Genomic DNA, 144,179 nt, shown 5'->3' on the forward strand with positions numbered 1-144,179 from the left:
AAAAAAATGCATGAAAACTGCATGCAAAAACACATTAAAAATGAGGGTTTAAAAATGCAAAACGCACCACAAAAGAAGCTGGAAAAACACATTAAGCGCAGCTTGCATAGATGTGAACCTAGACTCAGACAGTTGTTCCCAGAGTAGGTGTCCCATCTGGAAGATTTCCACTTTATTTTTATTCCTAGAACTCCTCTAAAGATTTGGATCTCCCCTTGCTTTCTATCTCAGTGACAATAATCACCAGGACTAATCAAGATTGTGCATTTCCCAGCAGGGCAACAAACACAGTATGGGGGTACGCTGGAATACGCCTGTGTGAACGAGGAATTATCCTGAGGATTTCCATGTAGCTCAGTAAAATCTGAAGATAGTCATCATATAGCTGAGTAATCTAGGAAATGATGATTGATGAATTGTATGATTCTTTGCATCTTCACATATCTATTCAGGAGGATCAAAAATTTGCCATTTATCTGGGGTTTCTGCATGTGTTTTTGTTTCAAAATATGCAGAATAATAAATGAATATTGTCATGATAAATAATATATTTACAAGGTCTATACTGTACAAAGACATTTAAGGCAGTACTATCTATAACTAGAACGTCAGGTGACCTTTTGGAATACCAGTGTTGTATTTCTATGGCAACAAGCCAACTCTAAAACAGTTTAAACATTCTTCGATGGGACTGGTCCGTCAGCAGCAAATAAACAGTACTGTTATTGTAAATCTGGACTACATATATACTTGGATACCGTAAATGTTTGGAGGCCAACAAGTAGACCCTTTTTGGGTAAAATTAAGCTTATGCTATGGACTCACTTTTATGTATAGTTGTTTCTTTTATGGTTTTATTTATATTTCTAACAAGATTTTTTTCCCCCCATCGTTTATATTCCAAGCTATTCATATCTATAGAGAGAGGTATACATCAAAGAGGAACTCCACCCTTACTATCAAAAATAAATTTGTTAAATAGTAAAATGTGTCCATGTGTAAAAATAAGAATAAACATACTTACTAGTCCATGGAGCCCAGTGTTACCTTGCTTGTAGGGAAACTTCTCCCTTCACTGCTTCTCTCTGGGACCGCCGTCTTGAATTGAGATCTGGCGCACGTGCAGACAAGCCTCAGGGATCTTTGCCAGGTCTGCTGGTCCTGGCAGATCCAATTGTGTGCCCATATATGTGCTGGACCCCCTGTACATGCTCAGGCACACCACGGGCCCTGACAGAGACCCCACACCATTTCAGCACATGTGCAAGATCCAGAGATGTATAGTAACTAAGTAGAACTACTTCACTACTGTACTTAAGTACAGAAAGGCGGTATCTGTACTTTCCTAGAGTAGAATTGTTTTCTCCTACTTCCACTTTTACTTCACTACATTTTTTCGATGATTTCAATACTTCTACTCCGATATTTTTTTTTGTGCTGCATAGTTACTCGTTACTATTATAAAAATTACCACAGCCAGAACAGTAGATGGCAGGTTTCATGAAGCTCAAAACATGTGTATTATCAGCGCATAAGAAAATAAATGCTACTGTATGTATAAATAAAAGCTGCATTTCAAATAATAAAAAACAATATGATGTTCAAACTTTTAACTTCTTTCTTTAATAACTTCATAACACAGTACTTGTACTTTTACTTTCAGCACTTGAGTAGCAATTTTTTTTTCAAAACTACTGGTACTTTTACTTTCAGTACTTGAGTAGCAAAATCAAAAAATAAAACTACTTGCAATACTTAAGTACAAAAAATGTTGAATACTTTAGTACTTCTACTCAAGTCTCTTTTTGATTGAGCACTTCCACTTCTACTCAAGTCACTTTTTGATCGAGCACTTGTACTTTTACTCAAGTATGGGTTTCGAGTACTTTATACAACTCTGGCAAGATCCCACAGACTGCCTCCTGGGGTGCGTGACATAGAAATCTTTGGAGGCAATTTGTGGAAACACCAGAAGGGATCCTGGAATGACCTACAATGTTGAAATTCAGAGATGCTGGTAGATAGATTCTGCCTATTCTACATCCCTTGTATACTATAGAAGAAAGAAATTTTGCCTTGCTGTTGGGACTTTTAAGGCATTGTATAATGTCTTAAAAGCTCCAACACCAAGGGGAATTTACTTTTTTCTATGATGTTGCAATTGTGTTACAGTGAGGGGTTTAGAGGTAGGAAAATTGAGCATTAGAAAAGGGGTGAAGGTCCTCATCAATTCAGTGTTCAGCATAAATATAATAATAAATATCAATCCTCCAAAATTATTTTTTAAGTAAAATGCCTTAAAGTGTTACTAAACTCACAACAGTTTAACCAGTCTGTATGTGCAGCATGCTTGTTATTCTCACAGTTGGAGCCCAAGGGGTTAATCCTCTGCATTGTGTAAAAAGGCTGTTTGATCCTGTATTCTCTGATCCTCCTCTTCTTCCACAGTCCCAAATCTATCTCCTGATAGAACAGAGCCTTGGGGGCACTCTGCACATGCTCAGTTTGGTGTGTTTCTTGTGATGTGATCAGCACAGGGCCAATTAGTACTATCCAGACAGACAGGGCCGGTGCAAGGATTTTTGGCGCCCTAGGCAAAATAAAAATTGCCGCCCCCCCATATGCTCGGCCCACGATGTGAAAAGAGAATTACAATATGAAGGGAAATTTTTCTTTCTTTAATCATATACTGTGTGTTGTTATTAGGGGAAAAAATATTGTTACCTCTTGGATAAGAAAAATAGCCTTTTCCCTTAGTTTAGTGAATGTGGGGGAAAATCCTGTGCTCCCTGTTTGTATTCGGCAGCAAGATTGTCTTAGGTCTTTATCCTTCATCAGAGGCTCTCCTCCCTCACCGCTATCCATCATAGGCTCTCCTCCCCCACCTCTATTCTTCATCATAGGCTCTCCTCCAGCACCACTATCCATAGGAGAGCCTATTAATGAAGAATAGAGGTGGTGGAGAAGAGTCTATGGGGAAAAATAGTGGTGGTGGAGGAGAGCCTATGATGGATAGCGGTGCTGGAGGAGAGCCTATGATGGAGGATAGCGGTGCTGGAGGAGAGCCTATGATGAAGGATAGCGGTGCTGGAGGAGAGCCTATGATGAAGGATAGCGGTGCTGGAGGAGAGCCTATGATGAAGGATAGCGGTGCTGGAGGAGAGCCTATGATGAAGGATAGCGGTGCTGGAGGAGAGCCTATGATGAAGGATAGTGGTGCTGGAGGAGAGCCTATGATGGAGGATAGCAGTGGTGCAGGAAAACCTATGATGGAGGATAGCAGTGGTGCAGAAAAACCTATGATGGACGATAGCAGTGATGGAGGGGAGCCTAAGATGAAGGATAGCGGTGGTGCAGGGAAAACCTATGATGGAGGATAGCAGTGGTGCAGAAAAACCTATGATGGAGGATAGCAGTGATGGAGGGGAGCCTAAGATGAAGGATAGCAGTGGTGCAGGGAAAACCTATGATGGATAGCAGTGGTGGAGGGGTTAAAACCCCTTTAGACAGTGAGTAAGTCTCCTATAACTATTTATAATAGTGAAGTCTTTATCAGAACCTATTGGACCCCCCCCCCCTCGAGGTGTGCGCTGTGCTTGGGGCTCACTGAGAGTTGTAGTTTTATGTCAGTCATGTGACCCCCCCAGCCCCCTCACCTGGATGATCTGGAACCCCTGGTGCTCCTCCACATACACAGCCATGTGTGGGGGGATTCTCAGGGTCTTGTTGCTGGCGTCCATGTCTCCTCAGATCTCCGAGTTGCAGGCCTCAGATTCCCCGGACAGGCAGCAGTACTCCTTGGCAGCACAAGCAGCTCCCTCTATCACATTTCCCTACCCCGGCGCTGAGTCAAACTTCCTGACTCGCTCATTGGTTCTCCCCCCGCCCTTTCTCCTCCGACGGCTGACGTCATCTGCAGGGGAAACCTAATGCGCATGCGCGGCATCGCCGCTACGAAGATTTCCGACGCTGGAGCCCGGTGTCAGCCCTGAGACTCGCACACATCTCAAAATCGCCCAGGCAGCCGCGGGCGCCGCCGTGCAGGTGGAGCACAACAGGAGGGGCGCCGCCTGCAACCGCCGGTCCATACTGATTCCGGGACCGGGGTGCAGCAGGTAGGATGCTGGCGCCCCCTGCTGAGTTGGCGCCCTAGGCGACTGCCTGGTTCGCCTTACAGGTAGCGCCGGCCCTGCAGACAGAGTCAGTGATCCTGCAACCTCATAGGACAGTCAGTCACTGATAGAATTAATAGGACTGCTATATACCAGCAGTTTATATTTACTAAAAAAAAATTGAATTTCCATGTTCTGTGTACTGTGAGAGACCAGATATAATGAATGCAGGCTCCTGGGTTAGTAACACTTTAAAGTGTAACTCCACTTTTGTTGAGAATAAAAGCATTGCCCTCTGGGTGATCTCTGTACATTACAAGGATTTTAACAAACTTTGTTGCAGATTCCTACATGTTGTTATTCTGAAGAAAGCATTGTTTGTTCCTCTGTGCCTTTGTGCTGAGTGGGTCTAATGGGAGTGGTTTCATAATTATCAACCATTTGTTTTAGAATCAAGGCTCTAATGAGGAAAGGTGCAGGGTCTGAATTCCTTTAACCACTTGGCCACTGCTAACATTGCTGCTACTGCAGCAATGTGGCTCGATACCGTCCAGCGACGTAGACCTACGTCGCTGGACTCCTCCCCCTTCAGTCACAGCGGGAGTCGGGCCAGGGGAGGAGCGGCGGCAATCGCCGCCGCTCTTCCCCGATCGTCGGGGAATCGAATGAGGAGATCCGCCCGCTTGTGTAAACAGAGCGGGCGGATCTCCTAAGTGACAGGGAGTGACAGATCGCAGTGTTCAGCATAGCTGAACATATGTGATCTGTCCCTGTGTCACTCAGTCACCTCCCCCCACACGTTAGTAAGCACCAGGCATACATTAACCCCTCCCTCTCCAATAAAATTAACCCCTTCCCTGCCAGTGTAATTTTTACAGTAACAGTGCATATATATAGCACTGATTACTGCAGTAATGTCACTGGTACCCCCAAAAGTGTCAAAAATGTCAGTCAAGGGTCAGATCTGTCTGCCGCAATGTCGCAGTCCCGCAAAAAGAAAATCGCAGATTGCCGCCATTACCCGTTAAAAAAAACCCACCAAAAATGACAGAAATCTTTCCCGTAGATCAGGGGTGGGGAACCTACGTCCCGGGGGCCGTATGCGGCCCTCAAAGTCATTTGGTCCAGCCCCCCATGCAGCTGAGTCTGTGTCAGTACCAGCCTGAGCCAGCAGTACCAGCCAGCTGTACCCACCAGCAGTACCAGCCTGAGCCAGCAGTACCCACAGCAGTACCAGCCAGCTATGCCCACCAGCATTACCTGCCAGCAGTTATTTTCAAAACTTACCACCACAAGGTCGACTGCGCTCCAGACTGACCGACGCAAACCTGGAAAACCAGTAGCAAGTAGCAATATCATCAATACCAGCTAACCTCACAAACCTCACCACAGAGAAGCAGTTGCAGCCATCACATTAGGGGTGAGTTAATTAAATGTTTGACCAAAAATAACAGGCACATTTTTAAGTTGATAATTTTGTACGGCCCCCGAATGATTTTATAAATATCCAAATGGCCCTGGGCAGAAAAAAGGTTCCCCACCCCTGCCGTAGATAGTAAACACAATAACTTTTGCGCAAACCAATGAAAATACGCTTATCATGATTTTTTTTTTTACCAAACATATGTAGCAGAAAACAAATTGGCCAAAAATTAAAAAAAATTAGATTTTTACATTTTTTGGGGGGGAATTTCATATAAAACATTTTTAAAAATATTGTTATTTTTTCAAAATAAACGCTCTTTTTTTGTTTATAGCGCAAAAAGTAAAAATCGCACAGGTGATCAAATACCACCAAAAGAAAGCTCTATTTGTGGGGGAAAAAAAGCATGTAAATTTAGTTTGGGTACGGCGTTGCACGACCGCGCAATTTTCAGTTAAATTCGCAAAGCACCGAATCACAAAAAAGTGACCTGGACGTAAGACAGCAAAATCCTCCGGTGGTAAAGTGGTTAAACATTATTTCCTATTGGGAGTATCTTACTAAAAATTAAAGGGGATGCCAAAAATCTGACTTGTATCTTAGGCAGACTTCTGGAAAAATCAGTGAGCCAATCACACAAGCAGGAAATGGTGTTTCTGGGGTGTGGTCAGTACACATTGTATGTATAGAACAACTTCAGCTTGCCATATTGCATTGCATTTTCAGAAAATTACAGCAGCTGCAGATTGAAAAGGAAAGGTATTTTTTTTTAATTAATATTCAATTACAATATGACTTGTGTCGCAATTGTATACCCTATATTTTTTTTTTCTTTTTGTTTCCCCATGAAAGTGGAGTTACCTTTTAAGTTATTATTGCTTATTTATATAACCTATGGTTTTAATGTTTCAGAGAGATATATAACAATATAAGGTAAAATGTATTTGGTTATCATCACCTATTCATATAACTGTGGCTTTACTATTTTAATAAAGAATATTTAAAGGAAACCTTTTCTAAAACCACCATCCGCCTGAATGTGTCTGGTTTCTGCAGCCTCAGTCAATGACCTGGAACAAGCATGCAGCATTGTAAACTCAGAGTCAACTAATGCCCCATACACACGTGCAGATTATCTGCAGACTTTTGTCTGCAGACTTACCAAAACCATATAATATGAGGTCAAACCTAAACACTTTCAATTTGTATGCAATCCGGCAGGCCCTTGCACTACATAGAAAAGGTAAGTCTGCAGACAAAAGTCTGCAGATAATCTGCACGTGTGTATGGGGAATTAGGCCTTCTGATCTCTATGCTTGTACTTGATCAGTGACACTGAAAATATTGAAGCCAATATATTGACATCACAGCCAGACAAATAGCATTATCACAATCAAATAGTAGTGTCATCGTCCATAGTTAAGAAAAGGATGCTACCGCACTCAAGGCCTGCTCAGCTTCACTTCCAGGCCATAAGATGCTGTGCTCACTCCAGCCCCCTAAGTCAGGTATAAAGGAAAATAAAGTGGACACCCTCCGATATATTACATTGGTAGATTGAAACTTTATTGTTCAGGTGTTGACAAATAAAGCCCCTCTTGGATCCTCACAGTCTGACATTTTTCACTCAATACAAGGGCGTAATCATAGATGTCATCTTCCAGCTTATTTGTAAGTAAGAGTTTCCCTTAAAGATACTCTGACACTTTGCCTATTCAGAACAACATTGAAGGGGCCCTCTAAAGCTTACCACACTTACACTATATTACCAAAGTATTGGGACGCCTGCCTTTACACACACATGAACTTTAATGGCATTCCAGTCCTAGTCCGCAGGGTTCAATATTGAGTTGGTCCACCCTTTGCAGCTATAACAGCTTCAACTCTTCTGGGAAGGCTGTCCACAAGGTTTAGGAGTGTCTATGAGATTAACAAAGAAATGGTCCCTGCCCCCATCTACAACTGGCCTTCACAACGAGGAGCACATGGATGGGCAAACGCATGAAATTCCCAGCTCAACTCACTAACCAGTCTGCTTACAAATTGGATTAACCTGTCCAAAAGTATGCGTTAAAAACAGGGGTTTAGTTAGCACACATTTGCAAACGCATGCGTAAGCTGCGAGGCCCCTTCATGGCACCATGTATTACTTGCAGTCCTAACCCTTCTAATTTATTAGAGTCTCCACAATGGAAGCACATGCATTCTTTTTTGGACTTTTCAGTGACACTTGACATTTGTTTATAAATCCATGCATATCATTTGTCACAATTGTGCTTTTAGGCCTTGGATATAAAAGAGAATAACATATCTGGTACTGGAACAGGTTTTCAGTTGTATGGCATGGTTCAGCCTGCCCTCCTTTACAAATGACCACTTTATGAATATTGCTACTATCACCACTACTATTGCATAAATACCCGTTTAGTCCATGAGCTGAGATATTGTGTGTTACTGCTCCAATCTGTTGCCATCCTGCCCAAGAAATACCTGGCATGTGAAACTCCACTCTGCCTCCCCACAATGCAACCCTCTGTGTCTTCATGGCAAAACACAAGGCCTAAATGCTGTCACAGCCCTATGCAATGTTTCAACTTGCTCATAAAGACAAAACTATTATGATATTCTTGGATGAATTGTGGTAATGGGGGAGAGAGAAGTACATATTGACAGCCTATGATCCATCCCAAAAGACTGAACTTGTTACTTTTCCCAAAATAAAAAAAGTATAGGTTCATTTAAAGTACAGTGGTAAGAAAAAGTATTTGAACCCCTTGGAATTATCTGGTATTTTACAGTAATTTGCCATTAAATGTGATCTAACCCTCATCTAAGTTGCAACAATAGATAAACACAATATGCTTAAGCTGATAACACACAACCATTTCTATTTTCTTGTGTCTTTATTGAACACTGAACACACCAATTAAACAGTCACAGTGCTGGAGGAAAAAAAGTAAGCAAACCCACAGGCTAATTACTTATATGAAAGTTAATTGGAGGCAGTAGCTTGCAAAATTAGGGTCCAATTAATGAAATTAGTTTGGAGGTGTGGTTTAGAGCTACTTTGATTGATAAAAGACACTCAAACATTGTAGGATTGCTGTTCATAATAAGCACCAGCTGACGTGAACCATTTCTCACAAACAGGAGCTCTCTGAAGACATATGATCAAAAGTCGTTGATCTGCATAAGGCTGGAAAGGGATACAAAGATATCTCAAGGTGTTGAGGCATCCATCAGTCAACAGTTAGACATATTGTCTATAAATGTAGACAGTTTAGTACCGTGGCTACTCTTCCTAGAACTGGGTGCCCAGTCAAGAAGACACCCTAAGCATGGGCATCTGTATAACTTTTTTCGGGGGAGGGCATCATTTTAGGGTCACCCATGCTCTGCCCCCTTTCAACAATGTCACGAAGGGGAGGGGCTTAGTCATTATCACATAAAGCACAGGCATGCAAAGGTTTGAGAAACCTGATGCAAAAAGCTTATTGAAAGGATCATGCTGCCATTGTCTGTTTAGCAATTTCTAATCTGTTTTTATGTTTACACTATTGACACTATTGAATCCATCACATTATTCATACACACATGACCAAGTCACTACAACTGAATTATAAAAAAAAAAAAAAACGCATGTAAAATTTGCATTTAGTGTTAACTAATGACAAATAAAATATACGGCTGGGTGGCATCTGTGGGTGGGTAGCTGGCTGGCACCTGTGGGTGGATGGCTGGCACCTGTGGTGGCTGGTTGGCCACTGTGATGGCTGGATGGCAGCGTGGTACCTCTGGTGGCTGGCTGGCACCTTTGAATGGTTGGCAGCCAGGCACCTGTGGTGGCTGGGTGGCAACTGTGGTGGCTGGGTGGCACCTGTGGGTGGGTAACTGGCTGGCACCTGTGGTGTCTGGGTGGCACCTGCGGGTGGGTGGCTGGATGGAACCTATGGTGGCTGGGTGGCAGTGTGGTACCTCTGGTAGCTGGCTGGCACCTTTGGATGGCTGGCAGCCTAGTACCTGTGTGTGGCTGGCTGTGCTCGTGTGGGTGGATGGGTGGCTGGCACCTGTCTATGGGTGTCTGGCTAGCCTGGCTGGCTCCTGTAGGTGGCTAGCCTGCTGCCTAGCTGACTGGCTGGCTGCTTCAATTGTGGACATTAGGCTTTTGGCAGGATGGGCCTGAGCTGGCCCTTTTGCTTTTCTATAGAGAGGGGAGAAAAACTGACCCTTTTAGGTGCATGCAGGCGGTGCACGCATGCACGCAACGTCAGTATGTGCTGTGATGTCCACTGTTGCCAACCCCCTGAAGTGAAATTTACTGGCAGCACACCAAAATTTACAAACCGCACCATTTTTTTACTGGCAAAAATCATGAAATTTACTGTCAGAGCCACATTTTTTACTGACACTGCAAAAAAAGTACCTAAAATTACAATTTTCAGTGCTAAACAGTGAAAATATCAATAGTTTAACTATAAATATATAGCTAATGCTATTAGCAATGTGTTTACGTTAAACAAAAGTCAAAAAACATATTTCTCTATATACATAAAGGTCAGGTTACTATAACCCAGTCAACACAGAGTTCCCCCTTACATCAGAGTCTGCAGGAATCCCCCTTAAATCAGAGTCTGCAGGAATACCCCTCACAGTGGAAGGGAACTCTTATGTAAAGGGGAACACTGCAGATCATGATCTAAGGGGGGAACTCTGATGTAAGGGGGGCTCTGGTGACCAGAGACCACCTTATATCAGAGTCCACTGTGTTCCCCTTTACAACAAAGTTCCCACTTACATCAGGGTCCACAGAGTTCCCCCTTGCACTGTAAGGGGAACTCCTGCAGACTCTGATATAAATGGGAATACCAGGAACTCTGATGTGGGGGGGGGGGGGGACTCTGGTGACCAGAGACCACCTTCCGCAGAGTAAATAAGGTGGGGGTTACTTATATAGGTGGGACCTTGATATCAGTGCCCCCTTACATTATTGTATTCACTAACCTCTTATATTAGTGACCCCCCCATCAGACTGGCCTGGCGGCACTGTCACTGACCTCCTCTCAAGTGCATTGTGCTGAGCTCAGTCAGACGGCTCCAGTTTTATCTATAATCTCCTACAGTCCACACACGTCTGATTCCCCCGTGATCCCCCATCCCGGCGGTGCTCTCACTCTTGACTTCTCTCCAGACTCCCACTCAGAGACTGCAGACATGATAATAGACAAGAGATGGTCAGAGGTTGCGGAAATGATACAAGAGATGGTTAGAGACTGCGGACATGATAGAGGAGATGGTCAAAGGCTGCGGACATGGTACAGGAGATAATCAGAAGCTGCGGACATGGTACAGGAGATGGTCAGAGGCTGCAGACATGAAAGAAAAGATGGTCAGAGACTGAGGGCATGGCACAGGAGGTAGCCAAAGACTGAGGGCATGGTACAGGAGGTGGTCAGAGACTGTGGTATGGTACAGGAGGTGGTCTGAGACTGCGGACATGGTACAGCAAGTGGTCAGAGACTGCAGACATGGTACAGGAGGTGGTCAGAGACTGCGGGCATGGTACAGGAGGTGGTCAGAGACTGAGGGCATAATACAGGAGGTGGCCAGAGACTTCTAACATGGTACAGGAGGTGGCCAGAGACTGCGGGCATGGTACAGGAGATGGCCAGAGACTGCAGGCACGATACAGGAGGTAATCAGAGACTGGGGGCATGGTAAAGGAGGTGGTCAGAGACTAAGGGCATGGTATAGGAGATGGTCAGAGTTACAGGAGATGGTCAGAGACTGTGGGCATGATACAGGAGGTGGTCAGAGAATGAGGGCATGGTACAGGAGAGGATCAGAGACTGCAGACACAGTACAGGAGGTGGTCAGAGACTGCTTTCATGGTACAGGAGGTGGTCAGAAACTGAGGGTATGGTACAGGAGATGGTCAGGAACTGGGAACATGGTACAGGAGGAAGTCAGAGACTGAGGACAGGGTACAGGAGATGGGCAGAGACTGCAGACATGGTACAGAAGGTGGTCAGAGATTGAGGGTATGATACAGAATACGGTCAGAGACTGTGGAGATGGTACAGGAGACGGTCAGAGACTGCAGACACTGTATAGGAGGTGGTCAGAGACTGAGGGCATGGTACAGGAGACGGCCAGAGACTGCGACATGTTCCAGGAGGTGGTCAGAGGCTACGCAGACATGGTAGTGTCCTCCTTACCCCCTCACAGTAGTTTCCCCCTCTGTCCCTCTTTATGTTACCTCTCCACATCAGTGTCTTCCTCTTTTGCCCTCCTGTGCCCCTTTCCCCTTTCACCTCTTACATCAGTGTCCTTCTGTGCCTATTTCACATCTCCACAGCAGTGTCCTCCTGTGCTCCTTTCACCTCTCCACATCAGTGTCCTCCTCTGCCCCCCTCATGGCTTCACCCTGTAGTAATGTCCTCTTCATTCCTCCTTACTCCTCCTCTGCTGTGGCGGCGAGTGCCATTCATTAATTACGTAACTGCGCATGTGCCCACCTAGCCAAGCTTGTATGAGTTTTCCCGAGCATGGTAGGCATCGGAATGGCACATGTGCAGTTACACTGTCGGGCCACAGCCATCTTTTTTACGGGCATTTACGGGCAACCTGAAAATGGGCTGAAATTTACGGCTGGCCGTAAATTACGGGCGGTTGGCAACACTGGTGATGTCACGTACCGTGCCTCTGCACACGGGGCCGCAAATCTCCTTATTTTCCTTGCCCCGGGCTCCATCTCTCCTGGAATGATAGCGCCGGGGCCGAGGCGAAGACAATGGTCCACGCAGCTGCTGACGTCAGTTACCTCACAAGCCGTGACTCGCAAGTATTTATTTTTAAGGAGGGAACAACAGAATTTATTTTTAAGCGTTTGTTAACCAAAAAAAAAAAAAATATTGAGCCTGTTCCCTTAAAGCATGTTATACAGAACAATGCTTGTCCTGTTCTCCTCTGTCCTCTCTCCCCCTTCCCTCCCTGCCTGTCTGCTCCTGACTGTGTCAGTGCCCACTGCCCACCCCCTCCCCTCTTGCTGTTTTATACCATTACCATCCTGTCTTTTTATTAATCCTATTTGCCCCTGTGTCTGTATTTTATAAAAATAAGCTGCTCTCATTTGGAAAAAAAATAAAAATAAGCTGCTCTTACTTCTTTACAAGTTTTCAGAGCGCTGATCGTCACTCACGTTCCCACTGCCTCTCTCCTCCTCTCCTTCTCCTCTCCTCCTCCACACCTCCTGCCTGATGTCAGCCCGGGAATCCTCAGCCTTGCCCGCTGCAGCTGTTAGATAAGGAGAGGAGAGAGCCGACGGGTCACTTGAGCGGCGATTGGTATGAAATTAGCAATGTGATTTAATGGAGATATTAAGACAAAAACATATTACTTATTTTATTTTCAATATAATAAGTAAGTAGCTCAGGGACAGGACTCAGGAGGGGCAAGAAATGAGAACAGGCAGACACACACACATAAAATTGACTCTTACAGTGACACTGACAGAAGTGTGCAGCAGCACAGATGATGATGAGACCTCACCCACAGGACACGTCCCCTCCTGAGTCACAGTGACAGTCTCTCTCCATGCCAGGTGGTCCCTTCAGTCCACTCCAGTCCAAACAGCACTGACAGTCCCGCTCCCAGCAAGTGCCTTGCTCTCATCCCGCAGACCTGCACTCTTGTCTCTGGCCACTACATCTCGGCTCCCTTGCACCATGACATCTATCGACATCCTCAGGCACCGCCTCTGCCATTGTCCCCTGAGCACACTGTAGCATGCAATCGGATGGCCTTGCCAGGCTCCAGACTAGACCTGTGCATACGCAGTTCCGAGCTGAGTGTCACAGCCATATTTTTTACTGGCAACCTTTTCCTGTCGCTGGCATTACTGGCAGGAGAAAAGTACCCTTTTTTTTCTGACTGCCAGTAAAAATACTGATGGTTGGCAACACTGGAGGGGAGATAAGTTTAATAAAGGGTTAATGTTGGGTTTAGGTATTGTAATTACTCACTTGATTGGTGGTAATATAAATCCAGGAGGGGCTTTGGAGATTTCTGTATGGGGTGGAGAGCTGTAGACACAGTAGTCAACAAACTAAAGCCCCGTACACACGCACAGATTGTTGGCCGTAAATTGTTGGCCAACGTCCGATCGGCCGATTGTAGGCTTGTTAGTATGATGCTTCCGACAACCAACTGAGAATTTTCGGTCGAAAAAAATCTGGTGTGCATGCAATAAAATTTTTGTTGGCCAACAACAGAACGGCCGATTGTTCCTCAGTCAGTACAGATTTCGGCAGACAAAAATCAGATGAGCAAGACTGGGCATGCTCAGAGAAGAAAAAACACACGGAAAGTCAACCATCACATGACATCACTTCTGAAGTTGGTTTTTGTTGGCCAACAAAAGTCCAGTGCAAGTCTAGAGCACATTTCAACCAACAAACAACACTGGACAAAAGACGGCCAATCGGTCGGCCAACAATCTGTGCGTGTGTACGAGGCTTAAGACGTTTTGTTGATTCATTTTTTCTAACTTTTGTAAACTAATTAAGAAAGCTTCATTGTAATTTTCTTTCAAGATCAAATCAATATTATTTTGATCCATTGCCTCAGGGTCCTTTAACAGCATAGGGCCTATAGTGCCTATTTGATAATCCAGCACTTTTTCTTTTCTACCTTAGTCATGTCCAGATAAGAGGGGTGTATTTTGTCCAACAATTCGATGGATCAGAGTTTCTTTTGTCCAGGTATACGAATTACATTACAGTACAGCCACATTTGGCAGGGCCTCACACACTCATCATAGGTTGAAATGGATGGACTGCTTTCTTTTTTCAACCTCACTATGTAAAGACCTGACTTTTCTCTGCTGCAGTTGAGTAACACTTACAGGTCTTGTCCCTACCCAGCCCATGATTGAATAGTGAAAGGATAAGCAGCATACTGATAAGCTCATCTCTCTGCCACTCTGTTCTCTCCTCCTATCAGCATTTTCCTTGCTGCATGAGCAATGCAACACAACTGATTGGCTCCTTGTGCTGCTTCTCCCATTCCCAACCCAAGTTCTCCTGTACAGGACATTGCAAGAGACTGATGCCAGTTAAATCCAGGCACTTAGGCCCCTTTCACATGGCTCCGTTCCATCGACTGAGCCGTTCTGCTCAGCGGGTATCGATCCGCTGATCCCTGCTGAGCAAGCGGATGACAGCCCGTATCTGCTCTGTGTGCGGAGACGGAGCTGTCAGATCCCTGCTGTCCCCTATGGGGGGATCAGATGAGAACGGATCGCCTGTCCGTTCTCATCTGATCCCATCTGATCTGATCCGCTGGACGGATGGAAAATAGGGTTTCCATCCGTCCGGATTTGATGAACAGGATCGGATCAGATAGCAGCGGGTGTCAGCGGAGATGTCTCCGCTGACATCCACTGCCCCATAGGGATGCATGGAGGATCCGATCAGGTCCTTCTGAAAAACTGACAGGCAGATCTGATCGGACCATATGTGTGAAAGGGTCCTTACACTGCTTACTTGTAAAAAATAAAATAAAATAATGGTGCATTAATGAATACATTAATACATTTGCCTGGAGTTCTGCTTAAACAGTTTGGCTTTGGGCCTCAACACACATTTACTGTATTTGGCCTTACTCCAAAACATATGGGAGTTACTAATAAAATCTCTTTTGGATTAAAAAAAAAACCCCCAAAAAAGCAAATTGAAGGTGAACGCTACAGTGCCCACCCAGCACTGAAAAATCTGTTTTATGGGTAGTTAGCCTTTATTCAAAAGACTATAGGAAGTTACTACCACTTTTCCACTTGCCATACCTCTTTATAACCTGTAATGCTTTGGTTATACCTGATTCCTCTATGTTATAGTTCATTTATCTGTGTACATGCATTGGAACCTGTTGAAAATCTGTAATTCCTGTTATATTTGTTCTAATATTTGCTTATGTAAAAACTCAATAAAAACTTATTGAATGGAAAAAAAGACTATAGGAAGTATTTCATAGATTGTGGTTGCAGAGGTGATTAGCTCGGAAATTGTCTTTTGGATGGAAAAATAAGAAGTATACATGGCTATTTAAAACCAATTTTTAATCGTCTTGATTTTCACTTTAAAAACACGGAATGCCATCCTCCAGGGCATAAAAAATGAGTTTAGCAATTTAAACTGATTAGACGGAAATTTATGGTGAATGACTTTTCTCATGACCTCTATAAATGTAACAGACTTCTTTTCCTCTGTCCTGATTGCATTACTAATATTATACCTGGCTGGCCCTCGCTTTACATTGACCTGCAAGGTTAAAATCATTGCAGAGTTCACGCTACTGCTTCCAATATGTCATTGTAGGATAATCAGTGACCTGATTCCACATTAGACACAAGGCAAGCTGGCAGTAATCTTCGTTACATGCATATGTTTATGTTTACCACTTAACTAATAGTATCAGCAGAGCTTTATTTACCATAAGGTACTGCTTTCTTTTTTGTGCCTAGGGCAAAAGGGTAAGAGGGGGCAGAACCAGTGCCTAACATTGCTACCAGCTGCCTGAACTTCCAGTGATATTCCCACACTTAAAGCAATGTTCATGCATATGTCACTAGCTGTATGATTCTTTCCTTGTTATTATGTTAGGATGCTAACGAGTGATTATGAAAAAAAAAATTAACAATTTTGCCATTGATGAATTTTCACCTTTACAAATTCTCTCAATTTCCTCATAGACCTCCTTTTTTCTTTATTGATAGGGTGTTTTTGTTATCGTTTGTGTAGTTAGATTTGTTTTGTTTGTTACATTAAGGCTCCGTTCACATGTAGGCGTTTTTGGGCGTTTTTGGAGCGTTTTTCTGCTCACTGATCAGCTCTCAAAACGCCCAACAAGACAAATCCCATTCATTGCAATGACCACTGTTCACATCTGAGCGTTTTGACGCCCTAAGGAAAACGCCCAACGCTCAAAAAAGTACTTGAGCTTCTTTTTGGGCAGATCACAGGCGTTTTGTCCCATAGACATCAATGTAAAGTGTTATTTGGCGTTTCACAGGCGTTTTACAAACGTTTTGTTGCTCCGGATCAGCTCAAACAGCACAACTCTCCACCCAGCTCTCCACCCAGCTCTCCACCCAGGTCTCCACCCCCTTGGCATGCCTCTGCTGTGAGCACATTTTCCTGAAACATGGAGAACAGCAGTTTCCTGTTTTAGGCAGTTTAGGTGACCAGACCCTGCCATACCAAGGTGACCGTAATGAACTTTACTGACTTAGCCTGCTGCCATACCAGGGTGACCGTAATGTAGTTTAGGTCAGGGGCGTAACTACAGGGGTTGCAGGGGTTGCGATTGCAACCGGGCCCAATGCTCCAGGGGGCCCAGAATTGGATAGGAGGGGAGGCGTGGGCAGCATGTAGAGAAATCACTGTCCTCCTTTTTCCTCCTATAGCTGCAGAAAGAAAATGGAGGGGATTGGATCCTCTGTATGCTGCCCCCGCCACTCCTCCTATCCAGTTCACTTGTGTTCTGCTGTCTCTGGGCCCCTGTGTGCTCCCCTGGTCCCCCCCCCCCCCACTGTGATCCCTCCTCTTTCCTGCCGACTGCTGCAGGGGATGTGTAACAATAGAGAACCAGGAAGGGGTCGGTAAATATGTAATTTACCAGCTCCTTGCTTCTCTAAATGGGCAGAGTCATAGTCAGTGACATTGTAAAAAAATAAAATAAAATGATAAAAAATAATACAATAAAAATACCAAAAAATAAAAACTACTGACACCAGTGGGTAAACTTTCAGGATCGCAAAGGTCACACTTGCAACCGGGCCCTGGCATTTCACCACCGTGGGGAGGCCCCAAGATGGCAGGAAGGGGGCCCACTGTAAAACTTGTGAAAGGGACCCGCTGTGGGACCGCAATAAAGGGCCCCGCAAGCGGAGTAAAGGGCCCCAGGATCAGTGGGAAGAGCCCGGGGATTGAAGGGAAGGGCCCCGCCTAGGGGTCCGGGGGGGCCCTTCATGGTTTCTTGCATCGGGGCCCTGAAGGTTCTAGTTACGCCTCTGGTTTAGGTGAACTGACTCTGCTATGCCAGGGTGACCAAACTCTTCCATGACAAGGTGACCGTAATGAACTTTACTGACTTAGCCTGCTGCAATACCAGGGTGACCGTAACGAAGTTTAGCTGACTTAGCCTGCTGCCATACCAGGGTGACCGTAATGTAGTTTAGGTGAACTGACTCTGCTATGCCAGGGTGACCGAACTCAAGGTGACTGTAATGTAGTTTACAGCGAACTGACTCTACTATGCCAGGGTGACCAAACTCTTCCATGCCAAGGTGACCGTAATGTAGTTTAGGGTAAATTGACTCTGCTATGCCAAGGTGACCGTAATGTAGATATATATATGGAATCAAAAAACACCATTTTGAAGCCCTAAAACCCAATAAATGCCCCTAAAAAGTGCCTAGGGTTCTGGATCATGCCCCAGGGACTATGAATCAGGCAAAAAAAAGTTCTTAAAAATTGTCGTTTTTGATAGAGAGCCAATTATTGAAAAAATTAAAAGAAAATAAAAAGATTTCTTTGGATTTAGTGTCTGGGGGGTCTAAAAAGTGTACCTGTGAAGTTTCAGATCTGTAGCATGTCCAGAACCATAAAAAAAAAAGATCATGCAGAAGAGGAGGTCCCTGGGAGGTCCAATGTAGAGGAGGAGGTCCCTGGGAGGTTCCTTTGCAAATGTTGTAAAAAAAACACTCTGCTTTTCCATTGGTCATCTCATTACACAAAAACACCTGTTAAAAACGCCCAAAAAAACGCCTGTAAAACGCTTGGAAACGCTTGCAAAAATGCCTATAAAAACGCCTGTAAAACGCCTGAAAAACGATAAACAAACACCTAAAAAACGCCTGAAAAACGCCAACGCCTACATGTGAACGTAGCCTTAGTGTTATTTGTATTTGAATTGCTGTTTGTGTACTATTTGTAATTTATTTTTTTTTATTTTTTTATTTTTTTTATTATCTGTTTTTTTTTAATTTCTGTGAACGAAGCAACACTAAAGAATTAGGTTAATAAGGGGCCTTTTTTGTCACAAGAGCTAATCCAGAATACTTGAAAAGAGTTTCTATAACCCACAGGATCCAAGTCCTATTTCAGCTTTAACAAAAAAAAAAAACATTAATTGGTGGCTATCCTATTTACTCCAATGCATTTCACAAAAATAATGAAATTTTAACTAAAGATCAAAACGTTTTTAGGTTATGGAAAGTCTCAATTTTGCTCATCACAAATAATTTAGCGTTTGCATTTTAAGTTAACATTTATTAAACCTGACCTAAAATGCAAACATTCCCTGTACCCTAACTCAATAAACATGCTTATTAAAGGGTAACTCCACTTTCGTGGGGAAAAAAAGTAGCAAATAAAGAAAAAATAATATAATATTATTATAAAAATAATATAATAATTGAATTTTAATTAAAAATTACCTTTCCTTTTCAATCTGCAGCCGCTGTAATTTTCTGAAAATGGCTACCTGGAGGTGTTCTGTACACAGAATGTGCACTGACCACACCCCAGAAACATCATTTCCTGCTGGTGTGATTGGCTCACCAATTTTCCCAGAAGTCTGCACTAAGATATAAGTCAGATTTCAGGCATCCCCTGCATTTTTGGTGAGATACTCCCAATAGAAACACGTCTAAAGAGATGCAGGCCCAACAGATTTCCTCATTAGCGTTCTGCAGCTGCACAGCTGATTTATAATTATGAAACCACTCCCATTAGACCCACAAGGAGGGAATAAAACTGGGATTTCTTCAGAATAACAAAAGGTAGAAATCTGCAACAAAGGTTGTTATGATTCTTGCGATGTACATAGATCACCCAGAGGGAAATGTTTTTTTCTCACAAAAGTGGAGTTACGCTTAGGGTAAATTCAAAAGTCTTGCCTCTGCGTGATAATAATGACAGTTTAGCAGAAAAGTATCTCAATAAATTAATTCAAAATGCTGGTGACTACAATACAACATTGATAATTTTTGTTACTTTGCTCTGTTTTTTGTGTATTCTTCTCCAGATACATCTACAGCAGCCCTTGGGTGTAGCAATGAGTCACTCTGGTGATAATGTTCCTCTCTCTCTGTGGAAGAACTGTGGAGGGTCGTTTATTCAAATAGAAACATATTATAGCTCTACTCATTTTGAGTTTAAAGCACAAAACATGGTTGTTAAGATCGCAATACATATATATATATATATATATATATATATACAGTGCCTTGCGAAAGTATTCGGCCCCCTTGAACTTTGCGACCTTTTGCCACATTTCAGGCTTCAAACATAAAGATATAAAACTGTAATTTTTTGTGAAGAATCAACAACAAGTGGGACACAATCATGAAGTGGAAGGAAATTTATTGGATATTTCAAACTTTGTTAACAAATAAAAAACTGAAAAATTGGGCGTGCAAAATTATTCAGCCCCTTTACTTTCAGTGCAGCAAACTCTCTCCAGAAGTTCAGTGAGGATCTCTGAATGATCCAATGTTGACCTAAATGACTAATGATGATAAATAGAATCCACCTGTGTGTAATCAAGTCTCTGTATAAATGCACCTGCACTGTGATAGTCTCAGAGGTCAGTTTAAAGCGCAGAGAGCATCATGAAGAACAAGGAACACACGAGGCAGGTCCGAGATACTGTTGTGGAGAAGTTTAAAGCCGGATTTTGATACAAAAAGATTTCCCAAGCTTTAAACATCCCAAGGAGCACTGTGCAAGCGATAATATTGAAATGGAAGGAGTATCAGACCACTGCAAATCTACGAAGACCTGGCCGTCCCTCTAAACTTTCAGCTCATACAAGGAGAAGACTGATCAGAGATGCAGCCAAGAGGCCCATGATCACTCTGGATGAACTACAGAGATCTACAGCTGAGGTGGGAGACTCTGTCCATAGGACAACAATCAGTCGTATACTGCACAAATCTGGCCTTTATGGAAGAGTGGCAAGAAGAAAGCCATTTCTTAAAGATATCCATAAAAAGTGTTGTTTAAAGTTTGCCACAAGCCACCTGGGAGACACACCAAACATGTGGAAGAAGATGCTCTGGTCAGATGAAACCAAAATCAAACTTTTTGGCAACAATGCAAAACGTTATGTTTGGCGTAAAAGCAACACAGCTCATCACCCTGAACACACCATCCCCACTGTCAAACATGGTGGTGGCAGCATCATGGTTTGGACCTGCTTTTCTTCAGCAGGGACAGGGAAGATGGTTAAAATTGATGGGAAGATGGATGGAGCCAAATACAGGACCATTCTGGAAGAAAACCTGATGGAGTCTGCAAAAGACCTGAGACTGGGACAGAGATTTGTCTGCCAACAAGACAATGATCCAAAACATAAAGCAAAATCTACAATGGAATGGTTCACAAATAAACATATCCAGGTGTTAGAATGGCCAAGTCAAAGTCCAGACCTGAATCCAATCGAGAATCTGTGGAAAGAACTGAAAACTGCTGTTCACAAACGCTCTCCATCCAACCTCACTGAGCTCGAGCTGTTTTGCAAGGAGGAATGGGCAAAAATGTCAGTCTCTTCATGTGCAAAACGTATAGAGACATACCCCAAACGACCAGCTGTAATCACAGCAACAGGTGGCGCTACAAAGTGCTGAATAATTTTGCACGCCCAATTTTTCAGTTTTTTATTTGTTAAAAAAGTTTGAAATATCCAATAAATTTTGTTCCACTTCATGATTGTGTCCCACTAGAGATGTCCTGAACTTTTCGCCAGCGGACAGTTCCCTGCGAACATCGCTTGTTCGCGTCCGCCTCTGCGTCATTGAGGCAAACTTTGACCCTGTACCTCACAGTCAGCAGACACATTCCAGCCAATCAGCATACCCTCCCTCCCACCTCCTATAAAAAAGCAAGGGCAGCATCCATCTTAGATCATTCTGAAGCAGTGTGTTAGTGAGAGAAGGGAGAGTGCTGCTGCTGCTGTTAATAGGGACAGTTGTTAGTCAGTGTTCTCGGTCTTGTTAGTCAGTGTTCTTGGTCCACTACTGCTGTGTAAGGACAGCATCCTGACAGCACCCCAAAAAGCCCTTTTTAGGGCTGGTATTTGAGTATTTATATATATATATATTTTTTGGGGACAATATCTATTGTCCCCAAAAAGCCCTTTTGAGGGCTGGTATTTGAGTAATTTTTTTTATATATATATCTATTGTGTGCAGTTGCCTGCCCGCCGTGTGTGAGAGGCCACAGACCCACCACAGACTGTACTGTGTGCACACAACACTCATTTCGGGTGGCACAGGCACAGTACCTTGCAGTTTAAAAAATATTTTTTTTTTTCCTCTGTCATAATTGCAGTGAGTGTCAGGTCCACAGAGTGTACTGTGCCCACTGCAGTGCCCACCACTGATATATACGGTGGCACAGCAGCTTGCAAATTAAAAAAATATATATTTTTTTATAATTGCAGTTGCCTGGCCTGCCAGTGACTGTCAGGTCCACAGAGTGTACTGTGCCCACTGCAGTGCCCACCACTGATATATACGGTGGCACAGCAGCTTGCAAATTAAAAATATATATATTTTTTTATAATTGCAGTTGCCTGGCCTGCCAGTGACTGTCAGGTCCACAGAGTGTATATGAAGATAAATCTATGCGCTACCAAATGAAGAGAAGGGAACGGAAAAAAGAGGAGGTACCAATATAGAACAATGGAGCACCAGAAATCTGCAGCGAATTTTGTAGTGTTCCCCACATACAACAAGATAAAATAAAGAGTAAAAATCAGCGCAGATATTCTAAAACCGGTGAACCATAGATATCTAAAAGTAGATCTTTAAAATGAATCAATAATTCAAAATCAATAGTATAAAATCAATACATCAACCTTCAGATAAAAATGACAAAGGTGCTTGAGTGCCAAAGTGAAAGTGCATAAATATGATAAAAAAGTGAGATTCTCAATATGCTGAATCAATAGCACTTGAATAAGTATCCTGTGCAAAGTGAATGCTGTATAAGAATCAATAATAAAGGGTACTGATCCAACATTCAGCAGAAGAAAGAAGAAAACAATATTATAAAGTGAAGTGCCCTACAAAGAGTGAACCCATCCAACTCTTCAATCAAATAAAGGGAATCAATAAAAAGTGACGATGTGATCATCTTAAATAAATTGTTAAATAAAGTGCTAAAATGGAGGAAAATAAAAAAATATTTTAAGTGCCCTATGAAGGGTGAACCACTAAAACTCTTCAGTAGCAAAAAAATCTTAGTAGTGATAAATGTGAAATATATCTACAAATTAGATTTATACACTGAATAGCAGTGTGAGGGTGAAGACTGTGAAAAAAAGTCCAAAGAAAATTGTAGCAATGAGTCTTAGATGAAAAAAATTGTAGTGAAAAAAAAAACAGTGTACTGTGCCCACTGCAGTGCCCACCACTCATATATACGGTGGCACAGCACCTTGCAAATTAAAGAAAAATATATTTGGTGTGTCACTGTGAAGCGGGCGTAACCCTTACACTACCTGATTGATACAACATCATACCTGATCGTATACACACACTGGATGTTTTAAAGCACGTTAATTCAAACAATTTAGGAATGTTAGGTGATTTATGCCCTTTATGGATTAAAACCCAACTCTGCGTCAACTACGTAATTTTCCATGGGAGTTTTGCCATGGATCCCCCTCCGGCATGCCACAGTCCAGGTGTTAGTCCCCTTGAAACAACTTTTCCATCACTATTGTGGCCAGAAAGAGTCCCTGTGGGTTTTAAAATTCGCCTGCCTATTGAAGTCTATTGCGGTTCGCGAACATTCGCAGAGGTTCGCGACATCACTACGTCCCACTTGTTTTGATTCTTCACAAAAAAATACAGTTTTATATCTTTATGTTTGAAGCCTGAAATGTGGCAAAAGGTTGCAAAGTTCAAGGGGGCCGAATACTTTCGCAAGGCTCTGTACATTGTGGCTTTGAAGTGGTGTACCTGGATTATGGCTGAAGATATCAGCCATAACCCCTGTATTGTTTTTAATAGCCACCGGCTTGCTCTGGAGCCGCTGGAATGCTTTTAGAAGTGGCAGGAGGGGACCCCCGCCCCCCAACAGTTTTCTGGTGTATTGCTAAGAAATGGTCCAACAGTAGCTAGTCCCAGAGGTGATCAAAGAGTAGTTACTCTTTGATCACCTCTATGGTCTTGGAGGACCGGTGTTCTGACGAAAACTCCAACTTGCCGAGAACTCCAATCACTTTCGGTGACTGTATATCATGTTTATTTGGAGATTTCGACAACTTGGTGTTTTCACAGAACAGAACACTCTGGTACATGCTTTAATGACTGCATATTGTTTGTCCGCCCAACAATGTCCACTCATTATAGCGTGTATCGGAGTGTAAAGGCTGCCAGTCTTCTGTGGAAACACCAAGTGGTGGAAATCTACAATTATTCATGGTGTACACTCACCAGAAGTGACGTTGTTTGAAGTTGGAGTTTTTGGAAGAACACCGGAGTGACGCCATGACATCACTTCTGGTCTGGGCTGGAAGTAATTTTTTCTTTAAAGCAAAATATAAAAAAAATGTTTTTGATCTTTTGCTTTTAAAGGTAAAGGAGAGATTTGGGGTATTTTTACCCTAGATCTCTCAATAAAGAGGACCTGTCATCCTTATTTTGATTACAAGAGATGTTTACATATCGTCTAATAGGAATAAAAGTGATCAAAATAAATAAATTAATAGATAGTGTAAAAATAAAAAGTAAAGTAAATAAGAAAAAAATTCAAGCGATTCCATCCCTAAGAGCCCACGCGCAGAAGCAAACGCATATGTAAGTCACACATGCATATGTAAATGGTATTCACACCACACGTGAGATATCACCACAAACGTTAGAGCAATAATTCTAGCACTAGACCTCCTCTGTAACTTTAACCGCTTGCCGCCCGCCTGCCGTCATATGACGGCGGAGCGGAGCGACCATTATCCTGGGCCGCCGTCATATGACGGCGGCACTTTAAGCAGGGCAGGCGCGCGATCGCGTGCGCGCCGCCCTGCACTGCCGGTGTCGGGGTATCCCCGGGACACCCCCCCCGTCACCGGCAGGGGGGGAAACAGCCAGTGGGCGTGGCTGTTTCCCACGTGATCGGCTGTGTTTCAATGACACAGCCGATCACAATGAAAACGCCCACAAGATGACCGCGCATGCGCGATCGGGAGCGCGCAGCGCAGTCATGTCGGTGGCACTGTGTTCCGTAGGAACACAGCTGTCACCGGCGGTAGTAAACAGTCACTGACAGTGACTGTTTACTATGTGATCGGCTGTGAATCCATTCACAGCCGATCACAAAATGTAAACAAAGAGCAGTAACTCAGTGTTACTAGCTCTTCTCTCCTCATACAGTTTCCAGTATGAGGAGAGCAGAGCTAGAAATAGTGAGTTACTGCTCTGTACACATGTCACAAAGTATAAGCACAGAAATAAATGTCCCCACACAGTCCTCAGCCCCCCCCCCCCAATGTCACCTGTCACCCAACAGTCACCTCATCAGTGCCCAGAAATTGACACCCATAACGTTCACATGTGAGCGCAGCGATCGCGGGCCGAATCACAGCGATTCTGCCCGCGATCCGGAAATCATTGCAAATAGCAACCCCAAACGCTGTGCGATGTTGCTGCGATTTCCGCCTACCGAATTGCGGTAACATCGCGCAAGCAACGCATGACGCCCAAAAAAGGTACAAGAGTTTCTTTGGGGCGTCATGCGTTGTTTGCGCGATGTTACCGCGATTCGGCAGGCGGAAATCGCAGCAACATCGCACAGCTTTTGGGGTGCTATTGCAAATCACGGGCAACGCACAGGCGCCCCGCGATTTGCAATGATTTCTGGATCGCGGGCAGAATCGCAGTGATTCTGCCCACGATCGCTACGCTCACATGTGAACATAGCCTAAAGTTCACCGGTCACCAGAGACTGCCATCAGTACCGCCGTGCACCATCGCCCGTCACCTGTCACCCATCAGTGACCATCGCCCGTCACCTGTCACCCCATCAATCACCGTCACCTGTCACCCCATCAGTCATCGTCACCTGTCACCCCATCAGTCATCGTCATCTGTCACCCTATCAACCATCGTCACTTGTCACCCCATCAGTGATCGTCATCTGTCACCCCATCAATCATCGTCACATGTCACCCCGTCAGTGATTGTCATCTGTCCCCTCATCAATCATCGTCACTTGTCACCTCATCAATCATCGTCACCTGTCACCTCATCAATCATCATCACCTGTCACCTCATCAATCATCGTCACCTGTCACCCCATCAGTCATCGTCACCTGTCACCCCATCAGTCATCGTCACCTGTCACCCCATCAGTCATTGTCACCTGTCACCCCATCAGTCATCGTCACCTGTCACCCCATCAGTCATCGTCACCTGTTTGCCATATGCATGCAATCACTTACTGACCGCCTAACGACTATATGCGTCGGCCATTAAAAGCTAAATACTGGCGTTATGGCAGCAGATAGCCCCCATAACCCCAGTATTTTTTGAAACGGCGGGCGGTCGGCTTTCAGATAAGGGTGCTCCCAGTGGCGGATTCGCCGCGGAATTACCCTTACGGTGCAGGGGAAGAGGTGCCCCCCCTCCTGCCGCATCCCAGACGTTTTCCCAGCTTACCGGACCCGCCGGCAGCGGGGAAAACTATCCGGTCCCGGATCCTCAGAGACAGGAAGTCGAGTGAGGGCAAGATGGCCCTCACTCGACTCTATGGTCTTGGAGGACCGGAGCTACGTCAAAAGACGTTGCCTAGCAACCAGTTTAAAGGGCCGCTTTTTTTTTTTTCTTTTTTTTTTCCCTCTTTCAACAATTTTTCTTTTTTTTTTCTTTTTTAGTGTAGTTGTGAGGTGTGAGGTCTTTTGGACCCCAGATCTCACAATAAAGAGGACCTGTCATGCCTATTTCTATTACAAGGGATGTTTACATTCCTTGTAATAGGAATAAAAATGATCAAAACATTTTTTTTTAAAACTGTGTAAAAATAAAAAAATAATAAATAAAATAAATAGGAAAAAAAAAAAAATTAAAGTGCCCTGTCCCCGTTAGCTCGCGCGCAGAAGCAAACGCATACGCAAGTCCCGCCCACATATGTAAACGGTGTTCAAACCATACATGTGAGGTATCTCCGCGATCGTTAGAGCGAGAGCAATAATTTGAGCCCTAGACCTCCTCTGTAACTCTAAGCTAGTAACCTGCAGAAATTTTTAAAATGTTGCCTATGGGGATTTTTAAGTACCAATGTTTGGCGCCATTCTGTGAGCATGCGCAATTTTGAAGCATGACATGTTGGGTATATAATTACTCGGCGTAACATTATCTTTCACATTATGGAAAAAAATTAGGCAAAATTTACTGTTTTCTTATTTTTTAGTTCAAAAAAGTGAATTTTTTTAAAAAAAATCGCATTTGGAAGACTGCTGCGCAAATATGGTGTGATAAAAAATATTGCAACAATCTCCATTTTATTTTCTAGGGTCTCTGCTAAAAAAAAATATATAATGTTTGGGGGTTCCAAGTAGTTTTCTAGCAAAAAAAATGATTTTAGCTTGTAAACACCAAGTGTCAAAAATAGGCCCAGTCTTAAAGTGGATAAATGGACAACTTTGTGTAAAGCGCTACTTGGATGTTAGGCCTATGTATGTGGCCAGGCTGTGAAAAAGTGTTACACATGTGGTATGGCCATACTCAGGAGGAATAGCAGAATGTATTTTGGGGTGCAATTTTTGCTATGTACATGCTATGTGTTAGAAATATTGCATAAATGGACAGCTTTGTGTAAAAAAAATGTGTTTTCATTTTCTTTCCACATTTTCCAAAAACTTGTGGAAAAAAATGACATATTCAAAAGACTCCTTATGCCTCAAAAATTATACGTTGAGCTGTTTGCTTTCCAAAATGGGGTCATTTTATGGGGGTTTCCATTGTCCTGGTGCTCCAGGGCCTTCAAAAGTACGATAGGTTGTCAGGAAATTATATGTGAAATTTGTGCTCCTAGAATGCTGGACGCTGCTACTTGGATGTTAGGCCTCTGTATGTGACCAGGCTGTGAAAAAATCTCACACATGTGGTATCGCCATACTCAGGAGGAGTAGTAGAATGTGTTTTGGGGTGTAGTTGCAAGTATACATATGCTGTGTGAGAGAAATAACCTGTTAATACGGCAATTTGTAAAAAAAAAAAAAAAAAAATCTTAATTTTGCAAAGCATTGTGGGAAAAAATTACAACTTCAAAAAACTCACCATGCCCCTTATTAAATACATTGGAATGTCTACTTTCCAAAAAGGGGTCATTTGGGGGGTATTTGTACTTTCCTGACTTTTTAGTGTCTCAAGAAATGAGATAGGCCTTCAGTACATCAGGTGTGATCAAGTGTGATCAATTTTCAATGATTCGCACCATAGCTTGTGGACTCTATAACTTTCACAAAGACCAAATAATATACACTTACTTGGGTTATTTTTACCAAAGATAAGTAGAAGTATAAATTTTGGCCAAAATTTGTGAAGAAAAATGACTAATTTGCAACATTTTATGACAGAAACAAAGAAAATGTGTTTTTTCACGATATTTTCACTCTTTTTTTATTTATAGCACAAAATATAAAAAACCCAGTATTGATCAAATACCATCAAAAGAAAGCTCTATTTGTGTGAAAAAAAGGACACAATTTTTGTATGGGTACAGTGTTGCATGACTGAGTAATTCTCAGTCAAAGTGTGAGAGCGCTAAAAGCTGAAAATCGGTCTGGGCAGGAAGGGGGTGAAAGTGCACTGTAGGCAAGTGGTTAAACAGGTAACCTGTAAAGGTGCTTAAAGCTTCGCCTATGTAGTTTGTCACCATTCCAAGTGCATGCGCTATTTTAAAGCGTGACATGTTAGGTACAGTGCCTTGCGAAAGTATTCGGCCCCCTTGAACTTTTCGACCTCTTGCCACATTTCAGGCTTCAAACATAAAGATATAAAACTGTAATCTTTTGTGAAGAATCAACAACAAGTGGGACACAATCATGAAGTGGAACGAAATTTATTGGATATTTCAAACTTTTTTAACAAATAAAAAACTGAAAAATTGGGCGTGCAAAATTATTCAGCCCCCTTAAGTTAAAACTTTGTAGCGCCACCTTTTGCTGGGATTACAGCTGTAAGTCGCTTGGGGTATGTCTCTATCAGTTTTGCACATTGAGAGACTGAAATTTTTGCTCATTCCTCCTTGCAAAACAGCTCGAGCTCAGTGAGGTTGGATGGAGAGCGTTTGTGAACAGCAGTTTTCAGTTCTTTCCACAGATTCTCGATTGGATTCAGGTCTGGACTTTGACTTGGCCATTCTAACACCTGGATATGTTTATTTGTGAACCATTCCATTGTAGATTTTGCTCTATGTTTTGGATCATTGTCTTGTTGGAAGACAAATCTCCGTCCCAGTTTCAGGTCTTTTGCAGACTCCATCAGGTTTTCTTCCAGAATGGTCCTGTATTTGGCTCCATCCATCTTCCCTGTCCCTGTTGAAGAAAAGCAGGCCCAAACCATGATGCTGCCACCACCATGTTTGACAGTGGGGATGGTGTGTTCAGAGTGATGAGCTGTTTTGCTTTTACGCCAAACATAACGTTTTGCATTGTTGCCAAAAAGTTTGATTTTGGTTTCATCTGACCAGAGCACCTTCTTCCACATGTTTGGTGTGTCTCCCAGGTGGCTTGTGGCAAACTTTAAGCAACACTTTTTATGGATATCTTTAAGAAATGACTTTCTTCTTGCCACTCTTCCATAAAGGCCAGATTTGTGCAGTATATGACTGATTGTTGTCCTATGGACAGAGTCTCCCACCTCAGCTGTAGATCTCTGCAGTTCATCCAGAGTGATCATGGGCCTCTTGGCTGCATCTCTGATCAGTTTTCTCCTTGTATGAGCTAAAAGTTTAGAGGGACGGCCAGGTTTTTGTAGATTTGCAGTGGTCTGATACTCCTTCCATTTCAATATTATCGCTTGCACAGTGCTCCTTGGGATGTTTAAAGCTTGGGAAATCTTTTTGTATCCAAATCCGGCTTTAAACTTCTCCACAACAGTATCTCGGACCTGCCTGGTGTGTTCCTTGTTCTTCATGATGCTCTCTGCGCTTTAAACAGACCTCTGAGACTATCACAGTACAGGTGCATTTATACGGAGACTTGATTACACACAGGTGGACTCTATTTATCATCATTAGTCATTTAGGTCAACATTGGATCATTCAGAGATCCTCACTGAACTTCTGGAGAGAGTTTGCTGCACTGAAAGTAAAGGGGCTGAATAATTTTGCACGCCCAATTTTTCAGTTTTTTATTTGTTAACAAAGTTTGAAATATCCAATAAATTTCGTTCCACTTCATGATTGTGTCCCACTTGTTGTTGATTCTTCACAAAAAATTACAGTTTTATATCTTTATGTTTGAAGCCTGAAATGTGGCAAAAGGTCAAAAAGTTCAAGGGGGCCAAATACTTTCGCAAGGCACTGTATCTATTTACTCAGTGTAACATAATCTTTCACTTTTTACAAAAATCATGTAAAAATACCCTATTTACTAAAATAAAGATAAGAAAAAAATACACTTTAATAAATAAAAATAAAAAAATCAGGGTATATATTGTGTTTTTTTTATTCATTTATTTTTTTAATTCATTAAAGTATATTTTTTGCTAAACGCTATTTAATTCCCTTGGGTCTCTGCTAAATAAAAAGGGATCATTTTTGGGGTTATTAGTAATTTTCTAGCACAAAATACTGACTTAAACTTGTAAACAAAAAGTGTCAGAAAAAGCCTGGTCTTTAAGTGGTTAATAAAATAGGTAGAATTCTGAAAATGACTACCCTGGTGCTCACTAGTATCATTCCTAGCTACCCCTCTCACTACTTCCGAAGATGTGTAGAACTGGGCTCTTTCATACATATATGGTGGACATGTCCTTTAGTTTGAAGGATATAGGTAAAAGTATATTAAATACTCCATTTGACAAACAAAAAGTCCATGTGAAGCATTGCTATAAAAAAAAAAAAAAAAAACCCTGGGGGGCACTAAATAACATTTCAAGCTCATTACCAAAAACAAGCAATGGCAAAGGCATGACACACTAGAACCCCACAAGTGGTAGAGATTGAAGTGAAGATCACACAGATGATAATCAACAGGAAGATAATTGAAAAACTCACAATCTCAGGTTGAGGAAAATATGGAGTCTTTGAGTTGTAGACTTTCAAAACTCGAAATACATTATTTTAGTCTATCCTTCTTAACATATGGAGTCAAGCAACAAAAAAAGGTGAGGTCTGTTAATGCATTGTTGCCCACATGTGCACAGTTCAAGTTGATGAATGTTTGTCTTAAAGTAATGAGTAAACTTAAACATGTTAATATTACCCTTAGATTTAGGGGTCATCAGATGAAGATGTCTACAAAAAGCTGAGGATGAGCTAATGAGAAACATTTGTGTGCCTTTTGTAATGGATGAGGAGCAAGAGAAAAGTATTATTCTGATGGCCTTTTGCCATAATTTTTCCATGAACTCTCTTCTGTTCTCTCTGATGTAAAAGGACTTTAAAATTGTCTTTGTTAATGTCTTCCATATGATAACATTTGATAATTAAATAAATGGAGACATCAAACTTTAACATAAGCAGGATAGATGGGTTTTAGTTCACTCCAGGGAAACATGGCGATTTCACATTCAAGGTGTATCTATGGTGAAAATTTTAAATGATATTTAGTTTTATTTTATTCCATGTTCGTTTAGTCCTCAAACATACCTGTTGACCACGCTTAAATTTTGGGATTTACTTTCTTAAATTTGGTGAAAACGCTGTATTATGCCACCTAAATTTGTGTAAGTGACAATGCCCATCAGCGCCGCCTATCAGTGAAGCCTCATCAGTGCCTCCTCATCAGTGCCACTTATCAATGCCCATCAGTGTAGCCTCATCAACGCACATTAGTGAAGAAGAAAATTACTTCTTTGCAAAACTTATAACAGAAACAAAGAGGTTTTTTTTTTTCTAAATTTGCAGGCTTTTTTGTTTGTTTAGCAAAAAATAAAAAGCCAGTGGTGATTAAATAACACCAAAAGAAAGCTCTATCTGTCTCAAAACATGATGAAAATTTAATTTAGATACAGTGTTGCATGACCGCGAAATTATCATTCAAAGTGTAACAGCGCTGAAAGCTGAAAATTGGCCTAGGTAGGAAGGGGTTGAAAGTGTAATGAAGTATTAAAGTTATTAAAAAAAATGAAGAAAATATACTAATAAGGGTCTTTTTTGTCACAAAACAGATCCAGGATAATGAAAATGAACTTCTGCAACCATCAAAACTTTTTGTAACCATCAAACCATTTGCACTTTAAAAAATATATATTAAAGAACACTATCATTTTGTATTCCCCATTGATTCCAATGTGTTGAAACAAAATAGACAAACAAAACAAGTTCAGTCAGTTCCAAAGACAATCCACTCTATCCACATCCAAATGTTCATAGACTAGTAACCAAAAATGAGGAAGGCTATATAGCCGTTTTCATAAGTAAAGCAGACTTTTTAGGGTGTGTCACTGTCATGTTAGGTGAGCAAGCAACAAATTGTACAAAAAGTGTGACAAACTGATATACAAATTGAAGGACCGACGCATTTCGCAGAACATAGGATAATTTCCAGCTTCTTCAGGGACCCTCAACATTAGTTTTGATTGTCACATAACTTAAAAGAGAGAAACATACAATTTTTAAATATACACACAAAAAATGCATTAACATACATATCTACAACTCAAAATAGCAATGTTCACCAATTCTACCAAAACATGTGGTGAAATAACCGGTAGGTCCCCCAACAGGTTGTTGGGGGTAGGTCTGGTGGATACTGGATCATACCTTGGAAGCCTATATATTTATGGCAACGTCAGCAGATACTACAAAAAAGAAAAGAAAAAAGGGGGAAAGGAGTACTGGAAGAAGTGGAAGGCAGTACAAAAAGATCCCAACATACAAAACAAAAACACTACCAAAAACAGAACAAGCCTAGGAACACAAACAGAACCCCCAGGTTGGATCAGCCCACAAAAAAAGGGGGGGGGGCAAGGATCTTTGATAAAGATTGTGGGCAGCATAAAAAATAGGGACACATTGCCAACCCTCAAAGCAGTCCTCCCCCATAAAGCACTTTCATACACCAACCATAGCAATCCAATTGATTGATAGTCAGGAACGGGGAGACAAACAAGAAATCCCCTACTAAAAATAGTGCTAAATAGGGGACAGATAGCAAAATAGAGAATAGCAGATGAAGAATGTAATAGAATCTGATTCCCAGCATCCCAACCTGCTTCACATATGTAGCATTACGTGCTCCACTGTAGCATTACTAGCATTAAGTGGCCGCATTAGGAGAGCTGCTTCAGGCATCCTGCCGCGCCAGCCAACTTAAATAAGATGGTCCCACCGGAAATGACCTGGCCATTAAGAGGCACACATACATCATGTCCGGCGTGGGCGCACCTTATCATGCACATGCGCGAAGCCCAGGGTGGTCCACAGACAATTTTGCCATACCACCACCCATAGGCTCCTCCGCAGCACCACACTGATCAGAGAAACCCTCAGATCGGATCAGGACGTAAGAGACAAAGTAACTTTACTTATGAGAATGGCTATATAGCCTTCCTCATACTAGTGTTGAAACAAAATTTTCATACAAAATATCCTGATTTCTACTGAAATTTAAGGAAATAAAAATGCTACATTTCCTTCATCCCCATTGGTGACATGGCCACACTGAACCCACCAAACTTGGATTGTAGTGTTATCCTTTGTAGCAGAGAGGAAATTTCAGTTTATAAATTATGACAGGAGGAGGAATGGTGTGATGTGAAGCTCACATTCAAAAATATATATGTTTCTGAGAGTTAGAAACATTTGGACTTTTTCCTGTAAAAAGTTATGTTTTTCAACTGAAATGCATAGATTTCTTAGTACTTTGCAAGCTTTTGGTAATCCCGGCCTTTGTTGTTAGTTCTGTTATATTTAATTTGTAAGAGTTTTGATTTTTGCTAAGTAGAGGTTAAGTACATTACATAACAATTTATAATGATTCAATCACGTTTTAACGCCGCAACACCTATTACAGCATTTTCCTGGAATTGTACATTGATCCTGAACTGCTAACGACAGCTTTTACAAGAAAATCAAGATGCAAATGTTATTTGCAGCACATAATAGTAACTGTGCCTTCAATGAACAGTTACAGTAAAATCAATTTCTGTGGCAAGTCCCTTTTTCACAGATGGGATAATGCAACCCAAAAAACATTTTCATAATTGCACTGTCCAATATAAATTTCTGTCGAGCAAGATCCAATCTGTTAATCTCCATCAGAATGTTTTGCAGAACAAAACAAGAGAAATCGAGTTGATTACTCTAATTGTTTTCAAAGATTAGGGGCATAGCAAGAAAAAAAAAAATTACAATAGGATAAATATTATAGCAATCATGCTAGATGAGGTGCGTTTAAAGAGGTCAGGCCGACGCTTTTGGCTGATGTTCGATTTTCTCTTTTATTATTACCATCTGTGTGAACTCAGGAAACAATAAAAAGTTTTCTTGCTGCATATTTTTCCCCCAAAGATTCCATTTAGATTAAAGTGGTAGTAAACTCTGGATGCTGATTTTTACCTACAGGTAAGTTTATAATAAAGAAAAATATATCTCCTAAATGTGCACTGTTTTGTAGATATTCGCTTGGATGGCAGCCAGTGATGTCACTGGCACATGAAGAAACGGCATACTTGTGCCATTCCTTCAGAGCTTCGTGCTATGGCCGTGACATCATCACAGGTCTGCCATTACATAGTTACGTAGTTAGTCAGGTTGAAAAGAGACACAAGTCCATCTGGCTCAACCAATCAAAAAAAAACAAACCAAAAAAAAACCAGTAATGAAAACGCAACCATACAATCCCATATACACAATCCTATACCCGCAGCCGATCCAGAGGAAGGCAAAAAAAAAACCCAGCAAAGCATGATCCAATCTGCTACAATAGGGGAAAAAAATTCCCTCCAGATCCCCCGAGAGGCAATCCAATATTCCCTGGATCAACTTTACCTAAAAACATTAGTACCCACTTATAATAAGTCCACCCTGGAAAGAATCCAGGCAATCTAGTGAGCTAGCCAGAACCACCTCTGGAGGAAGTCTATTCCACATTTTCACAGCTCTTACGGTGAAGAAACCTTTCCATATTTGGAGATGAAATCTTTGATTTTTAATTTTTTTTTTTGGGAATGTCATATAGCAGAATGTGAAAAATATATATATTTTTTTCAAAATTTTTGCAGTTTTTTGGATTATAGCGCAAAAAATAAAAATTGCACAGGTGAGCAAATACCACCAAAAGAAAGCTCTATTTGTGGGGAAAAAAGGACATCAATTTTATTTGGTTACAGCATCGCACGGCCGCGCAATTGTCCGTTAAATTCAAGCAGTGCCGAATCGCAAAATAGGTCCTGGTCATTAAGTAGGAAAATCTTCCGGTCCAGAAGTGGTTAAACTTTCTTGCGGCTATAATGTATTGTCGGCTCCCGGCAAAACAGATAAAAAATAAATAAAAAAAATGGCGTGGGGTTGCCACTACAATCCATACCAGACCCTTATCTGAGCACACAGCCTGGCTGGACAGGATGGGGGTGGGGACGAGCGAGCCTCCCCCCTCCTGGACCATACCAGGCCACATGCCCTCAACATGGGGGGGTGGGTGCTTTGGGGTGGGGGTGTTTTCTACAATTTCTACTCCTGCTGGACACAATCCAGCCCTCATGAAGTCTGTAGGACAATAAACCAGCCCTTTGTTTAAAAAGTTGGGAGACCCCTAAATTTAAAGCTTGGGTTAATTAAAGCACATTAGACAGCTGGGCAGTTGTTGCTGATAGTATGTTAAAAAGCTGTCTTTTTTAGAACACCTCACTGAATCCTTTAAAAAATAAAAAATAAAATGTAATAAAACACTGTATACCCAAAACATCCCTCACGCAATGTGCACTGCAACTCTATGCCCTATCCCCGTATAGCCAAAACGTTTTTGATAGTTTCTTAGGTAACAGAACTTTTTTAGTATGGATTCAATCAGTAACATATGCAGTTGATGTTTGGTAGTCCTCCAGGTCTGGTTTCTTCTATTAAAAGTTAGCTTCCCAATCACAGATCAACCCCACCCCTCTCCAACCCCCTCTGCACTGTAGGCCCTCTCTGATGTAACGTGCCACAGAGCAGACTAGTACCTGGAGAACATATTGGGCCAGCTCCAGACAGTTATGCATCATTGACACCCAGTCACTCTCACTTCTTGAAGACCTAATCTGATTCTCTCTGCTCCTCAGAAACTGTCCTTTAGAGACATTCTTTCTCTGCTCTCACCAACAAAGTGGTATTCCTTGAAGCCATCATCTCTGCCAGTGGGAATGTTTGAGTGACTTATCTTGCAAGGAATTCTTCTTTTGCATAGTGTAGAATGTGCTGTGCTTGAGTTACTTTGATTCTAATGAAAGACAACTGGATCTTAAAACACGCATTGAGTTTATTTACAAATGGATATACATATTTTCTAATTATGAATATGGATATGCATAAATTCAAGTTACAAACAGGGGATAAGGCGGTTGGAAGAAGATGAGGAGTAATTGAGAGCGATATAGATAGGAGAAGGGGTCTTTACTAGGCTAACGTACATCTTTAACATTCTCTGTTTGAATCTGTAAAACCAGAGATTGTTCTCTAATCTTGTGACACACCCTCAGTTGGGACCTAGGGATTTGCCTCCATGCTTTCTGCATTACTGAGCATTTGTCTAACAGGGTACACCAAGCTCATTATTGTCCTTTGCCTCAGGCATGTGGCCTTTGATCCTGTAGGATAGCAAAACAAGCTGACATAGGACTTCCAGACATCTGTCCCCACCAACAGATATGTTGATTTAGATATCCCAGGTGGTCATACCATTTATCGACACTTATTAGCCAGCTGTTTGCGTATAATCTTCATCAGCTTTACTTCCTTCTTGCCTAAAGTAGTACCCAGTTTGCATTGCCATCCCTGCTTGACCAAGGCAAGAAGACCTTACAAGAGAAATAAAAATAAAATGTAAAAAATAAGTTTTAAAAATGTTTGTTAAGTAAATAGTAAAATGTGTAAAAAAAATGCTTATACTTGCCACAACAAGAACATGCACAACCTCCAGATAGTGGATGTCCTTCTCCAGACTGCCAAAAGAAGGGTAAATAGTCTACAACTCTACACTTACCAGCTCTACCCCCTGCGCTGAATATAATGAAATAATAATATGAAATAATAATATGAATAAAATATAATTATAATTATAAAAAAAATAATATGAAGCCTGCTCCATTTCATGGTCCAGCTTTTCACCAACAGAACCCCAATCCTCCTCCTTCTTGTATTCTAATGTAGTCAGTAATGTAGTCATGTGGTCCAGGAGCTTTCTGTGAGTGCTGCCCGCAGCCAGCCCTGGCTGCTATGGTTTAAAAAAACTAATTTTAGGGATCAAAGAATAGGAGGCACTTTACTTATCACACTGGATCTTTTCACCATCAGAAAATACAACAAAGAGGTTCTTGTGCAGCAACTCCTCTAAGTGTCACATTTTATACCCCCTTTTCAGATGGTGGCAGTATATTGGCTATTTTATTTTTTGGGGATGTAACAGGATGTAACACTCAATAATGATCCCTTTCTTTGATTCCTTACTCGGGTATTTAGGCATAAAAAATAACCTAATTTGCCAAAAAATGCCTGCAGCAGAGGACCTTGAGTGCTGCCAATTTCACTCCACCCATGTACAACTCCCAGGGTTCGGAAGACGCAAACCATCCCTTTTAAAGCCTACTACATTTCCTCCTCACCACCAGTTCATGAACCTACCTCTTTGTATTCATCCTCTTGCTGCCTCATTGCATTCCACATGCTGAGGGAGAGAAGGGATGGTCTTTTGGGTAAAACAATGGCTGCTAGGTACTTGTAAAAATAAAGTATATTATTTCATATAAAAAGACAGAAATATTATGCTGACTCTTTGCACAATATGTCACCATTTAAAGCATACCTTTCATGAAATGGAAGGTATGCTCTATTGAAAGCCGTCACCTCCAGTTGTGTTCTGGACTGAGAGCCACACACATTTATTTAACTGACAAAGTTCCTTTTTAGTTCCTTTTTGTGATTCAAACACAGGGGTTACAGCACCATACAGTGATCAAAGTAACCTTAGCTGTAAAGCAGCCAAGCTCAAGTTACACCAACTCTCAACCAAAATAAAATGTGGTCTCTCAGTCCAGAGACAGAATTACCAGTCTTTCACATGATCATTCTGTTATCATATCACTGGGACAGCAAGCGGGATTGATTCTCAAATTCCTCTAAGCCAAGCTTTACCATCAACAGCACATCTTGCGCAACAAATATGAAGAGCCCAGGCCTTGTCTTGATCACCAATCTTAGAACCAATACGCTTTCTTAAATCCAGTTACTTGCCATTAATGTAACAGAATGTATAATGGTAACATTAGTGAGACATTTCTGCTGTCATCAGTCATCCTATAGCAAGTAGGGGTGATCGAACGGTTCGGGTCGACCATCGGTTCGACCCGAACGTTGGCTGTTCGAAATTCGGCCGAATTCCAAACTTTTTGCGGTAAAAGTTCGGAATTAGGCCACCAGAACCGCACAAAATGCAATGGGACAGGAACTGGGCTTTAAAAGCCTGTGATTGTCCCAGAAACATCAGTAAAAGCCCATTGGAGTGACTAGGGGGTCCAGAGGCCAATCAGGAGTGAATACGCCCCCCATACGCCCCCAGTATATAACATAGCCCCACCAAATCTCTAGCACTGTAATAGAGAGGCTGTGCAATAGAGTGGAAGCATTTCAGTTACTCCTGCTGCTCCAGTGTCATTTTGCAATTATTAGTGTGAGGAAAGGGATATGCAGTGTAGTTAGGGTACTATATACCACTATAGTTAGATTCAATAATCTAGTTTCTGTAGGGAAAGTGTTAAGTGTCAGGGTGACCGTAGTTTAGGGTGAACTGACTCTGCTATGCCAGGGTGACCGAACTCTTCCATGTCAGGGTGACCGCCAGAAAAAAAAAGATAATTTTTCTTAGAATTTCAGTAGCACAGGGATGGGGCTCCGCTCTTTTCACACCTGGGCATTTTTGTTTTAGGCGTTAATTGGGCATTTTTAGTGCCCAGTAGCGCAGGGATGGGGTTCCGCTCCTTTCACACCTATAAGTGTGTATGTACACATATATATATATATATATATATATATATATATATATATATATATATATATGTGTGTATATATATATATACCCCTATACAGAAGTTCAGATGTCATGCCTGCCTCCAAAGACACCCAAAAAATGCCCAATAAACGCCTGAAACAAAAACGTCCAGGTGTGAAAGGAGCGGAACCCCATCCCTGTGCTACTAAAAATTCTAAGAAAAATTATCTTTTTTTTCTGGTTCTGGACATGCTACAGAGCTGAAACTTCACAGGTACACTTTTTAGACCCCAAATACACTAAATCCAAAAAATCTCTTTTTTATGTATTTTTTTTTTAAATAATTTTTTCAATAATTGGCTCTCTATCAAAAACGACAATTTTTAAGAACTTTTTTTGTGTGAAAAATAGTCCCTGGGTATGACCCAGAACCCTAGGCACTTTTTAGGGGCATTTATTGGGTTTTAGGGCTTCAAACTGGTGTTTTTTGATTCCAGAAGTTCGGGTCCCATTGATTTCAATTGGGTTCTGGAATCCGAACCGAACTTTCGGGACGTTCGGGTGTTCTGGTCGAACCGAACTTTTCAAAAGTTCGATCATCCCTAAGCAAGTCTATAACTGGATTACTTGAAAATACATGTACATAGATAATGCTGTGCCATGAAAAATTCTGCCTTCCCAGTGCTCTCTGCTGTAATGACCAGTTATAGGTGTGGGAGGTGACTACTTTTTGCATATCCTTGAAACAATTGCATCAAAATACATAAATACATAAAAATTGATATTAACAAAATGGGTTGCATCTGTGCAAGAAGAAATTGCATAAATAGAAGATTTCAATAAACCAGTTAATTTTGTGTTTAACAGCCAAAAATCTATAAGATACACCCAAAAGTGTTCAGGAAGTAAAATTGTTGTTGTCCAGTGTAATCAGCAATATATTAAAATGTTGTTCTAGGTTTTAGATACACTTTAAAGCTGAACAAAGCTGAAATTTTTAATGTGCCTGCTCATAAACGAATGTACACTAAGTTCAGCATTCATTGGTGCCAGAATGAGGCATGCAAACGTGCGGGAGTGTCATCCTGGTCTAACAAAAATCAAAATTCTGACCAAATCTGGTAGAAGACTAGATGAAGATGTCAGTGCCAGCAAGTCAATATCTTAGCTATTTCAAAATCTTGGGTTAACCTCTTGCCGACCATGGTGGCAATATGTATGGGCCCTTAACACCATTGCTCCAAAGTAGCTGCTCACTGCACACTCCCTGCACAGTGACAAAGTTGTTACAGACAGATCCTGGTCTCTGTAATAATTGAGAGCTGCAGGACAAGCTCTCGATCATGTGATAGCCAATCACAGTGGTCACGTAATTGAGAAGTTAGTTCTGCCACTTGGCGTTAAAATACAGGTAAAGGGCCGCTGGGATGGAGTGAGAAGGGGTTAAAAAAAGAATTTCTTGTTGCATACATTTGCAAAAATGTGTGAAGCCGTGCAGCCATGTCAAGGCATCCCTGCAAAGTGTGGTTCCTAACTTAACCGCTTGCCGACTGCCGCACGACGATTTACGTCGGCAGTCAGCCCCTCACAGGCAAAGCGACGTAGGGCCACGTTGCTAGCCTGTGAGGGTCTAGGGAGCGGGCGCGCACCGTCAGAGGCATGTGTCCGCCGGGCACTCGCGATCTTCCGTTACACCGGAAGAAAGGCAGGCGGCTAATGTAAACAAAGCCGCCTGTCATTCTCCCCTGTGTAAGAATGGAGATCAAACGGTTCTGCTATGTAGGACCGTTGATCTCTGTTCTTACACTAGCAGCCACAGCCAATCACAGTTAGAAACACACCCCTAGGGACACACTTAACCCCTCCCTCTCCAATAAAGTTAACTCCTTCACTGCCAGTGTCATTTTTACCGTAACAGTGCATATGTATAGCACTGATTACTGCAATAATGTCCCTGGTAACCCCAAAAGTGTCAAAAATGTCAGTCAAGGGTCCAATCTGTCCGCCGCAATGTCGCAGTCCTGCAAAAAAAATCGCAGATCGCCGCCATTACTCGTTAAAAAAAAACCAAAAATGACAAAAATCTTTCCCTTAGTTAGTAAACGCAATAACTTTTGCGCAAACCAATCAAAATACGCTTTTTGCGTTTTTTTTTTTTACCAAACATAGGTAGCATAAAACAAATTGGCCTAAAATGTTAAAAAATTTTGATTTTTACATTTTTTTGGGGGAATTTTTTTGGGAATTTCATAGAAAAAAATTTGAAAAATATTGTTATTTTTGCTAAATTTACGCTCTTTTTTTGTTTATAGCGCATGATCAAAAAATTGCACAGGTGATCAAATACCACCAAAAGAAAGCTCTGTTTGTGGGAAAAAAAGGACGTCAAATTAGTTTAGGTACAGCATCGCATGACCGTGCAATTGTCCGTTAAAGTCACGCAGTGCCGAATTGCAAAATAGGCCCTGGTCGGGAAGGGGGTAAAATCTTTTGGGGGTTAAGTGGTTAAAGAGGTGATTTTTTTTTTTTTTTTAATCTCTGTATTGCCTTATCTCTTCTCCTTTTTGGTAGTTTAAATTAAACTGAGCAGCTGCCATTGTTGTTTTGCTGAATCTGGTGCAGAAACAAACCAGGAGTCCTAGGAATGAGCTTCTGGTTGGGGTCAACTACAATATCCTCCTAAATTCAGCCTTTTCACAATTCAGTTCAGAAAATGAACAAAATGGCCAGATTTTGCCATTATGCATGCTCGTCTTAACCTCCGGCTAATGGAATCAGAAATCATCCAGTATTGATACTACCACTAAATGGCAGCTACCTGTCAGCTTTTTTTCAAATAGTAAAGCCAAAAGCCAAAAGGAACCCAGGTGACACCCCTGACCAAAATTAATTAATGGCCATATTTGGTCAGTGATATCACCCAGCTTCCCCAGTGCATTCACCAGGCTGCCAGGGACTATTTTTTTATAGGTACTTTTATAGCACCATCAATTTACACATATATTGCACATTCACATCAGTCACTGCCCTCAAGGAGCTTACAATCTAAGGTCCCTAAATGGCATTCATACATATATTAGGACCAATTTAGACAGGAGCCAATTAACCTAACAGTATGTCGTTGGAGCGTGGGAGGAAACCCACAAAGGCTCAGGAAGAACATGATGACTCCACGCAGTTAGTATCAGATTTGAAACAAGGTGAAGTGCTAACCAACTAGCCTCTGTGCTGCCCATAGCTATCATTTGTGATAAAAGTAGTGTCAGGAGAAGATCATTGTGGTGACAGGTCATCCTGTTGGTGTATCATTAAGGCAATGCTCATCGTGATTGAAGCTCAATCTATGTTGCTAGACAACATGATTGACGTTGGATTTACAGCATGGGACAATGTAAATGTTTTAACATATTTTATATTATAATATAATATAATATATTTTAATTTTATTTATAAAATACTTTTCCTACGGTATCGGTTTTTATTTTTTATTTTTTTTTTAAGAATGAGTAACAAGGGATACTATATACAGTACATCCTACTAATTAACATAGAGGGGAATATTTGGGGACCTCCTAATTCTGATAGTACTTCCAGATTCTGACAATTCCTTCCTGCAGACCCCTAAATCCACCAGGAGAGAAATTTGAGAATTAGGCCTTTGTCCCCATTCTTTAGAAAGATGAGGGTTGCCTCCAGGGTAAGCCTGTTTTCAATCATACTTTGCTACACATTCAGTACGGTATGTCCCATAGTTAAGAACCTTCTCTTTATCCAAGTTAATAATCATTCATCCGTATGCCTTCAAATTATGTGAAACCATAGGGTTGCTGTTTGTCCTCTAACTAATAATATTTGCTTCTTCTAGAGTTGTGTCTGCACTGCTAAAAAGTTGCTTGGCCTATGCTTTTTAGCCTGAACATTGGACATTGTGTAAAGTATAACCCTTCATTACTTCCTGATGCATCCCATCCTTGTTTGACCTATTGTGATTGTAATATATATATATTGTATATTTGAATAGACTGTATATCAGTGAAAGTCCATTATGGCAAATACTCCTTCTTCACCATGTTGCTGATGTGTTAACGCTGACAAATTGGTTCCACATGGCACTTGATGTGCAAATGCAATACAAGAATACTGTGTTCTTGACACTTTATTGCATTGAGACTCTTCCAGTCTTCACTGGAAAAAGAGAATAAAACTGCATCTTACTAATGCGTGTATATATAAGCCGTTTGGCTTAGCCCTTACCCCCAGTTGACACTAAATCTATGGTGTGAACATCTCGATACTAATTTGTGCATTTTATTACATTATTACCTAATCATTTAGGGATACAGAAACAGCACAATAACTACATAACATATTTCTTAGAAAGATTCTTTTCAATGGAAAATTTGAATTTTACCTATTGTTTTGAAGCCAAAATGTGTTGTTTTTTTATCTGAAATGTTCAGTTAGCTAGATCATTTTACATGAAGTCATCCGAAGGAAAGACTAGCTAGGATCATGCTTTCAGAATTCAACTGGCTTTCCAGAGCTTGGATCTACGTCTATGAATATAGCAGATGTGAGGGGTTATTATTAAAGTTAAATGACAAGAAAAAAAATCAATTCAGGTGGAGTAATTTCTAGTAAAAAGAAATATGGAAAACCTTTCATTAGAAAACATAATTTTATCAGCAGAAGGTGCACTTTGTAATTTCTGATAAAGCAATTATCTATATTTTCTGGGTTATTTGAGGACAGCCGGATCGTTGTAAAATTTGATACCATGTTATAAAGAAAATAAAAGCAAGAGAAGGTTATACAGCATCAAAACTTACACTGGATTCTTGGGGGCCATGGTATTTGGATGAAGCAGGAGAATAACATGGGGGTGTTAGGTAATTTACTGCTTAAATCCCTCTGTCCAATATCTGCAAAGTAAAGGACCACTATGAAGTGTATTTTATAGCCAAAACATTTTTTTTCAGTTTTGGATAAGGTAGGGAAGTATGACAGCTGAACTCCAGGGAATAAAACTTGTATTTAAATATATTCCTCAATATCTACAAAGGATAACAATCTGCTTTGTGTGCACCAAATGCCTTTGGAAATCCAGATATTATCATATAAAATTGTCAGTGTAGCACCCTCCTAGGTAGGTGCTAGGAAAATGCATTTGGTGGCTCTTTTCTGCTTATCAGGAGAGCCTGATCTGTTGGTTTAGCCTGTCACATGTCTCCAGGTGGGACTTGCTGTGTCTGAGGGAGTATCCCCACTGGATGTAATGAGGGAGCTTGTTGGACAGTGGAGGAAACCTAACCAGTAGGACACCAGGGTGACAAACTGAAACAGCGGCCTAGCTGTGACTAGCGTTACTCAGCGTTATTCAGCGCTATTCAGCATTTTCCAGTCGTCCCAGTATATTGTGCATAGTGTATAAAGTTGGAGTATCCCACTCATTCCCTTCTCCCATCCAAGTTGCAAATAAAACATAAAAACCAAAGCTATCGGACTGTTGAGCCATGAGCCTGACTGAGCCATAATCACTTGGAAAAATGTTTAATTGTCATGCTGTTGCTAATGGTAACCCAGGGGAACCCGTAACCAGCAGCTCCCATGGGAGTAGTGCTACACCAGCAAAGCTGGGGCAGATAAGAGCTGTGGGAAGGACAAGGTGAGAGAGCAGCAGTAACTGATCTTTATTATGGGAAGTTCCTGTGCAGAGGCAAAGTTTTATGCTGGGTTGCTGCACAGATGTGGAAGAAGTACACAAAAGCACACAAAAATGTATTTGGGAATGCATACTTCTTATATTTAGAAAATAGTTGCTTATCCAGGCGTTCAGCTTGAAAATTCCTGTCTCAAATTGGGGAGATTTCACCTAAATCATGTTTTGGAGGCACAAAAGGAATTGAGAAAAAAATAAGTCTCTACATTTGAAGATTCCCCCTTCCCCTGACGTTCTGGTGGCAACTTTCTGTCCTGGTCACAATAGTCACCAGGACAACTAGAGTGAATATCCCTACTGGTGATGCAAACAGTCATAACATGTTGACTTGGGTTCTAGACCTTGCATACATAAAAATGTTTTTGTTTATAGATATGATGAATATTTATCCCCAGTAATAGTTTTGTTCAAAAACAGTGTCAGTTAGCTGTCCAGGATTACAAAAGAGAGAGATACCCTGCTCAAGGTAATAGGAAGCTTGATGACCAACAGCGGTGCTCACCCCGGCTCGCCTCCGTGAACAGTCAATAATGAAAAGAAATGGCTGCACTCAGATGTGGTCAAAATCCAGGTTTATTGGACATCCCAATGTGGCAAACAAGTGGCAAGGTAGACGCGTTTCACACACTAAAATGTGTGCTTAATCATTATTGGTAACGATTAAGCACACATTTTAGTGTGTGAAAAGCGTCTACCTTGCCACTTGTTTGCCACATTGGGATGTCCAATAAACCTGGATTTTGACCACATCTGAGTGCAGTCCTTTCTTTTCATTATTAGGTGTCCAGGATTGTAGGTGCAGGGGTCAAAAATATACAAAGAAGTGTTGCATAGACTTTGCAAACTGAAAGGCATCCTGATTTATTTTTAATTATTTTATTATTTTTGTTGCTAGTCCAGTGTGCATCTTCATTGCTCAATTTTGTATGGTCATGTGGGAGGAGATGGAACTCATTTAGCAACTTGCAACTGCAGGCACATGGCTGTAGAGGGACACAGGAGCAATCTTCAACAATGTATCAGCATAATGTTGTCACTAATTTCCTTGATACATGTGCCCCATCATATTTACTTACCAAAATGTTAAATATGGTACTAAATATATCTACAACTGCAGCATTTCAACAAGAGGGCTACTGGAAAGGTAAGTACTTATTACTAGCTTTATTTTTTAAAGGTAGTAAAGTTGACCCTGTGGTGACAGGATCACTTTAAATAAATCCACATATGTTGGCAGTTACAGAGAAAAGGTCAGTGCATGCTATATGTGATGTTATTAACATGAGCAAACATCTTAAAAGTTCCATCAGTCCTAAAAAACTCAGGAGCTTTCAAAATTCTGAATTTCCAAACAGGACATCACACTGAAGATGATAGAAATCTGAACAAGGCTCCATGACAGTATACAATGCAAGCCAGATAATGACATAAAACTTTGTGAGAGGGGTTTGGTAAACTCCTGGCTAGTGTTGAGCGAACACGGACTGTATTATTCGTGTTCGTACCGAATAATTGGATTTTTGTTACCCGAACACGGACACTTTACTGTATATTCGGGTAAAAATCCGTGTTCGGTCGTTTTATTTCCGGGTTTTGCATGCTTTGGCGCTCTTTTCATGGCGGGCTTTCAACAGCCAATCAACAATCGTTTAACTGGTGTGCCTTAAGCCATCCCAGCCATGCCTGCAAATGTCTCAGTAGCTGTGATTGGCCGTCTGAAGCATGTGACCAAGTCTTTATAAGTTCGAGGCAGCCGCAGCGGCGTCATTATGCTGCTTAGATCAGGGACAGAGCACACATCAACGTGCTGGCTGCTGATTAGGGAAAGATAGGCAGGAAAAAAACATTTGTGTCCGGATAGAATTGAGGGACAGGTCGGAGTGTTTAGGCAGGGCGAGTTGTAGGCATTTTAGGGATAGAGTCTGCTGAATTATAGGGTCAGTGTGTTCTACAAACTACAATCGATATTGCTGTGTGGGGTGGGGTCTGCACTTAGTTCTCCTGATCTACGATCTCTTCTCAATCCTGTTAGGGACAGAGTCTGCTGAATTTTAGGGAAAGTGTGTTCTACAAACTACAATCGATATTGCTGTGTGGTGTGGGATAGGAGATAGGCAGGTGTCAGTGATCCACATCCATTTTTCTGTGTGTGGGCTGCAGTGAACACAATCTTTTTGGGGTGCAGTGAACACAATCCTTTTGGAGTGCAGTGAACAAAATCTTTGTGGGGTGCAGTGAACAAAACCTTTGTGGGGGTACAGTGAACACAATCTTTGTGGGGTGCAGTGAAGACAATCCTTGTGGGGTGCAGTGAAGACAATCCTTGTGGGGTGCAGTGAACAAAATCTTTGGGGGGTACAGTGAACACAATCTTTGTGGGGTGCAGAGAAGACAATCCTTGTGGGGTGCAGTGAACAAAATCTTTGGGGGGGTACAGTGAACACAATCTTTGTGGGGTGCAGTGAACAAAACCTTTGTGGGGTGCAGTGAACACAATCTTTGTGGGGTGCAGTGAAGACAATCCTTGTGGGGTGCAGTGAAGACAATCCTTGTGGGGTGCAGTGAACAAAATCTTTGGGGGGTACAGTGAACACAATCTTTGTGGGGTGCAGTGAACAAAACCTTTGTGGGGTACAGTGAACACAATCTTTGTGGGTTGCAGTGAACAAAACCTTTGTGGGGTACAGTGAACACAATCTTTGTGGGGTGCAGTGAAGACAATCCTTTTGGAGTGCAGTGAACACAATCTTTGTGGGGTACAGTGAACACAATCTTTGTGGGGTGCAGTGAACAAAACCTTTGTGGGGTACAGTGAACACAATCTTTGTGGGGTGCAGTGAACACAATCTTTGTGGGGTGCAGTGAACACAACCTTTGTGGGGTACAGTGAACACAATCTTTGTGGGGTGCAGTGAACAAAACCTTTGTGGGGTACAGTGAACACAATCTTTGTGGGGTACAGTGAACACAATCTTTGTGGGGTGCAGTGAACAAAACCTTTGTGGGGTACAGTGAACACAATCTTTGTGGGGTGCAGTGAACAAAACCTTTGTGGGGTACAGTGAACACAATCTTTGTGGGGTGCAGTGAAGACAATCCTTTTGGAGTGCAGTGAACAAAATCTTTGTGGGGTACAGTGAACACAATCTTTGTGGGGTGCAGTGAACAAAATCTTTGTGGGGTACAGTGAACACAATCTTTGTGGGGTGCAGTGAAGACAATCCTTGTGGGGTGCAGTGAAGACAATCCTTGTGGGGTGCAGTGAACAAAATCTTTGGAGGGTACAGTGAACACAATCTTTGTGGGGTGCAGTGAACAAAACCTTTGTGGGGTACAGTGAACACAATCTTTGTGGGGTGCAGTGAACAAAACCTTTGTGGGGTACAGTGAACACAATCTTTGTGGGGTGCAGTGAAGACAATCCTTTTGGAGTGCAGTGAACACAATCTTTGTGGGGTACAGTGAACACAATCTTTGTGGGGTGCAGTGAACAAAACCTTTGTGGGGTACAGTGAACACAATCTTTGTGGGGTGCAGTGAACACAATCTTTGTGGGGTGCAGTGAACAAAACCTTTGTGGGGTGCAGTGAACACAACCTTTGTGGGGTACAGTGAACACAATCTTTGTGGGGTACAGTGAACAAAACCTTTGTGGGGTACAGTGAACACAATCTTTGTGGGGTACAGTGAACACAATCTTTGTGGGGTGCAGTGAACAAAACCTTTGTGGGGTACAGTGAACACAATCTTTGTGGGGTGCAGTGAACAAAACCTTTGTGGGGTACAGTGAACACAATCTTTGTGGGGTGCAGTGAAGACAATCCTTTTGGAGTACAGTGAACAAAATCTTTGTGGGGTACAGTGAACACAATCTTTGTGGGGTGCAGTGAACAAAATCTTTGTGGGGTACAGTGAACACAATCTTTGTGGGGTGCAGTGAAGACAATCCTTGTGGGGTGCAGTGAAGACAATCCTTGTGGGGTGCAGTGAAGACAATCCTTGTGGGGTGCAGTGAACAAAATCTTTGGAGGGTACAGTGAACACAATCTTTGTGGGGTGCAGTGAACACAATCTTTGTGGGGTGCAGTGAAGACAATCCTTTTGGAGTGCAGTGAACACAATCTTTGTGGGGTACAGTGAACAAAACCTTTGTGGGGTACAGTGAACACAATCTTTTTGGGGTGCAGAGAAGACAATCCTTTTGGGGTGCAGTGAACACAATCTTTGTGGGGTACAGTGAACACAATCTTTGTGGGGTGCAGTGAACAAAACCTTTGTGGGGTACAGTGAACACAATCTTTGTGGGGTGCAGTGAACAAAACCTTTGTGGGGTACAGTGAACACAATCTTTGTGGGGTACAGTGAACACAATCTTTGTGGGGTACAGTGAACACAATCTCATACTTCTGAAGCTTTGAGGGTGCTGCCTGTTCTATACTCCTCCTCCTCCTCCTCATCCATCCTTTTAGGTGTACAAACAATAGTAATTGGGGCCTAGTGTGCTTCTGTACGTGTGAAAAACATACACTTTTTTTGATCATATTTCCTATTCCGTTATTCAATAAAAACCTTTGGGGCTCAATTAAATTGCGGAATAGTCTGTGTCGGTACGTGTGAGATCCACCTTTCCAAGTTTTTGGGGTTCATCTCATACTTCTGAAGCTTTGAGGGTGCTGCCTGTTCTATACTCCTCCTCCTCCTCCTCATCCATCCTTTTAGGTGTACAAACAATAGTAATTGGGGCCTAGTGTGCTTCTGTACGTGTGAAAAACATACACTTTTTTTTGATCATATTTCCTATTCCGCTATTCAATAAAAACCTTTGGGGCTCAATTAAATTGCGGAATAGTCTGTGTCGGTACGTGTGAGATCCACCTTTCCAAGTTTTTGGGGTTCATCTCATACTTCTGAAGCTTTGAGGGTGCTGCCTGTTCTATACTCCTCCTCCTCCTCTTCCTCATCCATCCTTTTAGGTGTACAAACAATAGTAATTGGGGCCTAGTGTGCTTCTGTACGTGTGAAAAACATACACTTTTTTTTGATCATATTTCCTATTCCGCTATTCAATTAAAACCTTTGGGGCTCAATTAAATTGCGGAATAGTCTGTGTCGGTACGTGTGAGATCCACCTTTCCAAGTTTTTGGGGTTCATCTCATACTTCTGAAGCTTTGAGTGTGCTGCCTGTTCTATACTCCTCCTCCTCCTCCTCCTCCTCCTCATCCATCCTTTTAGGTGTACAAACAATAGTAATTGGGGCCTAGTGTGCTTCTGTACGTGTGAAAAACATACACTTTTTTTTGATCATATTTCCTATTCCGCTATTCAATAAAAACCTTTGGGGCTCAATTAAATTGCGGAATAGTCTGTGTCGGTACGTGTGAGATCCACCTTTCCAAGTTTTTGGGGTTCATCTCATACTTCTGAAGCTTTGAGTGTGCTGCCTGTTCTATACTCCTCCTCCTCCTCCTCCTCCTCATCCATCCTTTTAGGTGTACAAACAATAGTAATTGGGGCCTAGTGTGCTTCTGTACGTGTGAAAAACATACACTTTTTTTTGATCATATTTCCTATTCCGCTATTCAATTAAAACCTTTGGGGCTCAATTAAATTGCGGAATAGTCTGTGTCGGTACGTGTGAGATCCACCTTTCCAAGTTTTTGGGGTTCATCTCATACTTCTGAAGCTTTGAGGGTGCTGCCTGTTCTATACTCCTCCTCCTCCTCTTCCTCATCCATCCTTTTAGGTGTACAAACAATAGTAATTGGGGCCTAGTGTGCTTCTGTACGTGTGAAAAACATACACTTTTTTTTTATCATATTTCCTATTCCGCTATTCAATAAAAACCTTTGGGGCTCAATTAAATTGCGGAATAGTCTGTGTCGGTACGTGTGAGATCCACCTTTCCAAGTTTTTGGGGTTCATCTCATACTTCTGAAGCTTTGAGGGTGCTGCCTGTTCTATACTCCTCTTCCTCATCCTCCCTTTAGGGTAGGAAAAAATTTAATCGGGCCTAGTCTGTGTTTGTACGTGTGAGATACACAGTTTTTTATCCTATTCCGCTATTCAATACACACCCTTTTGGTGTAAAAAACATTAAATTGCGGCATAGTTTGCATATTTGACTGTGAGATACACCCGTGCGATACTGTTGTTCTTTTGTTCCGCTATTCAATAAAGACCTTTCTAGGGCAAGATCTTAAATTTCAGAAATATGAGGAGAGCGTCAAATAGGGGCCGTGGCCTGGGTCGTGGTGGTGCTGCTGCTAGAGCTCCTGTTGCAAGGAGAGGACGTGGTCGATCTGTGCCAGCTACATGCACAAGTGAAACACCTTCCTCAAGTGTGAGTAGGCGACAGAACCTGCATCAGTATTTGGTAGGGCATCATACGCCTCTAGAAGTGATGAGGCCAGAACACAGAGAGGCGATAGTAGATTGGTTTGCTGCTGACAGTGCCTCCAGTTCCTTCACATTGTCTCCCACCCAGTCTACTGCAGAAAGGTCAGAGTTGGCACCTGCAGCCAATGTCCAACCATCTTTCACCTCACCCCCTTGCAAATCAGGCAAGCAGTCTGAGCCCCAAGCCATAGAGCAGTCTCTTATTCTTTTTGAGGACTCTGCCAGCAGGGTTTCCCAGGGCCATCCACCTAGCCCTGCCCCAGAAGTGGAAGAGATTGAGTGCAGCGATGCCCAACCACTTATTTCTCAAGATGAGTACATGGAAGGACCATCACAGCACGTCTCCGATGATGACGAAACGCAGGTGCCAACTGCTGCGGCGTTCAGCATTGTGGAGACCGACAGGGAGGGCAGGGGTGAAGACTGGGTGGAAGATGATGTGGAGGACGATGAGGTCCTCGACCCCACATGGAATGAAGGTCATGCAGGTGACCTGAGTAGTTTGGAGGAAGAGGCGGTGGTCGCACAGAGCCACCAGCACAGCAGAAGAGGGAGCAGGGTGCAGAAGCGGAGCGGCCGTGCCCTAGACACTACGCCTGCTACTGCCCAACGCAGCAAGGGAACGAGCGCACCAAAGTCAGCTCAAAAGAGTTCTCTAGCGTGGAAGTTCTTTAGAAAATGTGCTGATGACAGGACACGAGTGGTTTGCACCCTGTGCAATCAGAGCCTGAAGCGAGGCATAAACCTTCTCAACCTGAGCACAACCTGCATGATCAGGCATCTAAGTGCAAAGCACGAGCTGCAGTGGAGTACACACCTTCAAAACCAAGAAACGTCTCTGGCTCATCCTGCTTCCTCTTCTGCTGCAGTCTCGGCCGCTCCAGCCACCTCTGTAGTCATACCGGCACCTGCCACCCCGCAAACAGACGATCTGTCAGCAACACCACCACCTGGGTCACCAACAACCATCTCCACAATGTCCCGTGGAAGCGTTCAGCTTTCCATCTCCCAAACACTTGAGAGGAAGAGGAAGTACCCCCCTACCCACCCGCGATCCCTGGCCCTGAATGCCAGCATTTCACAATTATTGGCCTTTTAAATGCTGTCATTCCGTCTGGTGGAGACGCCCAGTTTTAAAAAGCTTATGTCGGTGGCTGTCCCACAGTACGTCGTGCCCAGCCGCCACTACTTTTCCAGGCAAGCCATCCCTTCCCTGCACAACCAAGTGGGGGAAAAAATCAGGTGTGCACTGCGCAACGCCATCTGTGCCAAGGTCCACCTAACTACCGATACGTGGACCAGTAAGCACGGTCAGGGGCGTTATATCTCCCTAACGGCACACTGGGTAAATGCAGTGGCGGATGGGCCTGAGGCGGATAGCAATTTGGCACATGTCCTTCCACCACCGAGGATTGCAGGGCGCTTCAGTTTGCCTCCTGTTCCTAACTCATCCTACTCCGCTACCTCATCCTCTACCGCCTCCTCATCCGGACAGCGTAATACCTTCACCACCAACTTCAGCACGGCCAGGGCTAAACGACAGCAGGCAGTTTTACAACTTGCCTGTTTGGGGGACAAACCACACACCGCGCAGGAGTTGTGGAGGAGCATGGAACAGCAGACAAATGAGTGGTTGCTGCCAGCGAGCCTCAAGCCCGGCCTGGTGGTGTGCGATAACGGGCGAAATCTCATAGCAGCTCTGGGCCTAGCCGGTTTGACGCACATCCCTTGCCTGGCGCATGTGCTGAATTTGGTGGTGCAGAGGTTCCTTAAAAACTACCCCGATATGTCAGAGCTGCTGCAGAAAGTGCGGGCCGTCTGTGCGCACTTTCGGTGTTCTCACCCTGCTGCTGCTCGCCTGGCAGGGCTGCAGCGTAACTTCGGCCTTCCCGCTCACCGCCTCATATGTGACGTGCCCACAAGGTGGAACTCCACCTTGCACATGCTGCAAAGACTGTGCGAGCAGCAGCAGGCCATAGTGGAGTTTCAGCTGCAGCACGCACGCCTGAGTCGGTCTGCGGAACAGCACCACTTCACCACCAATAACTGGGCCTCCATGCGAGACCTGTGTGCCTTGTTGCGCTGTTTTGAGTACTCCACCAACATGGCCAGTGGCAATGACGCCGTTCTCAGCTTAACTATCCCACTTCTATGCCTCCTTGAAAAAACAATTCGGGCGATGATGGAAGAGGATGTGGCACAGGATGAGGAGGAGGAGGAGGAGGATGAAGAGGTAACATTTCAAAGGCTTTCAGGGCAGTCATTCGCAAGGGGCTCCGAGGGTGGGTTCCTGCACACACAAACGCCAGGGACACAATTGTCCAGCAGGGGCACAGTTCTGGAGGATGAGGAGGATGAGGAGGAGGAGGAGCTGGAGGAGGAGATGGAACCATGTTCACAGCAGGGTGGCACCCAGGCCAGCTCATGGCCATCACTGGTGCGTGGCTGGGGGGATACAGAGGACACGGACGATACACCTCCCACAGAGGACAGCCTTTCGTCGCCTCTGGGCAGCCTGGCACACATGAGCGATTACATGCTGCAGTGTCTCCACAACGACCGCCGAGTTGCCCACATTCTAACTTGTGCTGATTACTGGGTGGCCACGCTGCTGGATCCCCGTTACAAGGACAACGTACCATCCTTAATTCACTCACTGGAGCGCGATCGCAAGATGCGCGAGTACAAGCGCACGCTGGTAGACGCGATGCTGCTGGCATTCCCATCTGACAGCGGGGCCACAGTGGAAGCACAAGGCAGAGGAGGAGGAGGTCGCCAACTCAACCAGGGCACCGCCAGCACCTCAGAAGGCAGGGTTAGCATGGCCGAAATGTGGAAAAGCTTTGTCAGCACGCCACATCAAACAGCAGCACCAGCAGCTCAGATGGAACGTCTTAGCAGGAGGCAGCATTTTACCAACATGGTGGAGCAGTATGTGTGCACACGCCTACATGTAGTGAATGAGGGGTCTGCCCCCTTCAACTTCTGGGTCTCCAAATTGGGCACATGGCCTGAGCTTGCCCTTTACGCCTTGGAGGTGCCCTGCAGCCAGTGTATTATCTGAACGGGTATTTAGCACGGCTGGGGGTGTTATAACAGACAAGCGCAGCCGCCTGTCCAGAGACAATGTGGACAAGCTCACGTTCATTAAAATGAACCAGGCATGGATCCCACGGGACTTTTCCGTACCTTGTGCAGAATAGCAATGGATACCGACCTTACCCAGCCATTGTTCCATTTTTGCTCTTTCTCACTCTTTTGGGGTGTACCCTCATTTAAAATTTGTGAAAAGAAGCAGTGTTGGCTACCTCGTCCTCCTCCTCAGGGCCAGATTAACGTAGGGGCTATTGGAGCTGCAGCTCCATGCAGGCCCCTACCTTTTATATAGGCCCTGGGTTGGCCATATTCACTGTGACCGCTCTTCTGTCACTTGTAAACCCAGAAGTCTGCCTTCTATGCTCGCTTCCCCAGGCAGCACCCTCAGAACCTCCCCACACAGCGCGAAGGCCGGACAAGGAGGGACAGTTGCCGATGCATGGATGTGTTTATGTGCTTCAGAGACAGCATCCCATGTTGAATTAGGCATGCATGGCTGCACCCTTCCTCCTCTGGGTGCATGCCAAGGCACGGCCTTTAAGGCCCTTCAAAATCCTCAGCACCAAGACCATGATGCTCTTAATCCGGCCCTGGTCCTCCTCCACCGCCGCTTCCACCTACACCGCCCATAGGTGTGCGCAGCCTATTGCATTAGGGTGTGCACCCCAAAGTTGAAATACACATGCATGTGTTTGCCTACATGTACATGGCCCCGATACATTACTCTCCCTGCTGGCAAAGAGAAATAGAGCAGAGCAGGTGCGAGGGAGATCTTTCCCATCTCCTCACTGGCAAACAGAGCGATAATGCTATGTGCCCTAGGTGATTAGGGTGTGCCCAGGTACACCAGGCACACCCTGTGCGCACGCCTATGACACCGCCACATCCACCACCACCTCAACCTCCCTCCTACTCCATATGGGCCTCGTCCTTCAGAGATGAAGAACATTGTTTTATTTTTCTGTTTTTTTTTTGTTGTTTTAAGTTATTTCCCTATCCACATTTGTTTGCAGAGCACTTGCCATGCTCTTAACTACGTTTTGCTGCCATTTGCAGCACTCTAGCCCTTTCCATTGGTGTTTTAGAGCCATTTTAGTGCCTTAAAGTTCGGGTCCCCATTGACTTCAATGGGGTTCGGTGTCCGGGAAAAGTTCGGTAAAAGTCCGGGACACGGACCCGGACTTTTTTTTAAAGTTCGGCCGAACCCGTCGAACATGGACATCTAGGTGTCCGCTCAACCCTACTCCTGGCATCCCTGCCTGATGAAATGATGGGGCCAAAAAAATTGACAAAATTGCAGCTCAGTCTAATAGTTCCTAACAGCCCTTGAAACCCTTACATGTTAATCTTTCTGGGAAAAACCTATTACCGTGGGTCTGTTGGGGCGTAAACAACAAGCAGAAGTGTAGGAAGTAGCAAGAAACACTTAGGCCCCTTTCACACATGCTGTCCGTTTGTCAGTTTTTCATCCATCCATTGACAGTTGAAAAACAGACATCAATGTATCTCTATGTAAAAATGGATGACAACGGATAATCATCCGTTAACATCCGCTTTCATCCGCTTCCGTCAATGTCCGTTTTTTGGAATGGATGAATGCCCTATTTTTCATCCGTCAAAAAAACGGATCGGACGAAAAACGGATGACAACGGATGAAAAACGTATGACAACAGATGACAATGGATGAAAAATGGATGACAACTGACAAAAAACGGATAACAACTGACGAAAAACAGTTGAAAAACGGATGACAACTGACGAAAAAAGGATGAAAAATGGATGGAAACTGATACATTTTGAGGTGACTGAACTGAAGAACTGAACGGACCGTATGTGTGAAAGGGGCCTTATTCCAAAAACTGTGCCAGCGATACTAAGATATTATTCAGTTTGGACCTAGCAATTGACAGAATCCTTGGGGAGGCAAGGTTACTAGAGCAATAGGCATAGGTGCACAAATAGTGTGAGACATTCATTTAAAAAAATACTTTTGAGGAATTCATGAAATTGAGTACAAATCTAATTATATAGTATCCCATCACTTAATACCTAGGTGCCGGTGGCCATTGTCCCTGTTGTATGGAGAAAAAGAGGTCCCCCAATGGAGGTGGGACTGTGTAGGCGACCGTACACCCAAGGAAGAAAACAATAAAAGTGTTTTCAAAAAATGTTTAATAACTTTTATTTTTATACACTTTAAAATTGTAAAACAATTGAGTACAAATCTAATACCATCTAAATTTCAGAATCATTTCTGCTTGTAATAAATCAGACCTGTACTTCCATGAAGCAATGTTAACAATCTTGCTGAAATATTATAAACACAAAAATACCATTCCCAGAGCAAACAGACTGGCTGATTGTCTCCTTTAGCAAGCATCATATGATTAAAGGTCATGTGACTAGCTTTGGAGGGAACAATTTAGCCTTCTGTTATTCGTTAACTATCAGTGTGACTGCTAACATAATAATAAATTAAAGTTTTATATGACTGAATACCCTTCTACTTGGAAAGAAGGTGGCCTAATAACACTTGTTTTGTCCCTATTCCCAGAATGGTGGCTTAGTTGCAGTGTTTTTTCTTTTCCATAGATTTTTTCTTTTTTTGGTGACATCATATGCAAGATGTTGGGGACAAGCAAAAGTCTCAGGGCCTTTGCATTTCTACACAATAGAGGCTTGCTTGAAGCAAGCCCCTCCCTCCCCCTTCACAGTCCAGCACTCTATTGAGCGCTGGAGGAGCAGAGCAGAGAGTCAGCGACTGACTGTCACGGCTCTCTGGTCAGAGAGGAGGGGAGAACTGAGCGATCAGCGTGTTTGATCACTCACTTCTCAGTGTAGAGGCAGAGGGGGGCAGATGCAGCATTTGTTCCAGGTAAGTATAAGTTGTTTTACATTTTTTTATTTTTATTATTTTATACTTCTATTTTAAAATGACATGGAATTTTTGTTGAACTGACAGTTCTGGTCTTTTTAACCTCATAATGCTGCCTCGCCACAGCCCTTTTAATGGCTTTAATGCAGGGCTTCCTGATCACGTGACCACTGTGATTGGCTCTCATATCTGTCACCTGATGAGAAGTCTCCCAATCGAAAGCTATGACCAAGAGCATGCAGTATGCATGCTCCCAGCACACAACCTCAGAATTCAATGGGCATTTATATCCGTTGGCTAGGCGCCAAAGCCCACTTCCTGCCACCCCATATATGCATTGTAAAAAAAGAAGATAAGTAAATGTCTCCTGCGCTGAAATAGTACATATAGGCCAAAAAGGCATTGGATATTATTGGCCTCTGAAGTCTTGCTGCCCTCTCAGGATGATGGGTATCCACACAAACTGAAAGGAAAAAAACAAGAGAAGGGCACACCGACCTAGTGCAATACCATAAGATATTTATTGACAAATTGTTAAAACCACATAAAATATTTTACTCACAAGAGTACGCTATGTAAAAGTGATAACCAAAAAGAGTTCCTTTCGGCTGTCCAGAGACAGAGTCCATGATCCTTAGTAATGACAGGTGAACTTGAAGGTATCCATACGGATACGGCCAGAGCCAGGAAGAGGGTTCTCCCTTGAAACGCATTAGCTGTATGGACACCTTCAAGTTCGCCTGTCATTACTAAAGGCCCGTACACACGATAAGAAAATCTGAAGGGAAAATTCGACCGAAGACCGATCTGCCGATTTTCGGATTGTTAGTATGGTGCTTTCGACAGCCAACTCCGACTTTTCGTCTAACAAAATCCTGATGTGCAGGCTATAAAATTTTTGTTGTCCGTAATACAACGTCCGATTTTCGTCTCATTAGTACAGATTTAGACGGAAAAAAATCTTAAGAGCAAGACTAGGCATGCTCAGAGACGAAAGAACACATACAAAGCAATCCCAACACATGACATCACTTCTGAAGTAGAATTCTGTCGTACGGGAAAATTCGTATGAAAATAACCTCTTCACTTTCCACATCAGACTAGCATGCCACAAAAACACGAAGACAGATCGTTCGATAATCTTATCGTGTGTACGTGGCTTAAGGATCATGGACTTGTGGTCTCTGGACAGCTGAAGGAACTCTTTTGGTTATTGCTTTTACATAGCGTACTCTTGTGAGTAAAATATTTTATGTGGTTTTAACAATTTGTCAATAAATATCTTATGGTATTGCACTAGCTCGGTGCGCCCTTCTCTTGTTTTTTTGACCCCATATATGCATTACCCAATGAGAAACAGGCTATATCTTATTTAAGGAAAACTACCAAATGACTATTTTCCCTTACTGCTGTATTGTTTCCATATTTTTCCTGTACAGCAAAATGCTTTTAAAATATTTACAACCTGCCAAGTCGTAATATCACTATTTATTTAATTACTATTTTTGCATTGGCTCATGCTATAATTTACCACGTTTAAAAATCATCATAAGATTCTTCAGTTGTGAGAAAATTTCTAAGAAAATGTGTTTCTTTGAAGAACAGTAAGTACTGTGGAATTCCAGGAACTCTGTGGATTTGCTGCTCAGGTGTATAAACAAAAGGCCAGTGTGGAAGTGACTGTGTGATTTCACATGATTCAAGTATATACACGACTCTGCCGATGTCTTCTCAAACACACAATGATGTCTGATTTGTATTCACATTCGGAGTATTGTTGGTCATATAATAAATATATCCCCCAGTAAGGATTCGATTCTGTGAATTGTTAGATGGGGACTATTTTTGCCTTTATTTTTCTTGCCATAAAAGATTGATACGACAACTGATAGGACGAGAGGTACCCACGGGTGTTACATGATTATCACCCCGTCCTAAGACTGGATGGGGATTTTTATCCCCTTCCCGACCGCCCGCCGCCTTTTTACTGTGGCAGTGCAGCCCTCCTGCGCAAACCAATGTAGACCTACATCGATCACGCACCTGCAGCTAGGGGGCAAGCGCACGCCACTGGCAGCACGACCCCCACTCTCGGCAGCGGGGAAGCCGATGCACGGGTCAGGCGGTTTCGATTGCCGCCTGACACCCGCGATCGTTCCCCGCTGAGAGAGAAGGGCGGTCGGCTGTTGTAAACACAGCTGACCCTTCTTATCCCTGGAATGATCACAGAACCCCTGTGATCCTTCTATATAGGATCACATGTCTCTATGATCATTTCACAAGCCACGCCCCCCCCCACAGTTAGAATCACTCCCCTAGGCTCACATTTAACCCCTTGATCACCCACAGGGTTAACCCTTTCCCTGCCAGTGTCATTATTACAGTAACAGTGCATATTTTTAGCACTGATTACTGTAGTAATGTCACTGGTCCCCCCAAAAGTGTCAAAAATGTCAGTTAGGGGTCCGATCTGTCCCCTGCAATGCTGCAGTCCCGCTAAAAATCGCAGATCGCCGCCATTACTAGTAAAAAAAAAAAATTACATAAATCTTTCCCCTAGTTAGTAGACACGATAACTTTTGCGCAAACCAATCAAAATATGCTCATTGCAATTTTTTTTACCAAAAATATGTAGCAGAAAACAAAATGGCCTAAAATGTTAAAAAATTTAGATTTTTTTTAAAAAAAATTTGAGAATGTCATAGAGCATTTTTTCAGAATTTTTTCTCTTTTTTTGTTCATAGCACAAAAAATACAAATCGCACAGGTGATCAAATACCACCAAAAGAAAGCTCTACTTGTGGGAAAAAAGGACATCAATTTTATTTGGGTACAGCATCGCACAACCGCACAATTGTCCGTTAAAGTAACGCAGTACTGAATCGCAAAATATGGCCTGGTCATTATGGGGGAAAATCTTCTGGTCCAGAAGTGGTTAAAGACACCCTACAGGCAAACAAGAACATTAGCATAACATGTAATGGTTTTGTACACTTTTTCTAGCCTGCTGCAAAGCATATGTATGTAGCGCTACCCCCCATAGAGGCTGCTGGTCATTGTGTTAGTCTCCCCCCCCTGCACAGCCAGGCAAACAAATTCCCAGCCACAAGAAGCAGTCTTTGCAGCTTTGTTTGTTTTTCTTTTCTATTTAGAGGAATTGAACTTGGATGGGGAAGGGTGCATATGGGATGCCCTTTTGATTGAAGGAAATTGGTAGGGACTTAGCTATATACACTTCTGTATATACAATCTCTTCTTCTCAACCTCCAGCACATACACTTGCTTGCAGACTATCACTCCCAGGACCAGCTAGCACTGATGTGGGGATCTGACACTGGCACAGTCAGACCCAAAGCAAATGCCCTTTGCAGGCAGGGACTGCGGGCCCCTATGGTGTTGCACAAATTGGTAGTCCTTAGTGCTAGCTGTCCTGCATGTGGCTACTGCTCCCAGGACCACCTCTTCAGGCACTGCCAGCCCTCCTGGCTGCAGCTGCCCCTTACCACTGCCCATGCCACCACAGTCATCCTGACTGGCTCAGCATCCATCCCAGACCTCTCAGGCATGCCTCCCAGTCCTCCTGAGTGTGTCACTCACCAGTCCTCCTCGCTGTTCCTTGTTCCTCTTGGAGACTTGCCTGGCTGTGTTCTCCCTCTGTCCTCTCCTTGCTCCTGTACCTCCTGTCTAGGATACCTCTGTGTGTTTTGAGAGGGTCCTGTCCACACTTGAGCCCAGGCCCAAGGTCACTCTCAAGGATAACAAGAGAAGGGCGCACTGACATTGTGCAATACCACTAAAAAAGTCTATTACAATCAAAATAAGTAGCATACATTATACTCACAAATGTAAGATGTATACATGCATGTAGGAAATAGGAACCAATCGCCTCCAGAACACTTCTCTACTGCTTGATGGCGTGATGGCATCCACAATGATCCCCCCTCCCCAGGCTAGGGAGTTCCCTCCAAGGCCACTGACAGCCTAACACTCCATCTCCAACTTCCACCCAAACAACTCCCCCTCAGCTGGGCTGACCCAGAGTATTTGCGGGGGCCTTCCCCCTGCCAACCCAAGTTGGGGATTGGTCAGGGCCCTCAAAATACTGAGCTCAACCTTACTTCCCCTCTCATTTTTCTAGAAGGTTCCAGCACATTCTAGAAATAGGGGGGGGGGGAGATCTCAGTGATGCTGCCTGTGAGTCATCCACCGCTCCCTGGATTTCTGCCCAACTCAGGAAACAAACAGACAGAATTGGCTGGCAGCCAAGCCTGCATAAATTTACCTACACTACAACACAACATATCTACAAATCTAGCACTAGAAGGTGCTACATGTATTAAAGATGAACTCCAAAAGAACTAAAAAGGCTTCTTTTGCAGTGCAGCTGCCCCCTTGCTGCAAGGGTTAACTGCTCATTAATGTCTAGGAAGACTGGATATACTGTATCAGTTTTACTTAACTGATCCTCTGCTTCTGCATGCTCCTCTGCACTGCTAGACCAGTCCCTACAGCCTCTTATTACCTGCATTCCAGCAGTCTAAACACCTCTGATGTAATTATGGCCAATTCAGGGACCACAGACCTGCATTGAATGTGAGGATGCTGAGGGACAGTCCACTGAATGAGCGATATTTGTCAGAGGAGTGGAGGATCAGGTAAGTAAAAGTGCTCTTACCATCCTCTAGACCAGGATTTCTCAACCAAAGTTCCATGGAACACTAGTGTTCCTCCAGAGATTGCAAGGGGTTCCATGAGCAATGAGCAATTTCTGCCTCTCAAATAAGTTTCCACTCAAACCATTAATCCTTTTAGTTATCTGAAAGGGGTTCATTCTTCCCAATGACCACATGTGTAAGGATCATTTCTCCCACTGACCATCACACTAATGTATCATGAGTTGTTGAGTTGTAGATATAGCAAATTTTAGTAGGGGTTTCCTGAGATTGGAAAGTTATTTCAAGGGTCCCTCTGTGTTGAATAAGTTGTGTAAAGGCTACCCTAGTCTAAACGAGCAGCTACCTCTTGCAGTGTGGGGGGGCAGCCCCTCTGCAAAGGAGTACTTGTCAGTTTTCTGGAGATCAGTTTTAAAGTATATGTTCACCTTTACCAAAAAGCACACTATGCTGTTCCATATGGGTAAACCAGCCAGGGGTCCCTTTCAGTTTAACGAATGTACTGTAGTCCAAATCTGCATTTCAGAGAAGATTATTAAAATCTTCTGCAGCCTGTGATGGCTTCATCCTGAGTTATTGTAAGACAGAGCAGCTGTTAACAGCAGCGTCCATTGCCATGGTATTGAGTGCCCCCATGTTCTGTTGGGAAGCACATGTGCACCGTATAATCTCTCCTTACGCAGCTATCTAGCTTATCATAGGCGACAGGAAAGAGTATACACTGTACATTAGCAGCCTGAAAGAACATGATGGCACTCCCCATGGTTGCTCTGTCCCTATAATAACTTGGGATCGAGTCATTGCTGGCTGCAGAAGAGTCTAAAAATGCTTTTTACAGGAAGTGCTGACTGAAAGGTAGGTTTAGCACACTATGCTGTTATACCCATGCTTTACTCCACTGGTGGGAACCCACTTCCCAGTTCCTCTCTACCTATATATGGAACATGGTTGATCCTTCCCCCCGATGGACATACACTATATTACCAACAGTTTTGGGACGCGTGCCTTTACATTCACATGAGCTATAATGGCATCCCAGTCTTGAGTTCTTCTTCCTAGTAGGGTTCATTATTGAGCTGGCCCACCCTTTGCAGCTTTAACAGCTTCAAATCTTCTGGGAAGGCTGTCCACAAGGTTTAGTAGTGTGTTTTTGGGAATGTTTATCCATTCTTCCAGAAGCGCATTTGTGAGGTCAGACACCGATGTGGATTAGAAGGCCTGGCTCGCATTCTCCACTCTAATTCATGCCAAAGGTGTTCTATCAGGTTGAGGTCAGGACTGTGTGCAGGCCAGTGAAGTTCCTCCACCCCAAACTTGCTCACCCATGTCTTTATAGACTTGCTTTTTGAACTGGTCCAAATAATTTGGTGGAGCGGGATTATGGTGTTGTCTTTCTTTCTTTTTTTTTTTTTTTTTTTAGGAGTTGGGTTTAGCCCCTTAGTTCCAGTGAAAGGATCTCTTAAGGCATCAGCATACCCAGACATTTTGGACAATTTCTTGCTCCCAACTTTGTGGAAACAGTTTGGGAAAAGCTGCTTCCTATTCCAACATGACTGCGCACCAGTGCATAAAGCAAGGTCCATAAAGACATGGATGAGTTTGGGGTGGAGGAACTTGACTGGCCTGACCTCACAAATGCGTTCTGGAAAAATGGTCAAAAATTCCCATAGACACACTCCTAAACCTTGTGGACAGCCTTCACAGAAGAGTTGAAGTTGGTATAGCTGCAAAGGGTGGACCAACTCAATATTGAAGCTTACGAACTAAGACTGGGATGTCAATAAAGTTCATGTGCATGTAAAGGCAGGTGTCCCAATACTTTTGGTAATATAGAGTATGACAAAACACCTAGTAAGGCAGGACCTACTAACAAAGAGTAACCCCCTGTTAAAAGCATTCCTGAACTAAACAACAAACATTTAATATATTGCAGCCCCCAGTCTTTAGATATTATGACTAGGGTTGAGCGAACACCTAGATGTCCGTGTTCGACGGGTTCGGCCGAACTTTAAAAAAAAGTCCGGGTCCGTGTCCCGGACTTTTACCGAACTTTTCCCGGACACCGAACCCCATTGAAGTCAATGGGGACCCGAACTTTAAGGCACTAAAATGGCTCTAAAACACCAAAGGAAAGGGCTAGAGTGCTGCAAATGGCAGCAAAACGTAATTAAGAGCATGGCAAGTGCTCTGCAAACAAATGTGGATAGGGAAATAACTTAAAACAACAAAAAAAAACAGAAAAATAAAACAATGTTCTTCTTCATCTCTGAAGGACGAGGCCCATATGGAGTAGGAGGGAGGTTGAGGTGGTGGTGGATGTGGCGGTGACTAGACATATGCCGGTTTTCGGTAATTCGATATATCGCGGTATTGCATAGCCACGGTATTGTTATTGTGGCATTTTTAAAATACCGAGTTTCTCTGTCAAGTCTGCCTGACTTGTGAATTGATACATTTCAGTGAGCTGGATGACTCATTCACTCACTCAGCTAACACCTTTCAGCATTAAGTCTCCTAACTATAAACAAAAATGATTACATTTGTATCTTTTCCTTCCCTCTGCCAGGGAGAAAGGAAGTTTAACCTCTTAAAGACTGGATCTTTTTCTGACACTTGCTGTTTGCAAGTTAAAATCAGTTTTTTTTTTGCTAGAAAAGTACTTAGAACCCCCAAACATTTTATATATTTTTTTAGCAGAGACCCTACAGAATAAAATGGCGATTGTTGTAATATTTTATGTCACACTGTATTTGCGCAGCAGTCTTTCAAACGCAATGATTAGACTTTAATGAATAAAAAAAAAAAAAAAAAACGTAACAGTAAAGTTATCCCAATTTTTTTTTTTTTTGTTACACAGAGAATCGTGAGAGAATCGTGATCTTTATTCCAAGCTAAAAAATCGTGATTCTCATTTTGGCCAGAATCGTGCAGCTCTAATAAATATATATATACACACACACACGCCTAGCAGCCCACATTACATTATTATATAGCCATCAAGCAGTGTCTGGCCTACCTGGTGATGACTGGTCCTGGCGCTCTGATCCGATGGCCTGGTCTTTAAAGGGGCAAATCCTTGCGATCCAGAAGTGGTTAAACCTGCAGGAGGACCGGTGTTTTTATCTATTAATGACTTTACTATTGCTTTAGGCCTGGTTCACATGTATGCGGGTTGGTGGTTCACATGTATGCGGGTTGGCGGTTCACATGTATGCGGGTTGGCGGCCCACATTTGCACAGGCATAGCAGCCCATTGATTTGAACGGGCTGCTATGCCCTCATTTTCCGCAGAAAAAAGGTGCATGCAGCATTTTTTTTAAATTCAGTGGCCTTGAAATCCATCCTGCTTTTGCACCATGCGACTAACCTGCAGTTCCTGCTCTGGCAAGCTTTCTGCATTTTTTGTATACGTGGGCACGGCATTTAAAAATAAACAGTTTGCGTGTGCAGCAACGGCAGGTAAGTCGCATGGTGCAAAAGAAGGATGGATTTCATGGCCACTGCATTTTTTTAAATTCTGCATGCACCTTTTTTCAGCTGAAAACGCAGGCATAGCAGCTCAAGCCCATTCACATCAATGGGCTGCTATGCCTGTGCAAATGTGGGCCCCCAACCCGCATACATGTGAACCAGGCCTAAAGCAATAGTAAAGTCATTAATAGATAAAAACACCGGTCCTCCTGCAGGTTTAACCAATTAATGACTTTACTATTGCTTTAGGCCTGGTTCACATGTATGCGGGTTGGGGGCCCACATTTGCACAGGCATAGCAGCCCATTGATGTGAATGGGCTTGAGCTGCTATGCCTGCGTTTTCAGCTGAAAAAAGGTGCATGCAGAATTTAAAAAAATGCAGTGGCCATGAAATCCATCCTTCTTTTGCACCATGCGACTTACCTGCCGTTGCTGCACACGCAAACTGTTTATTTTTAAATGCCGTGCCCACGTATACAAAAAATGCAGAAAGCTTGCCAGAGCAGGAACTGCAGGTTAGTCGCATGGTGCAAAAGCAGGATGGATTTCAAGGCCACTGAATTTTAAAAAAATGCTGCATGCACCTTTTTTCTGCGGAAAATGAGGGCATAGCAGCCCATTCAAATCAATGGGCTGCTATGCCTGTGCAAATGTGAACCACCAACCCGCATACATGTGAACCAGGCCTAAAGCAATAGTAAAGTAATTTATAAACAACACCTCCTTCAGGTTTAACCACTTCTTGACCACAAGGATTTGCCCTCTTAATGACCAGGCCATCGGATCGGAGCCGAGCGCCAGAACCAGTTATCACCAGTTAGGCCAGACACTGCTTGATGACCTATTTTAGGCCTGGTTCACAGAGTCTGTACTGACTGACTATATAATAATGTGCATAAGTGAACCAAAGCCCCTAAATTCAGCAATGAAATTGAAGTGAGGTGGAAATTTAATAATTTAAATTTAATAATAGAATACCGTGATAATACCGTATACCGTGGCAAAACCTTAATCAATTAATCGCAGCATGAAAATCTGATACCGTCACAAGCCTAGCGGTGACATAGGCGTGCGCACAGGGTGTGCTGGGTGTGCCTGGGCACACCCTAATCACCTAGGGCACATAGCATTGCCAGTGAGGAGATGGGAAAGATCTCCCTGGGACCTGCTCTGCTCTATTTCTCCTTGCCTACAGGTACATGGCCCCGATACATTACTCTCCCTGCTGGCAAACACATGCATGTGTATTTCAACTTTGGGGTGCACACCTTAATGCAATAGGCTGCGCACACCTATGGGCGGTGTAGGTGGAAGCGGCGGTGGAGGAGGACCAGGGCCGGATTAACAGCATCATGGGCTTGGTGCTGAGGATTTTGAAGGGCCTTAAGGGCCGTGCCTTGCCATGCACCCAGAGGAGGAAGGGTGCAGCCATGCATGCCTAATTCAACATGGGATGCTGTCTCTGAAGCCCATAAACACATCCATGCATCGCCAACTGTCCCTCCTTGTCCGGCCTTCACGCTGTGTGGGGAGGTTCTGAGGGTGCTGCCTGGGGAAGCGAGCATAGAAGCCAGACTTCTGTGTTTACAAGTGACAGAAGAGCGGTAACAGTGAATATGGCCAACCCGGGGCCTATATAAAAGGTAGGGGCCTGGAGCTGCAGCTCCAATAGCCCCTACATTAATCTGGCCCTGAGGAGGAGGACGAGGTAGCCAACACTGCTTCTTTTCAAAAATTTTAAATGAGGGTACACCCCAAAAGAGTGAGAAAGAGCAAAAATGGAACAATGGGTGGGTAAGGTCGGTATCCATTGCTATTCTGCATAAGGTACGGAAAAGTCCCGTGGGATCCATGCCTGGTTCATTTTAATGAACGTGAGCTTGTCCACATTGTCTCTGGACAGGCGGCTGCGCTTGTCTGTTATAACGCCCCCAGCCGTGCTAAATACCCGTTCAGATAATACACTGGCTGCAGGGCACGCCAGCACCTCCAAGGCGTAAAGGGCAAGCTCAAGCCATGTGCCCAATTTGGAGACCCAGAAGTTGAAGGGGGCAGACCCGTCATTCACTACATGTAGGCGTGTGCACACATACTGCTCCACCATGTTGGTAAAATGCTGCCTCCTGCTAAGACGTTCCATCTGAGCTGCTGGTGCTGCTGTTTGTTGTGGCGTGCTGACAAAGCTTTTCCACATTTCGGCCATGCTAACCCTGCCTTCTGAGGTGCTGGCGGTGCCCTGGTTGCGTTGGCGACCTCCTCCTCCTCCTCCTCTGCCTTGTGCTTCCACTGTGGCCCCGCTGTCAGATGGGAATGCCAGCAGCATGGCGTCTACCAGCGTGCGCTTGTACTCGCGCATCTTGCGATCGCGCTCCAGTGAGTGAATTAAGGACGGTACGTTGTCCTTGTAACGGGGATCCAGCAGCGTGGCCACCCAGTAATCAGCACAAGTTAGAATGTGGGCAACTCGGCGGTCGTTGTGGAGACACTGCAGCATGTAATCGCTCATGTGTGCCAGGCTGCCCAGAGGCAACGAAAGGCTGTCCTCTGTGGGAGGTGTATCGTCCGTGTCCTCTGTATCCCCCCAGCCACGCACCAGTGATGGCCATGAGCTGGCCTGGGTGCCACCCTGCTGTGAACATGGTTCCATCTCCTCCTCCAGCTCCTCCTCCTCCTCATCCTCCTCATCCTCCAGAACTGTGCCCCTGCTGGACAATTGCGTCCCTGGCGTTTGCGTGTGCAGGAACCCACCCTCGGAGCCCCTTGCGAATGACTGCCCTGAAAGCCTTGGAAATGTTACCTCTTCATCCTCCTCCTCCTCCTCATCCTGTGCCACATCCTCTTCCATCATCGCCCGAATTGTTTTTTCAAGGAGGCATGGAAGTGGGATAGTTAAGCTGAGAACGGCGTCATTGCCACTGGCCATGTTGGTGGAGTACTCAAAACAGCGCAACAAGGCACACAGGTCTCGCATGGAGGCCCAGTTAAATTAAATAGCGGAATAGAAAATATGATCCAAAAAAAGTGTATGTATATCACACGTACACAACCACACTGGGCCCCAATTACTATTGTTTGTACCCCTAAAAGGCTAGATGAGGAGTAGGGGGAGTATGGAACAGGCAGCACCCTCAAACCTTCAGAAGTATGAGATGAACCCCAACAACTTGGAAAGGTGGATCTCTCTCACACGTACCGACACAGACTATCCCGCAATTCAATTGATCCTCAAAGGTTTTTATTGAATAGCGGAATAGGAAATATGATCAAAAAAAGTGTATGTATCTCGCACGTACACAACCACACTAGGCCCCAATTACTATTGTTTGTACCCCTAAAAGGCTAGATGAGGAGTAGGGGGGGTATGGAACAGGCAGCACCCTCAAACCTTCAGAAGTATGAGATGAACCCCAACAACTTGGAAAGGTGGATCTCTCTCACACGTACCGACACAGACTATCCCGCAATTCAATTGATCCTCAAAGGTTTTTATTGAATAGCGGAATAGGAAATATGATCAAAAAAAGTGTATGTATCTCGCACGTACACAACCACACTAGGCCCCAATTACTATTGTTTGTACCCCTAAAAGGCTAGATGAGGAGTAGGGGGGGTATGGAACAGGCAGCACCCTCAAACCTTCAGAAGTATGAGATGAACCCCAACAACTTGGAAAGGTGGATCTCTCTCACACGTACCGACACAGACTATCCCCCAATTTAACTGATCCCCAAAGGTTTTTGATTAAATAGCGGAATAGAAAATATGATCCCAAAAAAGTGTATGTATATCACACGTACACAACCACACTGGGCCCCAATTACTATTGTTTGTACCCCTAAAAGGCTAGATGAGGAGTAGGGGGAGTATGGAACAGGCAGCACCCTCAAACCTTCAGAAGTATGAGATGAACCCCAACAACTTGGAAAGGTGGATCTCTCTCACACGTACCGACACAGACTATCCCGCAATTCAATTGATCCTCAAAGGTTTTTATTGAATAGCGGAGTAGGAAATATGATCAAAAAAAGTGTATGTATCTCGCACGTACACAACCACACTAGGCCCCAATTACTATTGTTTGTACCCCTAAAAGGCTAGATGAGGAGTAGGGGGGGTATGGAACAGGCAGCACCCTCAAACCTTCAGAAGTATGAGATGAACCCCAACAACTTGGAAAGGTGGATCTCTCTCACACGTACCGACACAGACTATCCCCCAATTTAACTGATCCCCAAAGGTTTTTGATTAAATAGCGGAATAGAAAATATGATCCCAAAAAAGTGTATGTATATCACACGTACACAACCACACTAGGCCCCAATTACTATTGTTTGTACCCCTAAAAGGCTAGGAGTAGGGGGGGTATGGAACAGGCAGCACCCTCAAACCTTCAGAAGTATGAGATGAACCCCAACAACTTGGAAAGGTGGATCTCTCTCACACGTACCAACACAGACTATCCCCCAATTTAACTGATCCCCAGAGGTTTTTGATTAAATAGCGGAATAGAAAATATGATCCCAAAAAAGTGTATGTATATCACACGTACACAACCACACTAGGCCCCAATTACTATTGTTTGTACCCCTAAAAGGCTAGGAGTAGGGGGAGTATGGAACAGGCAGCACCCTCAAACCTTCAGAAGTATGAGATGAACCCCAACAACTTGGAAAGGTGGATCTCTCTCACACGTACCAACACAGACTATCCCCCAATTTAACTGATCCCCAGAGGTTTTTGATTAAATAGCGGAATAGAAAATATGATCCCAAAAAAGTGTATGTATATCACACGTACACAACCACACTAGGCCCCAATTACTATTGTTTGTACCCCTAAAAGGCTAGGAGTAGGGGGAGTATGGAACAGGCAGCACCCTCAAACCTTCAGAAGTATGAGATGAACCCCAACAACTTGGAAAGGTGGATCTCTCTCACACGTACCAACACAGACTATCCCCCAATTTAACTGATCCCCAGAGGTTTTTGATTAAATAGCGGAATAGAAAATATGATCCCAAAAAAGTGTATGTATATCACACGTACACAACCACACTAGGCCCCAATTACTATTGTTTGTACCCCTAAAAGGCTAGGAGTAGGGGGGAGTATGGAACAGGCAGCACCCTCAAACCTTCAGAAGTATGAGATGAACCCCAACAACTTGGAAAGGTGGATCTCTCTCACACGTACCAACACAGACTATCCCCCAATTTAACTGATCCCCAAAGGTTTTTGATTAAATAGCGGAATAGAAAATATGATCCCAAAAAAGTGTATGTATATCACACGTACACAACCACACTAGGCCCCAATTACTATTGTTTGTACCCCTAAAAGGCTAGATGAGGAGTAGGGGGAGTATGGAACAGGCAGCACCCTCAAACCTTCAGTATGAGATTGTGTTCACTGTACCCCACAAAGATTGAGTTCACTGCACCCCACAATGATTGTGTTCACTGCACCCCACAAAGATTGTGTTCACTGCACCTCACAAAGATTGTGTTCACTGTACCCCCCAAAGATTGTGTTCACTGCACCCCACAAAGATTCTGTTCACTGTACCCCACAAAGATTGTGTTCACTGCACCCCAAAAAGATTGTGTTCACTGCACCCCAAAAAGGATGTTGTTCACTGCACCCCAAAAAGGATTTTGTTCACTGCACCCCAAAAAGGATGTTGTTCACTCCACCCCAAAAAGATTGTGTTCACTGCACCCCACAAAGATTGTGTTCACTGCACCCCAAAAAGATTGTGTTCACTGCACCCCAAAAATGATTTTGTTCACTGCACCCCAAAAAGGATTTTGTTCACTGCACCCCAAAAAGGATGTTGTTCACTCCACCCCAAAAAGATTGTGTTCACTGCACCCCAAAAAGATTGTGTTCACTGCACCCCAAAAAGATTGTGTTCACTGCACCCCACAAAGGATTTTGTTCACTGCACCCCAAAAAGATTGTGTTCACTGCACCCCAAAAAGGATGTTGTTCACTGCACCCCAAAAAGGATTTTGTTCACTGCACCCCAAAAAGATTGTGTTCACTGCACCCCACAAAGGATTTTGTTCACTGCACCCCACAAAGATTGTGTTCACTGCACACCAAAAAGGATTGTGTTCACTGCACCCCAAAAAGATTTTGTTCACTGCACCCCAAAAAGATTGTGTTCACTGCAGCCCAAAAAGATTGTGTTCACTGCAGCCCAAAAAGATTGTGTTCACTGCAGCCCAAAAAGATTGTGTTCACTGCATCCCAAAAAGATTGTGTTCACTGCAGCTCACACACAGAAAAATGGATGTGGATCACTGACACCTGCCTATCTCCAATCCCACACCACACAGCAATATCGATTGTAGTTTGTAGAACACAGTTTCCCTAAAATTCAGCAGACTCTGTCCCTAACAGGATTGAGAAGAGATCGTAGATCAGGATTGAGTGCAGATTCACCCCACCCCCCACACAGCAATATCGATTGTAGTTTGTAGAACACAGTTTCCCTAAAATTCAGCAGACTCTGTCCCTAACAGGATTGAGAAGAGATCGTAGATCAGGATTGAGTGCAGATTCACCCCACCCCCCACACAGCAATATCGATTGTAGTTTGTAGAACACAGTTTCCCTAAAATTCAGCAGACTCTGTCCCTAACAGGATTGAGAAGAGATCGTAGATCAGGATTGAGTGCAGATTCACCCCACCCCCCACACAGCAATATCGATTGTAGTTTGTAGAAGACACTGACCCTATATAATTCAGCAGACTCTATCCCTAAAATGCCTACAACTCGCCCTGCCTAAACACTCCGACCTGTCCCTCAATTCTATCCGGACACAAATGGTTTTTTCCTGCCTATCTTTCCCTAATCAGCAGCCAGCACGTTGATGTGTGCTCTGTCCCTGAATCTAAGCAGCATAATGACGCCGCTGCGGCTGCCTCGAACTTATAAAGACTTGGTCACATGCTTCAGACGGCCAATCACAGCTACTGAGACATTTGCAGGCATGGCTGGGATGGCTTAAGGCACACCAGTTAAACGATTGTTGATTGGCTGTTGAAAGCCCGCCATGAAAAGAGCGCCAAAGCATGCAAAACCCGGAAATAAAACGACCGAACACGGATTTTTACCCGAACATACAGTAAAGTGTCCGTGTCCGTGTTCGGGTACAAAAAATCCAATTATTCGGTACGAACACGAATAATACAGTCCGTGTTCGCTCAACACTAATTATGACGTTTAATGGTTTTCATACTAAGAACATTTTCAGCAAGTACAGGAAATATCTGATGATCTACCCAAAAGTGTCCTTGTCACTTCATATGAGCTTAAAATGATTTATTGTGTAAAATCCTAGTTATAGTGGTCCACCATGTAGTGTTCATAGAGCTCTTTGCCTGAAGTTCAGCTTTAAAGGCTAAGTTCACCTTTTACTGAAAACAGGATATTAGTCAAGGGTTCCCAGTAAATATTAAAATAAGTCTGCAGCTTTCTAAAATTATTAAATTCAATGTCATACATGTAGGCCATTTGGGTCCATCTGGAAGCCTGTCCGAAAAACACCCAGCAATCCCTGCGTACTGTCTTGTTGCCAGGACATGAAAAACCGTGGGACGATTGCTCCCAGCATTACAGAGCTGCACAATTTATTGACTGCACATGCTTTTTTTCTGGAAAAGGTGACCTTAGCTTTTATAATTTATGTGTGTGTGTATGTGTGTGTATGTATGTATTTCAACTGTTCCTCATTTAAAACAATGTCTTACCTTTGAAATAATCCGAAGATCTTCTTTAACACCGGTATCAAGCGACTTATTGCAAAGTCAAAGGCACAGTGTGAAACTTTGATTCAACTTTTGTAGCTAGAGCACATCTCAGACTCTTCCAGGAAAGAGCCGATTAATGGAAATGTATGAAAACACATGCACGGGTGAGAATCAGATGGGTTACACATTGTTCTCTACTAGATGAGAGAAAATGACTTTGGCTAAAGTTTCCTTCTCCTAATTAAGAAGACTCCGCAGCATGCACAAGCACAATGGCTGCTTTAAGGATCTGGAAGCAACTGCACTTATCCTGACTTGATCTCACATTATGTGTGGTGTGTGTGGCGCCATTTATAGAAGCCAAGAGTTGGCATCTTTCTATTTTTACGGCTCGAGAAACCTGCAACACATTGTGCCACATGCTCCCCCAGTTGAAAGAGACGATAATTAAAATATCATAACAAAGACAAAATATTGTTTGGGATCCAAGTTACGTTCGGCTTGGAGATTATTTGTGGAGCCTCGCCAAGTCAGAGTTTTGTGTTATCTGTATTCATACGGCATCATTCGCAGGCTGTTATGTTTCATCTCATATGCAGAATTTATACACCAAGAAGAACAAGAGATTTTGCAGATGTGTAGCAAGTCGTAAATATGTCAAATTTGGTAATCTTATTTCGTGTGCTGGTATAAAACATATTCCCTCTTTGTGTTTATATACAATCTGTTTGTGCCAAGCTTTAAATGGACTAAGCGATATGGAGGTATGTTTTCCAACTGTCCCTTTTTTCTACCCAAATCCCTATGTTCTTCTTTTTTATCCTTTTTTTTTTTTTTAAATATTGTGTAATGGAGCAGCACCAGTGACTATAAAATAAACATATAAGAAAACAAATAAGTAAACAGTGTTTAATGTGAAGTCTCTCCTAAATCGAAGTCCATATATATTTAAAAAAATAAGATCTTCCAATATTCAGAAGATCCTTGTTGTGTAGCGAAAACACCTAGTGCCACCACCTTTAAAGAGAAGTATGTTTTTTTTCTGCCTCTCTGGTGCTCACTGAAGCCCAGGGCTGGAGAGGGGAGGGAGGGAGCGGCTGGCTTAGTCTCCCAGCAGCACAGCTGAGAGGCTGGCATACAGGCCGGTACTTTCCCCAGCCTGGACCGGCTGAAAATGGGTAACAGGAGTGCAGAATGAACGAAAAACCATAAAACAAAACCATAAACTGTACCATGTACAACTGACATAGCATTGTTTCACAGGCACAAATCCTCCCCAGGTGTATGCACTTCCACTATGGAATCACTCCTCTTAAGCAGTAGCAAAAGGCAATTCCCAATGGAATAGATAGAGTTCACAAAAGAGCCAACAGAAAGCCAGTGATAGTGTAATAGTTTAAATAAAGGTTTATTGTAGAACAGAGCAAGTCATTCAATTTGAAAGCGACCCAAGATCATACAGCGGAGTGACGTCAGCACTGAAAGTCATGCTGCTGCGTGATCCCGGATTGTCAGTGACTCTCTCGTGAGTTTTTATTGTGTTTTTTCCTTCTCAAATTGGATGACTACCTATGTTCTACAATAAACCTGTATTTAAACGACTACACCAGCACTGGCTTTCTGTTGGCTCCTTGGTCTCTATCTTTTTTTTTTCTTTTTCTTTTTCTTTCTCTTTTATTGTCTTTTCCCTTCATCTCCCAAATGTGAGTATACTTATTTATTCTAAGTTATATATGCCATTTTTGATGTAGTTTTTTTTTTTTTTCCAAAATATTTTCATTGAATAACAATATAAGAGTCATACAGCAAGTCAAAATGAACGACAAGTATATATCAACAAATTGAAAAGAATAAACAGAGAATAACAGTGAGTACACTAGACTATAGAAGCAGATGAGATGTATTGGTATACTGTAGATGTAGAAATACGCTGGTTAAGAACCAAAGATATTGTATAACAATTAGTATGGTATATATAGAAACCCAAGTACGAACGGGTCATAACAAATAGTCAGGAAAAGGCATTGCGTATAATATAGAGACCAGTAGTATAATATGTTCAGAGATATGAAACTTTTAAGGTCTAACAAGGGATATATGTAAAGATGTATGGGTTTATACGTTGTCAGTAAGGTACGTACGTCAGCTCCTGAACTCATAATACTCTAATGAGTTTGACTGGCTGTATGAGAGGGCATAGGAAAGGGGGAGGAGGACCTGTATCCCTTTAGAAGGGTCCAAGTCTGTGATATAGAACATAAAGGTAGGAAGTGAAGGGGGTGGGGGGAAGAGGGATGACAATATAGGAGAAGAGGAAGGGAGATGGCGGGGAATGTTTTTATCCCAGTTTCTGTCCCGTTAGCATCCAGTAGCTGGATATTGTCAGAAAAAATGCAGTGTGTATAAGAGGGATTGGTATGCCAAGTAGGAGTGGAGGACAGTGTTGAGGTTGCTTCCCACCTTCATCCCTTGTTTAGGGGTGGGAGCAATCCAGTAGAGTAAGTAGGGAGATCTAGAGGATCCTCCACTCACATCATTTAAGCAAGGTATATTATTGATGTATTTTAGGGGGAGACGCGGGAAAGATTGGTCCGTGGTTATTAATCGTTGGGGGTTGGTATATCATTGGGGTGTGGCAATGCCATTAGTAAAGTGTATAATGGTGATGTGGTGAAAGAGGTCCAGGGATCCCATATGTGGGCATATTTGTCAGTCGTATCTCGCGCTATAGCAATCAACTCTTCAAGTTTTGAACTTTTGTCAATTTTTTGTAGCCATTCTTTAGTAGAGGGTGGGTTATGGGATTTCCAGTGTGTAGGTATACACGTTTTCACTGCATTGATCAGGTGTGGGGTCAATGTTCTGCAGTAGCGATGTGGCAAAACATCAGTATGGTGGAGTAAGTATTGTGCTGGTGAATACTCTAGAGACAAATGTAAATGCTTCGTGAGGATTTTGTGGATTTGTTTCCAGATTGGTTGAATTCTGGGGCACATCCAGAAAAGGTGTATAAGTGTGCCGGAATCATTATGACATCTCCAGCATTCCGCCGAGGAGTTGGGATAGAACTTGTGTAGAATCGTCGGGGTTGTATACCAGCGGGTTAGAATTTTGTAGCAGTTTTACCGAGACATTGAGGGTACTTTTGTGTGTGATAAAGCAGATATTTCTCCATTTGCGTTCAGTGAAGGAAAGGTCAAGATCCGTTTCCCATGCATTTAATGCTTTAGTCGAGATCCGTGGGGAACCTGGGAAAATTAAGTTATAGGTAATAGAGATCAGATGGCGTTGAGGGGAATTTCCTAGACAGAGATTTTCGAATGTCGTCATATCTCTGGTGATAGCTCCTGAGCAATTTAGAGTAGTAAGGAAATGGTGTATCTGGAGATATGCCCATTGTGGAATGGCGGGGGGGGGGGAATCTATCTCCGATTTGAGTTGTGTGCGTTCGATTATAGAACCCTCTTTATATAATTGATGTGCCCAGATTGGTCCACTTTTCCAATGATTCGATAGAAAGGATGATGACATACCCAGTATGAAAGCAGGGTTAAGTCTTATCGGTCTGAAGGCAGATATGGTGGCGTTGATTAGTGGGTGAGTTCTGAGGTTGTACGGGATATTATTGGGGGTTATCCAAGGTAAGGATTGTATGGGAGTATTGTGGAGGGAATTTTCCAATGAGATCCAATCTTTATTTTGTTCGTGGAGGAACCAATCTAAGATTCTTGTAAGGTGGCAAGCCCAATAGTATTTTTTCAAATCAGGTAGGCCGATCCCTCCAGCAAGTTTCGGTTTTGTCAGTAAATCGAAAGAAAGTCTGGGATGGTTCTGGTTCCTTAGAAATTTTGTGCATATGGTTTTAAAGGATTGAAAAAAGGATGAGGGGATTTTAAATGGAATCGTTTGAAGCAGACTGGATGTAAGAGGCAGGGGAGAATATTCATTTTAATTATGGCTGCTCTGCCAAACCAAGCGAAGTGGGGTTTCTTCCATTTTTTGACATCGTCTCTAACAGTTAAAAGTACTGGTAGGAAATTCTTGGAAAAGATATCTGAGAGATTAGCCAGGAGGTATAAGCCTAAGTATTTTATGGCATCTCGTTGCCATTGAAATGGAAAATTATTTTTACATTAGGTGACTAGATCTGGGGGTAGTGATATGTTCAAAGCGTGTGATTTGGCGAAGTTAATTTTGAAATTGGATATGCTTTGGAAGAGTTGAAATTCTCGTAAAAGAGTGGGAATGGATAAAAGTGGTTTGCCAAGGAAGAGTAGTATGTCATCAGCAAATGCTGATTTTGCTATTTTATATATGCGGGAGCCGATATGAACACCATTTATGTCTTGGTTGGTCGCTAGCGAACGCAGAAAGGGCTCTAAAGTGAGGATAAATAGGATAAGGGGCATCCCTGTCTTGTCCCATTGCCTATGGAGAAGGCATTTGACAGGCAACCGTTCACCTTGACACTTGCTGTTGGAGTTGAATATAAGGACATAATGAATTGATACATTCTGTCTGGGATTCCCAGGTGTTATAGGACGTTTGCCATGTAAATCCAGTCAAGTCTGTCAAACGCCTTCTCGGTGTCAAGTGAGAGCATGGATCCTTCGAATTTGGAAGAAGACATCCAGTGATGTACGTTAATGGCCTTTATCGTATTGTCTTGGGCTTCTCGGCCCGGGACGAAGCCAACCTGATCCTTATTGATTACACCGGGGATGATAGGGAGAAGCCTGTTTGCAAGTATTTACCGAACAATTTTATGTCTACATTCAATAAGGATATGGGTCTGTAGTTCGTTACCGATGTAGCGGTGTAGTTTTTTTTTTTTAAATTGTATAATATATGTTTTGTTTATGAAATTATCTTTGTAGACAAATAAGACATTTTTTTTACCAACATGTGCAAGAGGTGTGGATCCTGAGAAAGTGAAATGTATACGAAATGCGTTGACCCGCTTATACACCTTTTTGTCATATGATTGTCAATAATCCCATGGGCATGTAACACTTGACACTTGATATGTTCTATTCTGTTTTTAACGTTGGTAATAAAGATGTGATATTTATTTGTTACATGATATGTCCTATTATACCTTTTTCCTCTTTGTTCCCCTTTCTGAGGACTTTCTTATATGGAATAAGCATAAATACATTGGTCCAAGCTGGACTAATGTAGTTATGCAATAAAGATCATATCTGAAGTTCAGCTTTAAAATATACCTATGGTGAATCCTTTTTACTAGCATACTGTATGTGTGCCTATTTATTTAGGCTGAATTTTTTTGGCTTTTGAGTGAATCAACACGCACTGCTATTACTCCCCAATTACACAATATTTTAGGTAGACATGTATCATCTTGACAAATGTGCCATCATGCACCACAAAGTAAGTAAGAGAAGGCAGAAAGGTGTCTGAACATGAAGGGGAAAGGGGGGGGGGGGGTTACATAAATGCAGATTGGTAGCTGGTTGTGAGTGAATAGAGAGAGGGCAGTATGCAGATGATTACTAGTGGGGTATGGAAGAGGAGGTAGAGCATGAGCTGATCAGAGACAGAATGAGGTGATGAACATGGACCTAGGGGGAGAAGAGACAAGGCAGTATGATACGATCATAAGATCATAGGCAGGAGATAGATAAAGTTGAACATATTCTGATCATAGAAAATAGGTAGAGCATGATTGGGGGGCAAAGGTATAAGGTACCTGTAGAAAGGTAAAGTCCAAGGTGGAGCTTAGGCTGAGGGTTGAGGCGTTAGCATAGTCACACAGTCTGGGTCAGCAATAGTTCTGGCAGAAAGGCACAAAATTAGAATCCAAAGGAGTGGCCAAGGACAGGCAGACGGAGGGTTGTTATTGAGTCACTTCCGGTTAAGGTCCGTAGAGTGCATCGTGTCCCACACTTCTTGGTTTTTAAAGTGCCTTAAAAAATTCATACCACTTGAAATTTTCCACATTTTGTCATGTTACTACCAAAAACATAATTTTTTTTATTGGGATTTTATGTGATAGACCAACACAAACCAGCACATAATTGTGAAGCGGAAGGAAAATGATAAATGTTTTTTAAAATGTTTTACAAATAAATATCCGAAAAGTGTGGCGTGCATTTGTGTTTAGCCCCCCTGAGTCAATACTTTTTAGAACCAAGTCTTTTTGGGTATATCTCTACCAGCTTTGAACATCTAGAGAGTGACATTTTTGCCCATTCTGCAAAAAAGCTCAAGCTCTGAGTTGTATGGAGAGCGTCTGTGAACAGCAATTTTCAAGTCTTGCCACAGATTCTGAATTGGATTTAGGTCTGGACTTTGACTGGGCCATTCTAACACATAAATATACTTTGATCAAAACCATTCCATTGTAGCTCTGGCTGTATGTTTAGGGTTGTTGTCCTGCTGGAAGGCGAACCTCCGCCCCAGTCTCAAGTCTTTTGCAGACTCTAACAGGTTTTCTTCTAAGACTGCCCTGTATTTGGCTCCATCCATCTTCCCATCAGCTCTGACCAGCTTCCTTGTCCCTGCTGAAGAAAAGCATCCCTACAACACGATGATGCCACCACCACGTTTCACGGTGGGGATGGTGTGTTCAGGGTGTGATGTGCAGTGTTAGTTTTCCGTCACACATATCGTTATTCTTTTAGGCCAAAAAGTTAAATTTTGGTCTCATCTGACCAGAGCACCTTCTTCCACATGTTTGCTGTATCCCCCACATGCCTTCTCGCAAACTGCAAACAGGACTTCCTATGGCTTTCTTTAAATAATGCCTTTCCTCTTGGCCACTCTTCCATAAAGGCCAGATTTGTCGAGTGCACGACTATTCAACTAATAGTTGACCTGTGGACAGATTCTCCCACCTGAGCTGTGGATCTCTGCTGCTCATCTAGAGTCACCATGGGTCTATTGGCTGCTTCTCTGATTAATGCTCTTCTTACCTGGCCTGTCTGTGTAGGTGGACAGCCATGTCTTGGTAGGATTGCAGTTGTGCCATACTCTTTCTATTTTCAGGTGAGGGATTGAACCATAATCCTTGAGATGTTCAAAGCTTGGGATATTTTTTTTATAACTAAAAAGGAGCTCCACCCACCTATAAAAAAAAAAAAAAGAAGTCAGGAGCTACAAAAAGTGTAGCTGCTGCCTGTCCCACGGTCCAGCGGTGAGCTTACTCCAGCCGTCTTTATCCTCCGTCCTCCCTCGACGGCGTTGGTATCTTCACTATAGGCATCTGGATCTGACAGCCTGCGGCTTCACAGTCAGGTGGCTACTGCGCATGCATGAGTCGCAGGGCGCATCCTGGATTGGTGGATGCAGTCTTCCGGGATCTGCCAGTGTCCCAAAATACTGTAGGGGGGAGGGAGGGAGGAGAAATTCAGTTCCCGAGCCACGGAGTAGTCAGAACAGAAGTGGGAGCAGGTACCTATCAAAATTGGGTACCTGCCCCCCCCCCCCCCCGCGCTCTTCGAAAGTGCCAATTGTGCAAGAGGAGCAAGGAGCAAGTCCACCCAAATTGGGAAGTTCCACTTTAACCCTGCTTTAAACTTCTCCACAACTTTATCCTGACCTGTCTGGTGTGTTCCTTCGCCTTCATTATGTTGTTTGTTCACTAAGGTTCTCTAGAAAACCTCCGAGGGCTTCACAGAAAAGCTGTATTTATACTGGGATTAAATTACACACAGGTGGACTTTTACTAATTAGGTGACTTCTGAAGGCAATTGGTTCCACTAGATTTTAGTTAGGGGTATCAGAGTAAAGGGGGCTGAATACAAATGCATGCCACACTTTTTCAGATATTTATTTTAAAAAAACTTTTGAAAACCATTTATCATTTTTCTTCCCCCTTACAATTATATGCCACTTTGTGTTGGTCCATCACATAAAATCCCAATAAAATACATTTACGTTTTTGGTTTTAACATGACTAAATGTGGAAAATTTCAAGGGGTATGAAGACTTCTTCAAGGCACTGTATGCTGTTGATCGTGTTAAATAATGTAAGTACATTTATGGAACAATTAAAGAAAAAAAAAAACAAACAGTATTATGATATGGGGTCTACTTTTACTATTCCTACATGTGTATGAGGTGATGGGACAGAGGAACTGAAAAAGGAGAGATATACCAATTGAGGATCTGGGATCTGTCTCAGCCAGTGTGTGCTGTGAATGCTGTTTTTGCCCATTTGTGGGGAGAGGTGTCTGGTGAATGCGGCAAAAAAGGGGGAGCACAATTTAGAGCACCAGCACAACGCATACATTTATAAATATTTAAGACTCTTGAAGCACTTAAAGAGCACCTGCAAAAGTAACCACATATGGACCTTTTCACGATATTAAACTCTGGACATATACTTAGCATTTTCTGCACATATTTATAAATTGATCACAACTTTGTATCCATTTGTTGATATTTTTATGTATGTATTTAAATAAGTATGGTTATAGCACTTGGCACTTTGTTTGTATCTCATACGTATCTAGCGTGTATTTTACACATACACTTTTGTGTACATATATATTTTTTCACATGTATATTGTTTCATAAATTTTTTCACATATACACCTTTGCTAACACAGCATCAGTTGATCTATAATTTCCTATACAGCAGTGCTACACCTACTTTCTAATCTATTCTGCTAGAGATTACCTTGGTAGTGGTTGCAGTGGAGGAAGCAGCTCTTTACACTTATACACTGCTCAAAAAAATTAAAGGAACACTTTTTTTTATAAGAGTATAGCATCAAGTCAATTAAACTCCTGGTATATTGATCTGGTCAGTTAAGTAGCGGAGGAGGTTGTTAATTAGTTACAGCTGCTTTGGTGTCATTGAAATTAACAACAGGTACACTAAATGGGCAACAATGAGACAGCCTCCAAAACAGGAAAGGTTTTTCAGGTGGAGGCCACTGACATTTTTTCCCTACTCATCTTTTCTGACATTTTTTCACTAGTTTTGCATTTGGCTAGGATTAGTGTCACTACTGGTAGCATGAGGTGATAACTAGACCCTATAGAGGTTGCACAGGCAGTTCAACTCCTCCAGGATGGGACATCAATACGTGTCATTGCCAGAAGGTTTGCTGTGTCTCCCAGCAAAGACTAAAGAGCATGAAGGAGATTCCAGGAGACAGGCAGTTACTCTAGGAGAGCTAGACAGGGCCATAAAAGTTACTTAAACCATCAGCAGGACCGGTATCTGCTCATTTGTGCAAGGAGGAACAGGATGAGCCAGAGCCCTTCACAATGACCTCCAACAAGCCACTGGTGTGAATCTCTCTGACCAAACAATCAAAAACAGACTTCATGAGGGTGGCCTGAGGGCCCGATGTCCTCTGGTGGGCCCTGTGCTCACTGCCGAGCACTGTGGAGCTCAATTAGCATTTGCTAATACCTGAATTGGTAGTTCCACCACTGGCACCCTGTGCTTTTCACAGATGAGAGCAGGTTCACCCTGAGCACATGTGACAGACGTGAAAGGGTCTGGAGAAGCGTTGGAGAATGTTATACTACCTGTAACATCGTTCAGCATGACTTGTTTGGTGGTGGGTCAGTGATGGTCTGGGGAGACATATTAATGGAGGGATGCAGAGACCTCTACAGGCTAGACAATGGCATCCTGACTGCCATTAGGTATTGGGATGAAATCCTTGGACCCATCGTCAGACCCTACACTGGTGCAGCGGGTTCTGGGTTCCTCATGGTGTATAGCAATGCCCGGCCTCATGTGGCCAGGGTATGCAGCCAGTTCCTGGAAGATGAAGGAATTAATACCATTGAATGGCTCCCACGCTCACCTGACCTAAATCCAATAGAAGACCTCTGGGACATAATGTATTTTCCAGCCAGTTTGCACCTCAGTCTGTTCAGGAGCTCAGTAATAACCTGGTCCAGAACTAGGCCCAAATTACTATTTTTTGTACCCCCAAAGGCAGGATGAGGAGTAGGAGGAGTTCGGAACAGGCAGGAGGCAGACTGAAGCACCCTGCAATCCTCGGCGGTATGAGATGCGCCCCAAAAATTGGAAAGGTGTATTTCACACGTACCGATACAGACTATCCCGCAATTTAATTGTTTTTACCCCAAAGGTGTAGATTGAATAGCGGAATAGAAAATATGATATAAAATTGGTGATTTTTCAATAGCACATGTGAACAGCAGTGTCAGCAGTGCAGCTCTGCTGCAGGCTATGGAGGGAAAAAAAAAAAGAAAATTCCCCTTTTAAGTTTGTAATTTTTAAATAGATTAGTACAGACTATGCCACAATTAAATTTTTTTTAACCCAAAAGGGTGTATATTGAATAGTGGAATAGAAAAAAGTGTATAACTTTTGAAATCACTCAATAATAGCACATGTGAACACAGCAGTGTATTATCACAGTCAGCAGCACTGAAGGAAAAACGCTGCACACAACTGACTGATAAAAAATACTTTTTTCTTCCTCCTCCTCAGCGGGCAAAAAGATTGTGTTCACACCACCCCACACAGCAAAATCGATTGTAGAACACGGACCCTGCCTATATCCAGCCTGGCCCTAAAAGGATCGATAAGATCGGTCACTGCCGGCACTGCAAACCCCCCCCACACAGCAAAATCGATTGTAGAACACTGACCCTGCCTATCTCCAGCCTCGCCCTAAAATGCCCTAATATCTCGCCCTGCCTGCACTCCGACCTGTCCCTAAATTCTTTTCGGACACACAATATAATTTTTGACTGTCTGTCCCTAATCAGCAGTTAGCACGTATGATGTGTGCTCTGTCCCTGTACTACAGCAGAATGACGCAGCGGCGCTCGGTCTCGAACTTATAAAGACTTGGTCACATGCTTCAGATGGCCAATCACAGCTACTAATACATTTGTAGGCATGGCTGGGGTGGCTTAAGGCACACCAGTTAAACGCTTGTTGATTGGCTGTTGAAAGCCCGCCATTAAAAGCGCGCCAATACATACAAACCCGGAAATAAAATGACCGAACACGGATTTTAAACCCGAACATACAGTAAAGTTTTCGGGTCCGTGTTTGGGTAACAAAAATCCAATTATTCAGTACGAACACAAATAATACAGTCCGTGTTTGCTCAACACTACTAATGAACCTTCAGCCACAGAATACTACATTCTTAACTGTCAGGTAAACCCATGTGGGCTAATTTTTGGGGCCTTTTATGGCTGACACTTACTTATTTATCCTGTGAATGCCTAATGTACCGTCCGCCACAGAATACTACTTTCCAGGCAGGACATACGGAGGACCAGGACTAAATAAGGCTACTTTTGCCTGCTATGAATGGGAACCATGGCTTGGGATGGTCTATGATTGAGCCATTCACTGCCCTGCCTCAATACTCTCTGGGATAATATTGAGTTTATCCCCCTACCGTTTGGCATATTTTCTATATTCTATTAAGAGGACTAAAAGCAATGTCTTAATGAGCGTTTTCTAAATGGCCAATGTAGCTGCTCTATTGCTATCTTCCGTCGCTTTCGTTTGAAAACAAAATAAACATATATAGATACAGAGACTCCATTAATGCCATAACGGTACTTTGGGAGTGCGTCATACGCCTATCCGACTGAGGAATTATCAAAATATTACGAATATTTACAGCCGCCACCTTATATTGTTTATAGGGATTTGGTATTCTATCCTGCCAATACTATTTTTTGCATGCAGCGAGAAATATCAGTATTGCTCGGTCTCTTTGGCCCTGACGAAGCCTTATGTGAAACGTGTTGGCTCATTGGGACCTTCAAACCGAATGTCATCAGAGACTCCTTGCGTCAACATCAGCTTGAAGCATGTATTTCTCCCGATATAGGAAATATAGTTCTGTGCTGTGCTTTTTATTTTTGTGGTGAATATATGGGGGACCCCTTCTCTTTGTCCCTCATTTATACACATTTTTTATATGTACCAATAAATTCATATATTTTATATAGTTGTATCCTGGTTTTCCTTCTCCCAATTGGCCTTATAAACCCCTACTTTTTCTTTATCCTTGGTTTTGCATAACATTTTTGGGGCATGGGCCGACCTACACAGTAATTTTTCTCATACTTTCTTAGCTGTCAGGTAAACCCATGTGGGCTAATTTTTGGGGCCTGGAATGGCCGACACTTACTTATGTATACTGTGAATGCCTAATGTACCTTCAGCCACAGAATACTACGTTCTTAGCTGTCAGGTAAACGCGTGTGGGCTAATTTTTGGGGCCTTTACTGGCCGACACTTAATTCTTTATCCTGTGAATGCCTAATTTTTCATACTGGAATTGGAAATCAATGGGTCTGTAAAGTTTCCGCCAAATTGTGGAATGGATGCGGACCCATTTTACAGATGTGTGAATGGACCCTATATGTATTTGACATGTATTTAAAAAAAAAATGAAATTTAGGGCAATTTTTCGAATTGCAATACTTCAGTACATTGTCCATGTGGTGGGACTATTTTTGCACAGCTAGTAAGCCTTTTGTGGCTGCAAATATGACCTAATGGTTTTTAAAGTTCGCCTCCCATTAAAGTCAATGGTGCCCCCCGTGAACTTGCGGTTCGCGGACATTTGAAAAAATTTGCGGCTGACGTTCGCGAACCGCCCCGGCCGATGTTCGTCCATCACATGCCATTAAAACACTTCCATCCTCAGTATACCTATTAGATAAAATGATATTCCACCTTCTTCAATTTAGATTTGTTTTGTCTAGTTTTTTCAATGTATATATGTTTCATAGAAACCTGAAAAAAAAAAATGATTAAAACCCTTACCATGAGGGGATTAAAACAGTGATGGTAGCTATTACATCAAAACTCACCCAAGGAACAGCCAACTACTTAGCTCTTCTTTTTTATTATTCTTGTTCTATTGTCCTTATTTTCTGCATGATGTTGAGTCCAAAGCCTAAATCTAAAAAACAATGGCTGCAGTACTGAAAAAAGGAGCTTGTACAGCACACGTCAGAAAACAAAAGCCTGCAGTCCCACACAGAGATAGGCCTAGATACACTGCATTACTTAAAAATAAAATACAAGTTTAACAGAGTAGGCTTTCTGATTTGGGCACAGATTATTATTTTTTTATGAAAAATAGTGAGGAAAAATTAACACTAGTTGCGCAACTAGTGTTGTTTTTTCCTCACTATTTTTCATTTTTTATATATTAAGTTGAGGCACATGTATTTATATTCACCTATTTTTGTTTTCACTTTTATCAAGGTGTGAATAGGTTCACTATTAATAGCGCAAGATCTCCTTTATATATATTATTTTTTTATATTAGTTGAATACAAATAAAATGTACTTGTTGTCTTTGATGTATGAACAGTTTCCTAGGATGCATTAGTATAGCAGTAGTAACCCCTCATCCTCCTCACCCCCCCCCCCCCCAATTAAACCTTCATAACTGATTGCCTCTGAATGATTGACACTTTGATTAAAACTATTGTATTTATTTATATTATAAATGTCTATTTATCACATCTTGGATTATTTTGCTGGATGGACATCAATGGCTAACCTGCTTATATGCAACAAATTTTACCCAGATCACAAATGTATTTTTATTAATAACCCTCAGGTACAAATAATCCTGTTTAAATTAATAAAAAAAAAACTCTCTTTAGTATCTAAGAATGGATGGTTTTGGATTTCAAACATGAGGTCATGTAACACATAATATATTAAATAGCTCGGGTATGCCTTTATTATTTTACTGCTATGCTACAGCAAAACAAATAATATTAATCAGGTCAGACCACCACAGAGTGAGGCTACAGGTTGTATTAGAAAGACATCCATTATGAAATTTCCCTGCCTTGCTCTATTGACCCCCATCTTGATGCCTGGGATTTTTCCAAGTCTGTTCTATCTAGCTGGATCTGCATTGGAGAGGTACTATGTCAAACCCTTAAAGATAGGGGTCCACTTACAATGGATAGAGGATAGTGTGATTGGCTCTCCATCACACCGCACAAATGTAGCACATACTGTGGTTTGCATTTTACAGCCCATTCATAAAATGCAGGCTGATGTGCAGCCTGCTGTTTCTTCTTGATGATTAACCTATTGGAGAGAACTCACATGACTTTGACTGGTCATATGACCCAACTCTCCTCCTTTTTTTTTTGCATTTTAATATTTAGTGCGAAGCACATTTGCAAAGAACATATCTGTGCTTTATTAACCACTTCTTGACCGCTCACTGGCAATGTATTGCGGACTGTGTAGGCAAAGCGATGTACCCATATGTCGCTGCCTACTTCCAAGTTTAGGACGTGTGCATGCTTGCCACCCGCTGTGATTGTACACAGCAGGAGCGTGTAAGCCAATGACTCACGGCCAGGACCTGCTAATCGGCTGTGTGCAATTACAGCCCAGAGCTCTGTGCTGGCAATCAACACAAAGCTCTGTACAGATAGAATGAACTCTCTGTTTCTCATCCCTGCTTTACAGGGATCTGAATCCCAGAGATCTACAAGTAAAAGCAGCACACTGTACACATAATCCACATACGGTAGTTAGGCACACATTTAACCCCTTGATCACCCTAGATGTTTACCCCTTCTCAGCCAGTGTCCTTATAGCAGTGACAGTGTATAATATTATCACCAATCACTGTATTAATGTCACTGGTGATGTCAGTGGCAGTTAGTCAGTTACCCCCAGGATCAGTTAATGTAATATTGTCTGCCACACTATTGTAGTCCTATTCTAATTCTCTGATCACCGCCATTAGTAGTATAAAAAAAAATGCAGTATATATACAATAGATTGTAGGTGCTAGACCTTTCACAAACAAAGCAATATACACCTATTGGTATTTAATTTTTTTTTTTTTCAAAGACATGTAGCAGAATACATTTTGGCCAAAGTTTGATTTTTTTTATTTGGTATTTTCTGTAGCAGAAAGTAAAAAATGTTTTTCTTTTCTTTTAATTTTCAGTCTTTTTTCATTTATATTGCAAACAATAAAAAACCCAGTGGTGATCAAATACCACCAAAAGAAAGTGCTATTGGTGTGAAAAAAATGATAAAAATGTCATATGGGTACAGCATTGCATGACTGCACAATCATCAGTTAAAGTAACACAGTGCTGAATTGTAAAAAAATGGCCTGGTCATGAAGGTAGTAAAATCTTCCAGAGGTCAAGTGGATAAAGAGCCTTTTTTTTTTTTTTTTTTTTTTTTTAATCAAAGGAGCAGTATGGCCGTAGTAAGGACAGCAACATAGAGAAGATACGTATTGCAGCAGGAGCTGATATTTTTTTAATTTATGCATTTATTTATGTAATTATGAAATACTACTTTACTTCTCTTAAAACATAGCGCAAATGTGGAGTTGCACGTCATTTACACTGTTGGGCCATTGTTCCTCCTTTAGAGATTCACAATAGCTTGGGTAGATGGTGGTTGAGAAGCTAATGTCCATCTATCCACTGACCTGACTAGTTTACTGTGTTCTAAAAGTTCTTCTGGAGGTTCCAGAGTCTCAGGTTTAAGGTAATTAATTGCTACACAAATGAGAAATCTTATGTGCTAAGCTCATGTTTCTTTGACTGAGGATTTTCTAGAACACATCTCTTTCATTTCATTTTGGCTCACGCTAGTGCTTCATCATTTTAGCTCAGTTCATGCTTCGTCAAAGCTGCTCTGCAAAACATAAAAAAAATAAAAATGTTACCGTGCGCAAGGGATTAAAGGAGAACTCTTCCAAATATGGATGGATAATTAATCCCTTAATAACAGAGTAAAACAAACCTTAAAGCCTGAGCCAAGTTTTGCAACTTTTGGATGTGTTAGTAAAACTGTAAATATATTTGCACCTCTTAGGGGTCTATGTATAAAGTGTTCATTGTGTGTCTCTAATAAATGTAGTTCCTATATTGTCAACATCACCTAGTTACCCAGGGGCAATCAAAGGGTTAAGTATATGCCTAGGGGGTGTTTTCTAACTGTGAAGTGGATGGGCTTGTGGAATCAACACAGAGACCTGTGATCCTAAATAGGAGGATCACAAGCGCTCTGTGTTGATTCCTAAGAGAACACGGGGAGTGATCACGGGCACCAAGTGGCAATCGTGGGCCACCGGCCACGTGAGTCAGCTTTCCTGCTGGCTAATGGGGTTGCGCCCGCCTCAAGGATCGCTTCCGCGGATCGCCGTATAGGTATGGCGATTTGCGCAGCTGAGCCAGCCTTCTGCAGTATATCTGCGGCAGGAGCGGTCAGCAAGTGGTTAAACAAATGATCTCTGTGAATGCCCCCCCCCCCCCCCAGCTCTTAATTGTCAATTGGAAACCAGGAGCTGTTGAACCGCCAAGCTGGGGGCATGAAATCAAGCGCACTCCAAGCACAAACACAGGCACTCATATATGTGGTAACAAGACAGTCCATGTTGCCACATATATGTCTACAGCTGTTATTAACATTGTCTGCAGTACTTTTGCCTGACAAAGGAGTCCTGTGGCTCTGGAATGTCATTTACAGCCGTGGCCAAAAGTTTTGAGGATGACACAAATATTAATTTTCACAAAGTCTGCTGCCTCCGTTTTTATGATGGCCAGTTCCATATACTCCAGACTGTTATGAAGAGTGATCAGATGACTTGCAATTAATTGTAAAGTCCCTCTTTGCCATGAAAATGAACTTATTCCCATAAAAAACATTCCTACTGCATTTGTGAAGAAGGTATCAGGGTGCCCAAAAAAGTCCAGCAAGCGCCAGGACCATCTCCTACAGTTTATTCAGCTACAGGATCGGGGCACCCCCAGTGCAGAGCTTGCTCAGGAATGGCAGAAGGCAGGTGTGAGTGCATCGGCACGCACAGTGAGGAGAAGACTTTTAGAGGATGGCCTGGTGTCAAGAAGGGCAGCAAAGAAGCCACTTCTCTCCAGGAAAAACATCAGGGACAGACTGAATTTCTGCAAAAGGTACAGGGATTGGACAGCTGAGGACTGGGGTAAAGTCATTTTCTCTGATGAATCCCCTTTCCGATTGTTTGAGGCATCTGGAAAAAACCTTGTCCGGAGAACAAAAGGTGAGCACCTACCATCAGTCCTGTGTCATGCCAACAGTAAAGTATCCTAAAATCATTCATGTGTGGGATTGTTTCTCAGCCAAGGGAGTGGGTTCACTCACAATTATGCCTAGGACCACAGCCACGAATACAATATTGAACAAAAACTTCCTCCGAGAGCAACTTCTCCCAACCATCCAAGAACAATTTGGCGACAAACAATGCCTTTTCCTGCATGATAGAGCACCTTGCCATAAGGCAAAATTGATAACTACCATAAGTGGCTTGGGAAACAAGACATCAAATGCCATTAAGAATTTTAGGTCAATCATTAAGAGGTGGGTGAACAAAAAACCCCCACAAATTCTTAAAAACTTCAAGCATTGATTATGCAAGATTGGGCTGCCATCAGTCAGGATGTGGCCCAGAAGTTGATTGACAGCATGCCAGGGCAAGTTGCAATGGTCTTGAAAAAGAAATGTTAACACTGCAAATATTGACTCCTTGCACAAACCTAATATAATTGTCAATAAAATCTTTTGGCACTTATAAAATGCTTGTAATTATACTTCAGTGTACCATAGTAACATCTGAAAAAAAGATCTAAAAACACAGAAGAAGCAAACTTTTTGAAAATTATTATTTGTGTAATTCTCAAAACTTTTGCCCACCCTTGTATATGTGACTATTCAAATTGCTGTAGACAAGCCTCTTGATGGGCTGATGATGTACAATGTGTACAATATGTGAGAAATCCTGGTAACAATGAATATATCAAACCTCATAAGAAGATGATTCTACCATGTGCACTTTTAGTTGCACACATTTGCTAATTTTTCTGGAAGTTGCAGTGCCTGTGTCAAGCCTTCTCTGTGTACTGCTGTCCTAAAGCCCTGTACACACGTACCGATCGTCGTCATACAAACGTCGGCGGACGAAAGATCTGCCGATTGTACGCTTGTTAGTATGGTGCCTCCGACAGCTGTCTGCGCACATTCTGCGGACAAGAGTCTTTCTTGCAAACATGAAAATTTTTGTATGCCGACACCAGAACGGACGATTGTTCGCCAGTCAGTACAGAATTCTGCCGACAGACCGCAGATTTGCAAGACTGGGCATGCTCAGAAAAGAAAAAACACAGGGAAAGTTAACCATTACATGACATCACTTCTGCAGTCGGCTGTAGTCGGCGGACAAAATTCTTGGGCAGTCTTTGCACTTTTCAACAGACACCGACATCCCGGGGAGAAAAGACGAACGTTTGTATGCCGACAATCGGTACGTGTGTACGGGGCTTTACTCTATTCTTTTGAGTCTCCAAGTTGGAGCAAATATAGCAGTGGATAAATTAAGGGCAGGTTTGCCTGAAGGGAGCCCACTCCTCCTTAAAAGCTGTCAGGGACTCAAGACCCTTCACAGGCGCACTGGCGTCGCTAACCGGCGAACGCCTATGCGCATGCGCCTGCGCTGAGGATACCTTGGGTAGTTTGCGGCTATCTTGCGTTGGCGCGAACGCGCATGCACACGCAATCCACTTTTGGCGCCAAACGGCCTATTTAAAGCCAGTGAACATTGCTGTGTGATCATCAGCTCTCCTGTATCCTGTGCCTGTTTATATCTGCTGTTCCTGTTTCCTGACCTGGCTTGTCTTTGGATTCTGATTACCTGCTGCCCGCCCTGACCTTGGCTTGTCCTGACGATTCTCCTGCCTTGCCCTGATCTGTTTACCTGCTACCGGCTATTGGTCCTGGACCTGCTCCTGGCTCACCTTGGGAATCCGGGGGACAGCAACTTGGTGTTAGCAAGCAGCCAAGTCCATCCCCACCATCTGGGGCCCTTGTGAAAACCGGCTAACACTTAGACTCCGCGCCTCTGGTTACCCCGTGACAAAGGCGCAGTGACGCATTGGACCTTCAGCAAGAACACAATGGCGGCTGAAGGCATCCAATATGTCCCTATGCCAAATCCAGCAAACAAGCTATAAAGAAAGATGGCTACCACCCCAATTTTTAACCAGCCTTTGCAGTCAGGTGCACATTTGCACAGTTTTTAACATGTATTGTTAACCACTTTCCGACTGCGGCACAGTGGCAGCCCTGGGTCCAGCGACGAAGACCTAAGTCACTGGACTCCTGCCTGTCTCGGCGGCGCACGCGAGCCGCCGGAGGCTCGCTACCACTGTGTTTAGACACAGCAGGAGTCGGGCCGGAGGAGGAGAGGCTGCGATCACCGTCTCTCTTCCCCGATCATTGGGGAAAGTGTGAGAAAATCCACCTGCTTGTGTAAACAAAGCAGGCGGATCTTCTCAGTGACAGAAAGGGAGAGATCACAGGATTCAGCATAGCTGAACCTGCGATCTCTGTCTCTGTCACAGAACTCCCTCCCCCCACACACGTCAGTAAGCATGAGGCATACATTTAACCCCTTGATCACCAACAGTGTTAACCCCTTCTCTGCCAGTGTCATTATTACAATAACAGTGCATATTTTTTAGCACTGATTACTGTAGTAATGTCACTGGTCCCCCCGAAAGTGTCAAAAATGTCAGTTAGGGGTCCGATCTGTCCGCCGCAATGTCAATGTCAAAAAAATCGCAGATCGCCGCCATTACTAGTAAAAAAAAAAATCAATAAAAATGACAACTCTTTCCCGTAGTTAGTAAACTTGCACAAACCAATCAAAATACGCTTATTGCAATTTTTTTTTACCAAAAATAGGTAGCAGAAAGCAAATTGGCCTAAAGTGGGGTTTTTTTTTGGGAAAGTTATATATCAGATTGTGAAAAGTATTGTTTTTTTTTTTTCAAAATTGTCGCTCTTTTTTTTCAAAAATTAAAAATCGCACAGGTGATCAAATACCACCAAAAGAAAACTCTATTTGTGGGAAAAAAAGGAAGTAAATTTCATGTGGGTACAGCGCTGCACGACCGCACAATTGTCCGTTAAAATAACGCAGTGCCGAATCGCAAAATATGGCCTGGCCAGGAAGGGGGTAAAATCTTCTGGTCTTAAAGTGTATAAAAATACGCTCATTGAGAATTTTTTTGTCAAAGACATGTAACTAAATACATTTTGACCTAAATATATGACAAAAATTGAATATATTGGATATTTTTTAACTTTCAAAGTAGAAAATGTAAATTTTTCGCAAAAATTTAGCTCTTTTTTATTAATATCGCAAAAAATAAAAATGCGCAGAGGTGATCAAATACCACCAAAAGAAAGCTCTGTTTCTGGGATAAAAAAGGACATACATTTTGTTAGGGTACAGCATTGCATGACCACACAATTGTCAGTTAAATTCACGCAGTGTCAAGTTGAAAAAAGTGGCCTGGTCATTGAGCAGCAAAATCCTCTGGTCTTAAAGTGGTTAAACAGGGTCAATTTAGATTATTTTTTTTTTTTTTTGCAGGTTAGCTGGTAAGTGTGCTGGGAAGTTTTTGTCTGCTTGTGTTGTGCATAGCCCTTCCACAAGCACCCTATTGCAAAGGCTAGTTATAAATTAGGGTGCCTGCCATCTTTTTGTATAGGTTGTTGGATTTGACGTGGGGACACATTGGATGCTTCCAGCCGCCCCTGTTCTTGCTGGACGTCCAGTGCATCCCTGTCCCTTTAAGCCAGTTTCACATGGGCTTCAGTTTGTATGAGAGCAGTTTGAACAGTACACTTTGACAAAGCATTTGCAGTGCTTTCAGCAAGCTTTGTTGAATCTTTTACAGTGCCATTCAGCTCCAGTTTGTAAATGGAATGTTGAACATAGATCCAAATTGGAGTGCTGATGGTCACTTTAAACAAGCTGCTAGTAGACTTTATTACTTCTTGGAGCTTGCTGAAGCCTACTAGTAGATTATTTAAATTGGCTATCAGCACCCCAATTAGGATTTATGTTTAACATTTACAAACTGTTGAATGGTACTTTAAATGCTTTAACAAAGCTTACTGAATGCACTACAAATGCTCTTATACAAGCTGAAGCCTTTCTGAAAACTTAAGGAGTGGGCTCCCTCCAGGCAAACCTGCCCTTAAAAGAGAAGTTTGTTTATTTTTTCTTTAAAAAAAATCATACTTACCTAGGTGGATGCAGCCCTGCCGGCTCTAAGACTGAGAACTGAGTGATCAATGACTGCTGATTACTTGGTTCTCAGTGCTCCATAAGCAGAGAGCCGGTCAGTCACCGGCTCTCTGCTCTGTCTGTCTCCCCCCCCTACTGTGTGCTCACTGGCAGCTCGCTGAGAGGCTGAGTCAGGTGCAGATCCAGGCTTCTGGATGGATCTTGACCATATGGTCGCAATCTTTCCCCGGTCTGGACCAGCTCTGTGACCTTCAGCCCGCTGTCAACTGAAAACGGGTCACAGGAGCGAAGAACGAACTGTGATGAACAGGAGAAGTACATCCAAACAAGCTTTGGCTGTACTTCTCTTTTAATTTATCCACTGCTATAAATGCTCCAACTTGGAGACTCTCAAAAATATAGAATTAGGACTGCAGTACACAGAGCAACCTTGACGTAGGGCTTCCACATATATTTGCAAATGGGTGTAACTAAAGTTTCTGATTTTGACTTGATCTGTTAGAGGGGGTAAACTTGTTTTTGTGGGTGTTTTTTTGCAGGCTAGCTGGTAAATGTCGTGGGAAAATGTTAGTCTGGTTTCTATGTCAAAGACAGTGTGGACTCACAGGAATTAGGCTGAAAAAGGCTGGCTGATATGTATCCTAGAACAGGAGTTCCATCCAGAGGAGGAGCAGACCTTCTATGGGGTGGACAGTACAGGAAGGTGAGTATTGCAGAGAAAGTTGCCATTTTGATTTTTACCAGTTCCAGGCTGCCACCCACACTGCTCAATCTTCTTACATTGCTAAGAACTTGTTCTCCAAAATATGCAGAGAATCCCACCATTTTGGAGGTATCAATGTTAGTGGTTCATAGAATGTAAATAAAAGGACACTAATGCACTGCTACAGCTGGCTGATGGGAAAATGCCAGGGATAAAGACGTACTAGTGACTAAAATAAAAGATGAATTACTGCTACCACCAAAAACACGTACTCAAGCCTTGAATATAAATTAAATAGTCATGTGAAGGTGGTGCGCTATTCTGAATATAATGAAAAATAAAAATACAAATAAAATTAAAATAAAGGTGCTATTCAATTTGCTAAAGCATATTCAATCTCATACAACTCATAAAATGATGTACGCATATACATATGTGCCAATCATGCACGTTCAATAAATCCAAAATATTATACTTACATAGCTAGTCAGGTTGAAAAAAGAAAAAAGTCCATCTGGCTCAACCAATAAAAAAAAAAAAACAGTAAAGAAAACCCAACCATACAATCCCATATACACAACCCTATACCCGCAGTTGGTCTAGAGGAAGGCAAAAAAAACCCCAGCAATGCATGATCCAATTTGCTACAGCAGAGAAAGAAATTCCTTCCTGATCCCCCAAGAGGCAATCGGATATTCCCTGGATCAACTTTACCTATAAAATAACTGTGAATGAGTTCATAAAAATAAATAACAAATGACAAAGTATTGTGAATTTTTTTCCCAATAAATGGTGCATCTGTGAATCACTTTTGACATGCAGTGCTTCTTCAAAAACGTCAGTGCTCAATGTGCTAAATTCATTCTCCAGGTGTCCACCTTTGAGTGCAATGCGCGCTCACCTGCAGCACAAACGTAATGTGCAGTATAATAGTAAGCCAATCCAACTGGGGAGTACTATGGTTTTCCTGGTATTCTCCTCATAAATCAGACTGGGTATGCTCCCCCGTTATATGTATGTGAACAGAATGATTTCATAGTGTAGTAGGTTTTAAAACATTTATTTAGTAAAAGATTTTCATCCAGAACACTGACATTTATGTAATCATAATACAGCATAAAATCCTCATCTCTACATACTGTATCTTGTGCAGCTACAATTTCTGACGATCCAACACAGATAGCACTGTGGACAGACTAGGCTGACGTCACTGGCTCCACCTACGTGTTGCGTCACTAGTCACGTTATTTTAAATCAGTCGTGGTCATGTGCACTGCACTATGTACACTAAAAATTCCACAGTCTATAGTCCATAGTCCATGTTAGCAGTGGGCAAGAGAGGGTGACAACATTCCCATATACTGTAGTGGGGTCACAAAGAACAAATGTGACAGGAAGTCGGATCACAGTGCCAAAAAAAAAAAATTTGGGGGAGGATGAGAACTAGAATTGACTTTACTGAGTTTAGTATAAATAAATAGATTTTTTTTTAAACCAGAGTTTCGTTTCTGTTTAAAAAATGTATAGCTGGATGTTGTTTTTCAATATCTGCTTGGCGTTCAGCTTTAAACAGGCCATAGAGCAGTAAATCCATCACTGGTTTTGACAGCAGACCGTGAGCACTGTGATCTGCTTGGGAGCTATTCAGCATTGTTTTTTGCTCTGGTGGCAAATATCCTTTCATAAATTCAGATCTAATGTCCTACCTATGTTTTATGTTGTTCCTGGAAAAAAGGTGCGCTGATTGTCCCAACCAAGTGGGTAAGGGAAAATGCTCAGCCTGGCTGCCCAAGCGAGAAGTCATTATAGGTCCAATGTTCTCGATATAATCTACCGAGTGTCATCTCAGTACTCGCTGAAAATTTATTACCCTGCTAAGACGTGCAGCGCTCTGTACGTACAGTATAAAACATGTTGACAAGTACACTAATGCGTGTTTATTTTAAAAATAACATCTGTTATTTCAGATTTCAGCAGAGATTAAGCATGATTACAGGTTTAAGATGGCCTTGGAAAAAAAAAGTCCTGTTTCAAACATATATTAGATCAATGGAACATTTTCCAGGGCTCAAAATATATATGTTTTAATTGATGCGTCTGCTGGAATGATATATATATAGTTAACAGAATGTGCAGCAAGTGAGACTAATGCAAATAACACTCAGCTGCAGTAATAACATTTGCTGTCGATATTAATAGAAACATAATTTGAAAGAGTCACAAAATACAAATCAGGCTATTTTACTTAGAAGAATTTTTAGTAATATTCTGGATTCATGTATGAATGTTTAAAGTGATTCTAAAGGCAATATATAACAAAAAAATGTTATACTTACCTTTATGCAATAGTTTTGCACAGAGCTGCCCCAAACCTCTTCTTCTGGGGTCCCTTGCCAGAGCTCCTGGTTCCTCTCTTATGCTAAGTGTCCCCATAGCAAGCTGCTTGCTATGGGGGCACTCGTGCATGATCGCTCTACTGTATATACCATACTGTAATCCTACTATATACTTCTTTATTATGCTTCTTTTTAAAGTGATTGTACATGATCAGTTTGCATTCAGTTTTAAATAGAAATGAAAGGCAAAACATTTCTGTATAGATATAAAAAACATTACAAAGACCCTTTTTTCCCCTTTTTTATAAGTAATCACATTCCCTCTGTTCTGGGCTGCATAAGAACTGGAGGGAGGAGATACAGCACACTGGTCTTCCCAGTCAAAGGCTGTGCAGAGGGTGTGTGTCAGGACAAGTCTGATCATTGGAGGAGAGCACACTGAGTTTCCAGCATAGCTAGAGGACAGTGTGCTCTCCTGGCTAGTGTGGTATTTTTTTTAAAAGGAAAGCAGAGGGCTGGAAAGAACACCAGGGATTTCACACAAAGGAAGCAATACAAAGAGAACAGGAAACATTTTCATACAAGTACATGGTACAGCAGACACATATCAGGAATATGAAATGTTGGGGTAACAAACACTTTAACCGCTTGCCGACCACCGCACGACTATTTACTGCGGCGGTCAGCCCCTCACAGGCAAAGCGACGTCGCTAGCCTGTGAGGGTCTAGGGAGCGAGCGCACGCCGCCGGAGGCATGCTCCCGCACGGTCACGGACCCCCCCCGCGCGTGTGCCCGGTGGACCCGATGTCCGCTGGTCACTCACGATTGTCCGTTAGAGCAGGAGAAAGGCAGGTGGCTAATGTAAACAAGCCGCCTGTCATTCTCCCCTGAGTATGAATAGTGATCAGAAGGTTCTACTATGTAGGACCATTGATCACTGTTCCTATACCTCAAGCCACAGCCAATCACAGTAAGAATCACGCCCCTAGGGACACACATAACCCCTCCCTCTCAAAAAAAAGTTAACCCCTTCACTGCCAGTGTCATTTTACAGTAACGGTGCATATGTATAGCACTGATTACTGCAGTAATGTCACTGGTAACCCCAAAAGTGTCAAAAATGTCAGTCAAGGGTCCGATCTGTCCGCCGCAATGTCGCAGTACCGCCAAAAAAATTGCAGATCGCCGCCATTATGCGTTAAATAAAAAACAACAAAATGATAAAAATCTTTCCCTTAGTTGGTAAACGCAATAACTTTTGCGCAAGCCAATCAAAATACACTTTTTGCGTTTTTTTTTACCAAACATATGTAGCATAAAACAAATTGGCCTAAAATGTTAAAAAATTTTGATTTTTACATTTTTTTGGGGGGAATTTCATATAAAAAATGTGAAAAATATTGTTCTTTTTGCAAAATTGACGCTCTTTTTTTGTTTATAGCGCATGATCAAAAAATCGCACAGGTGATCAAATACCACCAAAAGAAAGCTCTGTTTGTGGGGAAAAAAAAGGACGTCGAATTTGTTTAGGTACAGCGTCGCAGGACCACGCAATTGTCCGTTAAAATCGCGCAGTGCCGAATCACAAAATAGGCCCTGGTCAGGAAGGGGGTAAAATCTTCCGGGGCTTAAGTGGTTAAAGCAGATATTCACTGCATCTAAGCACCAGAAACCAAAAACACGATTTAATTCATGTATAATATTTAAATCAAAATCCCTCCTGATCTTGCTCAGTATACATTGTACATGATATATCACTTACTGTCGGATACTGTGTAATATCTTTCAAACAAGCCGTGTTGCTTAACTTTGATTATATTGTTAAAATATTGTTTTCTTCTTTTTTTAAGAGACTGTATGTTCTATGTATTTCCTGACAATTTCTAAATAAAAATTTTTGGGAAAAAAAAAAGAATCCCCCATCCATCTATATTATTTTGTTGAGAAATCACTTTGAAAAACGCCCCCTAGCATTTCTGGCTGTGGCCATCTTGGGTGAGGACAAATGATTTATGTAGAATTTACTTTCTGGAATCCACACATGCAGGAGAGTGTGCTTAGCTAAGAAATCCCCTCCTCCCCTCCTGAAGACTCCTGGGATGTATGACATGATTTTCCTAGGCAAGAATCACATAACTGAAGAAATGTAAAAAAAATGTTTAAAGCAAGTAAATATAATATGCTTTCCTATCTATTTAATAATGCTAGCAACATGAGGATTAAAATGAATTAATGTTGAATGAGAGAGTGAAGTTCCACTTCAAGTTCTTACCACCACTAAATGACAGATCCCCAGCCAGCTCCTGCTAGGAATCTATCATTTAGTGGCGGTAGCATTACCGATGCTAAATGTCAGATCCCAACAGGCTGGTGATTGTGAACAAACCAACCAAGATTCTTGGGTGATGTCTTTGAGCAAGTATGGTCCTTTCCATATTTGGTAATGATGTTGCCCAGGATCCCTGGTCAGTTTGATTACCTACTATATACTAATGTAAACACACCAGGATCCGTGATTGGAGCTAAAAATAAATAACCCCCGTGAAAAGAGTGAATAAATGAAAATCAATAGAAAATCAATAAAATCCTTTTTCTAAAATTGATTAAACAACAATTGTCCACCACACCACATGCATCAGTCACAACTCCCCTTCAGATGTCCACTCATCAAATATGAATGCCAAGTGTTCTCATATTGGCAAAATATTGGCAAAATAAGCAGATACCCTCTCTAGGGTTAATGATAGTCCACAAATGGTGTCCAATCAGATAATTTCTGGAGAGTCAGCTTTACAAGCCTCCATGTAACCAATCTTCTGTCTGATATGATTATGAATTTTACATCATTCTCATGTTAACTTAGAATGGAGGTCAGATAATGTAAAACGGTTTTTAGCACACCCTCAGGAACTTCGTGGAATGTAGTGTTTTCAGGAAATGTGATGATCCAGCCATTATCCTTCCAACGACCACATTTACATGTGTTCAGGTAAAAAAATGAGGCAAAATTCATAATCATATTGGACAGAATATTGGATACATGGACATCTGTAAAGCTGACTCTCCAGAAATGATCTGATTGGACGCCATTTGCGGACTATCATTAACCCTAGAGAGGGTATCTGCTTATTTTGCCAATATGAGGATACTTGGCATTCATAATTGGTGTGAGTGGACATCTGAAGGGGAGTGGTGACACTGATGCACATGGTATGGCGGTTGGTTATTGGAAGATTTTTCACTTATTATGAACATTTATGTTGTTTAATTAATTTTGGAGAAAGGTTTTTTTTTTTATTTTCTATTGATTTTCATTTATTCACTCTTTTAACAGGGGTTATTTCATTTTTAGCGCAGTTGTTGGAAGATTTTTCACTTATTATGGATATTTATGTTGTTTAATCAATTTTGGAAAAATTTTTTTTTTGATTTTCTAATGATTTTTATTTATTCACTCTTTTAACGGGGGTTATTTCATTTTTAGCGCAGTTGTGGACAGTTGTTGGAAGATTTTTCACTTATTATGGACATTTATGTTGTTTAATCAATTTTGGAAAAATTATTTTTTTGATTTTCTAATGATTTTCATTTATTCACTCTTTAACGTTGGTTATTTCATTTTTAGCGCAGTTGTGGGCAGTTGTTGGAAAATTTTTATTTATTATGGACATTTATGTTGTTTAATCAATTTTGGAAAAATTATTTTTTTGATTTTCTAATGATTTTCATTTATTCACTCTTCTAACGGGGGTTATTTCATTTTTAGCGCAGTTGTGGGCAGTTGTTGGAAGATTTTTCACTTATTATGGATATTTATGTTGTTTAATCAATTTTGGAAAAAAAGATTTTTTTTCGATTTTCTATTGATTTTCATTTATTCCCTCTTTTCACAGGGGTTATTTCATTTTTAGCACCACCATCTACTCTAATTATTCATCTGCAAATAGTATATGCTAATGTACTCCATTCCCTTGAGTTGTGCATACCATAGGGTCCCCTTATTAAAATCCCTGACTGGTTTGTTTGGAAGTTCTCTGAACTGGGAACAGGCTAAGTTCAGTTCAAACTCACGTTCACCTCAAACTCATCCCTACTTGTGTAGATATGAGTTCTGATATCAATGCTAAACTGTAGACTGGGGGATTTAAAGGAATGGAACAAGGCAGCCAACTTAGTGAAAAATCAACATGTTGATCATATTTAATGAAAGGTAAGCTGTTATAAATCAAATGCGTAACTGCCAGTGTCAACGGCCACGTCCTGACCTTAAAGAAAAATTAAATTGGTATACTATACATAATTGGGATAAACTGATTTACCATGCGTACTATAGTTCATCGACCTAGGGGATACTTTAGTGACACCCAATTTGATGAATCCAAAGCCAAATTGGAGAAGGCCAAGACAGACTGCTCCGTGTTTTAATAAAATGACTATGGCCTGTGACCCAACATCAGAAAAACACTAAAACATGTTTTTACAATTTTGTAACATGTAGGTCATAACACGCCAGGAAATTTCAAAGGCAAAGTTTGAATTTGTTCGTTTTATCTTTGTACTCTAAAATTAGCATCATTTAAGTCTGTTCCAGCACTTTCAAAAGCAGTTCTCCATGTCCACAAACCTGCACCAGCTTGAACTTTTATTTTATTGGTTTCCCAAATGTTCTATTGTAGAACTGACACCTCTCTGAAAGAGGTCAGTCCCTGAACAATCAGGCTAGGTACATGTATTTGTAATTTTCATCTTAAAAACAGTGTTTATTACAAGAACGTATACAAGTGAAACTGTGATTTCACCACTAACATTGTTTTTTAGAAGAGATATATTTAAGTAGAAGTGAATACTAACTGGATAACATTTGGTTTGCTGTATAACGTAAACTTGTATCATGTGCATCTTTCAGAAAATATTTGCATGTCTTTTGCTACATTTTATTGCTGCTGATTTCCTGCTGCTTCTTTGCAGCCACTTATGATCGCCATGCCTGCACTCTAGTGGCAGTTGCATATAATTGCAGGGCAGGCTTCCTGAAAGTGACAACGGTGGAACATGCCCAATGAGCATCTTTTGTAATTCAAACAACCTATATGAGATTTTAGTGATTGGGTTTGATTGTAAAAGCTGAACTCCAGGCCAATATAAATGACACAGATTCATGTAACTCAGAAGTCTCCAAACTATCTAAACCAGGGGTGCCAAACTAAATTTCATCGTTGGCAGCATCAGCATTATAGTTGCCTTCAAAGGGCCATTTGTATCAGTAAGACCAGATGTCCAGAGCACACTACCCCCCTTACATCAGATGTCAAGTGTCCCCCACCCTCCCTTACATCACAGTACACACACCTTACCTTGTGCTGCTGCCAAAAAGAAGCTGGAGGTTGATCTGGAAAGTGCAGGGTCTGGAGAAGGACCAGAGGAGGGCTGGAGTCAGCTGCCAGAGTCTGCTAAATGCGGAGACCAGGAGAGGAGATGAGGGGTGCTGTGGCTGCACAGAGAGGCGCAGGATCTGTAGAAAGAGAAAGGCCATGTCCTGTGGCCTGATGAGATCAAGATAAACTTTTTTGGTTCCGATGGTGTCAAGCGTGTGTGGCGGCAACCAGGTAAGGAGTACAAAGACAAGTGTGCCTTGCCTACAGTCAAGCATGGTGATGGTAGTGTCATGGTCTGGGGCAGCATGAGTGCTGCTGGCACTGGGGAGCTACAGTTCATTGAGGGAACCGTGAATGCCAACATGTACTGTGACATACTGAAGCAGAGCATGATCCCCTCCCTTCAGATTCTAGGCCACAGGGCAGTATTCCAACATGATAACGACCCCAAACACACCTCCAAGATGACCACTGCCTTGCTATAGAAGCTGAGGGTAAAGGTGATGGACTGGCCAAGCATCTCTACAGACCTAAACCCTATTGAGCATCTGTGGGTATCCTCCAATGGAAGGTGGAGGAGCGTAAGGTCTCTAACATCCACCAGCTCCATGATGTCGTCATGGAGGAGTGGAAGAGGACTCCAGTGGCAACCTGTGAAGCTCTGGGGAACTCCATGCCCAGGAGGGTTAAGGCAGTGCTGGAAAATAATGGTGGCCACACAAAATATTGACACTTTGGGCCCAATTTGGACATTTTGACTTAGGGGTGTACTCACTTTTGTTGCCAGCAGTTTAGACATTAATGGCTGTGTGTTGAGTTATTATGAGGGAACAGCAAATTTACACTGTTATACAAGCTGTGCACTCACTACTTTACATTGTAGATAAGTGTAATTTCTTCAGTGCTGTCACATAAAAAGATATAATAAAATATTCACAAAAATGTGTTGGGGGGCGTACTCACTTTTGTGAGATACTATATATATATATATATATATATATATAAAATTATAATATATAATATAATAAAATGATAATATAAACCGATATTGCCAAACATATTGTGATTCATGATATGTTACTTTTAGAGCTCATTTTCTGCTTATTAATGCAGGGGGGAAAGGTGGCACATGCAAGCATTAAAGCAACGGGAGTCATGTAAATAAAGATCAGGGGTCATAGAAGGCTTAAGACGATCCCCCTTTTGTCAAGAGGCTTAGATTTCATGCACTGGTTAAATGTCAACAAAGCTCCAAATTCTTTTTGATGTAATCAATAGTGAAAGTAAAGCCATCAAGTAAACGTTATGATTCCTAACTAGAATCATGTGCTTTACGAAAAAAGAAAAAAAAATGGCTTTTTGGATCAAGTTTAAAGGAAATTGATGGTTGGAAGATATAAATGGAAAAAAAAATTGCCATTTGCCATTTTCTCTGCTAGAGATTTTAAATTAAAAGGACCAAAAACTTTATGTAAGGTCCTTGTGCAAAAGGAGCATGAAAATTAATTAATAGAAAGGCTTTCATCTTTTGTTGATTTGTAATAATCTTACCTTCGGTTCATGAGGGGATTCAGGAGATTATGAGGCTTTCCTTGGCGCGGTGGCTTTGAAGAACCCCAGGAAGTATGTGAGAACAGAGAAAAACATGTTAGAGCATGTTCGGATAATATTCCTCCAACAAAAGGGGTGCAATAGAAAAAAAATAAATTAAAGTAGCTCTTATTATTTGAAGTTTATATGGATAATCTATGTATGCAGTGCCTCATTATAAAGTAACCCCTTTCTATCCAATATACTAGCCAAATTGGAAGCCTGAATGATTTACAGCCACCCTCCCTTAGTTTTACATTGCTTTTCTTTCAGCCGTCTTGCAGCGGCCCTCAAGATCTTTGGTGACCCTGGTCAATGGAGATCAATAGTAAAGCTCAGCGCTAAAAACTAACAGAAAGTCCTTGACAGGAAGTTCAATAGAAAGAGTCCAATAGGTGTAGGGTCCAAAATAGAAAATCTTGTGAGAGATCTTCCACCGACAGATGCACACACACTGACACTCACCATCCCGAGTGGACCACTACATACAGTGGTCGAATGCACTTGTTACAGAATCCAATCAATCGAACAGCAACACTCTTCCACCCTTAAGCAGATTCCACTTGATATGGCCCTCAATGGACATAACGTTCCACCCAGAGTGGACCACTACATACAGTGGTTGAATGAACTTGTTACAGAATCTAGTCGATCAAACAGCAACACTCTTCCACCTTTAACCACTTTCAGACCGGAGGATTTGGCTGCTCAAAGACCAGGCCCTATTTTGCGATTCGGCACTGCATGACTTTAACGGACAATTGCGCGGTTGTGCGACGCTGTACCCAAACAATATTGACATCCTTTTTTCCCCACAAACAGAGCTTTCTTTTGGTGGTATTTGATCACCTGTGCAATTTTTTTTTTTTGCGCTATAAACAAAAAAAGAGCGACAATTTTGAAAAAAATAACAATATTTTTCACATTTTTTTATATGAAATTCTCCAAAAAAATGTAAAAATCAATTTTTTTTAATATTTTAGGCCAATTTGTTTTCTGCTACATATTTTTGGTAACAAATCCACAATAAGTGTATTTTGATTGGTTTGCGCAAAAGTTTTACTAACTACGGCAAAGATTTATGTAATTTTTATTGTTTTTTTTTTAACTAGTCATGGCGGAGATCTGCAATTTTTTTGCGGGACTGTGACATTACGGCGGACAGATCGGACCCCTAACTGAAATTGTTTACACTTTTAGGGGTACCAGTGACATTACTACAGTAATCAGTGCTATAAATATGCACTGTCACTGTAATAATGACACTGGCAGGGAAGGGGTTAACTTTACTGGTGATCAAGGGGTTAAGTGTGTCCCTAGGAAAGTGATTCTAACTGTCAGGGGGCGTGGCTTGTGAAGTAATCACAGAGACATGCGATCCTATACAGCAGGGTCGCATAGCCTCTGTCATTACTTCAGGGAGAATGACAGACGGCTTTGTTTAAATCAGCCGTCTGTCCTTCTCTCTCAGCTTCGGGAGATCGTGAGTGATCGGCCGCCATCAGAGCCGCTGGTCACACGTGTTGACTCCCCAGGGAAAGAGCGGGGGCGCACGCTTGCCCCCTACAGCCTTCTGAGCGAGCAACGTAGTACTACGTCACTTTGCCCAGGAGCGGGTGCCTGCCGCAGTAAAACTGCGGCGGGCGGTCGTTATGTGGTAGAGCAGATTCCACTTGATATGCCCATCATTGGATATAAAGTTCCAACATAGATAGAAGGACACTTCATAGGTCTCACAATTGAGAATGTACCAAAACACTTTAGGACCGTGATCCTTCATATTCTGATTGCAACCCGACTAACTATAATGAGCCAATGGAAAAGAGACATGGCATCTACAATTGCAGAGGTAGTTTCTCGGGTTCAAATTCAATGCTCATACAAATATTCCTTTGCATTAAAGGGAAACTCCAGTCAAAAATTAATTTTTTCCTATTAATAGTATGTTAAATATCTTTATCTTTGATATTATTCATTTCTGCCTAGCTGCTTGTGTAGCTTAGAAAGTCTTATCTCAACTAGACAAACAGCTTCTTCCTGTTCTTCACCGACAATGCTATCTCCCTTTATCTGAATATGATAAGCAGTCTTTCATTTCCTGAAAAGGTTGTCGGTCTTTCTTAGACAGGAATGCTTAGACCTACCCAGCCCCACCCATCCCTCTTATCCTTACCAGTACATGATCTCTGTCTTCATAGCCTCATTTAGACTAGCAGCTTCTCCTGAGAGACAGAGAAGGAGGGGGGGGGGGGTCACATGACCGGGACAATATATGAAAGAAATAATGTACAAAGGAACATATTTGAAAGTTTTGAAGGATACAGATCTTTTTCTATTGCTCCTTACATGTGAGTAATGAGTTTGGACACATAAAGTCGCATGACAAATCACGCCCAATTGATTTCAATGGCTCCCATTCTCATCTATGCAACATTGAAAAGGTGACTGCACTTCTTTGATGCGACTTTGATCCAGAGAGTGTAAAGTTGGATCAAAGCTGAACTCAGTCGCTCTCTAAATCGCACAACTTAAGAGTCACACTAGTGGAAATGTAGCCACTAGGCTAGAGTGCAACTTTGATGCCACTTTGTGTGCAGCTTTGATCCAACTTTACACTCTCTGGATCAAAGTCACATTAAAAGTTGAATCAAAGTAGTGCAGGTACCTTTTCAAGGTCACTGATTTTCAAAATCGCATGGATGGGAATGGGTGCCCCTGAAATCAATGGGCTGTGACTTGTCATGTGACATTGTGTCCAAAGTCTCATGACAAGTCACACTAGAGGAAACGTAGACTTAGTGTGGTTGTCTGTACTATGATCATTGTAGACTGTGAGATGAGACCCCCGAGCACTTCCAACTACACTGACAGTTCCCCTCCTCCCCCGTGTCCAACTTCCTTTACTTATGAGACTCTTCATTAAAAGCCCAGCACAACTATACTGTATATGTGCCCCCCCCCCCCGTATCCTGTTTGAATTATTTCTTCATTTTCTCATGAATTGGGATGTACAAAGCATCCTTACTGATGAGAGAACACTGGGCGGGAACCTATGATCAGCCCCTCCCATTCTGTATACATTCACTGGCTACACAGGAACAGGGCCCCTCCCTGGAAGTGATGTCACTAGCTTTCAGTAACCATACCTACTTGCTGCTCTTGAACTCAGCAGGAAGAGGAAATTAAGTCATGTGACAGCAATGAAAACTGCAAAATAAAGGGAGAAAAATTTAATTTTTTCATTTTGGCACATAAGGCTGAACTCCGCTCACATTAATGATTGCAGGGGAGAATTGAAGGTATCAGGCTGTACTTACACTTTATTGCAAGACAAAAGAAGTGCCTTTATGTACACATGGGAATCTTGGTTTTCAGTTTACAAACTGCCTAATATATATTGATAATCTTATCGCCAAAAAAGGGTTGTTCAATTTTATAGCACATCATAAGTGAGGACTCGAGGCTATTTATTGCTTATATTTGTAGTTAGGGAGGTTTGTTCATTGCCTCCACAGTTTCTTTCCTAAGGTTTAATTTACATAATCTTGAATGGGACTGTAAAGGTTTAGACATGGCGTATGAGGTACAATGTTATTGCTAGAATTGTATACTGTATAAGCCAGTGATGGCAAACCTTGGCAACCTAAATGTTTTGGAACTACATTTCCCATGATGCTCATGCGCTCTGCAGTGTAGGTGAGTATCATGGGAAATGTAGTTCCAAAACATCTGGGGTGCCAAGGTTCGCCATCACTGGTTTAAGCTGATGATACTACCAAACTTTGAATCATAGAGTCTTGTACTGTATTACGGATTCAATCTCTATGACATTTTCTCTCCCCTACATTATGACGAACGTATGTACTTCTGGAAAACTTGAAATGTATTTGCCTAAACTCAATAAAAATTTAATGTTAAAAAAAAAAAAAGAAAGACACTTCATAGTGTAATACATTCAGTATAAAATGTATTAAAATCCAGAAAACTCACTCACCAAAGGTAAGAAAAAATCTTGCATGTGCATCAGTAATCCACAGGGGAATGTTTTCAACCATTAACCTCCCTGGCGGTATGATTGTTTCCGATTTTAGGTATTTTAGGTGCTGAAAGCGGTACCATTATTTTGCATGTAATTCTTAAGAATGAGCAACCCAAACCAACAATTTACATATGATTTTTTTTTACTGTGCGTTCTTCTTTATAACATCTCGGGAATAATAAAGTTTGAAACACAAAATCTTAAATTATAATATAATGAATGACTATAAATAAGTTAAAGTATGTATGAATATATATATATATATATATATATATATATATATATATACTGTATATATACTGTATATATACATATATATATATACATATATATATATATATATATACGTATACATAATATATATATATATATATATACATATACACATATATATATATATATATATATATATATATATATATATATATATATATATATATATATATATGTGTGTGTGTGTGTATACATACAGTGAGGATCGAAAGTTTGGGCACCCCAGGTAAAAATTTGTATTAATGTGCATAAAGAAGCCAAGGAAAGATGGAAAAATCTCCAAAAAGCATCAAATTACAGATTAGATATTCTTATAATATGTCAACAAAAGTTAGATTTTATTTCCATCATTGACACTTTTAAAATGAGAGAAAACTAAAAAAATGGTGTGTGCAAAAGTTTGGGCACCCTGCACAATATATATCAAGCACTGCCCACTTTGCAAGGCTGACCTGCCAGTGTCATGGATTGTTCTCAATCATCGTCTGGGAAGACCAGGTGATGTCAATCTCAAAGGTTTTAAATGCCCAGACTCATCTGACCTTGCCCCAACAATCAGCACCATGGGATCTTCTAAGCAGTTGTCTAGAAAACTGAAACTGAAAATAGTTGACGCTCACAAAGCTGGAGAAGGCTATAAAAAGATAGCAAAGCGTTTTCAGATGTCAATATCCTCTGTTCGGAATATAATTAAGAAATGGCAGTCATCAGGAACAGTGGAAGTTAAAGCAAGATCTGGAAGACCAAGAAAAATATCAGACAGAACAGCTTGCAGGATTGTGAGAAAAACAATTCAAAACCCACGTTTGACTGCACGATCCCTCCAGAAAGATCTGGCAGACACTGGAGTTGTGGTACACTATTCCACTATAAAGAGATACTTGTACCAATATGGTCTTCATGGAAGAGTCATCAGAAGAAAACCTCTTCTACGTCCTCACCACAAAAATCAGTGTTTGAACTTTGCAAATGAACATATAGACAAGCCTGAAGCATTTTGGAAACAAGTTCTGTGGACCGATGAGGTTAAAATTTAACTTTTTGGCTGGAATGAGCAAAGGTATGTTTGGAGAAGAAGGGGCACAGAATATAATAATAATTTAATAATAATTTAATAAAAAGAACCTCTGTCCAACTGTTAAGCATGCGGGTGGATCAATCATGCTTTGGGGTTTTATTGCAGCCAGTGGCACAGGGAACATCTCACGAGTAGAAGGAAAAATAGATTCAATAAAATTTCAGCAAATTTTGGATGGTAACTTGATGCCATCTGTGAAAAAGCTGAAGTTAAAGAGAGGATGGCTTCTACAAATGGATAATGATCCTAAACACACCTCAAAATCCACGGGGGATTACATCAAGAGGCGTAAACTGAAGGTTTTGCCATGGCCTTCACAATCTCCTGACCTCAACATAATTGAAAATCTATGGATAGACCTTAAAAGAGCAGTGCGTGACAGACAGCCCAGAAATCTCAAAGCACTGGAAGACTTTTGTAAGGAAGAATGGGCAAAGATACCTCAAACAAGAATTGAAAGACTCTTGGCTGGCTACAAAAAGCGTTTACAAGCTGTGATATTTGCCAAAGGGGGCAGTACAAGATATTTACTTTGCAGGGTGCCCAAACTTTTGCAGACGCCATTTTTTTGTTTTCTGTTATTTTGAAAGTGTAAATGATGGAAATAAAATCTAACTTTTGTTGACATATTATAAGAATGTCTAATCTGTAATTTGATGCCTTTTGGAGATTTTTCCATCTTTCCTTGGCATCTTTATGCACATTAATACAAATTGTTACCTGGGGTGCCCAAACTTTCGATCCCCACTGTATATATATATATATATATATATATATATATATATATATATATATATATATACGTGTATGTTAATATCTATATATATATATATATATATATATATATATATATATATATATATATATATATATATATATATATAGATATACGTGTATGTGTATATCTATATATATATACACACAGTGCCTTGCGAAAGTATTCAGCCCCCTTGAACTTTGCGACCTTTTGCAACATTTCAGGGTTCAAACATAAAGATATAAAACTGTAATTCTTTGTGAAGAATCAACAACAAGTGGGACACAATCATGAAGTGGAACGAAATTTATTGGATATTTCAAACTTTTTTAACAAAACAAAACAAAACTTTTTTAACAAAACTGAAAAATTGGACGTGCAAAATTATTCAGCCCCCTTAAGTTAATACTTTGTAGCGCCACCTTTTGCTGCGATTACAGCTGTAAGTCGCTTGGGGTATGTCTCTATCAGTTTTGCACATCGAGAGACTGAAATTTTTGCCCATTCCTCCTTGCAAAACAGCTAGAGCTCAGTGAGGTTGGATGGAGAGCGTTTGTGAACAGCAGTTTTTAGTTCTTTCCACAGATTCTCAATTGGATTCAGGTCTGGACTTTGACTTGGCCATTCTAACACCTGGATATGTTTATTTGTGAACCATTCCATTGTAGATTTTGATTTATGTTTTGGATCATTGTCTTATTGGAAGACAAATCTCCGTCCCAGTCTCAGGTCTTTTGCAAACTCCATCGGGTTTTCTTCCAGAATGGTCCTGTATTTGGCTCCATCCATCTTCCCATCAATTTTATCCATCTTCTCTGTCCCTGCTGAAGAAAAGCAGGCCCAAACCATGATGCTGCCACCACCATGTTTGACAGTGGGGATGGTGTGTTCAGGGTGATGAGCTGTGTTGCTTTTACGCCAAACATAACGTTTTGCATTGTTGCCAAAAAGTTTGATTTTGGTTTCATCTGACCAGAGCACCTTCTTTGACATGTTTGGTGTGTTTCCCAGGTGGCTTGTGGCAAACTTTAAACAACACTTTTTATGGATATCTTCAAGAAATGGCTTTCTTCTTGCCACTCTTCCATAAAGGCCAGATTTGTGCAGTATACGACTGATTGTTGTCCTATGGACAGAGTCTTCCACCTCAGCTGTAGATCTCTGCAGTTCATCCAGAGTGATCATGGGCCTCTAGGCTGCATCTCTGATCAGTCTTCTCCTTGTATGAGCTGAAATTTTAGAGGGGCGGCCAGGTCTTCGTAGATTTGCAGTGGTCTGATACTCCTTCCATTTCAATATTATTGCTTGCACAGTGCTCCTTGGGATGTTTAAAGCTTGGGAAATCTTTTTGTATCCAAATCCGGCTTTAAACTTCTCCACAACAGTATCTCAGACCTGCCTGGTGTGTTCCTTGTTCTTCATGATGCTCTCTGCGCTTTAAATGGACCTCTGAGACTAACACAGTGCAGCTGCATTTAAACGGAGACTTGATTACACACAGGTGGATTCTATTTATCATCATTAGTCATTTAGGTCAACATTGGATCATTCAGAGATCCTCACTGAATTCTGGAGAGAGTTTGCTGCACTGAAAGTAAAGGGGCTAAATAATTTTGCACGCCCAATTTTTCAGTTTTTTATTTGTAAACAAAGTTTGAAATATCCAATAAATTTTGTTCCACTTCATGATTGTGTCCCACTAGTTGTTGATTCTTCACAAAAACTTACACTTTTATATCTTTACATTTGAAGCCTGAAATGTGGCAAATGGTCGCAAAGTTCAAGGGGGCCGAATACTTTTGCAAGGCACTGTGTGTATATATATATATATATATATATATATATATTGTGACAGGAAGTCAGGTAAATCTGTGGGTGTTGTCACAGACGGGAGATGCATTTCTGCCTTGTTTAGACAATTCACCAATTACTATCAGGTGTCGGCTGCAGAGATAGCCAGAAAGTTTTAAGGACGTTGGAAAGCTTCAGCTATTCAGAATGAGGCAATTAAGGCCTCTATAAGTTATCCAGAGGATGACTACTGATTGCTGCATCCTGAGGCTTTGTGCGTTAAGGAGAGCAGTGAGCTGAGAGACTTCTGAAGGTGAGGTGGTGTTGACTTTTTCTGTGTGAAAAGAAAACAAATAGAATATTGGTCTTCTGCTGTATGACCAGCTACGTCTGCCCAGCAGTAGTTGGGACAGACACCATAGGTAGGTTCCTGTGTTGTGAAGGTAGACGCCCCAAGTGGCCAGGGTTTATTTTATGTTTGTTTGATTTATGGTGTTTGGATGCTTGCACTTGTTTCCAGCAAATTGGAAAACCCACCCAAGAGGTCACCCACACCCGCTACCGAGCTAACCCCTTACACATGGTGGAGGATGCAGGCAGTTAAAGTAAACCCAAAATGGAGGAGATACTGAAACAACTGGCTATAGCAAATGCAAATCAACAGCAAGCAAATGCAAATCAACAGCAGGCAAATGCAAATCAACAGCAGACAAATGCGGGTTTTCAGCGGAGCCTTGCAGCTCAACAACAGGCTCACCAAGAGAGCATTGCAGGCCTGGAACAGAGACACCAGCAGCAAATGGAGGCCATCGTGAAACAGCTTCAGAGACAGCAGACCGAGGCTGGGAGTCAGGCCAGTAATATACCGACTTTTCGTGTAAGCCATTTATTGCCAAAGATGACTGCAGATGATGACCCTGAGATGTTTCTGACCACGTTTGAAAGAACAGCGGAGAAAGAGAGTTGGCCTAAAGAACAGTGGGCTGGACTAGTGGCCCACCTATTATCTGGAGAAGCCCAAAAGGCATATTTTGATTTGGAGCTTGCAGATGCAAAAAACTATGATCGATTAAAAGAGGAAATATTGGCACGCTTTGGGGTAACCTTGGATGTCCGTGCTCAGTGGGTCCACAATTGGAGTTATCAGCTGAGAAAGCCACCTCGGTCGCAGATGTATGACCTCATCCATTTGGCTAGGAAATGGCTGCAGCCAAAAATTCTGTCCAGACCAAAAATTTTGGAACGAGTAGTCGTGGACAAATTTCTTAGGTCTCTTCCTAACACCCTGCAGAAATGAGTGAGCCATGGTGGTCCGGAAACCGCAGACAAACTAGTAGACCTGGTCGAAAGGTACCTAACAACAGAGAATTTGACCTCGTTCCCCAGAGACACACAGACTTTTCACCCCAAGACCAGACCCTCCCCACCTATGGGTAAAACTGCATCAAGGGATGGGGGTGGAGAGAGGGACCAAAGAGCAACTGGAGGTATTATTGGGACTACTTCTAATGTTTGGCGAGAGCGGCCTGGAAGACCCATCTCACAGGAGAGGACCAGAAGGTTGATTTGTTACCGTTGCCGGGAAGAGGGACATGTAGCAGCAGTTTTCCCAGCGGGTGATGAACCCATGCAGTGTGACTTTCTGACGGAGAGACGACAGTCCCTTTTTGCAACCACATGCACTGCAGTAAAGGGGAATGAGAAACCTTTATATAGAATGTGCTTAGCTGGTAAAGATGTTGTGGTATTGTTGGATTCAGGTAGCCTGGTCACCTTAGTGAAAAGTGATCTAGTGGTGGGAAAAACCTTACATCCTAGGAAAATGGCTGTAGTTTGTGTACATGGGGACACTCGAGAATATCCGGTGACTACGGTTTCCTTTGAAACCTCCCTCAGTAACTTGTGTCACCAAGTGGGTTTAGTTCCCAAACTGCCACATGACGCCATTATGGGAAGGGATTTCCCAAAGTTCTGGGAACTCTGGGATTGCCCAGATTCCCCAGTAGGTGGTTCTTCTGAGCCTGAAACATCTACTCCAGAATCCTCTAACTGGGAAGATTCTCCTGAGTTTCCGTTCTCAGTCTTAGCAGGGGAAACACCAGTCCCTAGGGAGGAGCCTGCTACCTCAGAAGAGGAACAGCGGCCGATAGGGTTTGATGACCTCGAGGTGCACTGAGAAAATTTTATCACTGAGCAATTGAGGGACCCCACATTGCTAAGAGCCCGGGAGAATGTAGTGAAGATAGATGGGGAGTTAGGTAGGATGAGAGGATTGCCTTCCCTTACTTCATTATTGAAAGGGACCTGTTATATCGAGTGTCACAGAGGATAGAGGACACCCTTGAGCAACTGGTAGTGCCTAAACCGTACCGCAAGATGGTTTTGGAACTGGCCCATGGGTACATTCTTGGGGGACATTTGGGAGCAGTAAAAACCCAGGAGAGAATCACCCAGAGGTTTTATTGGCCTGGGATCACTAAGGAAGTGGAATAGTACTGCTCTTCCTGTCCAGTGTGTCAGATTACTGCACCCACGCCACATTTCCGCAGTCCGTTGGTACCCCTGCCCATTGTCGAGGTCCCTTTTGAGAGGATCGCCATGGACTTGGTTGGTCCCTTACTGAAGTCCACTAGAGGGCACCAGCACATCTTGGTAATAATGGACTAGGCCACCCGTTACCCAGAAGCGATTCCTCTCTAAAATACCTCTGCTAAAACCATTGCCAAGGAGTTATTTCAGGTTTTCAGCCGCGTGGGTCTTCCTAAGGAAGTCCTAACTGACCAGGGCACCCCGTTTATGTCTACGGTGACCAGAGAGCTGTGTAAACTCCTGAAAGTGACCCAATTACGTACATCAGTATATCACCCTCAAACAGACGGGGTAGTGGAGAGGTTTAATAAAACTTTAAAACAAATGTTGAGGAAGGTGGTGGATAAAGATGGAAAAAATTGGGATTATCTTCTCCCTTATCTGATGTTTGCCATAAGAGAGGTTCCCCAATCATCCACAGGGTTTCCTCCGGTTGAGCTGCTGTATGGGAGGCACCCTCGGGGCCTACTGGACATTGCCAGGGAAACATGGGAGAGTGAGAGTTCCCCTCTTCGAAGTGTGATTGAACATGTGGCACAAATGCAAGATAGAATTGCCCAAGTAATGCCGATTGTGAAGGTACATTTAGCCCAAGCCCAGTTGGCTCAACAAAGGATTTACAATTGTGGGGCCCAGGTCCGTTCTTTTGCACCTGGTGACAGGGTGTTGGTGCTGGTCCCCACGGCCGAAAGTAAATTCCTAGCCAAATGGCAGGGTCCCTATGAAGTGTTGGAGAGAATGGGGGTGGTGAATTATAAAATTAGCCAACCGGGAAGACGAAAACCTGAGCAGCTCTATCACGTGAACTTGCTAAAACCATGGAAGGATAGAGAGTCCTTGGAAGCTGAGACTACCCGATTTTCTGCTCCATTTAACCTGGCTGTACCTGAAGTTGGGATAGCAGAGACTCTGTCCAAAACTCAGCAACAGGAGGTTATAGAATTTGTGCTCCGTAATAGGGAGACGTTTTCAGACCTGCCAGATTGGGTCTCCGGAGTTAAACATGACATTATCACCACACCAGGGGATAAGGTCAAGTTAAAGCCTTATAGAATTCCAGAAGCCCGGCGAGAGGCAATTCGCCATGAAGTAAAAAAAATGCTTGAGTTGGGGGTGATAGAAGAGTCAAATAGTGATTGGTCCAGTCCCATTGTCTTAGTGCCCAAACCAGATGGAAGTTGGCGGTTTTGTAATGACTTTCGCCGCCTGAATAAAATCACTAAGTTTGACACCTATCCTATGTCCCGTATAGATGAACTGATTGATCGCCTAGGCACTGCCCCGCAGTGTTGGTCATCTTACTTTAAAAAAGTAATTAGTTACAGTTACAAATTACTTTTCCCAAAAAGTAATTGAGTTACTGACTCAGTTACCACATTGAAAAAGTAATTAGTTACTCAGCAAAGTAACTGTGACTTTTTTACTATTCTATAATGCAATTACGTTCTATAAGATCTTTAATAGTTGTGGCAGTGTGGCACACTGTGGGGGTCTGAGTCCTGAGTCCTCCTGACTGTGAGTAACTGTATTTTGTTTTGTTTTTTGGTACCTGCTGCCTGGAGTGGCTGGCTGTTGGTGGTGTGGCACACGAGTGGTGGCAGTGTGGCACACTGGTGGTGGCAGTGTGGCACACTGGTGGTGGTGGCGGTGTGGAACACTGGTGGTGGTGGCGGTGTGGAACACTGGTTGTGGCGGCGGTGTGGAACACTGGTGGTGTGGCACACTGCTGGTGGTGGTGTGGTGAGTGGTGGCTGGTGGGGGTCTGAGACCTGACTCCTGACTGTCTGTGACTGACTGTGAGGTTTTTTTTTTTTTTTTTGGTACCTGCTGTGCTGGGCTTGCTGGTGGTGGTGTGGCCTCTGGCCTGGTAGGCACACTGTTGTCCGGGTCCCTCTGGCTCCGTCCTCCTGCAGGCCTCAGGCCTGCCTGTCTGTGCCTCTCTCCTCTTCTGGGCTGGCTGTGTGCGTTAGACCATTGGTGGACTGGTGGTGGTGGACTTCCTGCTGCCCAGTGCCCTGTGGTGGTGGTGGGGGAGTCTCCTGGACTATATCATTTTGTAAGTAACTGCCACTGGTTGTTTTATATATATTTTGCCAGTCTGGCAAAAGTAAGGTCCCCCATAGATCCCCCTTCAGTGCAGGCCAGGGCAGGTCCCCCATAGATCCCCCTTTAGTGCAGGCCACGGCAGGTCCCCCATAGATTCCCCTTTAGTGCAGGCCAGGGCAGGTCCCCCCATAAATCCCCACTTTAGCGCAGGCAGGTCCCCCATAGATCCCCCTTTAGTGCAGGCCAGGGCAGGTCTCCCGTAGATCCCCCTTTAGAGCAGGCAGGTCCCCATAGATCCCGCTGTAATGCAGGTAGGTCCCCCATAGATCCCCCTTTAGAGCAGGCCTGACCAGGGTGAGAGTCCCCCATATTTATCCCCCATAGATCCCCCTTTAGTGCAGGCAGGTTCCCCCATAGGACTCCTTTGCCTTCTCTAAAGGGGGATGTATAAATATGGGGACCCTCACCCTGGCCTGCTCTAAAGGGGGATCTGTGGGGAACCTGGAATGGCTGACCTGCCTGCTCTAAAGGGGGATTTTTAAATATGGGAGACCCTCACCCTGGCCTAGGCCTGCTCTAAAGGGGGATCTAGGGGGGACCTGGGATGGCTGACCTGCCTGCCATTGCCTGCTCTAAAGGGGTATTTATAAATATGGGGGACCCTCACCCTAACCTAGGCCTGCACTAAAGGGGGATCTAGGGGGGACCCCCTAGATCCCCCTTTAGAGCAGGCCTAGGCCAGGGTGAGGGTCCCCCATATTTGTAAATACCCCTTTAGAGCAGGCAACCCCCTAGATCCCCAATTAGAGCAGGCTTAGGACAGGGTGAGGGTCCCCCATATTTGTAAATACCCCTTTAGAGCAGGCAACCCCCTAGATCCCCCTTTAGAGCAGGCCTAGGACAGGGTGAGGGTCCCCCATATTTATAAATACCCCTTTGTTAGAGCAGGCAATATCAGACAGGTCAGCCATCCCAGGTCCCCCCTAGATCCCTCTTAAAGCAGGGCAAGCAGGGTTCCCAGACCTCCAGTCCAGTCCGTTACAGTCCTCCTGTTCTTCTCCCGCGCTGGACACTGTGGACAGTCAGACTGTCACAGAGAGATCACTGTGCAGCCGCGCACGCAGGTCTCTCTCCAGTCTCCACCACCACTCGACTTTGTGGGCGGTGCCGACCCCTGGGGGAATACAATTACATCTACTGCCATCTAGTGGCGGTAGATGTAATTGCGGTAACGCAGCCGAAAGTAGCGGCAGCGGCGTTACAGGGACAGGACGAGTAATCTGATAGATTACTCGTTACCCTCAAAAGTAACTGCGTTAAGTAACGCCGTTTACTTAAACGCAGTTACTACCAACACTGCTGCCCGGTACATGACGACATTAGACCTGACCAAAGGTTATTGGCAAATTCCTCTCTTCAGGCTTTAAAACAGGCCTTATGTACCCAACCGGTTTCGTCGTACCAATGTCATCAGGGGCATGAAAGGGATAGGTTAGCTTTTGCACGGCCAAATTTTGATCCATGTTCGGCCAGCCTAAATGCACTGCAATCTCGTCTATGCCAGAATTGAGGAAGTGGGAGCGGGCACTTGTCAAACATATTACCCACTCCAGGTTAGAAACTGAGATTAGGAGTTAAATAAATGATACTTTCACTTTTGAGTAAGGGTCTACTTTAAGTATAGTATTTATTATAGATCTCCACACATCTGCCCAAAGTGAAGGACAACTAAGAAGAAAAAAGGGGAAAAGGGATTTGCTCCAAATAAGGGACAGTTGGATGGTATAAACTGGGGATAGGTGGATTTCTTTACCAAAGCAGTCAGGGCTGATATTACAGGATTAAATTGTAGTGCAGAACAGGCACTGAAGTTTATTTACTAAAACTGGACAGTGCAAAATCTCGCGCAGCTCTGCATAGAAACTAATTAGCTTCCAGTTTTTTTTTTTTGTCAAAGCCTAAGGCCCCTTTCACACTATCCGTCCGTCGGACGGATTACGTTTTTCTCAGCGGGGGATCGAGCCACCGATCCCCCGCTGAGCAGCAGGAGGACAGCTGTGTCTCCGCGCTGTGTGTGGATGGGAACGGACAGTCGGTCCGTTCTCATCCGATCCCATCCGATCCGATCCGCTGGACGGATGGAAAATAGGGTTTCCATCCGTCCAGATTTGACGGATCGGATCGGGTGGGATGTCAGCGGACATGTCTCCGCTGCCATCCGATGCCCCATAGGAATGCATGGGGGGACCATTCAGATCCGCCAAAAAACGAACAGGCGGATCTGAACGGTCCGCCTGTGTGAAAGGGGCCTTATTGAACAAGCTTAAGTTACAAGCTGATTAGCTACCATGCACAGCTGCACTCTGCAGTTTTAGTAAATCAAACACATTGTGTTGTTAGCTCAAGTAGAATGTTAGGAGCATGCTAAATGTTCAACAGGTATTTTTCTGTTTTTAGAATGTTTTTAATGTGATACGACATGGCAAATTTGACATGTATTGCAAAGATTTGATAATTGTTTAACATACTTCAATGAGTCTATTTATAAGACAAAGAATGACTTTCTCAAATATTTCCTGGTGGAGAATCAACCACTCCCATTTAAAACACACACATCTGGATGGTTCTCGAAAGAAACGTTGATGAAACTTACATTTTCTGCTTAATAAATGTAACCCTAAGCATGTATCCAATATTCATTATTATATTTTTTATGGCAGAAATACTACTGTAAAGGTACACAACTGTTTATCTTAAAGTTTTATGATAGTTTTTAAGGTAAATAGTGCCAAACACAATTTAAATGTATACAGAGTTTATATGTAAAGGTACTAATTATATAAGTTATGAAAAAAGGAATAAGAATTGTGACGGTACTCACCGTCACTGGGAGTGAAAGACAGATACTTAATGGACACTGAGAAAATGGTTTGGATAACTTCAAATGGGAGAGTAATATCCATCAACAATATCTCTCAAGAAATATGAAGATTTAATCCCACTTTACACTGTGAGACCTATAGACTGTTGTCATGAAGTCTGTGGCTCCTAAATAATCAAAGCAATGCTTATATGTGTATTTCATGTACTTCAATGTAGGGAATGGACAGACTGTCACGGGCAGGCTCTCCCTATTGTCTGTATATTAAGGTGGGATGTGGATTGTGTTAAGTCTGTATGTTCCATTGTTAAATGTTAATTACCTCACATGTTTCTGTCCAGATGGCTAGATAATTAGTTCAGGTTAATTATATTTCTGTATACAATTTCATCTGCATATGATAATGTAATCAGGCAACCCCTGACCTGTGTGTGGTAGTCTGATCAGGAGGGAAGGTCCATGCTGTATATAAATTCAGTGTGCTTGTTCAATAAACTCAGGGTTGAGGTTTCAATTACAAAACTATATATACTAAATTGAATTTAATATAAAGATCATAATAATGTAGTTCCTTATATTTTCTAAAATGACACAGGGAATCGTGTAGCCTCTATCTCCTATACTCCTAAAGAAAGGTGGTGGTCACCTGAAACACTTTAAGTACTGATGGAACACTAATTTCCAAGACTGAGGTTTCAACATTATTGATGAGCAAACTTTCATAGCCGTGACATTTTATTGATTACTACTTGTACTTTTAGATGTATGCTTCTTGCATTAGTAAATAGAATGGAAGGTATAGTATATTTACTTGTTTTAAAGTTTATTCACCATTCCCTCAGTTGCTTCCTAGCTTCTTACCTAGGCCAAAATGATGTCATATATCCCAAGAGTCTTTGTTGGCATTTTATTTCTTTCATCTGGAGGAGGGGTTTTCGCAGGTAACACACCCTTCTACCTGAATTCCTGAGCTAAGGACAGATGAATTCCAAGAAGTAAATGCCGCATGAATCATCTGCTCATACTCACAATGGCCATTGCAAAGCAATTTTTTTTATCAAAATAAAGCATGGATATGTGGACGGATGGCTGAATTTACTTTGAATATTAAAAAAATAGTTAAATAGCGTTTTTGGTCTGTGGTGCTCAGATATACTTTAGTCCCATTTTAAAGACAAACAAAGCAGCTACCCACTAAGTAGAAAATTACTTAACCAGATACTATCAATGGAAAGCTCGATGGGGTTATTAGGGTTCCAGCATTGAGTTCTTTCAGGGATTGAACTTAGTAAAGTTACTACTCTGTTCACAATCACAATAACAGCGCTGGAGGAGTGATAGAGTGCATCCGGAAAGTATTCACAGTGCTTTTCCACATTTTGTTATGTCACAGCCTTATTCCAAAATTAATTAAATTCATTATTTTCCTCAAAATTCTACAAACAATACCTCATAATGACAATGTGAAAGACGTTTGTTTGAAATCTTTGCAACTTTATTAAAAATAAAATAAAATACCATGTGCATGAGTATTAGTCTTTGCTCAATACTTTGTTGAAGCACCTTTGGCACCAATTACAGCCTCAAGTATTTTTGAGTATGATGCTACAAGCTTGGCACACCTATTTTTGGGCAGCGTCTCCCATTCTTCTTTGCAGGACCTATCAAGCACCATCAGGTTTGATGATGAGGAGCATTGGTGCACCACTATTTTCAGATCTCTCCAGAGATGAGAAATCGGGTTCAAATCTGGGCTCTGGCTGGGCCACTAAAGGACATTTAAAGAGTTATCCTGTAACCACTTCTTTGTTATCTTGGCTGTGTGCTTAGGATCGCTGTCCTGTTGGAAGATGAACGTTTGCCCCAGTATGAGGTCCTGGGAACTCTAGAGCCGGTTTTCATCAAGGATGTCTCTGTACATTGCTGCATTCATCCTTCCCTTGATCCTGACTAGTCTCCCAGTTCCTGCCATTGAAAAACATCCCCACAGCATGATGGTGCAACCCCCATTCTTCACTGTAGAGATGGTATTGGCAAGGTGATGAGCGGTGCCTGGTTCCCTCCAGACATGCTGTTTGCCATTCAGTCCAAAGGGTTCAATCTTTGTTTCACCAGACCAGAGAATTTTGGTTTCTCATGGTCTGAGAGTCCTGTAGGAGCCTTTTGGCAAACTCCAGGTGGGCCGTCAGTTTGGCCGGGTGGCCAACTCTAGGAAGAGTTCTGGTGGTTCCAGACTTCTTTTATTTATGGATGATGGATTCCACTGTGCTCATCGAGACCTTCAGTGCTGCAGAAATGTTTCTGTACCCTTCCCCAGATCTGTACCTCAATATAATCCTGTCTCGGAGGTCTACAGACTGTTCCTTGGACTTCATAGCTTGGTTTGTGCTCTGACATGTACTGTTAACCGTGGGGCCTTATATAGACAGGCATCTGCCTTTACAAACCACGTCCAATTAACTGAATTTACCACAGGTGGACTCCAATCAAGTTGTAGAAACATCTCAAGGATGGTCAGTAGAAACAAGGTGCACCTGAGCTCAATTTTGAGTGTCATGGCAAAGGCTGTGATTACCTATGTACATTACATGTGATTTTTTTTTTTTCGTTTTTCATTTTTAATAAAGTTGCAAAGATTTCAAACAAACTTCTTTAACATTGTCATTATGGAGTGTTGTTTGTAGAATTGTGAGATAAATAAATAATATATTGAATTTTGGAAAAGGCTGTAACATAACAAAACGTGGGAAAAGATAAGCCCCGTGAATAATTTCTGGATGCACTGTATGTTGTCAGAAACCTGGGGTAAAGATGTTAAAACTAGGGTTGAGCGGACACCTAGATGTCCGTGTTCGACGGGTTCGGCCGAACTTTAAAAAAAAGTCCGGGTCCGTGACCCGGACTTTTACCGAACTTTTCCCGGACACCGAACCCCATTGAAGTCAATGGGGACCCGAACTTTAAGGCACTAAAATGGCTCTAAAACACCAATGGAAAGGGCTAGAGTGCTGCAAATGGCAGCAAAACGTAGTTAAGAGCATGGCAAGTGCTCTGCAAACAAATGTGGATAGGGAAATAACTTAAAACAACAAAAAAAAAAACAGAAAAATAAAACAATGTTCTTCATCTCTGAAGGACGAGGCCCATATGGAGTAGGAGGGAGGTTGAGGTGGTGGTGGATGTGGCGGTGTCATAGGCGTGCGCACAGGGTGTGCCTGGTGTACCTGGGCACACCCTAATCACCTAGGGCACATAGCATTATCGCTCTGTTTGCCAGTGAGGAGATGGGAAAGATCTCCCTCGCACCTGCTCTGCTCTATTTCTCTTTGCCAGCAGGGAGAGTAATGTATCGGGGCCATGTACATGTAGGCAAACACATGCATGTGTATTTCAACTTTGGGGTGCACACCCTAATGCAATAGGCTGCGCACACCTATGGGCGGTGTAGGTGGAAACGGCGGTGGAGGAGGACCAGGGCCGGATTAAGAGCATCATGGTCTTGGTGCTGAGGATTTTGAAGGGCCTTAAGGGCCGTGCCTTGGCATGCACCCAGAGGAGGAAGGGTGCAGCCATGCATGCCTAATTCAACATGGGATGCTGTCTCTGAAGCCCATAAACACATCCATGCATCGGCAACTGTCCCTCCTTGTCCGGCCTTCGCGCTGTGTGGGGAGGTTCTGAGGGTGCTGCCTGGGGAAGCGAGCATAGAAGCCAGACTTCTGTGTTTACAAGTGACAGAAGAGCGGTCACAGTGAATATGGCCAACCCGGGGCCTATATAAAAGGTAGGGGCCTGCATGGAGCTGCAGCTCCAATAGCCCCTATGTTAATCTGGCCCTGAGGAGGAGGACGAGGTAGCCAACACTGCTTCTTTTCACAAATTTTAAATGAGGGTACACCCCAAAAGAGTGAGAAAGAGCAAAAATGGAACAATGGCTGGGTAAGGTCGGTATCCATTGCTATTCTGCACAAGGTACGGAAAAGTCCCGTGGGATCCATGCCTGGTTCATTTTAATGAACGTGAGCTTGTCCACATTGTCTCTGGACAGGCGGCTGCGCTTGTCTGTTATAACACCCCCAGCCGTGCTAAATACCCGTTCAGATAATACACTGGCTGCAGGGCACGCCAGCACCTCCAAGGCGTAAAGGGCAAGCTCAGGCCATGTGCCCAATTTGGAGACCCAGAAGTTGAAGGGGGCAGACCCCTCATTCACTACATGTAGGCGTGTGCACACATACTGCTCCACCATGTTGGTAAAATGCTGCCTCCTGCTAAGACGTTCCATCTGAGCTGCTGGTGCTGCTGTTTGTTGTGGCGTGCTGACAAAGCTTTTCCACATTTCGACCATGCTAACCCTGCCTTCTGAGGTGCTGGCGGTGCCCTGGTTGAGTTGGCGACCTCCTCCTCCTCTGCCTTGTGCTTCCACTGTGGCCCCGCTGTCAGATGGGAATGCCAGCAGCATCGCGTCTACCAGCGTGCGCTTGTACTCGCGCATCTTGCGATCGCGCTCCAGTGAGTGAATTAAGGACGGTACGTTGTCCTTGTAACGGGGATCCAGCAGCGTGGCCACCCAGTAATCAGCACAAGTTAGAATGTGGGCAACTCGGCGGTCGTTGTGGAGACACTGCAGCATGTAATCGCTCATGTGTGCCAGGCTGCCCAGAGGCGACGAAAGGCTGTCCTCTGTGGGAGGTGTATCGTCCGTGTCCTCTGTATCCCCCCAGCCACGCACCAGTGATGGCCATGAGCTGGCCTGGGTGCCACCCTGCTGTGAACATGGTTCCATCTCCTCCTCCAGCTCCTCCTCCTCCTCATCCTCCTCATCCTCCAGAACTGTGCCCCTGCTGGACAATTGTGTCCCTGGCGTTTGTGTGTGCAGGAACCCACCCTCGGAGCCCCTTGCGAATGACTGCCCTGAAAGCCTTTGAAATGTTACCTCTTCATCCTCCTCCTCCTCCTCATCCTGTGCCACATCCTCTTCCATCATCGCCCGAATTGTTTTTTCAAGGAGGCATAGAAGTGGGATAGTTAAGCTGAGAACGGCGTCATTGCCACTGGCCATGTTGGTGGAGTACTCAAAACAGCGCAACAAGGCACACAGGTCTCGCATGGAGGCCCAGTTATTGGTGGTGAAGTGGTGCTGTTCCGCAGAGCGACTCACGCGTGCGTGCTGCAGCTGAAACTCCACTATGGCCTGCTGCTGCTCGCACAGTCTTTGCAGCATGTGCAAGGTGGAGTTCCACCTTGTGGGCACGTCACATATGAGGCGGTGAGCGGGAAGGCCGAAGTTACGCTGCAGCCCTGCCAGGCGAGCAGCAGCAGGGTGAGAACGCCGAAAGTGCGCACAGACGGCCCGCACTTTCTGCAGCAGCTCTGACATATCGGGGTAGTTTTTAAGGAACCTCTGCACCACCAAATTCAGCACATGCGCCAGGCAAGGGATGTGCGTCAAACCGGCTAGGCCCAGAGCTGCTATGAGATTTCGCCCGTTATCGCACACCACCAGGCCGGGCTTGAGGCTCGCTGGCAGCAACCACTCATTTGTCTGCTGTTCCATGCTCCTCCACAACTCCTGCGCGGTGTGTGGTTTGTCCCCCAAACAGGCAAGTTGTAAAACTGCCTGCTGTCGTTTAGCCCTGGCCGTGCTGAAGTTGGTGGTGAAGGTATTACGCTGTCCGGATGAGGAGGCGGTAGAGGATGAGGTAGCGGAGTAGGATGAGTTAGGAACAGGAGGCAAACTGAAGCGCCCTGCAATCCTCGGTGGTGGAAGGACATGTGCCAAATTGCTATCCGCCTCAGGCCCATCCGCCACTGCATTTACCCAGTGTGCCGTTAGGGAGATATAACGCCCCTGACCGTGCTTACTGGTCCACGTATCGGTAGTTAGGTGGACCTTGGCACAGATGGCGTTGCGCAGTGCACACCTAATTTTTTCCCCCACTTGGTTGTGCAGGGAAGGGATGGCTTGCCTGGAAAAGTAGTGGCGGCTGGGCACGACGTACTGTGGGACAGCCACCGACATAAGCTTTTTAAAACTGGGCGTCTCCACCAGACGGAATGACAGCATTTCAAAGGCCAATAATTGTGAAATGCTGGCATTCAGGGCCAGGGATCGCGGGTGGGTAGGGGGGTACTTCCTCTTCCTCTCAAGTGTTTGGGAGATGGAAAGCTGAACGCTTCCACGGGACATTGTGGAGATGGTTGTTGGTGACCCAGGTGGTGGTGTTGCTGACAGATCGTCTGTTTGCGGGGTGGCAGGTGCCGGTATGACTACAGAGGTGGCTGGAGAGGCCGAGACTGCAGCAGAAGAGGAAGCAGGATGAGCCAGAGACGTTTCTTGGTTTTGAAGGTGTGTACTCCACTGCAGCTCGTGCTTTGCACTTAGATGCCTGATCATGCAGGTTGTGCTCAGGTTGAGAAGGTTTATGCCTCGCTTCAGGCTCTGATTGCACAGGGTGCAAACCACTCGTGTCCTGTCATCAGTACATTTTCTAAAGAACTTCCACGCTAGAGAACTCTTTTGAGCTGACTTTGGTGCGCTCGTTCCCTTGCTGCGTTGGGCAGTAGCAGGCGTAGTGTCTAGGGCACGGCCGCTCCGCTTCTGCACCCTGCTCCCTCTTCTGCTGTGCTGGTGGCTCTGTGCGACCACCGCCTCTTCCTCCAAACTACTCAGGTCACCTGCATGACCTTCATTCCATGTGGGGTCGAGGACCTCATCGTCCTCCACATCATCTTCCACCCAGTCTTCACCCCTGCCCTCCCTGTCGGTCTCCACAATGCTGAACGCCGCAGCAGTTGGCACCTGCGTTTCGTCATCATCGGAGATGTGCTGTGATGGTCCTTCCATGTACTCATCTTGAGAAATAAGTGGTTGGGCATCGCTGCACTCAATCTCTTCCACTTCTGGGGCAGGGCTAGGTGGATGGCCCTGGGAAACCCTGCTGACAGAGTCCTCAAAAAGAATAAGAGACTGCTCTATGGCTTGGGGCTCAGACTGCTTGCCTGATTTGCAAGGGGGTGAGGTGAAAGACGGTTGGACATTGGCTGCAGGTGCCAACTCTGACCTTTCTGCAGTAGACTGGGTGGGAGACAATGTGAAGGAACTGGAGGCACTGTCAGCAGCAAACCAATCTACTATCGCCTCTCTGTGTTCTGGCCTCATCACTTCTAGAGGCGTATGATGCCCTACCAAATACTGATGCAGGTTCTGTCGCCTACTCACACTTGAGGAAGGTGTTTCACTTGTGCGTGTAGCTGGCACAGATCGACCACGTCCTCTCCTTGCAACAGGAGCTCTAGCAGCAGCACCACCACGACCCAGGCCACGGCCCCTATTTGACGCTCTCCTCATATTTCTGAAATTTAAGATCTTGCCCTAGAAAGGTCTTTATTGAATAGCGGAACAAAAGAACAACAGTATCGCACGGGTGTATCTCACAGTCAAATATGCAAACTATGCCGCAATTTAATGTTTTTTACACCAAAAGGGTGTGTATTGAATAGCGGAATAGGATAAAAAACTGTGTATCTCACACGTACAAACACAGACTAGGCCCGATTAAATTTTTTCCTACCCTAAAGGGAGGATGAGGAAGAGGAGTATGGAACAGGCAGCACCCTCAAATCTTCAGAAGTATGAGATGAACCCCAAAAACTTGGAAAGGTGGATCTCACACGTACCGACACAGACTATTCCGCAATTTAATTGAGCCACAAAGGTTTTTATTGAATAGCGGAATAGGAAATATGATCAAAAAAAAGTGTATGTTTTTCACACGTACAGAAGCACACTAGGCCCCAATTACTATTGTTTGTACACCTAAAAGGATGGATGAGGAGGAGGAGGAGGAGGAGTATAGAACAGGCAGCACCCTCAAAGCTTCAGAAGTATGAGATGAACCCCAAAAACTTGGAAAGGTGGATCTCACACGTACCGACACAGACTATTCCGCAATTTAATTGAGCCCCAAAGGTTTTTATGGAATAGCGGAATAGGAAATATGATCAAAAAAAAGTGTATGTTTTTCACACGTACAGAAGCACACTAGGTCCCAATTACTATTGTTTGTACACCTAAAAGGATGGATGAGGAGGAGGAGGAGGAGGAGTATGGAACAGGCAGCAACCTCAAAGCTTCAGAAGTATGAGATGAACCCCAAAAACTTGGAAAGGTGGATCACACACGTACCGACACAGACTATTCCGCAATTTAATTGAGCCCCAAAGGTTTTTATTGAATAGCGGAATAGGAAATATGATCAAAAAAAAGTGTATGTTTTTCACACGTACAGAAGCACACTAGGCACCAATTACTATTGTTTGTACACCTAAAAGGATGGATGAGGAAGAGGAGGAGGAGGAGTATAGAACAGGCAGCACCCTGAAAGCTTCAGAAGTATGAGATGAACCCCAAAAACTTGGAAAGGTGGATCTCACACGTACCGACACAGACTATTCCGCAATTTAACTGAGCCCCAAAGGTTTTTATTGAATAGCGGAATAGGAAATATGATAAAAAAAGTGTATGTTTTTCACACGTACAGAAGCACACTAGGCCCCAATTACTATTGTTTGTACACCTAAAAGGATGGATGAGGAGGAGGAGGAGGAGGAGTATAGAACAGGCAGCACCCTCAAAGCTTCAGAAGTATGAGATTGTGTTCACTGTACCCCACAAAGATTGTGCTCACTGTACCCCACAAAGATTGTGTTCACTGTACCCCACAAAGGTTTTGTTCACTGCACCCCACAAAGATTGTGTTCACTGTACCCCACAAAGGTTTTGTTCACTGCACCCCACAAAGATTGTGTTCACTGTACCCCACAAAGATTGTGTTCACTGTACCCCACAAAGATTGTGTTCACTGCACCCCAAAAGGATTGTCTTCTCTGCACCCCACAAAGATTGTGTTCACTGTACCCCACAAAGATTGTGTTCACTGTACCCCACAAAGGTTTTGTTCACTGCACCCCACAAAGATTGTGTTCACTGTACCCCACAAAGGTTGTGTTCACTGCACCCCACAAAGATTGTGTTCACTGCACCCCACAAAGATTGTGTTCACTGTACCCCACAAAGGTTTTGTTCACTGCACCCCACAAAGGTTTTGTTCACTGCACCCCACAAAGATTGTGTTCACTGTACCCCACAAATATTGTGTTCACTGCACTCCAAAAGGATTGTCTTCACTGCACCCCACAAAGATTGTGTTCACTGTACCCCACAAAGGTTTTGTTCACTGCACCCCACAAAGATTGTGTTCACTGTACCCCCCAAAGATTTTGTTCACTGCACCCCACAAGGATTGTTTTCACTGCACCCCACAAGGATTGTCTTCACTGCACCCCACAAAGATTGTGTTCACTGTACCCCACAAAGATTGTGTTCACTGCACTCCAAAAGGATTGTCTTCACTGCACCCCACAAAGATTGTGTTCACTGCACCCCACAAAGATTGTGTTTCACTGTACCCCCCAAAGATTGTCTTCACTGCACCCCACAAGGATTGTCTTCACTGCACACCACAAGGATTGTCTTCACTGCACCCCACAAAGATTGTGTTCACTGTACCCCACAAAGATTTTGTTCACTGCACCCCACAAAGATTGTGTTCACTGTACCCCACAAAGATTTTGTTCACTGCACTCCAAAAGGATTGTCTTCACTGCACCCCACAAAGATTGTGTTCACTGTACCCCACAAAGGTTTTGTTCACTGCACCCCACAAAGATTGTGTTCACTGTACCCCAAAAAAGGTTTTGTTCACTGCACCCCACAAAGATTGTGTTCACTGTACCCCACAAAGATTGTGTTCACTGTACCCCACAAAGGTTTTGTTCACTGCACCCCACAAAGATTGTGTTCACTGTACCCCACAAAGGTTGTGTTCACTGCACCCCACAAAGGTTTTGTTCACTACACCCCACAAAGATTGTGTTCACTGCACCCCACAAAGATTGTGTTCACTGTACCCCACAAAGGTTTTGTTCACTGCACCCCACAAAGATTGTGTTCACTGTACCCCACAAAGATTGTGTTCACTGCACTCCAAAAGGATTGTCTTCACTGCACCCCACAAAGATTGTGTTCACTGTACCCCACAAAGGTTTTGTTCACTGCACCCCACAAAGATTGTGTTCACTGTACCCCACAAAGGTTTTGTTCACTGCACCCCACAAAGATTGTGTTCACTGTACCCCCCAAAGATTTTGTTCACTGCACCCCACAATGATTGTCTTCACTGCACCCCACAAGGATTGTCTTCACTGCACCCCACAAAGATTGTGTTCACTGTACCCCACAAAGATTTTGTTCACTGCACCCCACAAAGATTGTGTTCACTGTACCCCACAAAGATTTTGTTCACTGCACCCCACAAAGATTGTGTTCACTGTACCCCACAAAGGTTTTGTTCACTGCACCCCACAAGGATTGTGTTCACTGTAACCCACAAAGGTTTTGTTCACTGCACCCCACAAAGATTGTGTTCACTGTACCCCACAAAGATTGTGTTCACTGTACCCCACAAAGGTTTTGTTCACTGCACCCCACAAAGATTGTGTTCACTGTACCCCACAAAGGTTGTGTTCACTGCACCCCACAAAGGTTTTGTTCACTGCACCCCACAAAGATTGTGTTCACTGCACCCCACAAAGGTTTTGTTCACTGCACCCCACAAAGATTGTGTTCACTGTACCCCACAAAGATTGTGTTCACTGCACTCCAAAAGGATTGTCTTCACTGCACCCCACAAAGATTGTGTTCACTGTACCCCACAAAGGTTTTGTTCACTGCACCCCACAAAGATTGTGTTCACTGTACCCCACAAAGGTTTTGTTCACTGCACCCCACAAAGATTGTGTTCACTGTACCCCCCAAAGATTTTGTTCACTGCACTCCACAAGGATTGTCTTCACTGCACCCCACAAGGATTGTCTTCACTGCACCCCACAAGGATTGTCTTCACTGCACCCCACAAAGATTGTGTTCACTGCACCCCACAAAGGTTTTGTTCACTGCACCCCACAAAGATTGTGTTCACTGTACCCCCCCAAAGATTTTGTTCACTGCACCCCACACGGATTGTCTTCTCTGCACCCCACAAAGATTGTGTTCACTGTACCCCCCAAAGATTTTGTTCACTGCACCCCACAAGGATTGTCTTCACTGCACCCCACAAGGATTGTCTTCACTGCACCCCACAAAGATTGTGTTCACTGTACCCCCACAAAGGTTTTGTTCACTGCACCCCACAAAGATTTTGTTCACTGCACTCCAAAAGGATTGTGTTCACTGCACCCCAAAAAGATTGTGTTCACTGCAGCCCACACACAGAAAAATGGATGTGGATCACTGACACCTGCCTATCTCCTATCCCACACCACACAGCAATATCGATTGTAGTTTGTAGAACACACTTTCTCTAAAATTCAGCAGACTCTGTCCCTAACAGGATTGAGAAGAGATCGTAGATCAGGAGAACTAAGTGCAGACCCCACCCCACACAGCAATATCGATTGTAGTTTGTAGAACACACTGACCCTATAATTCAGCAGACTCTATCCCTAAAATGCCTACAACTCGCCCTGCCTAAACACTCCGACCTGTCCCTCAATTCTATCCGGACACAAATGGTTTTTTCCTGCCTATCTTTCCCTAATCAGCAGCCAGCACGTTGATGTGTGCTCTGTCCCTGATCTAAGCAGCATAATGACGCCGCTGCGGCTGCCTCGAACTTATAAAGACTTGGTCACATGCTTCAGACGGCCAATCACAGCTACTGAGACATTTGCAGGCATGGCTGGGATGGCTTAAGGCACACCAGTTAAACGATTGTTGATTGGCTGTTGAAAGCCCGCCATGAAAAGAGCGCCAAAGCATGCAAAACCCGGAAATAAAACGACCGAACACGGATTTTTACCCGAATATACAGTAAAGTGTCCGTGTTCGTGTTCGGGTAACAAAAATCCAATTATTCGGTACGAACACGAATAATACAGTCCGTGTTCGCTCAACACTAGTTAAAACTGCATTTTAAGTGAGGTAGGTTCTTTAAATTTATTAGCATTGAGGAAATTATTTGGATAAAAGGTAAATAATCTTCAGCATTTTACAAGTCCAACTGAATTAGAGAAACTAACAATACTAAGAACTGAACAAGCACAAACTGTCAGAGACAGCATGGTAGTAAAAGACTCAATTATCCTTTAAACAAAGGACGTTGATCCATGTTCAAAAGGTTTTTCTAATTGCGATCAGTCAGAAAAATGGTTAACTAAAATGGGATCCGCTGCTAGTTTTATTTTTTGCTAAAAATCTATGAAAATGTGGGCAGAGGCATACAAAAATGATGGTGTCATTTTAAAGTACATCTTCCTATACTTAAAGTTAGTAATCTGACCTAAGGTGCCTACACAATACACATGCCTTCAAAAGTCAGTCTGAGTGGCCTACATACCCCATGGTATGCTGATATTCAAAGTTCAATGTCTTTTTCAGTGTCAAAAAATGCCCAAAAAAACCGCCTGCTACAAAAACGCCCAGGTGTGTTATTGCAGGCGTTTTTTTTTGGGCATTTTTTGGGGGTTTTTGGAGGTAGGCATAACATCTGAACTTCTGTATAGGGGTATATATACACACACACTTATATGTATTTATACACATACACACATATAGTTGTGATAGGAACGAAGCCATATGCATGTTAATTATTTCATTAGCGCAAACATAGGGTTCTGCTACTTTCACACCTATATATGTGTATATATACATACATGTGTGTGTGTATATATACCCCTACACAGAAGTTCTGATGTCATGCCTGCCTCCAAACACGTCCACAAAAAAGCCCTATAAACGCCTGCAACAAAAAGCCGGGTGTAAAAGTAGCGAAGCCACTAACCTGTTCTATATCAATTCTAATAGAAACAATCTTTTTTCTATAGCGGTCACCCTGACATGGAAGGGTTTGGTCACCCTGCCATAGCAGTCAGAGTCAGTTAACCCTACACTACACTACGGTCCCCTGACACCTAACACTTTCCCTACAGAAACTAGATTATTAAATCTAACTATATTGGAAAATAGTACCCTAACTACACTAGATATCCCTTTCCTCACACTAATAATTGCTAAATGACACTTTGAAGCAGAAGTAACAGAACTGCTTCCACTCTCTTCCACATCCCTGTATTACAATGCTAGAGATTTGGTGGGGATATCTTATATACTGGGGGGCGTATTCACTAATGATTGGCCTCTGAACCCCCTAGTCACTCCAATCACATTCCTAGCATTCTCCTGCCCCCTCAATTGGCTTTTACTGATGGTTCTGGTCCAATCATAGGCTTTTAAAGCCCAGTTCCTGTCCCATTGCATTTTGGTCGGTTCTGGTTGCCGAATTCCGAACTTTTTACGCAGAAAGTTCGGAATTCGGCCGAATTTTGAACAGTCAATGTTCGGGTTGAACCGATGGTCGACCTGAACCGTTCGATAATCCCTAATGCTGGATTCTCTGGTTGACAAGAGAAAGTGTGACAGTGACATTGAGACTGCAAAGCAGCAATATATAAAAAGTGATATAACCTTCCGTATGCCCCGGAGTTGCTTAGATTACAAGGTATATATTGTATATTTCTTTATGAGATGAGAAAGAGGGGCACCCTTTAGAACTTTTTAGTCTGTAGGCAAAGGACACACACCTGCTTTGCCCCCGGTTACATGGACCTTGAAGAGACAATAACTCTGCCAGCCAATTTTGAGTGAGTCTTTTTTTAATTTAATATTAAAACTAATTTATTATGAAATGCCTTATATAAAGCACAGAACCCAGAATATTTCAGAAGATGGCATACAGCCTAAAGTAAACAGTAGCTGGACCCTTAATAACATCTCTCGAAGGTGAAGAAAACAAAGAGAAAGTTTTTTGCCAATTTATTACATTTCTGTGGGTACTTCAAATGATTTAATGTGTTTTAAAAAGACATCTATTTTTAAATAAGGCCAGAAGGACTAGAACATTGAAAAAAAATAAGCATAAAAAGAATATAAGAAATCACATATTTTCCTTTTATTTATTTTTCCAATACATCTGGCACACATAGCGCTGAAGGGATTCATAACTTTTTGCCTAGAAATTTCCCCTAGGCCTGTGTATAGACAAAAATTAAGCTTGTAAATAGCTGTCAGATTCATATTCTTCAACAATGACTCACGGTAAAAATGATCATCTTATAGCTGCCTGTATGGATGAAAAAGGGAAAGCTGTAAATCAACGAGGCAAAGCCAAAGAAAAAAAAAAATACAACAGTCTTCTTGCTGAATGTACGGCACCACGTTGGCGATGAAGTGCAAAAGACAATGATGACAGTATCTGACTTATGTCTTAATACCCTAATTCATGTCATGAAACGAGTTTGGTCGTGCAGGAGGTTTAGTAGCTGGTTAAAATATGCTGACAGTTAGAGGAAACAAGGGTTTTTAATCTTACCATAAATACCTTGCCCAAGGCTCTTCAACCCTACTGCTAAATCGTACAAAAATTAAGAAATATGTCAAGGTTTTTTTTTGTCAAGGGATATCCTCAACCTGGGAGTGGAAGTGAGATCTCTGTTTGTTTAGAAGCTCTGTCTAAGTGTAAAGTAAATGTGTAGTGTTTGTTTATGGGAGACAACGAAGATTTTGGTGGATTACACCATTAGGGAGAAAGTATAAGCACCCCATCTATCATCATGGGTTTGCTTGACTTAAACTGAGTACATCTAAATTAAACAGAACCCAATGCAAATATGCTTGCAGAGGTATTTTAAAAGCTCATTAAATCCAATATGTAAGTTGATCCAAACAAAAAGGGAACTTTAATAATTCCTGTGACTTTCTATGTTATTAACAAGCAAGAGTAGAAGACTCAGCAAAGAGACAAAGATTAATTTCTTTAAATTCTTTTATAGCTCTTTCTTAAAAAGTTTTTTCAGTTTTGTACAGTATTGCTAAAAAAAACACCGACAGCCTGAGAACAAGGGGTTCTACTATAGCCAGAAATTTTAAAAATGTATTAACTGCTGTGTGACCCCCTAATGTTCAGTGAGTCTACTGCCTATCAAAGGGGTGTTCCCACCAAAGACCATTGATCTATTGCATATCTTACCCATGGAACTCGGAACCCCACTCATAACCGAAGTCCCGAAATTGGGATTGAGCTTTTACTTATGGTCTCATTCCTAATAATAGTGCTTGGAGCCACTCAGAATGGTGCACAGTGGCAGAGAGCTTTGATTGAAAAACAGAGGGGGTTGGGACTTTAAATGAGGAGCACAACTGATATCAGGCCAGATATAACAAGTGGTCATAGCAATACATAAGCAAAAAAATAAGTAAAAACCAACACATAATGGCTACCGCAGCATGTAAAAACCTTGGAATAACATGGCAATTAATACATAAAATGATGAAAACAGTACATCACAATGGTGAGGTCATAACACATAGATATGAAACTGGGTTTTAAAGAGCTGGTTACATATAGATTCTAATACATGTATAAGGTTGGTAAATATTGGATAATAAATACTATACAGGCCAACTGGGTGAATAAAACATGAAGGTTGCATCCTAAATTTCTCGCGTTTCGTAGAACACTTTCTACGTCTTCTAAAGCAGGTGCACAGGAGATGGTCTATGAAAAATGTATGAAACATAGAATGATTGGATAGTTGACAAAGAGTGTATGTAATTCAATACTTATGTAAAAAAATGGTGACAAGAGGGGAAAAAAATCCCCAAAGACAAGTGTAAACCCCTCCAAAAATGTACCTTACAGAGCTGGCTTGAAGTGATATGTAGGTGCTGAAGGTCAAGGGCTGTCTTTTTCATATAGCCAGGGATGGAGACACATTTTATGTGCCTCATATAAAGTCCCAAAACCCCCCTTTTTTTACAAGAAAGCTTTGATTGGTCAGATTTCACTTGGCAAAGTTTGTTTTAAGCAGACAAAGTTTCTAAAAGTGGCTGATTTTGTTACCTGAAATAAAGACAACTGTTTGCTTGCATTTTTGTTTCCTTGGTCACCTTTCAACTGACACACACCTGTAGGATACAAGATTGGAATTTTTGAGTTCTTTTTAAACCCCTTTACAGCCTAATTGCTTTGCATTCATAAAAATATATTTCAAGGAAATATTTTTTTCACAGGCAGCTTTCTTGTAATGTTTCCTGGTTGTAATAACTATTTGTGTGTACTGACAGCTAATTTGTTCATTACCTTCCAGAGTCTGCTTTCTGCTTAAAAGATAAGTTCACCTTTTAAATAAAAATGATAAATGCACATGTTTTGCAGTTAAAAAAATGTGCATTTACTTTTATTTTATTTTTTTATAGGAGCTTGGAAACCATTAGCAGATCGCGGGTGCAATGCAGGGCTCCTGCAGACTGTCAGTGTAAGCTGTCTGCTTGTACCTTTATGAGTAAGCAGTTACACATTTTCAGAAATAATCAATAAACTACTTAAAGCACTCAACAGCACTCTGGTACTTCATTAAGAACTACAAGCCATCAGCCGCAAAGGCTGACAGTAGTTGTAGTTCATTCATTCACAGAACTGGGCAGTGCCTCACATGGCCATGCTCTTTACAAATAATAGCAGCAAGTGTGGGTAAAAGATCCCTGGCCCGCTGTCACGGGGAAAGGGGGGGATTGGAGAGTGTTTGCAAGAGCAGGAATATGTTACATGTTCCACCCTAAAAACAAGTGGAACTTGTAACGTGTTCCAAAATGTGAACTTTCCCTTTAAAGCTGATGTTAATGCATGGCTTTTTTGCATATTTTTCCTTTTACAGAAACCTTTTAGCACCCTACAAGGTAGGTGCTAGGTAAAGTATAGTGGGCCTTGTCTGCTTAACAGCAGGGCCATGGTTTTCAGCTGGGCTGTTATGTCTCCCAGGTGTGGCTGTTGAGAGTGGGGAGGCTCCCCACTGTGCTCTATGAGATGGTTCTCATTGGGCAGTGGAGGAAACCCAGCCAATGGAACACTCAGGCCTGTATCTACCCCAGAAAGGCAGATCCTGCCGCACAGCATTTTAGGAGTGTGTATAAGTTTGAGGGGAGCACATGACGCAGCGTCTTTGGCGGGAAGCAGAGTTCCAGCAGGGAGAGTACGGCTGTCTCTCCTCCTCTTAGGGGAATCGGGTGTCCCAGGCGGCTTGCCTTGTGAGAGGGGACAGAAGGCTGAGCTGAGCTGCAGAGAGGATCTGGTGCAGAGGACCAGCGGAGCTGAGAGGGGTCCAGTTTCAGGAAAGCATTCCCAGATCGTGAGTACTGCAAACTGCCCCATGGGGTCTGCCTAGAGAGAGAGGGGATCACTCCGGTGAAGGTCGTGGGGATCCAGGAGCTAGCTAGCTGGTGCAGGAGCAAGTGTAAAGGGGGTGCCAGTGTTGACACTGAAGAGCAAAGAGGGTGCCAGTGTGTGGACCCTGAAGTGTAGAGGGGGTGCCTAGTGAGAGGACCCTGAAGCGTAGAGGGGGTGCCTAGTGAGAGGACCCTGAAGTACAGAGGGAGCGCCAGCGGTTGGGCCCTAAAGTGTTAAAGTGTACACCGTGCAGCGTGCAGTGTACAGTGTTGAGAGTTGCAGCAGCAGAAGCAGTATACAGAGGCTACCTCAGTCAGCAAGGACTGGAGGGAGCAGTGTTCGGGACTTTTGAGCTAACCAGAGTGTCAGAAGTCAAGTTCCAATACAGTTCAGCAAGTCAGTGTTTTTCAAGCGCAAGCAAGCGTTGGTTGGCATCTAGCCGGCATCAAGACAGCGCTGAAAGGCATTTTTCTTCAAAGTGTCCCATTTGTACCTAGTTGAGCCATAGGAGTATCCCACTCATTCCCTTCTCCCATCCCCAATATCAAATAAACAAAACAAAACTGGTCTTTGACTCAAATTTCACACTTAGGTATTCAGTTTAAAGGGGCTGCTGGCGTTTCCGGCAACCATGACAGACCCACATCAGGCCCAATGCCTGGAAATCCTGCTACACCTTTAATAAAGGAAGGCTGCATCTGTAGGGATTCAGCCATAAGCAGTGTGTCCCTGTTCCAAATTTACTACTGCTGGGCCGTAGTCAGCCTCAACCAGAATTGATAGTTCTGCTTTCTTTCAGTTTTTTCCCTGAATTCAAGTTACTGTGTACTTCTGCCTGCTGCTGAGAAGTATCTCTGGCAAGTATGGGAAGGTGCAGTGGCATGCTAGGGGAAAGTATTATTACTGAGGAGAACCTTCTGGAAGTTCTCTTGCCTTCCAGGTTTTTCCTGGGGAGGCCATGTGTGTTCTCTTGACCTTGCTGCCTGAAGCTTGGGATCTGAAGCTTGCACTCCCTGCCTGGACATGTTAGTCCGGGAGCAATGAAGCTGAATTCTAGACTGGAGCACTGGGGTAAGTTTGTCTGCGGAAGAGTTTTTTGAAAGTGTAAGGTCAATGCTTAAACACTGCTGGAAGTCTGCTGGCTTGTCCAGTAAGTTAAGTGCTATTAGTGCTTTCAGTCAGAAGCATAGAGAGTCGGGGCTGGCGTTACCGCTAGGTGAACTAGGCAACCGCCTAGGGCGCAGCCATGGCCGCTGGTATACTGATTACATTATACAGGATCTCACAATTGCTGTCCCGCGTCCCCCTCCAGAGAAAGCAGACCTTGTCCCATCTGTTTTTTTTTCCCCAGAGAGGTGCTGAAGTCTTCTGGCTCCGCACACCAGCTCCGGAGCAGAGGATCCGATTCCATCCTGGCACGGAGACACCAACTTCTCTCCCAGCCAATTCCTGCTTAATGCAGAACACAGAGGCATGCACTGCACTCTGGGAGATGCAGTCCTCCATGGGCCTCATACTCCTCTGTGTAGGGGCAGCCGGCACAGCTCTTAACTACATTTCACAGAATGCAAGGGTTTGTATGGGGAAAACTTTACTCAAACACCAAAAAACTTTCCAAAACTTTGTAATTGAGTTGCTCAGCAGAAGGGTGGGTGTCTCAGGTGGGTCACATGTCAGGGCAAAGCTACTACTACCCAGATTTTATAGAGGATGAGGCAGGGCCGTCTTTCCGAATGGGCACGCCCGGCAGTTGCCCGGGGGCCCCACTTGCCAAGGGGCCCCGCGCAGGGTGGCAGTTTACCCTGATCTGCCCCCCCAGTTTAATTTGCCTGGTGGTCTAGCCCCCCCCCAGACCAGTTTGTTCCTCCACGGGCGCCAGCTGCTGTAGTTTCAGGCTCTTCACTACACTGGTTGCTAGGATGGCCAGCCGACTGACATCTAGCAACCAGTGATGTCTGTAGGAGAGGACCCGGCATGCACAGCAGGGGAGGATCCTTCTCATCCTCCTCCGTGCCTAGAATGGCTCCACCCACCTCCTCCATTCATGTTCTGTGTGCGGCCGCTGCGGGAAGGTAATGAGACTGCTGCTTTTTTTTTATTCTCTCTCTCTCGTTTGTTAAATAAAATGTTTAAAATACACTCACTTGTTAAAGTGCAGATTTGACCTGGCACCTAGTGTGTACAGCATATGTTTGTACATATATACGATGGCGGCCTTCCTTTTTCTGTGCTCAGAAGTTTGGCTCGGGTCCCCCTGGTAGTGAGGTATTTCGGAAGTCGCATAGGACAGTTGCAGCTGCAGTGGCAGCTCCTTCAATCCGCGCTGCTCGCGGGGGCGGTGGCCGGCGGGAAGAAGGTCAGCTGCCTCGTGTGTGTCACTGGATAGGAGAGGGGATGGAACAGCTGCATATAGAGGAATTCATCTTTCGGTATTTCACCTACTGCCACTGAATGGCTGATTCTCCTCTCCCTCCTGCAGTCATTCAGCGGCTGCAGGAGGAATATGGAAAGATCAAATCATCTATATGCAGCTGTCCCATCCCCCTCCTATACAACTTGCTTGCCCCCTAGTGCTTTCCAGCCCCCCCCCCCAGTGCTCTTAACACCCCCCCTGCTCTTAACACCCCCCCAGTGCTCTTAACACCCTCCCTGCTCTTAACATCCCCTCAGTGCTCTTAACACCCCCCTGCTCTTAACACCCTCCCAGTGCTCTTAACACCCCCCCTCCCCATGCTCTAAACACCCCCCTGCTCTAAACACCCCCCTGCTCTTAACCCTCCAGTGCTCTTGGCCCTCCCAGCGCTCGTTAGGCCCCCCGGTGTTCTTTAGCCCCCTCCCGGTGCTCTTCAGCTCCCCACAGTGCTTTTCATCTCCCCCCTATGCTCTCTGGCTCCCCCAGTGCTCTCCACCCCCCTGTGCTCCCTGGCTCCCCCCTCAGTGATTTCCAGTTCCCCCCCTTCCCCCTGTGCTCTCCACCCCCCTGGTTTTCCCTGTCCCCCCCAGTGCTCTCCACCCCAATCAGAGCCGCCTTACCCACGCATCGGCTTCCCCGCTGCCGAGTGGGGGCAAGAGCGCGCCGCTGGCAGTGCATACTTGCCCCCTAGCTTCCTGCGCGCAACCGACATTCATCTACCAATAAATATAGCCTTATCGATAATTTGCATTTTTATTCTCGTGGGTGATTGTGTAGGCAGGGCCCCAGTGCACTGCATTACCCGGGGGCCTATAAGGCTCTTAAGATGGCACTGGGATGAGGCACAGAATGATATATGTGGGTGGGGCATGTAGAGAACTCAGAAAAACAAGAAGAATGGGTTATATAAGGAATGCATGGAGTGCATAGCCAGTTTAGGGGTGCATGGGGACTGCATGGTGTGTGCTATGAGTATAGGGGGTGTATGGGGAATGCATGGAGTGTACAGTGAGTATAGGAGTGTATGGGGAATGCATGGAGTGTGCTATGAGTATAGGGGGTGTATGGGGAATGCATAGAGTGTGCTGTGAGTAAAGGGGGTGTATAGGAAATGCACATGGAGTGTTCTGCGAGTATAGGGGGTGTATGGGAAATGCATGGTATGTGTTGAGAGTAAAGGGGGTATATGGGAAATGCACATGGAGTGTGCTGCGAGTATAGGGGGTGTATGGGAAATGTGTAGAGTGTGCTGTGGGTATAGGGGGTGTATGGGAAATGCGTAGAGTGTGCTGCGAGTATAGGGGGTGTATGTGAAATGTTTAAAGTGTGCTGTGAGTATACAGGGTGTATGGGAAATGCGTAGAGTGTGCTGCGAGTATAGGGGGTGTATGGGAAATACGTAGAGTGTGCTGCAAGTATAGGGGGTGTATTGGAAATGCGTAGAGTGTGCTGCGAGTATAGGGGGTGTATGGGAAATGTGTAGAGTGTACTGCGAGTATAGGGGGTGTATGGGAAATGCGTAGAGTGTGCTGCAAGTATAGAGGGTGTATGGGAAATGTGTGGAGTATGCTGTGATTATAGAGGGTGTATGGGAAATGTGTGGAGTGTGCTGCGAGTATAGGGAGTGTATGGGAAATGCGTAGAGTGTGCTGCAAGTATAGGGGGTGTATGGGAAATGTGTGGAGTATGCTGTGAGTATAGAGGGTGTATGGGAAATGTGTGGAGTGTGCTGCGAGTATAGGGAGTGTATGGGAAATGCGTAGAGTGTGCTGCAAGTATAGGGGGTGTATGGGAAATGTGTGGAGTATGCTGTGAGTATAGAGGGTGTATGGGAAATGTGTGGAGTGTGCTGCGAGTATAGGGAGTGTATGGGAAATGTGTAGAGTGTGCTGCAAGTATAGGGGGTGTATGGGAAATGTGTGGAGTATGCTGTGAGTATAGAGGGTGTATGGGAAATGTGTGGAGTGTGCTGCGAGTATAGGGGGTGTATGGGATATGTGTAGAGTGTGCTGCAAGTATAGGGGGTGTATGGGAAATGTGTGGAGTATGCTGTGAGTATAGAGGGTATATGGGAAATGTGTGGAGTGTGCTGTGAGTATAGGGGGTGTATGGGAAATGCGTAGAGTGTGCTGCAAGTATAGAGGGTGTATGGGAAATGTGTGGAGTATGCTGTGAGTATAGGGAGTGTATGGGATATGCGTAGAGTGTGCTGCGAGTATAGGGAGTGTATGGGATATGCGTAGAGTGTGCTGCGAGTATAGGGAGTGTATGGGATATGCGTAGAGTGTGCTACAAGTATAGGGGGTGTATGGGAAATGTGTGGAGTATGCTGTGAGTATAGAGGGTATATGGGAAATGTGTGGAGTGTGCTGTGAGTATAGGGGGTGTATGGAAAATGCGTAGAGTGTGCTGCAAGTATAGAGGGTGTATGGGAAATGTGTGGAGTATGCTGTGAGTATAGGGGGTGTATGGGAAATGCATGGAGTGTGCTGTGAGTTTAGGGGGTGTATGGGTAATGCTTGGAGTGTGCTGTGAGTTTAGGGGGTGTATGGGAAATGCGTAGAGTGTGCTGCAAATATAGGGGGTGTATGGGAAATGCGTGGAGTGTGCTGCAAGTATAGGGGGTGTATGGGAAATGCGTGGAGTGTGCTGCAAGTATAGGGGGTGTATGGGAAATGCGTGGAGTGTGCTGCAAGTATAGGGGGTGTATGGGTAATGCTTGGAGTGTGCTGCGAGTATAGGGGGTGTATGGGAAATGCGTGGAGTGTGCTGTGAGTTTAGGGGGTGTATGGGTAATGCATGAAGTGTGCTGTGAGTATAAGGGGTGTATAGGAAATACATGGAGTGTGCTTATATTAGATTATATTCTGCTGTTTTTGAAACAGTTTTTTTTTCTTTGTTTTTTGGTGCATAGGGTGCAGAATAGTCTAGCACCGGCCCAGTAGAGAGTGCTAGAATTTGTCTTAAAGATCCTTTTTCTGTATAGCTTGTGGGTAGAAATTAATTGGCAGTGGCATGAGACTAATGGAGCTTGGGTTAAGAAAAGAGAAAGAGTGACCTGTCACACTCATTGTGACATGTCTCCGCCCCTATTTGTTTATACAAGTAAAAAAAAAAAAAAAGGGATCATGGGACTTTAAGAGCCCATTCACATTAGCGCGACTTGTCAGGCGACTTGTCAGCCTGACAAGTCTCGCTCGGTCGCGGTCCATTGAGTAGTACAGGACCCGTTCTAATAGGAGTGACACAAGTCACTCCGACTAAGAAAAAGGGTCCTGTACTACTTTGGGGTGACCTCGGAGCGACTTGCATAGACTTTCATTATGTAAGGTCTCTGCAAGTCGCGCCGAAGTCGCGGTGCATGCCACTTCACAGGTCGCCCCCCCCCCCCGAAGTCGTGTAGGCTCAATGTGAATTGGGCTCTAAATGAGGCATGTCACTGATGATGATAATAATATTTATAATAATAATAATAATAATAATGAATAAAATACATGTAAATTCAAATTTATTAAAAAAATTAAAACAGTCATAGTTGAACAAATCATGATCATACATGATGGCAGTTTCCAAATATAAAAAAGCTGACATGTAAAAAGTACATAAAAGATGGAATAGATACTGTACATGTATGGGAAATGCGTAGAGTGTGCTGAAAGTATAGGGGGGGTATGGGAAATGCGTGGAGTGTGCTGCGAGTATAGGGGGTGTATGGGAAATGCGTAGAGTGTGCTGCGAGTATAGGGGGTGTATGGGAAATGCGTGGAGTGTGCTGCAAGTATAGGGGGTGTATGGGAAATGTGTGGAGTGTGCTGTGAGTATAGGGGGTGTATGGGAAATACGTAGAGTGTGCTGCAAGTATAGGGGGTGTATTGGAAATGCGTAGAGTGTGCTGCGAGTATAGGGGGTGTATGGGAAATGTGTAGAGTGTACTGCGAGTATAGGGGGTGTATGGGAAATGCGTAGAGTGTGCTGCAAGTATAGAGGGTGTATGGGAAATGTGTGGAGTATGCTGTGATTATAGAGGGTGTATGGGAAATGTGTGGAGTGTGCTGCGAGTATAGGGAGTGTATGGGAAATGCGTAGAGTGTGCTGCAAGTATAGGGGGTGTATGGGAAATGTGTGGAGTATGCTGTGAGTATAGAGGGTGTATGGGAAATGTGTGGAGTGTGCTGCGAGTATAGGGGGTGTATGGGATATGCGTAGAGTGTGCTGCAAGTATAGGGGGTGTATGGGAAATGTGTGGAGTATGCTGTGAGTATAGAGGGTATATGGGAAATGTGTGGAGTGTGCTGTGAGTATAGGGGGTGTATGGGAAATGCGTAGAGTGTGCTGCAAGTATAGAGGGTGTATGGGAAATGTGTGGAGTATGCTGTGAGTATAGGGAGTGTATGGGATATGCGTAGAGTGTGCTGCGAGTATAGGGAGTGTATGGGATATGCGTAGAGTGTGCTGCGAGTATAGGGAGTGTATGGGATATGCGTAGAGTGTGCTGCAAGTATAGGGGGTGTATGGGAAATGTGTGGAGTATGCTGTGAGTATAGAGGGTATATGGGAAATGTGTGGAGTGTGCTGTGAGTATAGGGGGTGTATGGAAAATGCGTAGAGTGTGCTGCAAGTATAGAGGGTGTATGGGAAATGTGTGGAGTATGCTGTGAGTATAGGGGGTGTATGGGAAATGCATGGAGTGTGCTGTGAGTTTAGGGGGTGTATGGGTAATGCTTGGAGTGTGCTGCAAATATAGGGGGTGTATGGGAAATGCGTGGAGTGTGCTGCAAGTATAAGGGGTGTATGGGAAATGCGTGGAGTGTGCTGCAAGTATAGGGGGTGTATGGGAAATGCGTGGAGTGTGCTGCAAGTATAGGGGGTGTATGGGTAATGCTTGGAGTGTGCTGCGAGTATAGGGGGTGTATGGGAAATGCGTAGAGTGTGCTGCGAGTATAA

This window comes from Pelophylax lessonae (genome assembly GCF_965119305.1).
Source record: "Pelophylax lessonae genome assembly, chromosome: 2".
In the NCBI taxonomy this organism is placed as follows: domain Eukaryota; kingdom Metazoa; phylum Chordata; class Amphibia; order Anura; family Ranidae; genus Pelophylax; species Pelophylax lessonae.